This window comes from Gopherus evgoodei, chromosome 5 (genome assembly GCF_007399415.2).
Source record: "Gopherus evgoodei ecotype Sinaloan lineage chromosome 5, rGopEvg1_v1.p, whole genome shotgun sequence".
NCBI lineage: Eukaryota > Metazoa > Chordata > Testudines > Testudinidae > Gopherus > Gopherus evgoodei.
Genome location: NC_044326.1, coordinates 53056611 through 53200789, shown reverse-complemented (window position 1 = coordinate 53200789; position 144179 = coordinate 53056611). Strand labels below are relative to the sequence as shown.

The 144179-nt window shown below is 41.6% G+C and overlaps 1 protein-coding gene across 1 annotated transcript; it reads right to left on the bottom strand.

Moving 5' to 3' along the window:
* Positions 1–24619: 24619 nt before the first annotated feature.
* Positions 24620–99219, bottom strand: KIT (KIT proto-oncogene, receptor tyrosine kinase). The gene is made up of 20 exons (XM_030564543.1): positions 99113–99219; positions 69963–70247; positions 66233–66369; positions 63465–63624; positions 59703–59892; positions 58970–59085; positions 48226–48340; positions 46725–46918; positions 45406–45512; positions 45191–45317; positions 44766–44870; positions 44570–44680; positions 42289–42439; positions 40304–40392; positions 36955–37082; positions 32456–32578; positions 29793–29904; positions 29597–29696; positions 28764–28869; positions 24620–27416 (listed from the first exon to the last, which is right to left on the bottom strand). The coding sequence occupies exons 1-20, from the start codon at positions 99174–99176 to the stop codon at positions 27300–27302; spliced, it is 2637 nt and encodes an 878-aa protein (XP_030420403.1). The 5' UTR covers positions 99177–99219; the 3' UTR covers positions 24620–27299.
* Positions 99220–144179: the final 44960 nt, after the last annotated feature.

The window sequence follows — 144179 nt, the reverse complement described above, 5'->3', positions numbered from 1 at the left end:
AACTGGCTGCTGGTGGGTGCTGAGCACCCACTAATTTTTTTCCATGGATGCTCCAGGGCTGGAGCACCCATGGAGTCGGCGCCTGCGTAGGTTATACATTCTCTCAGCAGAACTAATTTGAACCAGTGTAGAGAGGGATAACCAGCAATCACAGTACAGGTACAGAATAGTGTTGCTTTTCCAGTACTTGTGTACCCCTTTGTAAAAATCATCTGCATGGGCAGCCAGGATTAGACCCAAAGAAATCACATTTGGGAGAATTAAAAAATTTTGGCTGAAATTCTCTTCTTTGCTGAGGGCTCATATAAACCCTTAGAACCTCAGTGAGCGTGTTTCAGTGACATGAAGTATTAAAATGCATGTGTGACACGGAGGCCCATTGGTGATTCACTACCCTGTGTCAGCAGCTCTTGTCAGGCCTGACACACTCACTGCACCTAACATATTGTTGTCATAATCTGTATTTAAAAAGTGCCTTGTGATGTATCATATACAAACTGATAACACGCTGGTTCCGAAAATCATTGCATGGTCTATCTATGGTAAACCCACGAAGGACTTGTCAAAGTTAGAATCAGGACTCACAATTTGTCAGACCACTCTGTTTTATTAGCGCAGCGCTCCGCCAATAACACCCAGATAATGTGAGTGGCCATGCAAGACACAAACAGTCTTATTTATACAGATAAAAGAGCAGGAATTAGACAAAGGTACAAAGAAAGCAAAACAGTAGAATTCACCAGGGGCAAAGCATGCATATTCTATTTCCTTATTAGCTCTTATCGATCTCAGGCTAATACTTCACCAATTGCCCTTAAATGGTGCAATTGTTCTATGTGAATGTCTGTATTCCTGACACCTGGATTGCAGCATTCCAACAGTTTTGCTTAAAGGTACAGACAGCATTTCTTTAATCCTTTCTATTTTCACAGTATAATTCATTCTACTTTCACAGACTTTAAGAACATATTTGCAACATATAGCAATAAGTGCCAACTTTTCATTGTTCCAGGGGGTGCTTGACCCCCATCTCTGCCCCAGGCCCTGCCCCCACTCCGCCCCTTCCCTCAGTGCCATGCCCCTACCACACCTCTTCCCATTCCGTTCTGCTCCCTCCGCCAAGTGCACCGCATCCTTGCCCCTCCCTCTACCCCCCAGCCTCCTGCATGCTACAAAACAACTGATTGCAGCGGCCGGGAAGGTCGTGGATGGAGGGGGAGGGGTTGATTGGTGGGGCCAACCAGCAGGCAGGAGGCATTGGGGAGAGGGGGAGATGCCGATGGGGGGCTGCCAGTGGGTTCTCAGCACTCACCATTTTTTCCCTGTGGATGCTCCAGCCTCAGAGCACCCACAGAGTCAGAGCCTATGGCAAGCAGTGCCTAAACCATGTCTGTTCCAGACAAAGGAATGTGGTTCCACCTGCTTGAATGTGTCTCTCATGTAAATTAGGCAAGGTGTACCAAAGACAAAAAAAGCACATTTACATGCAAGGTAAACAAAACCATCAGGAGAGCAAGTGGGGAAAGAGTAATATTTAATCTCTATAAGGGATGGAGACTGCACATCCTGCTCTTCCCTCTCCCTGATCAGGGAGCCTTCCTGCCTCTTGTAGCAGGATGATAGCATGGTGCCTATACCTCAGCAGGCAAGAGAAGTTTGGGTGGGGCTTACTTTTCTGTGAATACATTTCAAAGGTTTACTGAGCTATGAAAAGAAAGGAGAGAGAACTCCATAGCTGTCCATCACTTGAGCGATTCAAGGGTCCAAAACTCCTGAACTTACAGAGTGTTGGGGCTATCAGCCAAAGGGGTTGAAGTCCCTGGGAAGTGAATATAGGTGAGAAATCTGCTTAGGCTGAGATTGTAACTTGCTAAAAATTAAGTTTTAGTCTTAAAAGACTATTTTTACTGTTTCCTTGTAGCCCTTTATTCCTTATATTTGACATCACTTAAACCTGTGTCCTTTTGTTAAATAAACTTCTTGTATATAAACCAATTCAGTGCAGTGATTGAAATAAGAGTGTCTGTCAAACCCCAGTGAAATTAATGAGCTGTAGTGCTCTTTCTTTAAAGGGGCAACAAACTTAATAACTCCTGAGAGTGATCCAGGAGAGGAACGGACATTGCAGAGAGAGGTCTCTGGGGAACTTGAGATTCACTGTTTGGTACCTGCAAGCCAAGAGCTGGACTAGCAGAGCCCCAAAGAGTTTGCTGGCAAGGTAGACAAGCTGGGTGTCGAAGGTTGTCATGCAGCTTGGCAGTAGCAAAGCTCTCCCTTGCTGAGGCTGAGAGGGGTAGCACAATCACTCACAATTCTGGGAACCTCAGCAGATTGTCACAGTGGCAGACAATTTAGGGACAATTTGGGACTGAGGGTGTGTCAGGCTCATGCTGCTGGGCAGTGGATGTCAGGGCGTGACCTGCATGCTTGTAGGCTGGCTGTTAGTGTTAGAGCTATGAGCCACAGCAGCATAGCATTGAAGACATCCAGGGTGGCAGGGAAGGACAAGTGGTGACACAATGCCTTACTGGTCTGGGTTGAACCCCAAAGTGTCACAGTATGAGTGGAAGAAAGGTGAATAATCCTAAAAACTCATCATAATTAAAGTAAAACTATCTAGAGTTGCACTGTAAAGGAAAGTGCAAGGAACAAGAAGTGGCTAATTTCGTTAACATGGGGCCGCTTAAAATCTAAGGGTAAAAAGGAACTTATGCTAAAAATGGAGAAGGTGGGGAGGGAAATAGACAAGACATTATTGTCAGCTAAGGCTTGCAGAGGAAAGATAAGAGTGCAAAAATGAGAAGTCTCGTATGTCAGCCAAAGGTGCTGAAGTCAACAGAAGGACATTTATAAATATAAGATGGAGGGCAAAGAGAGAAATTCCTTTTACCTAGCTCCTGCCCCAGTCAGCTCTCATGCAACACCCTAGTTACCTCTCTAGCACTTGCACACCCATGTCTAGTATCAAGCAGAGTGTTTCAAGGGTTGGTCCTGGTGCCGGTTTTGTTCAATATCTTCATTAATTTTCTGGAGGATGGCATGGACTGCACTCGCAGAAAGTTTGCAGATGACACTAAACTGAGAGGAGTGGTAGATTCGCTGGAGGGAAGGGATAGGATACAGAGGAACCTAGACAAATTAGGGGATTGGTCCAAAACAAATCTGATGAGGTTCAACAAGAACAAGTGCAGAGTCCTGCACTTAGGACGGAAGAATCCCATATACTGCTACAGACTAGGGATCGAATGGCTAGGGAGCAGTTCTGCAGAAAAGGACTGAGGGGTTACAGTGAACTAGAAGCTGGATATGAGTCAACAGTGTGCCCTTGTTGCCAAGAAGGCTAACAGCATTTTGGGCGGTATAAGTAGGGGCATTGCCAGCAGATCGAGGGATGTGATCATTTCCCTCTATTCAACATTGGTGAGGCTTCATCTGGAGTACTGTATCCAGTTTTGGGCCCCACACTACAAGAAAGCTGTGGAAAAATTGGAAAGGGTCCACTGGAGGGCAACAAAAATGATTAGGAGGCTGGAGCACATGACTTATGAGGAGAGGCTGAGGGAACTGGGATTGTTTAATCTGTAGAAGAGAAGAATAAGGGGGGATTTGATAGCTGCTTTCAAACCCCTGAAAGGGGGTTCCAAAGAGGATGGATCTAGACTGTTTTCAGTGGTAGCAGATGACAGAACAAGGAGTAATAGTCTCAAGTTGCAGTGGGGGAGGTTTAGGTTGGATATTAGGAAAAACGTTTTCACTAGAAGAGTGGTGAAGCACTGGAATGGGTTACCTCAGGAGGTGGTGGAATCAGGGCCGTCCTTAGGCATAGGCAACATAGGCAGCTGCATAGGGCACCTGAAAATTTGGGGCACTACTGGGTCTTAGTGTCCACCCTCTTGTTCTCCTATCCCTGTTCTGACACTTCCAGCAGGCTCCCACAGATGGCTGCTCTAGGCTGGTGAGTCTTCCTTGGGAGGGAATCTAGTAATTAAAAGTGAAAAAACCTCCAGCCTGCCAGACCTATTAGCACAACATTGAAACTGTTAAAGAGACATTCAAGGGGTAATAAAGCCATTTAACAGGCATTTGCCAGCCCTAAGGTATATACTGACAGGTTTCAGAGTGGTAGTCCTGTTAGTCTGTATCAGCAAAAACAAGGACAAGTCCTTGTGTCACCTCAAAGACTAACAAATTATTTGGGCATAAGCTTTTGTGGACTAGAACCCATTTCATCAGATGTCCACGAAAGCTTATGCCCAAATAAATTTTTATACTGTCAGTTTGACTTTACTGACAAAAACAGTTGTGCATTAATGTAATATTTACACAGAACATGTCGGTCTACAGGACCTTAGTTTAAAATTTGCTTTAAAAATATTTCATTAGTGAGCTGGTGAAGATTATAAAATCACATTTCTAAAAAATGCTTGCATAGAGTTTTAGATGCACAATCATCTTTAGCCTTAAATGCGTGGATCTTCAGACATAGTTTTTTAAAGAAATCCTTCAAAAGACCTCCCTTATCTAAAATACACATTTTAATTACCATAGTTTAAAAAAAAATTGCTATCAAGTCTTCCTGTCCTTTCTGTCCATCCCTTCACCACCTCTCCCCCCACTCCCCACTGAAGAGAGCCCTTAAAGGGACAACAGTCCTTCCCTTCCAGATAGCTGGACAAAGAGTTCCCTATCTTTACTTCTGACTATCCGACAAACTAGTTTTAAAAGAACCCTCCAGCAAAATCAGTACCTTAGTAAGACAAAATCCGTGTTATATCTAAAATCTTTGGAAACATATTTTATTTAAAGTTGGTGAAATTTTGTAACCATGTCTCGTTATGGAAATCACACAAAGTAAATTACTGTTCCCTTTTTCTAAAAGCAATGAACATTGTTATGAACACACTAAACCTCTCTGATTAATTTAAAAGAATGTCTTTATTTCAGTGAGTTAAATATGTAGTAATCTGGAATGCTGGCTTAAGATTTGAGTACATTTAAAATATAAATTCAACTTAGAAATACTGATGAAGAAAATGTAAAACAGAGAAGAGCTGCATCATGTATTCCTTTATATGTAATGTTGTATTCAGCAGGACAGCTGACTCACCCTTACTATGAAGTTTTTGCAAATAAATCTCTGACAAACTTCAGGGCATATCAAAAAACCTGTGATTGACATTTTTTATTCCCAAATTTTAGTGCTTTTAATTAGGTACTTTCTTCATGTCCATTCTGCATGAGGGAGAGGGCATGGAAGTCTCTGCGGGGAACTGTGACTCTCCGCCACCATGAGGCAGGCTGGGCATCTCATTATCCTTTGCTGTCAAGTCCCTCCTCCCCCTCCCCACCAGGCTGTGAGCTTGGGCTGCCATCCGACATAGGGGCACCAGTTTAGTAATACTGCGTAGGGCCCCACAAATCCTAAGGACAGCCCTGGGTGGAATCTCCTTCCTTAGAGGCTTTTAAGGTCAAGCTTGACAAAGCCTTGGCTGGGATGATTTAGCTGGTGATTGGTCCTGCTTTGAGCAGGGGGTTGGACTCGCTGACCTCCTGAGGTCCCTTCCAATCCTGATATTCTATGATTTTATGATCCATCTCCTGCTTCAATCAACTCTCCCTCAATTGTTGTCTCTCACACACAATCAATATCCCGTCTCAATTTATTTTACTCAAATGCTGATGAATTTCATCAAGCTGCTTCCTGAATGGTAAATCCACCTGGGATCTGATCAGAGATTGCATTTAAAAAGAAAAATAATTGAGAAAAAAGAAGGTTTAGAGAATTAGCTAATGAAATTTGGAGACTTACTGAAAAGCTATGGAGAAATAGGGACAAGTCAAAGAATTACACTGGAGACTGCAATCTTAAAAAAAAAGGGAGGGGGGATCTGGACTGTTATTGTCCACCCTCTTGTTAAGGCTAATTTCTGTACCTAGTAAATTAATGGAACAAATATAAAAAGAAACAAAAATCTTTAAGTACAGAGAGAAGAACTGAACCTTGAACAATAGGCAACGTGAGTTTGAAAACAAAGGGAATGCAGGAGCTGCAATATAGCTAGATATTGGTAGAGGTTTATGTACAGTGATACACAAAATATTCTTGAATTAATTAGGATTGGCCTGGATATGATTGTTGCCATATGGATTGAAAACTGCCTATGAACAAAGGGTAACAATAAGTACTGAATTCTAAGATGATCCCTAATGAGATGCGGCAGGCCTCAATATTAGGCACAGGTTTATTTAACTTACTTAATTATTAGTGAACTGAAAGTTTATATAAACTCAGGGTTGGTACTAAATTGGGAGGTGCAGAAATGTACTACCAAAGTATTAAGAAGATGCACCCTCAACAGTTTTCCATCTCTGCTGGCAATATATGCAACATTCCCAGGGATGAAATTTGAAATTCTGTCCTCCCAACCAAAAATATCCATCATCCCCATTCTCCACCTCATCTTTTCACTCAAAAAACAACCTAGCAGTTCTATAGTGTGGCCATCCCAAATCCATCACTCCTTCTACTCTCACCCTCTTATCCATTACCTCTAGACCCCAATGCTTTCCCCTACTATATTCTCACTGAGGCTCTGCTAAGTAGCTCGCTCTCTGTGGCAGCTGTTCCTCACAGTAGCAGTGGTAGCAGGTGGGTGGCCTATGGCCTATGATGGTGGCAGGGGTAGCAAACAAGTAATTTTGGCTGCTTACTTGGGGCATGAGTCTCCTTTGGTCCCTGAAGTGGAATCAACAACTGGTATGGGGGAATGGGTCTCTGTTAGCTAGTGTGGGAGCAGCAGAATCGGAGCCAGCCTTCACTGTCTAATGAGTGACACAACAGGGCTCCAGGCTCACTCCCCTCTTGGGTCTTCAGATGCAAAGTGCAGAAGTGGGCAGCAGTGGCTATTGGATTTTCTTTCAGGGTACCAGCAGATTTGGCCCTATCTCTATTCTTCATTTTTCTCAAGCACTGCTGGAGCAGCTGTAGATTCGGAGAGGAGGATACACAAGGACTGTGTGAACCTGGAGGCACTGGTGAGAACGTATGAGAACTGTTTGCAGCAACTGTTATGGTTATAGCAATAGTTGGTGCACTTAAAGAGGGCTGAAAATTTTAACAAATCAAATCTCACCCTAGCATTTTTGGGCAGCTTGCAAAACCAAAATGTAACCACAATCTACCCACAGTTATCACACTGTTACAGGAAGGATTCAGGTACCATGATGACAGGTGCCACACAGAACCTAGACAGAAGGCAAGACATATTTTGGTGTTCTTAATTATTTCCTTTTCTCTTGTAGTCACTATGGTAAAAATCCCTGTGCAGATCAGTGCGTGAGTGCATATAGTCTCATAGCCTGTAGTTACAGTAACAATATAATGCCCTCTTTCTGAGTCAGGAATGGTAAAAACATGATGCAGCAGAGCCAGAGAGAGCAAGGGAGCATGCGCATATGCTAATACTGAGCATAGTCCTCAAAAGTGCAATACCCACTTTACCGGTCTAGGTGCACAGTTTTAGAGAAGATTAATATCTTATTAATGCTTAATTGTTAATGATTATTTAACAAATATGTTTGTAGATTACCCAGCATCATGACTGGGTAGGGGAACCTTGGTCCACTCACTACACCAGTTTCCAGCCCAGGGACCCCATCAGTCTCAGCCTTTGCTGTTCTCTCTCTGTGCTTCTTTCTACTCTGCCTTCCCCACCACTCCTCTGGATAAACCCCTTCTTCCAGGGACAAGATCCTGGACTTTTACCCCCCCACAGGTGTCCTCCTACCCACCTGTCTGTCTGTGCCCAGAACACAACTGTAGTCTCTTTTCCTTCAGTCCCTTTCTGCTGGCAATTTCCTGGCTTTATACAAGTCTAGCCTGCTCCTGCTCAGCTGGGCTTCATCTTGAATTAGTGCTTCTCAATCAAGCCTGACTCTTCCCCCAGGTATAGCTTATAAGGTTAATTGGCCCCTTCTGAGCCACCTTATCTCCTTCAGCTGGTGCAGGGTGAACAACCCATCACAGTAAGGCTTTTGATACTCTCACATGACCTTCTCTTAAGCAAATTAGGGAAATATAACTTGGCTGAACCTACAATGAGACGGGTGCACAACTATTTTTAAAACTGTACTCATACAGTAATCAGTGGTTCATAGTCAAGCTGGAAGAGCATATCAATTGGGGTCTCACAGAGATCTGTCCTGGTCCCGTTCCATTCAATATCTTCATAAATGATTTGAACAGCATAGAGATTACACTTATAAAAGTTGTGGATGGTACCAAGCTGGGAGGGGTTGAAAGCACTTTGAAGGATAGGAATAGAATTCAAAATGATCTTGACAAACGGCAGACATGCTCTGAAATAAATAGGATGAAATTCAATAAGGACAAATGCAAAGTACTCCACCGAGGAAGAAATAATCAACTGCACAAACACAAAATGGGAAATGACTGCCTACGAAGAAGTACTGCAGAAAAGGATCTGGGGACTACAGTGGATCACAACCTAAATATGAGTCAATAACATAATATTGTTACAAAAAAGCACACATCATTCTTGGATGTATTAGGAGTATTGCAAGCAAGACATGAGAAGTAATTTTTTTGCTCTATTCTGCACTGATTAGGCCTCAGCTGGAGTACTGTCTCCAGTTCTGAACACCACACTTTGGAAAAGATGTTGACAAACTTGAGAAAAACCAGAGGAGAGCAACAAAAATGATTAAAGGTCTAGAAAACATAACCTATGAGGGAAGATTGAAAAAAACTGGGTTTGTTTAGTCTGCAGAACAGAAGACTGAGGGGGGACATCATAATCTACAAGTTGTTATAAAGTTGTTATAAAGAGAAGGGTGATAAATTATTCTCCTTATCCACTAAGGACAGAACAAGAACTAATGGGCTTAAATTGCAGCAAGGGAGATTTAGGTTAGACATTAGGAAAAACTTCCTAACTCTAGGAGTAGTTAATCATTGGAACAAATTACCTAGGGAGACTGTGTAATCACTGGATACTTTTAAAAACAAATTAGACAAATACCTGTCATGAATAATCAAGATAATACTTGAAACTGCCTCAGTGCATGGGATTGGACAAAATGACCTAATGAGGGCCCTTCCAGTTCTACATTTCTATGATTTCTATTATTCTATAAGGCCAACTATAAGATCATCTGACTGAAGCTAACGTTCCAGACCTTGCACAATCTGCATTCAGGCCAGGACATCAGAACTGAAAAGTGTTTTAGTGGCACATAGGGATGGTCTTCTCCTATCAATGGATAGCTAACAGATATCCATTCTCATCCTCCTGGACATCTTTGCAGTGTTAAATATTCTTGACAATGAGATACCTCTATCTCACCTGAGGGAATTGGCAGGAGTCCAAGGTAATGCACTAAAATGGTCTGAGGCCTTCCTGGGGGGAGGCACCCAATAAGCAATGATGGGAAACTGAACCTCTACCACTGGATCTCTCACCTGTGAGGTTCCATAAGGATCAATTCTCTCTCCAGTCCTTTTCAGCATCTACATGCAACCACTGGATGAACTGGTCAGATAACATGGAGTCGTGTGCCAGCAATACACAGATGACACACAGCTCTACCTACCCTTCACCACATACAACCACTCCACTACTGCCATGATGGCCCAGTGCTAGGATCAGATCAGCTCATGGATGGAAAGTAGCTGGTTGAAGTTGAAACCAGGCCAAGCAGGGGTAATGCAAGTGGACAGAACAAAATATTTGGAGGAGTTTGCACCCACAGTACAGTCTCCTTTGATTGAAGGTTGAAATTCAGTCCATAGTCTAAGAGTCTTGGATTCCTTGCTGACACAGAGCTCTCACATTGCAACAACTTCAAGGAATGCTTTCTAAAGCTCAGACTGGCTAGAAGATTCTTTCTAACTCCATCTCATCCTGGTGGACAAAGACCTGGCCTCAGTTAGTGATGCCTTTGTCACTTTGTGTCTGTATGCATGAATGCAATATACATGGGCATGAAACCTTCAGCGTTTAGGAAACTCCAACTAATACAAAATGCTGCAGTGCATCTCCTGACAAGACAGGCTATGTGAGCACATCACACCTGTTGCTCCACTTTCTGCACTGGCTTCCCACAGAATTTCTAATCAAGTTCAAGATCTCAGTCCTCATCTTCAAAGCATTCCATGACCCGGGCCCAGGATATCAAAAAGATCATCTAAAGCTCCAGGACAAAGACTATGGCTGAAAACTTCACTTCTCTGGCACAATGGAACTCCCACCATCACTAACTTCACCACCTTTCACTCCAAGTGCAAGGCACACTTCTTTGACCTTGTCTTCTCTAATATAAATACATAGTAACAGGTAGATTTAGTAAAAACAAAACAAAACACCCTACTAAAATAGGTCATTCCACTCCATATGCTTCTCCCTCTGGGGACAAGGATGAGAGAACTAACAACACATAACAGATGTGTTGTCATGTTGCTTAATGCACTACTGGAGGGTGTTCATGCACTGTAGTGATGAGCATGGTATAAAAACCTGTATACAGCAGAAGCCCTAGCACTTACATATCTGGAGAAAAAGCCATCTTACTATATTTAAACAATGACAGTTGTTTTTAGACCATTTTCTGAGGATTCCATTGTGAGCCCTTGAGGCTATTTTTTGCTAAAAATAAAACTTTTAGGCGTAGAGAACAGAGAAAGCAGCTTTTGTTCAACTTCCCACTAAACTAAGGAGCAGAAACATTTTCTTCCCCTTCCAGTATGTTGCTGATCAGCTTTAATCATATTTGAAGGTGCTGCTGTGACTAGACATATATACCCAGAGACTATAATTTGGAGTGCCATAAAACACAGCTAGCTTGCCATCTCACCGTAAGGATCACACTGGTTCAGTACAAGTGGTGACCATGCTAGTCTGTAACATCTTCGTTGCTGTTACACTAGGAAAATTCAGATGTGTAGTGGACCTTTATGTTGTTATACACACATTGTAGAAAATGAAGGGAGGCAAGGCAAGACATAGCTTCTGATTCTCTCCTGGAATCAAGTATAGTTGAATTGGTGCATGTCAAGGAAGTCATGAAAAAATAGGGTTCCACCCTAGTCAGAGTTTGGCTGCAGTGAAAAGAATCTTGGAGCTGAGAGAACAAAGATTAGTTACACTGTGCGTACTTTCCACATAAGCTATACTAGCACTACCCTCACGTGTTCACAGTCTGCAGAATATCACCTGTTCATAAGGCGAAATATTTGATATGCTTCTCAGATAGGCAACAGGTTTAAAACCAGCAAAAGAAAGTATTTTTTTCACACAACGCACAATCAACCTGTGGAACTCCTTTCTAGAGGATGTTGTGGAGGCCAAGACTATAACAGGCTTCAACAAAGAACTAGATAAGTTCATGGAGGATAGGTCCATTAATGGCAATTAGCCAGGATGGACAGGGATGGTGTCCCTAGCCTCTATTTGCCAGAAGCTAGGAATGGGCAATAGGGATGGATCACTAGATGGTTACCTGTTTTGTTCATTCCTACCTGTTCTGTTCATACACCTGGCATTGGCCACTGTTGGAAGACAGGATACTGGGCTAGATGGACCTTTGGTCTGACCCAGTATGGCTGTTCCTTATGTTGCATTTGATGTATTTGCCTCTTTGAATGATGAAGATATATGATGTTAAATGTGGGTTTTGAAATTCAGCTTTTATTTTGAACTAATATAATAGCTTTCTCTTCAGAGTTTATAATTACCTCACTAAAGGCCCAGTCCTGCAAGGTGCAGAGTGCCCTCAACTCTCATTGGGCCCCTCACATTCTTTTCCTAACCCCAGATTAAACAATGTGTAATAAAGCAGGTGTAGTGTATTTAGTCTGAAATCATTTTTGCAGGGTAAACTTGACAAACAGCTCTCTTTCATGCTCCCTCTTTTGTCCCCCCTCCATCCTTTCAGGAAGTGGTGTTTTTAACACTCGTTGCTTTGAATGGATGATAAGAACAGGTCCAAACCACTATCATATGGCTCGACACACATGTATTGCTTAGGGGAAAACTGACACCAGTGGTCTGGTCTTGAGGAAGTAAATTGGATTAGTCTTTTCTTTCTAAAAAGAAAAGTGCCATGGTTGTGATCAGTACACATGACTATCATATGCATATGAAGCCTACGCAATGGCTGTAATAGTTCTTAACATGATTAAAGGCAGATTTGTTTTAAAAGCAATTTAGGACAACATCACAGGGCTTTTGTGAAAATATGTGGCCTATATCGTCAGTGTACTTGCCCGGCAGAAACATGCTTACTGAAATAGCAATACAGGGGGAAAAAAAAAAAAACTCAGAGCCCAGGCTTCCCTGCGGCTAGAGCAAGGCACTATGCAGTTTAGTTATCAACAGTATCTTTCCTGCTTGCAGGGCTATTACATTATTTAAACTCAATAGAAAAATAAAAATATAAGACACACCTCAGAATTATAGGCTTATGAAGCAGCCTTACAGAGCAGCAATTAAAAACTGCGGGGTACCAAGAGCCACCTACCAAGCAAACCTATTTGTTTAACTCCCACTCTCCTAGTTAAGTCCACACAGAAAATACAGGGTTAGTGGTTTTTCTTTTTACAGACCAGTTTGGTGTGATGTGCTGTTTGCAGAGAATAGCTCACCCCTGAGGTGTGACTGGCCAGTACACCCACCACAGATAAATTCAGGCCTGTATGTACAATCGTTAGTACACCATACAGTATGCAGCAGAGCCTTCCCTCACTTCACACTCGAGCGTTGAGAAAAGCCTATGCAACATGTACTGCCCACGTGCACCATATTGAGCTAGATTCTCTGCGGAATCAGATAATACTAGATATTAGATATTGTTGTCAGATGGTGTGGTGTGGTGTGGTGCTCTGCTCTGTTCAACGTTGATATCAATCGGGTGCGTGCGAGTGTTCCCTCTGTGTGCTGCCCCAGCTCTGTGCAGATAGCTGACACAGCAGACCCCGAGAGAACTCCCAATGACCACAGACTCTAGTAAGGTATGAAGGCACGTCAGCTAGGTTTATTTTTGAAGAGAAACACAGTCTCCAGCTCCCTGGCAAACGAAGTCAAAGGTGCTGCTGAGGTGCAGCTAGCCAGTACTTATGTGCTCCCTGGCAATGGACTCAGCTCAGTCAGTGTCGGGACTTTTCACTGCCCCCTAGGCTGGACAAAGACACTGCCCCAGGGATGCATTCTTATACACAGGTCCAAACAAGTTACACATCACTCTTGATGTATTGAGGTGCTACCCTTCTACGTAGCAAGGTACAACCCCTCTATATAGTAAGGTGCCACCTTTCATCTTATACATGTTGGTTCGAACAAAACAACTCTATCCATCATATTACCCTTTTGGCCCTGTCATTGGGATGGTGTTATAAACAGATAGTTAAGGGTTAATGTCTCTTTTACCTGTAAAGGGTTAAGAAGCTCAGTAAACCTGGCTGACACCTGACCAGAGGACCAATAGGGGGACAAGATACTTTCAAATCTTGGTGGAGGGAAGTCTTTGTGCTCTTTGTTTTGTTCATTGTTCGCTCTTGGGACTAAGAGGGAACAGATGTACATCCAGGGTCTCCAAATCTTTCTGAATCAGTCTCTCATGTTTCAAACTTGTAAGTAATTAGCCAGGCAAGACGTGTTAGTCTTATGTTTGTTTTCTCAACTTGTAAATGTTTCTTTTTGCTGGAAGGATTTTACCTCTGTTTGCTGTAACTTTGAACCTAAGGCTAGGGGGAGCCCTCCTGGTCTATAGGAATCTGATTACTCTGTAAAGCATTTTCCATCCTGATTTTACAGACATAATTTTTACCTTTTCTTTCTTTAATTAAAAGCTTTCTTTTTAAGAACCTGATTGATTTTTCCTTGTTTTAAGATCCAAGGGGATTGGATCTGGACTCACCAGGGATTGGTGGGGGAAAGGAGGGGGGATGGTTAAATTCTCCTTGTTTTAAGATCCAAGGGGTTTGGATCTGTGTTCACTAGGAAATTGGTGAAGTCCCTCAAGGCAACTCAGGGGGGGAAAGTTTTGGGGAAATAGAGAGTGCCCCAGACACTGGAATTCTGGGTGGTGGCAGTATACCAGAGCTAAGCTAGTAATTAGGCTTAGAAGTGTCCATGCAGGTCCCCACATTTGTACCCTAAAGTTCAGAGTGGGAAAAGAAACCTTGAAAGATGGGTCAGCCTGTTCTGTGTTATCTGTGTGGAGTGTACAAATATGTGAATGTTCTGATATCTTGTGTCCATTACCTTTTAGGTATGTCTCTTTTTGCAGTATCTGCCCTTTCCTTGTCAGCTTCTGTGAGCAGGGCCTGCCTCTGGCTCACAGCTTAATTTTGCTTTATGTTAGCAAAGTGTTGACCATTACTTTAGTTCAGGCCTTAAGCCTCATACCAGGCCTTGGTACCAAGGTTTATATCTCAGGGCCTCCTCTTACTACAGATATTATGGTCTATATAATACTTAGTCCTGCCATGAATGCAGGGGACGGGACTAGATGACCTCTCAAGGTCATTTCCAGTCCCATGATTCTATGATTCAACACAAGGCCCAAGGGAAAAACAGGTGCAGGGTTGTCAGGGAACTAGTTATCCTTGCCTGGTTATTGCTGTTGGAGCTAGCACAGTGGTTCTTAAACTGTGGGTCAGGACCCCAAAGTAGGTCACAACCCCATTTTAATGGGGTTGCCAGGACTGGCGTAGACTTGCTGGCACCTGGGACCAAAGCCAAACCCTAAGCCCCACTGCCCAGGGCCGGAGACAAAGCCCGAGTCCCACTACCGAAGGCTGAAGCCAAAGCCTGAGGGCTTCAACCCTGGGCATTGGGGTTCAGGTTACAGCAGGGGCAGCTCCAGGCCCCAGCACACCAAGTGCGTGCTTGGGGTGGCATGCCGCAGGGGGCACTCTGACAGTCGCTAGGAGGGTGGCAGGCAGGGTGCCTTTGGCGACATGCCTGCAGAGGGTCTGCTGGTCCCGCGGCTACACCGAAGCCACAGGACCAGCGGACCCTCCGCAGGCAGGCCTGCGGGAGGTCCACCGGAGCCGCGGAACTGGCGAGTGGCAGAGCGCCCCCCATGGCATGACGCCGTGCTTGGGGCGGTGAAATGTCTAGAGCTGCCCCTGGGTTGCAGACCCCCTGTCTGGGGCTGAAGCCCTTGGGCTTTGACTTTGGCCTTCCCAAATGGGGTGGCGGGCCTGAGCTTTGGCTTTGGCCCTCCCAACCTGGGGTGGTTTGGCTCAGGCAGGCTCAGGCTTTGGTCCCCCCTCTTGCACTCATGTAGTAATTTTTGTTGTCATAAGGGGATCAGAGTGCAATGAAGTTTGAGAGCCCCTACTCTAGCTCAATGTGACAGAGAAGCTGCTCTAAACTGTTAACACTAACACAGCGGCCTTTATATAGGGTTGCAATGTGTCCAGTTTTTGATCGGAATGCAGGTCGAAAAGGGACCTTGGCAGCTCCAGTTGGCTCTGCTGACCAGGCTGTTAAAAGTCTGGTTGGCAGTGCAGCGAGGGCCCTGGGCTAAGGCAGACTCCCTGCCTGTCTTGATCTGCGCGGCTCCCAGAAGCAGCCACCAGGTCCCTGCAGATGCATGGGTGGCCAGGGAGGCTCCACATGCTGCCCCGGCCCCAAGGGCTGGCTCTGCAGCTCCAGTTGGCTGGGAACTACGACCAATGGAAGCTGCAGGGTCAGTGCCTGCAGGTGAGAGGCCAGCGTGCAGATCTTCCCTGGCTGTCCATGCATCTAGGTGCTTCCTGTGAGTTGCACCAATTGCTGCCAGGATCTTGCACCCTGAACCCCTTCCCGCAACCAAACTCCCTCCCTGAGCTTGCACTCCCCCAACACCCTGCTCCAGCCCCCTCCTGCACCCCAACCCCTCATCCCTGGCCCCAATCCAAAGCCCGCACTCCCAGGCAGAGCCCTAACCCCCCCACACACACACCCCAACCCCCTGCCTGGAGCCCCCTCCCACACTCCGAACCACTTGGCCCCAGCCTGGACCCCCGTCCTGCATGCTGAACCCCTAATTTCTGCCCCCACCCCAGAGCCTGCACCCCCAGACCAGAACCCATACCCCTGCACACCCCAGAGTCCACCACCCAATCCAGAGCCTTACTGCTCCCCAACCCGGTGGCCCAGCCCAGTGAAAGTGAGTGAGGGTGAGGGAGAGTGCGCAGTGGAGGGAGAGGGGATGGAGTGAGCAGGGGCGGGGCCTCAGAGGTGGGGCAAAGGCAGGGCAGGGTTGTTCGGTTTTGTGGGATTAGAAACCCTACCTTGATAGCCTCAGGGCTAAGGAAGGACTGGTGTAGCACAACTCCGCTTCACCTTGCCCCTTCACAGCACCTTCCTCCTCAACATGTCCTCACCTCAATATTTTCATTTCAGAATGAAAGATGTTGAAGTTTTGAATCAGTTCAAGATGTTGACAGTTTAACCCTGAATTGGAAGCATAAAAGTGACCATTTGCAGTTTATTTTTCAGTACCTCAGTGGGCAGGAAGGATGTGCTGTCCCTAGGCTCCTAACACCCAGGGCTGGCTCTAGGCACCAGAGAAGGAAGCAGGTGCCTGGGGAGGCCCATAGAAAGGGCCAGCACTCTGTCTGTTATTGGGGCGGCACGTCCAGGTTTTTGGCAGCAATTCAGCGGCTGGTCCTTCATTCCCTCTCTTTCTCTTTGGTGGCACTTTGGTGGCAGCTCAATCGTTTTTGTTTGTTTGTTTTCTTTGCCGCTTGGGGCAGCAAAAAAAGCTGGAGCTGGCCCTGCTGACACCACACCCCCCAAAAATCCACCAAACACCAGCACCCACATAACCAACATGGAGAGTGGAAGGCTGAGAGGAGGATGTGGAGAAGGCGTGCGGGAGCAGGGAATGTGGCTGCACTCCCTCAGCAGGGCAGTAAATCAAGAGTTAGAACCCTGTGTTCTGCATTAGGGTAATATTTCAGGCTGCTGGAGAGCTTGGCAGCTATAAAGGGAGCCCCACTAGCAGAGAAGATGGTCAGCCAGACAGCCACAGAACATGTAAGACCTGCCCAGAAGCCCTGTGTAATGGAAAGCCCAGCTAAGGAGTTACAAACCACAATGATCAATGAGACAAACACCAGCCCATAATCCAGTCCCTCTCCCCAATGATTGATGTGGCGGAGGAACAGCTCACCATCCACAGCCCCATGACACAACTCCTAGTTGAAGCACAAGTGGTGTGCAAAGCCTTTTACAGGTCTTCAACACTGGAGTGAATTTCCCCTAAAATCCACAAGAAGACAGACATGAAGTGTAACCTACCATGGCCCAAAGTCCCAAGCAGCATCATAAACACAGCAGCAGTTTACCCTCTGTGACACACCAGTCAAGTACACCAATCACACACACTGTCTCGTATTTATGAGTACACTCATCCAATCATAGAACACCGCATGGCAACATGTGATAAAACTCAGTTGTCAATCTACAATTAGAATGGCAATGTGGGTTGGGTTTTGTTGTTGTTGTTGCAACATTTGATTTTTTAAAAATCAAAATAAAAACCTAAAAGAAATTGAAATTTTAATTTTAATTTTTGATGAAAAATGGGAAATTTAGAAATCTAAATGTTTACATGATGCATTTCACTTTCTTCACATTTTTTACATTTGTCATTCAAAACATTTTGACTAGCTGTAATGTATGTTGTTATAATACATTAATTAGACAACTGGTGAACAATATGCAGCACCATAAATCAGGGGGTTGAAGGAGAAGGGAACAGATAATTTCCATGTAGCACCTTCTACATCCTGATTTGCTGGGCAACTTATTTACCTTAATTACTTCTAAGGTGCTGTTAGAATGTTTTTAATGCATAAGTTCCTAATTGCATAGTCACTAGAGCTGCCTGGAGGATGACAATTCTGTTTTGCAGCAACTTTCAGGCTTTCAAAATTTGTTTTAATTTCACATCGGAACAAAGACAAACCCTTTTGCATATTTTCATGAAAATGGAATTGTGCTGAAGTGTCTATTTTTGTATCTGAAGGTGTATTGGTGGGGTTATTCCATAGCCTGGTGGTTGGGGCTCTACCCTAGAACTTAGACAATCCCAGTTCAAGTCTCAGTCAGCAAAGTTTTTCATCTGGGATCATTCTGAATCACTCTTGAGTAAAGATATGAACACAACACTTCCACCTTCTAGACCAGGATCTAAACTGTCAGGCTCTCGAGTCTGAGCTCCTCTTGTATTCCTTTCCCTCTCCCCTCAAAATTAAAACTTCGTTGAAACTGATCTGTCACCACAAAATATGTAAGTTTTGATAGTCACACAATGAAACATATTTATCTGAGCTGAGAGAATAATTCACAGTGAATAATTTGAGTAAATTACAGTATACTCCCATTTATCGGAAACCCTATTTTGTGAACCTCTGCATTATCCAAACTCCCGATTATCCAGATCAAATCCGTACCATTGGGAGAATACTGTAGTGTCTTTTTTCTGCTCTTGGATTCTCTGCAACTAGATCATGTATCACAGATGTATTTGTTATTCATATTTATTTCATGAGCATCTTTGCAAGGTGTGACGAAGTGGGAATGTTCTTGATGTGTAATGTGAATGCTGAATGGGGAGTATTGACCTGGGAAGCTTGCAGGGGAGTCTTGCTGGGACATCCTGCATTGGGGAAGGAAGCATACCTGAGCATGTAACCTGAGAACCCAGGTGGGGGGTTGGAGGCCAGGTAACACCTCTGCCTGGGAAACTGGAAAAAGGACAAAGGCTGGGGGAGGAGCCGGTGGGAGGCTGAGTGAGAGGCTGGAGGGAGTTTCAGTTTAGAGCTGGCTGTGAAATATAGAGGGGCGCTCCGACAGGGCTTGGGCTTCCCAACGGGACTGTGCCCTCCCTGGGGGCCCCAGATGGACCTAACTAAAGGGGGTCCTGTTGTCTGTACCAGCAAGACCTGTTTTGGACTGTGTTTGTCGTCAAAATAAACCTTCTGTTTTACTGGCTAGCTGAGTCATGGTGAATCGCAGGAAGCTGGGGGTGCCGGGCCTAGTCTCCCCCCCACACTCCGTGACATTGTATGTCTACAATGCAAAAATATCCTGTGGCAGCTAGTCTCAGAGTCTGGGTCAACTGATTCAGGCTCGCAGAGCTCACGAGAAGGGGCTAAAAATAGCTCACACTGAGGGGGTAGGTTTTAAAGCCTGGGGTCCAGCCTGAGCCCAAATGTTGACACTGCTATTTTGAGCTCCATTGTATGAATCCTGCAAGCCTGAGTCAGTTGACCTGGGAGCTCAGACTCACTGGGTTGTTTTTTTTTTTCCCAGAGAAGTACTGTAACTGTTTTACTGAATGGCTTGATTGTGAATATTCAAAATATGAGCGGTGTTAGATCGCATGATGTTTCTTTTCCATAACTGGCAGAGCCTGCAAGCATCTCCAGCATGAAGATCTACATGTGCAAACTTAAAATGTGATTTCTGCCAACTCTCATGCAGAGAAGTCTGAAATTTGCTTTCCATAAACACTCATTCCAGTAGAATTTGTTCACATGCACGTCAGCTAAGAGAACACAAGAGGGGCATGAGCAAAGGAAAAGTACATTCATTTAAAAATATGACAGAATATTCAAATTGTTTGCTCAGCTCTATTATTTATGAAAGGCCTATCAGGTAATTAATGCAGTTTAATTGTCATCTAAACTTTCATGTACTTGAATAACAAAAGGAACTAAATTGAAGAAGCAGCGATTAATTCATGCTAGTTGGCAAGTACCAGGGTTCTTCTAGTTACTATGAATAGTACCATCTGGGGAATTTCCAGCCCCCGGGCTCTGCAGAGGCTGCAGTGACAAGAACCGGAGCTTCCACGATCTGGTGCTGTAGGCAGCCCACTGCTCTGAAATCTTTCTTATGGACTGGAGACACAGTAGGCCTGGATATTGTCCCCACAACTGGAGGCAGGAGAAGTTGGTTGGCTCCACAAAAGGTCAGCAGAATGGATGTAGAAGAACATGAGGCCCTAATCCCTCCTGCTGTTTGCTGGAAGGGGGGAAAAGTTCGATATGCTTTCAAGATGGTCTAATTGACACCTAACAAGTGAAAGTATCTCGTCTTAGCTAGCGTCACTGCCATGAAGTTCTGGAATAACCAACGCAAACAAGTGAAGGCTGATAATCTGTTTGTCAGTGGTACTCCAGTGGATAAAGATAGGTATTTTAGTACAGTTAAACCTGTACAAAAGAACAAACTTATTAGGCAACCTCCTTTCTTAGGAGGTCATCTCAAAATATCATCATACACCCCAATTACAATTCTTCTTCAGTAGGTGGCCACCTCTGATAAACAACCCCAGACAGGTCTTCTGAGACAGCTTGTGCAGCTCACAAGACCATACATGTGCAGCCATTCCTTGCTGCTGCCAAGTCTCAAATAGATAATCACTAGGAATGTTTGGGTTATTATTTGTTTGTTTCCTTTCTGCATCTGGGTTAAATGTTGTTGCAGTCTACATGCTACAAAGACTTTTACTACTATATACATCTCTACCCCGACATGCCACTCGATATAACACGAATTAAGATATAATGCGGTAAAGCAGCGCTCCAGGTGGGTGGGGCTGCACGCTCTTGCAGATCAAATCAAGTTCCATATAACGCGGTTTCACCTATAACATGGTAAGATTTTTTGGCTCCCGAGGACAGTGTTATATCATAGTAGAGGTGCGTATCTATATATCTATATCTATATCTACACAGAGAGAGAGAGAGGGAAGGAGGAAGGAAATTACATGCTGTATCTGCATCTTAGCAATGTGAGAGTAAGGTGAATTTAACCAATTAAGAGAGCCCCATACACTATTGCAGCTATTGTAAATATTCAAATAATTGCATATTCAAGCAACCAGAAGGTCTGTTTGGCTCATCCTGCTATCTCTACAGACGATGAGAGACCTCAATCAAGATTAGGACAGAGACAGAAAATCCAGTCACTGGATGATAGTCTCTGCTAACTGATTAAATGAGCTCTAATGTTTGGCTAGCAGATAATAGTTACCATTAAAATAGTGCTCTATTGATGAAGAAATTCAAGACATTTAAGAAATATTTCTGACAACTTAGCTTTTAGTTTCAAGCTTTATACAATTGTGGACTTATCTCTAAAGAACGGTAGGAAACTGAGGGCCAACTGCAACCATTGATATACTGAAAGATTTTCTCGAAACTGCAGAGTAGGTTTTCACAGCAGTGCTACCATTTCCAGATTTTAAAGTAAGATGATCTGAAATCTATTTAATTTCTTAACTACTTTATTGAGACAACAGTGAATGCTTTCGAACATTTAACAACTATATCATTGTCCAAGGAGGGGGAAATTTGCTACAGTCTCAATGAAAGATGAGCAAAATTTTGCTCTAGCCTAGTTTCATCATATCAAATAGCAAAACTACAATGTCAGAGGGGGAAGAACTGCTCCATATAACTTCACTATTACCATTTGTTCGATTTTGTGACAAGGTTATATTCTGTAGAGCGATTAAGAACATTTCATTCCTGATTAGTACTGTATGACTTTGTGTCTTGGTCAGGAGCATTCCATGACCATTAGCTGCAAATGTCTAAATTTACTAAGGGCCCATACTGTGCAGTGGGGAGAAAAATGAGAACATAACTAGAAAACTTGAGAGAATGTAGGAATCATCAGTGCTGAGGCAGTTTTTCCCTCTCAGTTGTTTAGCTTTCCCTTAGCTACTAGTCCTCAGCTTTCATGCCTTCTGTCTCCATTACAGGCCCTATTCCCCTTCACCAGTGTCTTTTTAAGGCCAGCATAATTTATTGATTTCTTTTCTTGCCCTAAAATCTACACTTGGCTGATAGATCTTGCAAGCAGATTGGTTTTGTTTTGTCTGATTAATATAAAACAGTACTCTGTTAATGGTGCTAGCTGGCTGCATCAGTGGTTTCTTAGGGATACTAGTGCTGGCTGATTTTTAGCATTCAGGACACGGACTAACTGAACTGCCTTTATCCCTGAATTTTGTGTATTTCCCCTCCTACCAAGAGCTTCCTGTAAAACTCAGAGGTCATTTCCAGCTAAGCTTGGTCATCGGTACTTGTTCTGCATTAGTTTCCACCCTTCCACTAGAGAGTGCTCAAGGCCTTTACTATCACCCTGGTCAGTACTAAATTGTTTCTCTTTTCTATGATTGGGTTGGAGGTCATGGGGCTGGTGGTATGGATGCCCATGTATAATATTGCTCAGTGCTTCCATACACACTGCAACACTTTCAAGGTCTTTCATTCTTGTTACCCTTCATGCAAGCTATAGTCATTTGGTTCTCTCTTTAATTGACAGGGGAGAAGTCTGAAGGATCAGTTCTAGAGTTCAACAGCAGACTAGTATTTTCCATGCTTCCAGCCAAGTGAATGTTGCAAGTGAGATTCCCAAAGTTTGGTTACATGGTGGTGACTCTTCCTCATTTCCAGTTGCATTAAATGATAGATAAAAACCACATTAAACACTTTCCTAATATCACTTTTCATGTAAGCAATTGCTATAGCTGACACAGGAAAGTTAATTCAATCACCAGTGGGGAAGGGAATTTGTTCATGTGATCGTGGATAGTAGGGGAGGTGGTAAATGCTGAAATCTCCATAATGTGAACATAGTCTGGCTGACTTTCTACATTGGACAAAGAGCCTTGACACAATACTCTAGGCTCTCTTTCAAAAATACAAATTAATGATACATTAAGCCCAGAAATATGTGAATTACCTCTGCAACATAATTAGAGTTGCGCTGTAATAATTTATAAATATTGTATATTGATCTGATTATTGGGATGTTTACTGCATAAATTGGTTGGTTTACTTTAGTAGTAGGGTTGGTGGGAAAAACAACCCAGAAGGGAAGCAACGACTCAGGATCAGACACCCCTTGATAACCACTTAAGTGTTAAGAGGCAATGCCCGAACTATTAGCTTTACAAATTCTACATCTTGAAAGCAACGACTCAGGATCAGACACCCCTTGATAACCACTTAAGTGTTAAGAGGCAATGCCCGAACTATTAGCTTTACAAACTTGAATCCAACAGTATTCTATCTCCTGGCTGGATTCAAGATCACTCCCAGAGAAGTAAAGGAATGAGGCCTGGCACCTGTGGGGATGCACCCAGAGACCAGATGGGTCAAAGAGCTGCAGCTAGTTCTATAACTATGACTAAGGTTAAGATTTCATCGTGGGTACTTTTAGTAAAAAAGTCAGAGACAGGTCATGGGCAATAAACAAAATTTCACAGAAGCCCATGACTTGTCCATGACTTTTACTAAAAATACCCGGCTGGGAGGGGACTAACAGTCCAAACCCTGGTGCCAAGGACTGACCACTGGCAGCTGCTCCAGTCCCAGCCGTTGCTCCAGCGGCCTTGAGGACTGACTCACCCCCAGCCACTGCTCCAGCTGTGGGGGCTGCTCCAGCTCCAGCCACTGTTCCAGCTGACAAGGTCCTGCTCTAGTCCTGGCTGCTGACCCAGCCCTGGTGGTTGACCCAGCCCCAACTACTGCTCTGGCTGCTGCTCTGGCCATTGAGGGCTGACCCAGTCATGGAGACAGACCCAGCTCTGGCCACTGCTCCAATCCCTGGGGCTACTCTTGGTCCAGCCGCTGCACATCACCAGGGCTGCTCTGGCCCCAGACACTGCTCCAGCCTTTGAGGACTGACCCAGCCCTGGGGACTGACCAAGCTCTGGCCGCTGCTCCAGCTACTGGGGCTGCTACAGTTCCAGAGACTGACCCAGCCCCCAGGATTGACCCAGCCCCAGCTCTTGGGGTCTGACCCAAATCTGCGGACTGACCCAGCCCCAGCCCTAGCCGCTGTTCCAGCTCTGGCTCCTATAGCCACAGGGCTGAAGTTGATGAAGTCACAGAGATCCATTAAAGCCACAGAATCGGTGATTTCAGTGAAAAAATCATATTCTGAACCATGACAGCCTGCACTAAACTGTGGTGAATATGCATCACAGTTACAAGTTACAACTTGTTTTCCATCCCAGACCCCACAAAACATATTTTCTCCACTTCCTGGCTCATTATAACAGACAGCCCACTATGCATATTTCTGTAACATTAATAATACCATTGATCAGTGAGGTAACAAAATGATGACTCAGAATGATTTCACTGAAATAGGAAATGGAAGTAAATTAAAACTTATTTCTATACCACATGTCCCCCAACACTTGGTTGAAGGGATCATTCAGCTCATAAATACCTTGCTGAATTGGGGCCTAAGCATGTGCATAAATGGTACTACTCACAGCAGCATACTTCTAAACTTATTGCAACTTTCTGACATTTTATCTCAACTTTAAATTACTCAGACCAATAAAATATGTAGCAGCAAAATACTTCCACTCATGGATACCAAAAAAAACCCTGCATGCACAGATTCTTAAAGTTTTTCACATGCTGATCTAATCTATTTATATGTATAGAGGTCTCCAGAGAAGCATCAATAGATTGTTAGCGTCATAGTACCCATTTTCAAAAATATTTCAGAATTCCAAATTTTGCCTCTGCAGATCCAGATAATATGGTTTTGCATCCACCCAAGACTTTATTAAGATCTATAACTAAAAGAAATATTACATTTTAAGACATTACACATCAGTAGCATAGGAACATATATTTACATTTTTATTTGAACTCTTTAGAACTTCAATTCTACAACTGGACAACATATCCAAAAGTGTTTCATAAACTTTCAAACACATACATTATTTATACATATGGTTTTTGCATCTCTCTCTCTATATATAAAAATACTTTTGTGACTCAAGGACTGAGACTAGTCAAAATGACATTATTGCTACATTTCCATATTTACAAAAAATTGCGTAAAACCATTTAAAACATCAAGTCACTGCAAAATAAGTTTCAAAAAAAACCAAACCCAAATTATAAAAATATAATTTTAAAGAATATTTGAGACCAAAAATTCTTTCAGCTAAGTGCCCGCAAAGTACCGAGACCTCTACAATTATATCAACTAGACTGTCTACAATAGCTCTGAAAGCCAGCACACTACAAAAGAATTTTCATAGCATAGAATCAATAATGCTCAACAACAAGTATGATATGCATAAGTGTGTCCCCAAACAACTGGCTAACTTTAAAAAGGTGCAACAGCATAGATAGGTCCAGTGCAAATGGCTATTTTAAGATTGGTTGACAAATTTCTAAAACTATATACCAAATACATGGTTGTATAAAATAAAGTATGAAAATGTGTGGTATTAAAATTATAATACCAGTGTGTGCATTTACAGCTATCTTGTTTTGGGCAATTAGTTACACATAAAAAGTAAATGTAAACTCAAAACAATGAGACTGACTGGTATGTTGAGTATAAATAACAGAGTGCTTAAGTGCAGGCGCATTGTAAATAAATAGGTACTTAAGTAGTACTGCCTCCTACATGCTTCTTGCAATGTTTTTTCTGATTTATAATTGACAGGAATATAGGAAGAGATGAACTAGCAGTATTTGTGCTGGAAAAAATGATTGTTTCGGACACTTTAGCAGAGCCTTGGACTCAGGGCTAGTATTTTTAAAAAACATATTGTAACCCCACATCTACATACCTGTAAAATAAGGCTGAAGCTATATTTTGTGTTCTGCTACATTAAGATCCAATGTTTCCCAACTAATAATCTTTTCCTCTTATTAATTTTACCATCATATAATATCCAGCTGGAAAGGGACTGAGAACAAAGCTCTTCCCAGGTTACAGTACATGGGCCCATCTGTGGAAAATCTACACTTGTGTATGAACACAAGGGGCCCTCTGGAAAGAAGAATTCTTTGACTGTACTCTTTTTTCAAAATGAGGTGAAAAAATTAACTGCCTGTCCTTAAGGTAGGTGGATCCTACTATAAATGTCTCCTCTGTACCCAGATCAAACTACTACAGCTATGGAAAGAGATTTTTCACTTACACATTTTTTTACAAATTTTAAGATAAAATATTAGTCAAGCATGTACTTCTCCCCTTCCACCCTGCAACATCACACCCTTTGCTTGAAATGAAAACTGTGTGAAACATGGGCTGGAACATGAGTAAAGCTAAGATTATGTCACGGCGGTCACAGAAGTCATGGATTCTGTGTCTTCCAGAGACCTCTGTGACATCTCTTCAGCCCTGAGGTGAGCAGGGCTGGAGCTGTTAGCTGGCTGGGACCCTGAACTGCAAACCACAGTTCTCAGTTGCTGTGTGTGGTGAGGGCTCCTGCAACTCTCAGCAGCTGCTGTTGTTAGAAGTACCCAGAGCTCCAAGCCACTGGCCCTGGAGCTCCGAGCCACTGTGGGAGGCAGAGGGACCCTGGAACTCTGAGTCACTGTGGGCGCCAAGGGTCTCCAGAGCTGTCAGCTGAAGCAGTGGGCGCTGGATCCTCTTTTCCCCAACCTGCAGCAGGGCTCAGGCTCTCATCCCCTCGTCAGCCCCATTTTGTGAGTTATTTTGAGTAAAAGTCAGGGACAGGTAATGGGCTTCTGTGAATTTGCACATGACCTGTTACTGACGTTCACCAAAAATACCCATGACAGAATCTTAACCTTAGACATGAAGGAAGGGGAGAGAAGCTCCACAATGCTCTCCTTCCCCAGGTGTCTGGAAAGCCTTCCCTAACTGCAGAGTCCTTCAGTGGATGCACAAGCTGAGGTGCTTGTGGGGGAGATATTATTCTGTTCACTCCCACCCCTCTCCATGTCCACATGGTACCCTCTTCTCATGGCATCCAATTCAGAACACCTGCTTGTGACATTTGTAGGGTTTTAGACTTGGCCACTTGCAATCAACTATTTGTGTGTATGTCTGTATTTATTTTAGAAATGTAGCAAAAAATCCCCAACAACCAAGCAATCAGAAAATGACTATTAGCTTTCCAGGCATAGATCTAGAGATGGATTGTTTAATAGTTGGTTTGGTTTGTATTCATCTAGCTCCAGACCCAGGTTTAAGATTTAGATTTTTGTTTATATGACTTCCTACTGCAAAAACATACAATATAGCAAAGTATATACAGCTTCAGTCAACACTGCAACATTGCCTGTGGTGGATGGACTAAGTTTACATGTAACGGTACGTGGTAAAGGACAGTATTATAGCAACGTTCAGACTATCCTGGTAGTGAGTAAAGTAAGACAAATCATTAATGTCTACCCTCTCTCGTCCCCTGCAGAATAAGAATGCCTAATCCATCTGGGCTGGCTATTTTCCAGATGTCCCTCTCCTCTTTCAAGCATCCTCACGTACCAGAAGGGGCTGAGTAGATGACGCGTTGCTGCCCACAGAATTAATCCTCACTGAGTGATCTGCAGCATTTCCTTGATGGGGTGAAAAGTTTGAGTAAGCCTGGAGAAGACAGACACTATTGTCAATATTTCACTGAATGCCTCCTTCATATAAGCAGAATACACCATTGCTATTAGTAGCCCTGTTTTACAATGTGCCCTGGTAATAGTTATCCAGGTAATTTGTTTCCTTGGGAAATTAAAGTACATCCTGAAATAGAATTTAAGAGTGCCTGGATTTAATTGTTCTCTAAAATGGATCAGAACCTGAAACTCAGTTATTAAAATAAAAAAGACAGGAGTTTTGGAAGATAATTTTAAACGGAAATCTTTGAAATCTTTTAATCTGAATCTTTGAAAATCTCTCCAGTAATTTTCATATTTTTCCTCACATTTTTGCTTTTGTTTCAGTAACCCTTGTAGTTTGCCAAAAACATGTTAAAGGAAGCAACTGAACCCCAGCAGTTTTCAGTTTCCTCATTTCTGCACATACCAGGGAGCCACTCATATTTGTGTCAAAGCAAGGTACCTAGAATTTCCAAGGAACCTTTATTTTTAACCCAGAAGTAAGTTTGAACCCTATATATGGCCACATGATCCTTAGGTGCAGATCTGTAAATCATTCCCCACAGGGCAGGATCTGTCTCTCTGAAATGGCATAATTCCTTCTTTAAGCTCTTTTGTCCACTTATCCATCCACAAAGTTCTTAGTAAGAGAACTGAGTACAGCAACATGCTAGTTTGTCTACACTTACATTCCACATGACAGGCACCAGGACCCAGATTTTTAAAGATCTGTAGGTGTTGCTTCACTCAGCACTGCAACACCTAACTGATTTAGAAGCCTAAATCTCATTTTCCAAAGTGACATAGGCACTTAGGAGCCTATGTCTTGCTGATAAAATAAAAGAGCAGACAGATCAAAAAGTAAAGAAAGGCCAAATCCAGAAAGAGTATCACTTAGCAGTTCAAACAAAAGGTACTATTCTGACTGATACATCCACAATTATGAGATTCCATATAAATAGCTTAGTCTGTGTTTTAAGATATGAAGAAATCAAGGGCTCTGACCATATTTTATGATAACATCTACAGTGTCACAGCACGTACATTTTAAAAAACATGCAAAACCGCAAAACCGTACTCTAACTTGTGTTTATTTCATTTTAGGCAGACACACAGGTTTGAAAAGTTAGTGTGAGATACCATGTGTGAGGGAATTGCACGGTGAAGAGCGTAGGGGTAAGTCTGAAAATCATCCTAACAGGCAAAATTTATAGGGCAAAAGTACATAAATAAAAAGGCCATTAAACTTTTTGCTCTCTTTTTAGAGTCTGATTTAAATCACACAGGTTTTTGAGAACTGTAATATTAAAGATTGAAGATCCATACAGAAGCTCATACTTACATGGTTTGCATTATCTGAAAGCTGCTGCTCAATTAGCTGTACAATTTGCTTAAATGTTGGTCTCTGTAAAGGGTCAGCATCCCAGCAACTCTTCATTATTTCATACCTGCAAATATGTTAAATTAAATAGTATCGACTGGAAATTTGAGCAAGAAATAATTTCTGTATTATAACTCCATTATCACTGATATGGGCTAAAACAGATTAAAGTTATACAGTGTAACAATAGCAACTTATCCCAAAATTTCAAAACACAGCTAAGTAAAACCGTTTAAACAACTTTTATAAAAGAGTAGAAATAGTAGCACTAGCCCAATTGGCTATGGATACTAAGGACTCACTATTGGTGAGATTCTGTGGGCAGAATGCCCTTTGACAGCAATGGAAGTTCTGCGTGAGAAGTTACTACAGCATGATAGCTACCTATTTAAAGATAATGGGTCTGATACTGACAATTTGAAAACAATACTAAGCTGGGAATGGCTAGTAAAAAAGATGCTTGGACCATCTTATTCCAGTCAGGAAGCAGAACACAACTACAGGAATTGCACAAGTTGGTGCAATTTAACCAGTTTACATCAACTGAAACTGTTTAGTATGCTCTGTGTATTATCTTTATTTGTGCAACTTAGAATATCTTTCATGCCAGAGCCATTAGACCATAAAAGGATCATAGTATGCAGGTGTTATACAATTAAAGCTAGTTCAAGGTATGGAAAATTTGAAGGAAAAAAAAGGCAATATTATAAGGTACATTTAGCCCATATCTGGAAGTTTTACTTCTTTTGTTTAAAAAATTATAGGCTGATTAGTAATAATAGCTTGTCTCTTACATTTCAACTGGTGCGCATTCTGGACTAAACATTCTGTATCCTTCCTTAATCATTTTATAAAACTTAGAGTCCACAGCCATTCCAGGGTAAGGGCTGCTTCCTGTGGATACAACATTTAATTGATCAATGCTTTTTAAAATAGGAAGTAAACTCTAGGTAAAATACAAAATACACATTCAATCAGTAAATATCTTACCTAAAGAAAACAGTTCCCAAAGCAATATTCCATAAGACCAGACATCACTCTCAAAAGTATAAACACAGTTGAAAATACTTTCAGGTGCCATCCACTTTACAGGAAGCCGAGCCTTTGCAGGGGTTGGGGATGAAAAGTGAAAACAAAAATTAGACAGGCAGGTCAGAAAATTTAATAATATCAAATGTACATTTATATAATGGTTACCTATCTTTTTATATATTATTACTGAAATGGAATTCTCTCTGCAAGTCACAGTGCAGCAATGCCATACAGTTATTGATCCTTATAACGTTCCGTGCACTCTGATTAGTTTGTGTCCGATTTGCATAACTGTTTATATAGTTGTTTTTCTAAACAGTGTGTGACTCCCTGTATCTGCTTTAAAATGGATGATAGCCAATCAGAATATGAGGATTTGTATGAACATGGCATGGTTGTTTTAAATAATCAGACTCTGAATATGCATAGTTCTTTATTTGGATTGGCTATTATGCTTACACTGCTCTGATGCATTCCAGTTTTTCAAGCAGACAAACAAGGGAGCTGCTTTAGCTTCTAATACATACACACACACCCTCAAAAATGCAAACTGCTAAAAAGGAAATGGTTAACAAAGTGTTTAAAACCTCTTGATTCATTTCCTTTCTTCCTTCTCATTCCTTTGACCTTTCTGCTATCCCCAGAATGTTTGTATTGCAATGGGAGAATCCTAGCCCTTTCCTTCTAACTCAATGTTGAAACAATGTATACCAAAACATATTATAGCTACTCTGCCTAGAAAAGCCTTGACATCCTGTAGGGAAGGGAAGCAGGAAGTAGGGAAAGGACTTAAGAGGAAGAGAGGAAAATGAGAAGGGAAAGGAAAGGTTAATATCTTTCCATCAACTGCCTAGAGTTATGGATGACAATAAGAACATGTGGTTGGAGTAGATGAGCAATTTGAGTTACTGATGGTTTACTAAATGAAATATATAGCCGCAATAGTTAGATATTGGAATAATATTTGGCTGAGTTAGAACAATCAGCTACTCGCAGCAGAAGTGGCTACCACTATTGTCCAGAGCATCAATGCTCCTAGCCTTAGCTGGGTTTCAGATCAGGCCAAACACAATTAGAGGAGCCCCTCCCACAGCAGCCCCAGTTTCTCTTCTTCCTTAGCAGCTGCTGCCTATCCTTCTCTAACCTTCTCAGACTAAGAAAAATCCTATTGTCAAGCAGCTCAGGGCAAGCTAAAGCATAATCTAGACAAGTGAAATGTAATTAGTTACTGCCCACCTCACAAGCTGCTGGCCTGCACTTAAAAATCCTTGATGCTCGAGTGATCAAGCAGATCCTGACTCGAGGTTGAAAATTAAACCTTGCCTCTTTGTAAATGTCACTGAGCAGCACTCAATAGATATTTTACTAACCCAGCCTGGCTGCTTTGCTGAATTCCTCCTCTGACTTCAATTGTACCCTATACTGAACTTTGGGAACAGTACACATGGCTGGAGCAGATCTCCAAAACCAGCTGACAAATGCAGTCTTCTTCACTTAAGCCTTAAAGGGTCACATTCTGGTTACTTCGGAGACTGCCTATCCCTGTGGCACATCACAGCAGTTGAGATTATCTAAGGCACCTAAGCGATCACCCACTGGGTTTAATTCGTGAGGAACAGGCACTTTCAGTGAGAAGGACTGTGGAATTCTCTACCCTTGTCAGCTTGCCAGAGCTTGAATTTTTGTATCTTCATCTTACGCTCCCAGGCCCACTTGTTCTCCTGGGATTTTCCTTGTGAGGAGCAATGAATTTATAGCTAGTGAATGGTGGTAGATTTCTGGTTGTGGAGCAGTCAGGAAGAATTTGAGGGGTTCATTTTGTTGAACACAGGTCCTTTTTTTAAAAAAAAAAATAAACTGAACAAATATAAATGGTTGCTTTTGGAGATCACTGGGAAAGTCACATGTATTTGAAGTGACATAGATATATATTGGTATGGTTATAAAACATAATGGAAAAGCCACAGACAACAACATTTGAGATCCAGACTTTCTCTGGACAAATCATGCTAAAGAAAGTTCTTAGCACACTCCTGTAGTTTATTCCCATATGTGTCAGATTTTCACTAAGGACCCATTAACAGCTCTGGCAGTTAAGAAGGGACTTAAAGTGGGCATAAATACAATTTGCATTTACTTTAAGATTTGGTGAAAAGGGGTCTTAGTGTAATTGAGAATAGTCTGGATTGGAGTATTCAGATTTATTTTTTTGGTCCAAAATGTCACATCTCACGCCAGTCCACATGTATCTGGGATAGAGAAACTGGATCTAAAACTGCAAGTGTCAGATTATGTCTGTTACATATACAAATTAAAGTCCGTTCCATTGCTAACCTCAGAAAATGGAACAAGTGAAAATCAAGCCTTTTTCTGCTTCCCACTTTGTCCTACTCAATAAATATCTCACATTTAGAATACAATTTCTGTTATCTGCATATTTATAACAAAGCAAACACCATAAAACCTGATTTTTAGAACATTTTTGTATGAATACTTATTTTAATAATTAACCAAACAAAAACAGCACCACTAATTTTAAGGATTTAAAAATAACTAAATTTTAGAAAAATATTTCTTTGGCAATTAAGACAATTTAGGATGCTTCCTAGTCAAGTACTTACATTTCCTTTGACCACATAATTTGAGTCATTCTTTATATCTCTAGCAAGGCCAAAGTCACAAATTTTTGTTATTCGACCATGAGTGAGAAGAATGTTTCTTGCCGCCAGATCCCTATGAATGCACTAAAGTAATAAAACAAACAAACACAGGAAAATATTTGTTAGCATCTTCAGTACTTTTCACTGCTGATGAAGAATTGCTGACTGTGTGTGTTTTCTTGAATATACCTGTATCTAACTAAACATAATATATAGTGCAAACTGAAAGTCAAAGTGTTTTGAGTTTAAAAAGCTTACTTGGCTATCAAGCTTTATTGCACAATAATGTTACTGAAACATACAAGAGGCAGTGCATATACTGCTGCCTATAGTTAAGGTGGCCTGAAGATCAGTGTGCTTGCTCTGAGCAGAAAGAATTTTTTTCTGAAAGTTTCATCAAAAATGATTGGGCTATTTTCTAACACAGAGTGGGAAAAATGCAATTTGTTTCTAAGGAAAAAAAATGATAGTTTTTTTAAAAACCAATTTTCATGACCCGGGGAACGTCATGGAAACTAGAAATTAGGCAAAAATTTAGGGTCAAAAATTCAAAAGCACTTATATTACTTAGAAACTTAAGGGTATGGCTACACTTACAGTTTTGCAGCGCTGGTAGTTACAGCTGTGTTCGTACAGCTGTATAGGGCCAGCGCTGCAGTGTGGCCACACTGACAGCTACCAGCGCTGCAGTGTGGCCACATTTGCAGCACTTGCAGCGCTGTTGGGAGTGGTGCATTGTGGGCAGCTATCCCAGCATTCAAGTGGCTGCAACGTGCTTTTCAAAAGAGGGGGGTAGGGTGGAATGTGACAGGGAGCGTGGAGGAGACAGACAGAATGGATTTTTGGAGTTGACACTGTTCTCAGCTCCCTGCCTTGCAAGTTATAAGGACTGTGCCTACTTTCAATCATTTTAAAAGTTCTAACTCCCTTCCCCCACTCCTCTCTCATTCACTAATTGCAAATTATTTACTGCTAAATACCCGTCAGACCAGATCAGCAACTGCTGAACACGGACTTCCCCCTCCCCCCCTGCCGTGTGAGAGTGCTGTTTCTCTCTTCAAGCAAACAGCTGTGAACATTCCAAAGTAATTCCCCTGTCTGCTCAGCTCGCTCAGCAAACAGGAGCTGTGTTTGTTTTTTAAATAAGCAGTTTGGCTGAACTCCGAGCTCTCCCTTTCTTCCGGTTTGTTGTGGACAGGAATTCTGGGATACCTCCTTATACCCCGGAGGTCAATAAAAGCGCTGGTGAGTGTCCACACTTGCTGACCCAGCGCTGGAATCCCTACACCCGAGGCTCGACCGGGTGTACAGCCAGCGTGCTTTGCAAGTGTGGCCACATCCTAAGTTGCAGCGCTGTAACCCCCTCACCAGCGCTGCAACTCTCTAGTGTAGCCAAGCCCTAATTCTCATTTTCAAAAGAGACTTAGGCTTTCATTAAGACTTAGGCTCCTAAGTGCCTATGTCAAATTTGCAAATTGGTCTTTGGCACTTTTGAAAATGTTATATATACTAGGTCATAGATATGCCCTTCATTGGTCCTGTGAAAATCAGACAGGACTTGGGCAAATTAAAATACTGTTTATAATGTACTCTGTCCATGGGCACTGCCTTATGTTAAATAACAAAACTAATTATCTTCCAGTGACAAGCATATCTGTGCATAAGTAATGGAGATATAGGAGGGTGCAACTGGAAGGGTTTGGCAGGAGTCATGCCTCCTTCCATATGTACCTCCACCAGTCATGTGAAACAAGGCAGGACGCCTCCTCTATGCTGTGTGCAGAAGGATTTAAGAGTTGGAAGAAGCAGAGTCCTGCTTCCTTAAAAGTTCTGTCTTCTTCCATATAATAGAGAAAGGAATGCATGGAATGCATTAAAGGTTCCTGTCTCATTGACTGTATGGACCTAGAAAATAGCTAAACATAGTGAAATTTCTTTATTTTTCTCTTTTAAAAAAATGTAGGAAATGTCATACTAAAAGCTAGTTAAAAATAACATTAAAATTACAAAATGAAGCAATTAAAAGTCAGGAATTGACAATTTACGGTTGCATGAGCAACCTTACCTTGCCCTCTTGGATGCACGCATTATGAAACTATCTTTAATTACATGCTGCTGTACTATTTTTTCCCATGGGACTCCTGCGTTATTCACACCCCAGTGCAGCAAAGTGTTTAAGCATGTGTATAACGTCAAGCATGTGAGTAGCCCCAGTAATGCAGTAAACTGATGTAAAGGTGTGGGCTCCAAAGCATCCCTCCCTCATTCCTACAGAATTGGTATGCTCCACTGGCCCAGAAAGAATGGTCTTGTGGTTAAAGCACTGTGCTCTGATTGGAGAAAGCTGAATTTTATCCTTGCCTCTCCACAGGTTCACTCTCATGCCTAAAGCTCGGCACTGTAAAATTGGAATACTACTACTTCCCAATCTCAGCGATAAGTATAGCAGAAAAGCCTATAAAGAAAGAAAATGTATTCCTCATTCATTGCAAGGTTTGGGATGGTGCACAATGAATGGTTCAGGGACCCACTCCATGAGGAGGATAAAAAAAAAATAATGAACAGCTACTTTTTTTTACTGAATGAGGCAGGGGTCCAATGGAAAAGTATTAAAAGTTACATCCTAACGTGTTCACACAAAGGGGTGGAGTGAAGGCAGATTCAGACTGCAAAGTGAAGCAATGTGCTTTTAGGATGGGAGGTTCAAAAATACTACTCAACAGTCTACATTTCTGCTGAAGTTTTACCATTGACTTCAACAGGAGCTGAAGTAGGCCAACATTTATACTTTTGAATATCCCACACTTAATGTAGTGTTGTTTGTGGGGCAGGGAGTTTAAAATTACATATATTTGTTTTTACAGTGGATTCAAAATATACTGTACAACATAATGTCCCTACATTTTGTTACCTTTTTCATATTAATTACCAAATTGTAGGGACATTATTAATAGTTCTAAATTTCTGATATTCCATATTTTTCCTATGAAACATTTAGAAAGCACGGAACAAACTGAGTGTGTCCAAATGAAAACAATTTGTGGGTCTCTATGTTGATTTTAACGTCTTTTAAAAAGTTTCAAAGATACTTCAGTAGGAAACAAAAAGTATCCCATATGTTAAACCAAAACTTTAAAAATACCCATCCTGTAATGATACACTTGTTTAAGAAGGTGTTCTATGGTTCAAAAGTTCAGATTGACCAGGGTTTAATTCTGAACATAGATACATTGTGTGCAAATAGACCTCTCTTCAGCAGTCTTCTAATGCTCTTCAGTTTGTAAACTGTTCACGGATGTCACAGAGAATAAGCCATCTAAAACATTCATGATTTTACTCTCTTTTTGGAGGGATCTTCTGCTTTGAAGATAAGATTCATTCACAAATTCTGTCTAGTTTCCACACTATAAAAGTCTTTGAAAAATTAAGTCTTCAGGCCTTGTGTGGGATCGGATGGCACCAAAAAACTAGATAGAACTTTTATTAGACTGGCCACGTGCTCCAGGAGACAAAGGCTATAGACTAGGGGTGGCCAAACTTACTGTCCCTCGGACCCAAACTACGACAATCTTCAGAAGTTCGAGAGCCAGGCAGGCCAGCTGGAGAGGGGCTTCTGTCCTGCAGTGGGGTGGTGGGACTGGGGGCTTCTTCCCAGCAGGAAAGTGGGTCTCAGGGAGTCAGCCCCACGGGACATGCCTCCGTGGATTCAGCCCTGCTCCTGCTGAAGCCCTGATCTCTGGCAGGTGCACTCTGCAGGGCTGAAGTCCCAAGACCCCCCGCTGCCCCCTGCTAAGCAGAAGCCCCTAGCCCCATCACCCTGCTGCAGGGCAGAAGCCCCGAGCTCCCCACCAGTCTGGTAGGTGGAGAATAGGGGGGGCTCCGTGAGCCACACTTTAACTGTAAAAGAGCCACCCCTTCTCTAGGCCGAAATCCTCATCCCCAACTGTAGGACATGGGAAGTAGCAACAGAAAATGATCTGCTGCTCCTGCTTTCTCCACGCACACACAGTCAGTGGAGTTTGTGGATATGGTGCATACACCCTTACAACTCCTCAGGCCTATTCCTCCTTTCACACTTCTGAGCACAGAGCCATAGCATTGCTCTGATCCATGCACTGAAGGAGCTCTCCAATTCCCTGTGCTCTCAGCAGTGGAAATGCAACAATCCTGCTGCCTTTTGAGCATTGTACTCCCAGAGGTAGCCTAGAGGTTTTTCTTTATGCAAGTAAAGTCCAGGGAAAATTAATTCTGAACAGACTAGCACTTTTCAGTGCAAAACTCTAAGCTGGTAAAATGCAGGACTAGAGTTACACAAAGAAATAGACCAGTCAAGTCTTCATAGTATAGCAGAACCCTGTTAATTTGCAGTATTTGTTTAAAAGATTACTTAACAGGTGAAATGGTCATGTTTTAAAATGTCAATCTATGAAGAAAACCTGTCACTCATATTCACAACTTACATTTTTGGAGGCAAGGAAGCTCATGCCCTTTGCCACCTGATAAGAAAAACTTAGCAGAACTTCAACGTCCAGAGCCAATTCATCATCTTCTAATATGGCAATGGTAACATCTTGATCCATATATGATCCTAAGCAACACAAATGCAAACACTTTGTAAATGAACTAAGTATGATTGCCAGGAAACATATTTGGCTTATATTTATCAGAATGTGGTGTTGAATAAATAAGGAAACTCAATCCATACTGTGATGGACTCAGACCATAAGGCTATAAAAGAGTATATCAGCCTCAGGATGAGTAGATCTCTGTTCCCTGGGTAGCCAAACAAAGGCTTCTCCAGGCCAATCAAGTCACCTGACACTAATTAAACCAGTTAAGGTCGTAAGGCTAATGCAGGCACCTGACACTAATTAACCGGCAAAGGGTCAGTTAAGGCTGTTAGGCTAATGGAGACAGCTGGAACTAATCACGGTCCTACTCATACTGCTTAAAATCTCTCCTTCTGGTTCCCTCAAGGAAGCCCAGGTGAAAGAAACTGGAGGAGAAGAAGTGTTGCTGAATACTGAGGTAAGGGTGAAGCTAGGAAAAGGGGATCATGGGGGAAGTGGCCTGGGGAATCAAAGCAGCTCTGGTGATGAAAGGGAAGCCACCAAAAGCTGCTACCATTAGGGCCCCTAGGCTGGAACCCAGAGTAGAGGATGGGCCCAGGGTCCCCTTCCCCCATACTCTACAGCAGGGGTCAGCAACCTTTCAGAAGTGGTGTAGTCGAGTCTTCATTTATTCACTCTAATTTAAGGTTTTGCGTGCCAGTAATACATTTTAATGTTTTTAGAAGGTCTCTTTCTGTAAGTTTATAATATAGAACTAAACTATTGTTGTATGTAAAGTAAATAACATTTTTAAAATGTTTAAGAAGCTTTATTTAAAATTAGATTAAAATGTAGAGCCCCGCGGACTGGTAGCCAGGACCCAGGCAGTGGGAGTGCCACTGAAAATCAGCTTGTGTGCTGCCTTTGGCACCCATGCCATAGGTTGCCTACCCCTACTCTACAGAGATCCTCTTGAGAGGGAAAGCAGACTTTGGTCCAGACAGGAGGCCGAACTGCACCTACTGAGTTCTAATAAGCAACAGAGACTGTGGATATTCCACCTTCCCAGCTCCCATACTGGCCTATGATGAAAGTAGTTCAATAAGCTGTGACCTTTGCCACTACACTGAGAAAGGGAGGTCACACTGAGGGTTTTAGTGAGCTTCTGAGGCCACTGAATCCACTTGGAATCATGGGACCCACCAACACAGGCTTGGAGTTTTGCCATAATACATACCTTCATAGGACTGGAAGGGACCTCAAGAGATCTGATAGTCTAAAGCCCTGCCTTGAGTGCAGGGGACTGGACTATCAAAGTATTATCTGACCATCCCTGACAGGTGTTTGTCAAACCTGCTCTTAAAAATCTTCAATGAGAGAAAGTCCATACTCTCACTAGGCAATTTATTCCAGTGCTTAACTACCCTGATAGCTTGGAAGTTTTTCCTAATGTCCAACCTAAACCTCCCCATTGCTCCTTGTCCTATCCTCAGAGGTTATACTGAACAATTTGTCTTCTTTCTCTTTGTAATGACCTTTTATGCACTTGAAAACTGTTATGTCCCCCCTCAGTTTTCTCTTCTTCTGATTAAACAAATCTAATTTTTTCAGTCATCCCTCAAAGGTCATGTTTTCCAGACCTTTAATCGTGTTTGTTGCTCTTCTCTGGACTTTCTCCAGTTTATCCACATCTTTCCTGAAATATGGTGCCCAGAACTGGACACAACTGGACTCCAGTTGAGGCCTAATCAGCATGGAGTAAAATGGAAGAATTACTTCTCATGTCTTACTTACAACACTCCTGTTATACACCCCAGAATGATGGGTGGTTTTTTTTTTTTTGTTTTGTTTTGTTTTTTTGTTTTTTTTTTTTCAACAGTGATCCTTGCAACTGTTTCATATTTAGCTTGTGATCCACTATAATAGCCAAATTCCTTTCTCCACTACTTCTTCCTAGGCAGTCATTTCCCATTTTTATGTGTCAACTGATTGTTCCTTCCCAAGTGGAGTACTTTGCATTTGTCCTTATTGAATTTCATCCTATTTACTTCAGACAATTTCTCCAGTTTTTTCAGATCATTTTGAATTTTAATCCTATCTTCAAAAGCATTTGCAACCCCTCCCAGCTTGGTGTCATCCTCAAACTTTATAAGTGTACTCTCTATGCCATTACCTAAATCATTGATGAAAATATTGAACAGAATTGGAACCAGAACTGATCCCTGTGGGACCTCACTTGGTTTGCCCTTCCAGCTAGACTATTAAACACTGATAATTACTCTTTGGAAATGGTTTTCCAACCAGTTATTCACACATCCTTATAGCAGCTCCATCTAGGTTGTATTTCCCTAGTTTGTTTATAAGATGGTCACATGAGACAGCATCAAAAGCCTTACTAAAGTCAAGATATACCACATCTACTGCTTCTGCCCATCCGCAAGGCTTGTTACCCTGTCAAAGAACACTATTAGGTTGGTTTGACATGGTTAGTCCTTGACAAATCCATGCTGACTGTTACTTATCACCTTATTATTCTTCTAGGCATTTGCAAGTTGATTGCTTAATTATTTGCTCCATTATCTTTCCAGGTACTGAGGTTATGCTGACTGATCTGTAGCTCCCCAGATTGTCCGTATTCCCCTTTTTATAAATTGGCACTACATTTGCCCTTTTTAGTCCTCCAGAATCTCTCTAGTCTTCCATGATTTTTCAAAGATAATCGCTAATGACTTAGATATCTCCTCTATCAGCTCCTTGAGTATTTTAGGATATATTCCATCAGGCCCCAATGACTTGAAGACATCTAACTTGTTTAAGTAATTTTTGAGTTGTTCTTTCCCTATTTTAGCTGCTGATCCTATTTCATTTTCATTGACATTTACTATGTTAGATGTCCAATTGCTACTAAAGTTTTTGATGAAAACCGAAACAAAAAAATCATTTAGCACTTCTGACATTTCCACATTTTCTGTTATTGTTTTTTCCCCCACATTGAGTAAAAGACCTACAATGTCCTTGATTTTCCTCTTGCTTCTAATAATATCCATTACCAAAATGGTAGAATAATCATCTGAATATTTTTACAACATAGACATATGAAGCCTTTTTAACTGAGTTTATTTTTTTTAATCCTTGTCACACTGAATTAGGGTTTTAATTGGACATGTCCATCAGTAAAGATCATTTTAAAATTGAAAAGAAATCAGAAAGCCCTCTTTGTTCTATAGGATGTGGGTTAGATTTCTGGATAAGTACTTACCTGTCCTCCCTGATCTTCTTTTATCTGCTTTTGGTGGAACAACATAAGAGACTCCTGGTTTCATGTCCATGTATTTATTGATGACATCACTGTGTGGATAATTTAGCATAAAAACATTAAGAACAAATCTGAATCTAAAATTTTACAAACACTGGAAAAAAATAAGGTTTGTGAGTGTTCATTATTTTTAAAAGGAAAACAAAAATATACAGAGAGATTTGACAAAATAGGCTATAAGGATGTGCATTATAGAATAAATGATGGTCTGATCTCAAAGTTTGGAGTTTAGCTCAGATAAGCACCCAAAAATTGGTGTTTATATTCTTAATAGTTAAGGCTGAGTCTGGAAAAGAAATGGCTAGATATTTCTGATGTCATTCAAATGTTTCCTTCTTCTAATCAGAACCGCTTTTATCAATATATTTGGTAATTCAAGTTTCAGCTGAAATTTAGAAAATAAAAATAGGGAGAAAAGTTAACTGAACATCAGAAATTCCAAAAAGGTTCAAGTTTGGTTGCAGAAATCAGCATAACTTAGAGGGAATTTGATTTTTAAAAAATACAGTTTTCCCATCTCTATGCATATTCAAATGTATGGACTCTAATTACACAGTTATATATATATATATATATATACACACACACCTAGGGAGTTACAATGAAGAATGAATATTTTTCTATTTAGTATCTTTTTTAACTATATGGACACACATTCACTTTACCCTGCCCTATACAGCACCTTTTATCCAAGAATATCTAATCACTTTGCAAACATTACGTCTGGTCTCACAACAAACCTCAGAGGTAATTAAACACTTCATCCCTCCACTGAAGCACAGAGCCCTCTAGGGTGTTATGCAGCTACAATTCAACAGCAATACTCAAATTTGGTAAAGACTCTACAGTCTACACTTCCCATCCAATCTTTTACAGAAGAGGTCTATGTGAAACTCAAATATTGGAATTCTCAGCTTTATCATATTTGGAAGATGGCACCTCCAGCAGGAGTCATAATCTCATGGTGGAATTCAAATGGAAACACCAGAACCACTTCCTTAAACATACAGGTGGTATCTGCAGTGTTGTCTGTCCATGTACTGATCTAAAATGACCATTCCTCTCTTGAAGGTGTTACGGCACAATAGTGATGTGGCAGATACATGCTTAACACCAAAGGGACACAACTTCCTACTGTAGCAAAATGCTTTAACTCCTACTAAGAGCTCCAATAGAGTTTGTTAAAGTAGAGTAATGGGCTCAATGCTGCAAAGTACAGACTGAAATATAGAGAAGGTCCTTTATTGCTATACAAGTGAAGGTTTGGCAAATAACATATTCAGTACTTTAAAGAAAAGAAGGAATTAGAAGAACCTTTGCACAGATGGGCTGTATCTTAAATTGAATTACTTAATAATATACAAGTGGATGAACACTGGGGGGGGAAAAGAGTTCAAGAACAATGGTTGGAGAAATCCTAACTCCAAAATGGTGGCAAAGGGTCTTTTGTCACAAGATCTTTTGTAACTTAATGCAATACTGAAAGGCATTATTTCTGTTGTTAAAAACCATTTGCAAATGCAGGAACTCATGACAACACAGAGTGCTATAACACAACAACATTGGCCGTATTGTCATTTATGTTGCGAACTGACTGCTGCCAATCATTAGCAGCAATGATAACTAAAAATAAAGATGGACATTTTTGATCCAAGGAATGGCAATGGACACAATCATAGAAAAGCCATTGAATCAGTAAAAACAGAAGTGTTATGAAATAATTTGAACTATAAACTTTAAAACAAGCCACAAACAACTTACTTGTAAAAATTAAATTTTTAAATTGGTTTTTTTAAATAAATTTATGCAGTCTTTAGAAAACACCACACAAAAGCCCTCTTGTGATTTATTTTCACTAGATCAGTTTTGATTTACCCTCCCTCTGAACCTTCTGGCTACGCCTTTATGTATTGACAGATTATTCTTACCATGCAGGCTCTTTTTGATGCAGAAGGTTCTCGTAAACTGTTGTTTCTGCATATTCGTCATGCTTTGGGCAAATAAATGAATCACGTTTCCTTCGCAGAAAATTCAAAAGATCACCATAGCAGCAATATTCTGTGATGACCAGAGTGGGGCCTACAGATGCAGAGGGAGTTTAAAAGATGGGTATAAGCTTTGCTTTCAGAGTCAAAAATCTTATACAAAAATATTATTCAACTAAACACACAATGTCCTATTTGAAGTTACACTACACAGCATTGTCTAGACATGAAAAGTCATAGTGAAGTTAGAGCAGCAGTTTCCTCTTTCATGGACTAGTTACTATTGTGCACTTAAAGCTATGTCATTCCCAATTAATTTTTCCCCATCAATAGTATCACATTGTATAAAAATTAAACAAGTCTTTTTTTCCCCTCTTCATGTGATAATGTTTCTGGCCAGACACATCTGTATGATTTTGCTCACTTCCTGAAGGAAGTTATTTGTTCCAAACATTAGAGTAAGAGGCTTCAAACATTAATCCTTTTGATTCACTTCTGTTTACAGCAGAGCTTCGAGTTCTTTCAGCTATGTTTTTAAATAATGTAGGGTGTTATACTCTCCAGTATAATGGGAAAAATCATTCACATAGAACAGTCTGCTGAGACAGAAAACTAAGTTACGCTAGATCTTAGAATATTAAAATGAAATTTAAAAGGGGAATTAAAAGTCACCTACAGCACAGATGTTTACAGATCATATGTATGTTTTCTGAATGAATGACTGCAGTGAAGGCACTTGAATATGTAATAATGCTGCCCAATATTTCATTTGCAGGATCATTTTGTACCAGTACCTCCTCAGAACTTTTCTTTAGTTTAACAATGATGACTTTCATAAGAGCAAATACTATAGTTAAGATGACATCAGGATTATTACAAACCCTTTATTTTCATAAGCTTATACTTTATAAAATTCTCTTTTCTGTCTGAAATAGTCCATGCATTGATTCAGGCCATAGAATTTGCTTTGTGGCTTATTTGAACCAAATCCCTTCAGTCATTTTTTTTTTTTTTGAATTATGCGAAGGTGAAAGGGTGGAATGTTTTGCGCATAAGTCTAAAACTCTGAATTTTTCCAAGATTTTTTCCTTTGAAAAGTAAAATGAAGAAATTAAAAAGTGCAAACATTTATGTTAACATAACATGCAGATTACAAATTTAAATGCCCCAAAGTTAAGAAGTCACTGTATATAAGCTTCAATTATTTGCTGGATTTTATGTGTGCACGTTAACATTACTGTTTATGTTCTTAAATAAATAAAACCAAAATGTCCAGGATGTGCAAAGTAAACAAAGTTAGTTCCTTTGAGAACTTTACGATTTTCATTTTTTGATTACGTATTTAGAATTAATAACCCTAATATTCCAATAATGTTTGTTGCAGTTTAAATAGATTATCTGAGGACTGTACAAGATAATACAAATACCAGTTCTACAGTAGATAGCAATGAATAACTCAGTTCAGACACTAAGAACCCTTAAAACCATAGAATCCTAGAAAGGAAGGACTGAAAAGGACCACAGGAAGTCATCAAGTCCAGCCTCCTGCTCTGTGGATGGACCAAGAAAATCTAGATTATCCTTGACAAGTGTTTGTCCAACTTATTCTTAAAAGCCTCCAATGATATGGACTCCACAATCTCCCTTGGAAGATGATTTCAACACTTAACGACCCTTACAGTCAAAAAGTTCTTCCTAGTATCTAATCTGAATCTCCCTTGGTGCACATTAAGCCCATTATTTTTTATTTCATCTTTAGTGGACATAGGGGACAATTGATCCCCATTCTCTTTATAGCAGACTTTAACATATTTGAAGGCTGTTATCAGGTTGCCACTCCTCCCAGTTTTTTCCCTCAAAACTAATCATGCCCTTTTAACATCTGTTCTCATTTTTGAAAGATGATGTTGTGGACGACTAACATAGACAGCCCATTTTGTGAACTCTTAAGAGGAAGCTGTTTTATATGCCAATCCAATGGAGTTCAGAAATGGACTATGTGCTTGGCCATGTCAGCAAAACACTAATCTTCATTTCTAGCCAGAATTACTCTGGTCTTGTGGGGTTTTTGTGTGGATTTTTTAATATGGTCTCAAGTCTAGAAGAAAGGCCTTACATGAGAAAGTTAAACATTTCATGTCGAAGCAATTCAAGTTTTGTACAGAATAGGTTTCTACTTCTACAATAAGGCAATTACAAAAATCCAATAATCTCATAACTTTACCTCCAACAGTGCAGGCTCCAAGTAGATTCACAATATTAATATGGTTACCAAGGTAACTCAGAACTTTGAGTTCAGACATTAAAGCTTCTCTCTCTGTTAAATGGGCACTTGCTGGAATGAAAAACATGTTGTTCAGCAAATTCAGTATACAACAGAAAGTTAGGAAAAAAGAATATTATACATAATAGAAACTTACGTTTGAGCATTTTTACTGCTACTGTCATTGCAGCATCAGATTTAAACAGACCATATGCAGTAGCCTCCACAACTTTCCCAAAGGCTCCAGCACCAAGAGTTTTACCTAAAAATTGTCAGACAACTTTTAATGGGTGTCACAAAATTTTACCTATCAGTGGTTCTTTTTGCTTTATATTTAAAAAAGATCAGTAGTAGATTATTGGATCAATTTAAGCCTATTTATTTGTCTCAAAGAAAATGGAAGTAGTTTAAGACAGGAAACTTCTTTCTCAAATGGCATGCAAAAGTAGCAGTTGTCAGTATTATACACTTTACTATGCAATATACTATTGATAGCAAATGCTATGCTTTCATGACAAGGTCTCATATTACAGAGATTGAAAATTTCACATTGGAGATGAAGTTAAATAAACCTAAACTAACCAAAACTCAATCGGTTCCTAGGAAACTCCCATTTCTGATCATAAGGAAGTTGTGTTGGGTCTATATAAACATAATTGTTTCCATTTATTTCTTCAACAACTTTCCACTGAACTTCATATTTGGGTTTCTAGGGGAAAAAAAAAGAAAAAAATAGCCATTTTACTGCTAAAACTTCAACAAGAAGAACAAAGATGAATGTGTGTGTCTGATTTTACCTGTAGATATTTGTACACAAGAATCATTACTACGATGCACATCAGTCCTGCTGCTACTCCAAACCCTATCAGTAAAGGAGTGAAGAGAGTGTGGGTACTGATACGTTCTAGAAAGAGACAGAAAGTTCTGTTTAAATTTGAACAAGAAACCCAACATTTAAAGGATCATTAAATATCAAATCTTTATCCCCCTAATTGTTTTTCTTCCTCAGGGAATATTCTTTGTTTCTGCTGAAGCACAGATGATTTGCCTTTTTCCCTTCCCTCCACCTCAAGGCTGAATGGATAGAACTGTAAGAAGATGTTGCCTGATGAAACCTCGAGACATGTCTTTACCCTGGAAACTGTGCAGTTTAGCTCTTTTTGAGCACTTCCAGTCCCATCAAACTAGGAAGCAAAAACCAAGACCAATTAAACTCGGGGTTTCTGCATGGTAGCACATAGTTCTATTGTTAGCCCATTAAGAAAGCTCTCACCAATTATTTTTAGCTTTAAAAACAGGATTCATGTCAAATTAGTTTGAGAAAAGTTCAGTTAACAAACTTTTTCTTTAAGTCCCAATTTTTTAGCTTATCCAATGATTAATATGCTCTCCACAACATAGTCTTTGGAAGCAGAGAATTGGACAGTTGCATGATCTTGTTAAGATCTGCCCCATTTTTGTTTCTATACTATGTTCCATATATAATATACAAAAAGAAAGCCACAGAAACCTTCATTTTTGCAAAAAAGAAACAACAAAGAACAACATGCAGGTTGCAACTGATAAGTATTTTGGCATTTCCACTTTTACAATAATGCAATTTCTTTTATGCTGCTATGGAGGCCAAAACTCATTAGCACCCTCTAACCAGCGTGTTTGCAGTCTGTTGTTGTTATTATTTTTATTATAGTGGCACCTAGAGGCTCCAACCAAGCTCAGGGCCCCATTGTATTACAGCTTAAATAAACAGGACAGACAAAGGGGTGAGAGGGCACAGTGCGGGAACGTTATTGAGCAGGTCAGTGGCAGAAAGTTTTCCTGACTCCTAGGCTGGTGCTCTGGCCACTAGACCATACTACATATATGATGGAAGAAAATGGAAGCTAACAGATTTCAGTTTTAAACGTCTACTAGGTTGTAACAGTCAAACATTTAAGAAGTATGACAGGAAATGTAGCTTAATATATTACTGAACCACTGTACCAAAAACGCTTCAAATCCCCAGGCAATGCATTTAAAATATGGGTCTTATTGTAATTATTTGTGATGCACAGAGCTAAAATATCCCATCATCTTAATTACATTTTATACATTTCTGTGTCATTTTGGCCACTACCTTTAACAGCAAAGTTGAAGAAAGCAGTACTTCTGGCAACTTCATTGGAAGCCTCACATGATATAGTGCCATTGTTTTTGAACGTGCTGGCATCAATGGTACTTTCAACCACTATCCTTCCAAATGATGGAAAGGATGAATTTCTAGAATAGATCTTCACATCCACAGGAGATATAGCTGGTGAATCAAAACACCTGGGAGAAACATTGTTGACAATTACCGCTTTACGGATAAATACTTGGAGTAAATTCTTCATTGTTTCATAAAGTTTGATATTTACAGCCAGAGTCTCAGCTCGTGCAAACTGACATAGCTCCACTGAAGGACTGAGCTGAAGAACTTGCTTTTTATACTCTACTTATCAGATCTGAAGTGTTTTTTTTCTCTGTGTGCAGTATTATACATGTAAATCCTCCATGACAACTTAACCAATACCTACACAATATGACTCTCTGGTCTACTCTACTGGCTACTCCACATATAGAGAGGGTTTATGAATCTACTGCAGCCTTTGAGCTATGGAACCTGGCTCTTTAGCTCAGGCTATTAGATCCGTAGGTCCTGGTTTCAACTCCCACTGTTAACAACTTATTCAGAGACATTGTGTTATAACAAGATAAATATATATCTGTGGCCAACCTAGAACAGCACCATATGTATCAAAGAACTAAATACCCAGCACTGGCTCACAAGCTGTTGTTTTTAAGAGCTACCCTATGAATTGGTCAAAAAAATATGTTTACTCTTTTTTTGACCAGTCAATTGTAAAGTTAAAATTTGACATCATTACTATATAAAAGCAAGCATGCTAATTTTAGCAATATTACCAGTAACATGTTATAAAACAGTGCAGATTTTCCTTAAGACAACTAAAAAAACAGACTATTTTAGGCTGAAGAAAAATGATTTCGGTGAGATATATGTGACTTGTTAGTACTATGTCTCTGACAGAAGAAGTGAGGAGCATTTTACAATGTGTTTCACAAATATTCTACCTCAATCTTCTTAGAGACCTGGTAATTTAGCAATTTATTTTCAAAATAACTCCAGACAGATTTAACATGTGATCTACTGTACATACATGGAAATGTCATTATACTGTGTCCTGGAAAATTGTGTTATTACACGATAAATCCAAAAGATAATAGCCATATATAGAAACTCTTCTGTAATTATCGTTCTGTGAAGTTACACAAATAGGGCCAAATTCACCCCCGGGTAAAAAGGTGTGAAGCCTCTGTAGTCAGCTGGCTTACAGCAGAAATCAATTTGGCCTTTAATGTCTACTCAGTAAAATACACTGAGTATCCTCCCTTCAAGGAACAAAACAAAACAAAAAAAAAACACCAAACAGCACAAACCTAAAACAATCAAGACTATGCTTACAGAAATAATGCAACATTTGAACAGATATTTGACTATCTTCTTTCAACATCTTATTGCTTGAATTTTAAATCAGGTGTGTCAGGTCACTTTTAAGGTATATTCTGGAAATACTCACCTCTGCTCAGTTCCTGGACAAAAATGCCAATCTATTGTAGGGGCAGGGAAGCCAGCTGCTACACACTGGAGCATGCCATTGCTAAGTCTGTCTGAAGTGAGAATCTCTGGTTTTGCTGCAATAAAATAAGTGAATACTCATGCCTTCAGTGAATAAATAATTTGCATTCTGATTTATTACTAATTCTGGTTCTGGTTCTGTCAGCATTTATGCATTTGACTTCCATTGGATTATTTATTTCCACAATGTTGTGCGTGTGCATGAGTGTTTGCAGGACCAGGGCCTATATGACCATATCTTTCCTACAGTATCAGTCTTAACATTGGCTACCTATGAAAATATATTCAGTTTAATATTTTTATTTTGACAGTCTTGGCTAGATTTTCCAAAGAAAGTAAAAGTAAACCAATGCAAAATACTTGATCTGTGCAAGAATTTAAAATGACACAATCACAGTTGACAAGAGTTTAACCTACCAACATCCATTAACCTCCTAACATGCATTAACACTGTTTTTTTCATGATTGTGAATGTATTGTAACAGAAGTGTGGTGTGATAGATACATCTGTCTTTTATGTAAAACAACACCATTACACAGCCAGGAAAAGTACTAAAATGAAATGTACAAGAATTTCCCACAATGAAACGACTAAGAATTGTGATTTGCTGTGTTTTTAAAACACCCTGCAAATTCTCTAGATCATAGTTGATAGAGAGCAAGATTGTTGTAAGAAGCTACCTAGCAAATTAAATATCAAAGGCACTGCCCAAATGAGTTTAAACAGCGCACAATAAAATATAGATGTATATTTACAAATACATTGTCATTGATAGTTCAGGCTTGGATTTTTACATGAGTAAAAATTGTTTTTAAGAGATTGCACATGCAGGAAATAAAACTAATATTTGGATAAATGCATTAGATTCCTAAAAAGTAAGTCACAGTTGATTCATTACTTTACAAAACATTGTACTGAGCTGCTTCCTCTCCTCAAGACACTATATTTTATTTTAGAATATCAAGAAATAACAACATTGCTGTATTTATTTAAAAGATTGTTATCTGAGCACAAGAAGAGAACGAACCAATAAAGCAAAATTTCCACATAGTGATCCAGTTTCTGAGATCTTTTGGAAGAACAGGCAATAACAGAGTATAACAATAACAGAGTTTTGACAACTTTTCTAAAACACTCTGTGAGGATTCATTTAATAGAGGATTTGGATAGTTCTAATAAACATAGAAGTCACATATACCACCATATGTACCTTAGCTTCCTTTCAACTAACTGTAAATGACACTAATGGAAGATTCAATCTGCTGTAATCTCCAAGGACATTGAGTGATTCATAGATGCCATTAAAAGATCTTTTTAATGCATTATTTTTCATAGACACATAAGACCAAATTGTCATGTGCTGTAAAATGATGAAGCTGTATTGACTTTAGTGAAGCTAGTATGTACATTTACACCAGCTGAGATCCATATACTGTAATTTGTTTGTGGGTATGAATTTCATTGTCCGTTTTACTTCCTAATTAAACGATGCAATAAAATGCATTCAAATCCTCAATCGTATCCTCATCTACTAGTGAGCCATATTTCAAGAACTGAAAGCTCCTTCACCTCTAAATCATGTAATGTTTGATTCAAAGCATCAAACAATTAACCTTGTTGCAATATACTGGATTCTATTTGCAACATTTAGTGTAGGACATTCTGATCATGCACATCTTGGACAATGGGGGATTTCATGGATGATATCTAACTTTTTCTTAAGGCCCAATTCCAAGACAGTCACATTAAGAATTTTTTTAACTTAACTAAATCTGATATTCACTGACTGATGACTGCTTTCAAACTCAAACACATTTCCTTAGAAATACATACTGTACACACAGGGCAATATACAATCCAGCACAGATTATTGCTAGAAAAAGCTGGACAAATTAATAGTCAAACTGAATTTAAGAGGAAATTGAACATTAGATACTTTAAAAATATCATGTTGGGTGAAGCCCGAATCTAGACCTTTCTGGCTTTGGGTGAAGGAAACAAAAAATAAAAAATATGCAGGTCTACTGTTCAGTAAAAGCCAAGTACAACAACATGCAAGCTAGTACCTAAAAGTGATATACTATGAGATGCTGGGCCTGAATTTGATCTTGGTTACAGGAGCATAAAAAGACAGCTACCTTTTCAAAACTGTTGTTCTTCGAGATGTGTTGCTCATGTCCATTCCATTGTAGGTGTGTGTGCTCACCACAAGCACCAGTGCTGGAAGTTTTTCCCGCAGTGATATCTGTAGGGGACCGGCTCTGGCACCCTCTGGAGCAGCGTGAGTATGCACCGGTACGAAGGGCGCTACCAGTACCCCCCTCCCTGAGTTCCTTCTTGCCAGAAATCCAACAGAGGGGAAAGAGGGTGGGTCATGGAATGGACATGAGCAACACATCTTGAAGAACAACAGTTACAAAAAGGTAACCATCTTTTCTTCTTTGAGTGCTTGTTCATGTCCATTCCTTTGGAGGTGTAGCACCACTGGAGATGAGTAGCAGTTCCTGGACATGTCGATTGCAACACAGCTCTGCCAAAGCCAGCATCATCTCAGGTGCTGTGTGATGGCATAATGCATCGTGAACACGTGTACTGAAGACCACATTGTGGCCCTGCATATATCTTGGATAGGGACATATGCCAGGAAGGCAGCCGAAGATGCCTGCACCCTAATCAAATGGGCCTTCACTATCGGTGGAGACACAGCCTGCACCAACTCATAACAAGTATGGATGCAGGTGGTGATCCAATTTGAAATTCTCTGAGAGAAGACCAGAAGGCCTTCATCCTGTCAGCTACTGTGATAAAGACCTGGGTCGATCTGCCGAAGGGCGTGGTGTCCTCCAGGTAGAACCCAGGCGTGCCTGACATCCAGAGCGTGCAGCCGTCTTTCCTCATGGGCTGTGTGAGGCTTCTGACAGAACACCAGAATATATCCTGATTGCCATGGATGTGCGGCACCACCTTAGGCAGAAAAGCTGGATAAGGACACAGCTGGACCTTGTCCTTGCAGAATATTGTGTACAGGGGCTCTGAAGTGAGGGCTTTAATCTCGGAGACACATCTCACTGAGGTAATCACTACAAGGAATGTCAGCTTCCACAAACAAGAAGCCATGGGCTCAAAGGGCTGACCCCTGAGCCTGGAGAGGACTAGGTTCAGGTCCCATTGGGGAACCAGGTACTGGATTGGCAGAAAGTGCCTTTCAATGCCCTTCAGGAACCTGATCCGCATCTCATGCGAGAATACCGATCTCCTGGACACGACGATGGTAGGTCGATATGGCTGCCAGGTGCACCTTGATCGAAGAGAAGGTGAGGCCCTGGTGCTTTAAGTGAAGCAGGTAATCCGGGATAGACTTCAGAGATTATTGTGTCAGAGAGATGTTGCATTCCAACACCTAGCAGGAAAACACTTCTATGTTACCAGGTCGCTCTGGTGAAGGGCTTTCTGCTATTCAAGAGGACCTGCTGTACCTGACTAGAGCAGACCTGTTCCTTTGGATTCAACTAAAGCAGCATCCAAGCTGTGAGATGGAGAGAGGCGAGGTTTTGCTGCAGGAGCTGACCATGATCCTGTGAGAGTAGGTCTGGGCAACTGGCAATTGGCCACGGGGCTGGCATAGCCAGTCCATGAGCATGCCAAACCAATGCTGGCAAGGCCATGCTGGGGAGATCATAATGACTCATGCGTTATCCCTCTTGATTTTTGAGAGGGCTTTGCTGATGAGGGGAATTGGCGGGAAGGCGTACATCAGATCCCCTGACCATGATAGGAGAAAGGCATTGGAAAGCGAGTCTGGGCCAAGGCCTTGGAGAGAGCAGAACTGATCACACTTTCTGTTCTGTCTGGTGGCAAACAGGTCCACTTGAGGAGCTCCCCACTTCTGGAAGAGAACTCTGACAACCTCAGAGTAGAGGGACCACTCATGGTGAGAGAAGATGGACCTGCTGAGGTGATCTACCAGCAGGTTCTGGATGCCAGGAAGGTGTGATGTTTCCGGGTGGATTGCATGCTGAATGTAGAAGTCCCACAAAACAGAGGGTCTCCTGGCACAGAGCTGATGAATGTGCTCCCTCTTGCCTGTTAACAAAAAAGATGGGAGGCCGTGTTATCCGTCAATACCTGCACCACTCGACCAGACAGTTGGGGAAGGAAGACACCGCAGGCCAGATGGATGGCCTTGAGTTCCCTGATGTTTATATGTAATGCAAGCTCCTCTCAAGACCATAACCCTTGAGTCTTAAGTGTACTGAGATGTGCTCCCTATCCAAGGTCAGATGCACCCCAAATCAAGGAGACTATGGGTCATGGGCTCGCGAACAGCAAACCTTCCAACGTCAGGTCGGACCACCACTGAAGAAAGATAAGTACACTCAGAGGGATTGTGATGATTTTGTCTAGGTGATGTCTGGCTGGGGAGTAGACCAATGTCACCCACATCGGGAGGGGACACAGCCTGAGTCTCGCATGGCGGACAACATATGTGCATGCTGTCATGTGACCCAAAAGTCTGAGACAGACCCAGGCTGTGGTGAGTGGATATGAGGTGATGCTGGCAATCAGATCTGACATTGCCTTGAACCTGGCCTCTGGCAGAAATGCTCTAGCTCAGGTAGAGTCGAGAACCTCTCCAATAAACTCTATCTGTTGGACCGGGATTAACGTTGATTTTTGTTCATTTATCAGCAGGCCCAGTGCTTGACAAGTGGCTCACAAGGTCTCAATGCTGTGCTGGACTGGGCCCTAGAGCAGCCCTTGATAGCCAGTTGTCAAGGTACAGGTAAATCTGGATATTCTGATGTCTGAGGCAGGCCACCACCACCAACATGCATTTCATAAACATCCTTCATGTCGTTGCTAGGCCAAAAAGGAGCACTATGTATTGGAAGTGGGCGGTCCCAACTACAAAATGTAGGAACCATCTGTGATTGTGGAATATCAATATGTGAAAGTAAGCGTCCTTCAGATCAAGGGTGGCGTTCCAGTCTCCCAGATCCAGGGAAGGAATGATGGCAGCCAAGGAGAAAATGCAGAACTTCAACTTCTTGAGGTACTTGTTGGGGCTCTGTAGGTCGAGGATGGGGCATAGACCCCCCCTTTGGCTTTTGGGATTGAAAAATAGTGGGACTAAAACCCTTTCCCTCTCAAATGCACAACCAGTGAGCTTGGGGCAGGGTGGGTATAAAGATACTCATACGCCTTAGCGGAGACGTAGTATTTTCTTTCTGCTCGCTTGGAGATGTGGGGCAGTGAGGAGGGTGTCTGCCACAGGGTCTTAGTAATTTTCACCACTCCCTCATGCACTGGCAATGCAACCCTGGAAGGGGGCTGCTGCACTCAGCACATCAAACAGAGTGTCCAAGGGTTCTGCCAGTTCCTTGGCTTCCAGCCCCAGGTTTGAGGCGACCCTCTTCAAGAGCTCCTAGTGGGCCCTGGCATTGTCCTGGGGAACGGAGTGAGAGGGTCCTACTATCACCTCATTGGGCAAAGATGATGAGGGGGCAGGCCAATTCTGCTGCTTCTGCTATGGGAGCCTCAGCTGAGGCTGGCTGGCCCCGGGGAGCCTGCTCTGATACCACTTCTGAGTCAAGGGGTAGGAGGGAGAATGTCGCCAATCATCTGTCAGATGCCTCCAAATCTGACATATGCCCCTGCAATGAATGGGGAAATCCCCGGTGGTTCCAGAGTTGCCAGGGGGCAGACCACTGGCTTTGGGGCCATGCTGCCACTGGTGGCCCAGCGGGGAATGCTGATGCCCCTGATGGGTAGCTCTGGCCTGCAGGCAGGGTCTAATCCTTTCTGTCCGAGCCCGAGGAGGGAGAGACTTGTCTGCAGGACGAGGACAGTACTGAGGCTGCCTGCTTACCTTGATTCAGTTGGCTCTGGATGCGGACCTCCATTGAGGATCTGTTTGGAAGCGATGACTCTCGGTGTCATTGGTGACCAGTGACAGCATTCGGTGAATCAGCGATTGTACCCTCGTGATCAATGCCTTATGATTAGCAAGCGGTGCCGCTCCATAGATCAAGAGCAGAAATAGGAGTGAGAAGACTGTTGACACACCCAAGGTGAATTGTACTGGCAATCCAGCAACTGGTGACGGGTCTCCGGGGCCCGGCGTCTCAACCCTCCAGAATGGTGCTGTGAGCTGAGAAAGCAGCTCAAGTGCTCCCGGCACCAGGACTCTCGGGACTGGTGTCGTGCCTCTGCGGATCTGCACCAGTCTGCTAGTGATCGACACCTAGAGCCCAAGGAATGCTGCCTAGAGTCCGGGGACCAATGCTGGGAACTCTGGCAGGCAAGCTGACCCACATCCAGGGGCTGGTGGCGCTGTTCACACGTGCGATGATGGTGCAGTCTCTGTGGCGAGGAGTGGTGCTGCACTGATGGGGACCGTTGGAAGGGTCCCAAGGCAGGTTTACCCCTCGAACAGGGCACTTCCATGGCCGGCGTGGGTGGCACTGGCAGGGACAGTATGTCCCTAGCAGCCTGAAAAGCCTCTGGTGTGGATGGCACTGCCAGAGGCCGAATGCTTCTACCGTTTCCCAGGGTGGCGGGTGGGTCTGAAAGTGGGCTCGACAGCTCAATGGTAAATGGAGCCTGGTCAAAATCTGGAGGGGAAGAGCTGCCCCGCGTGGGTCTTAGCTCTCCTCTGACTCTCTCCTTCCCTTTACGGGACATAGGAGAACTTTCTTTGCTTTTTAGCCAGTACTGGGGATGGAGATCAGTACTGGTGTGAGGTCGGTGATGGCGGTGTGCTCCTTTTTGGTCTGTGGTCTGAAGCTCTTGCCAATGTGACACTTGCCGCTAATGTGGGTTACCCCTAAACACTTCAGACAGCTTCTATAGGGAACACTGACTGGTATGAGTTTCTTGCAACAGTCACAAGGTTTGAAGCTCGGGGACCAGGGCATGTCCTATCCCTAGGTTAAGTCCTGTTCGGGACTAACAAACTACTACTAACTCTACACTAAGGAAACTATAAAACTATCAAGGTTTTTAACAACTATATGCAAAAAGTTTGCAACTAGGCACAGTTGAGAGAAGTAAGCTTGCCAAGGCAAGGAGACGTTCCAGCACCATCAATGGCGGTAAGAAGAAACTGAGGGAGCGGGGAGCCAATGGCGCCCCTTATACCGGTATGTACGTGCGCCAATCTCGAGGGTGCCAGAGCTGGCCCATATGGACACCACTGAGGAAAAAACTTCTGACACTCGTGTATGTGGCAAGCACACACACGTACAATGGAATGGACATGAGCAAGCACTTCAAAGAAGACTCTAGAGTAACTCCATTGAACATAATGGAATAACAAGTGAGATCAGAACCAGGATCCCAACATAATTATAAATAACAAAAATAATAATAATATCTAGCTACATGCTTAAAACACACTGGTGTTACTTGGGTCTCCCCTCCAGAGAATCCTTATGAGAAGAGATGACTGGACCTATAAACCAGATGTCAGTTCCAGACTCTGTAAGCTGTTGTTTTTTTCTGGGCTAGCCTCTTCCACTGCTATTCAGTTCCCTCTAGCTTCCTCTTATTTAATGCAGTAAGGAGCCTTATCAGGAGTCAAATGAATATAGAGCAAATAGACTCAAATGTGGACTAGCTTTGGCAAGTGTGAACACAGAGTTTCTCATTAAGTTATCCTATTCTGAGAAATATTTTATTATGGTTAGTTTTATGACTTCCAGTATCTAATTATCCTTAATTTAAAATCAGATAGCATTTTAATGATTATATGTTGCTTACTGCTTTGGCTATAACATGTTAATTATTTAACGTTTCATTAAATTGTTCTGCATACTTGCATATTCCCTTTAATAATCAGTCATTAAATGCTTTAAATCTCTAATTTCATTAAGTTTATTAACTGTTATTCAGTTCTTGTTGATTCCAAACATAGTAAAGAGGAACTAAAGATGCCACTACTATTTATAACTCAAAAGACTTTTATTACCAATTTCTTTTTCCTTCATTATTAACAGAGAAAAATAAATATCTAAAAGTATTCTATTGCCATTGTCTAACACTGTAGTCACTGGAGAGGACTTTCTGCCTACAGCTCCAGTTTCTGGATTTGAAATACACTCTTTAAAATATCATGGTGACTTCCCACACACTCCCTATATTTTCAGTAGGGCTTTCTGATATCTGGGAAACTATTGAATCTAGCATCATGTGATTTGTAACATCATGGTGGTAACCTGATTAGTTCCCACCTGTAGCATCATCCTGAACTGCATATATAATACTTTGTTGATTGTCATGAAACCTATATTTAAGTTTGAAAAAAAAAAGTCTTCACTAATTTCTAGCTGGACTTTAGTTGCTAAGTCTCAAGATTTCTATCATTTCCGAACTGTTATTCCCTTCAGCATGCTGTTTGTCAATTTATATTTTTATCTTTGGCTCTTTATTTCAAAGCTTCCTCCGTCTTAATTTAATTTATGTCGTGCTTACTGTGACCCAAAGCCTTTATTTAGCAATTCGGTATTACTTGAGCTTAACATATCCTCCTGCCAAACTTATTTTAATTCAGTGCAGATAGTTTTGCACAGGGCTTTCATATCTTTTGACAAATGATTCAAAATGGAAACTTTTTAAAAATAAAATAAACAGATTCTCCTCCGGATTATGAATCTAGTTTTTCATGTTTAATTAGTATCTGCTGCCAAAGTCAGAGGCACAAACATTAGAAGCTATATCCTGACAATTTAAGCACAACTCTCACTGACAAGAGTTCTGCAAACAATGAGACCAGGATCTGGCCCTCAGCCATTATAAAGCATTAGAATGACAGTTAATTATCTATTTATTAATCAAACCACTTTAAATATAGGTTTACGTTATTATTTTGTTTGTCTTTCATACAGAGAAGAAATGAACAATTTATATAGTCTCTAAAAATTAAAATAAAATTTAAAAATACACGTCTGAACAAAGAAGCTAAAATGCATGGAGGAAAAAACAGTCAGAAAACATTGGCAGGCCAAATTTACCTTAAAGCTTGTACAAATATGAAAAACCAATATAAATTATTTTATTTATTTAAAATTCCAAAGAAAACTTTTTTTAAGCAAATAAAAAATTTGCAATCCATGCAGTGTTGCAATGTTTCCTGTGAGCTGCTATGTGCCTCCTTTGAGGTGGCTAAAACCCCTCAACTCCCATTAACTGTTGAAACAAAAAGGAAGGAGACTTGAATACTGGTGGCTATAAACACAAGCAGCTCCAGACAAACTCAGTCAGAAGGCATTTATTTTATCTGATGCTGCAGCTGTAGTGACCATGAGAGCAGCCACTAAGTAATACTCAGTCAAACTGTTCCGAACCTGCTACCTATTACTGAACTGCTTTGTTAACCTGGAGCACTTGCTGTGAAGAACTGACAGGCTACTTCTGGCAGGCAGATATGACATCCAAAATCTGAGAGATCCCGTCAGGTTCACAGGAACTGATGGCCACATACATAACTCACAATACCTTTAATTCCGAAGTGGCATAATTGGTAATGTGCTATGATATTGCGAATGGTGATACTGTGTAAAACTCAAATGTTAGCACCCAGCACCACATGGGAGCAATTCAGTAATTAGTGCTGAACATTTAATACAATTATTGTATCCTAAAGAAATAGTCTTGACTAAAAACTGTAATACATCTCTAGAGAGCAATATTTTGTAATTAAAACAAATCAATAGCATAGGATTTGATGTAAATTTACATTTCTATATTATGGATAATGCTCTCACATTTTTCAACATGTTAATACTACCAAGTTATTCCTTTTGCCATTCAGCTTGCAGTGCCTCCCCTGTTCTCCTTAGCTTCCTCCATTTTACTTGTGATCCTCTATTGCTTTGATTTTTGTTAAATTTGGTCTTACTTACGTACCATTTTTTGCTTGCTTAGACCATTAAATTCTTGCAGAATGGCTTAATTAGGAAGGCCAGAGCTTACTAACGGTTTCATTTCCTACACTTCACTTTTGGGAGTCTTGAAGAATGCTGTTTTGCATCTAAACTAACACACTGGAATTTTTATATAACTTTTGCTTGGGAATGACAACATACGCACTTCTAAAGTTATGTCGGCCTTTTTGAAAACAAACCATCTACATCATTTTGCAGATGTAATGAGACTGCCAAAATGCTACCACGCATGTCAATGGATGCAATCCCCTTGTCAAGATTTCAACATTGGCATGTAGTTCAAACAAATGTATGCCATTAATACCCTAAATTGGATTCTTATCTGCATTTTTTGTTAGGCTATGGAGGCTAGAGTATCATAAGCCACCCTAAATTATCAGCGGGGTATGGGACATAGTTGTTTTCTGAGGCCAAGTTTCCAGGTTCTACAGATTTTTTCCCCATATATAAATTCACCAGATCAGTATTTTAAAATTGCTCAACACTTAACCTCCAGAATTCACCTCCTATGATCATTAGCGAGGCGTATTCCATAGATTTAAGATCAGGAATGACATAAAATGTATTTGCATAAGTACTCTGTTCTTTTATATCTTGATATTTATATAGTTTTACAGACTGTACTTTGTATGAAACATTGTCTCCTATGCTGAACCACAATGTGACATCTTGTACATGCGTTTAATTTTGTAAAATACGTCTGTGATAATAAAAGATTTCAGACTGTTCATTTTACTTACTGTTCACATAGACATTAAATGTTAGAGAGGACTTGGCATCAGAATTGGATACAAAAAATGTGTAAATGCCTCCTTCTGTTCCTTTTAATCGGGTAAGGTGAAGTTCACTCCTGTATCTGCAAAGACAGAGAAATTAAACATTACCACAGTTGTTACTCACTAAGTGCATGGAAGGTCAGTTGCTAAGTGATTCAAGATATTCTGAATGTAAATATTCAGACTGTTTATGTCACAGTTTATGCTGAAACCCCTATATTTAAAGCTCTCTTAGGGCTAAAACTTGCACTTGCCTATACAGGGAAAAAAGTGGGGAAAGGGCCCGAACGGTTTTGCATAAGCAGCAATATGCACACTGAGGGTTTAGAAGGTATCCAGCCATGGTCCACAAGAGGTTGCTACCAGATATACTCAGCTGGCACAACACAGTGACCGCAGAGAGGGCATGATTATGCACAAAGAGATGAGCATCTATGCCATCATCAACGACAGCACCAGGAGCAGCAAGAATGGTTCTCCCATACCACAAAGTTGAAAACAAGCACCCTATGGCATAATAAGCAAGCATCCTGCCCTGTGACAGGACGATTTCTTTGGCATTTCTCTTTCCCCAATCCTTTTGGGATTGGGGGCAAGGGAATAATTTATTTTGCATCTCCCCATCCTCATCTTCTGTTGGAAGATTCCAGTAGCTGTCTCAAATTAAATCAGTCATGCTTATAATTACTTATATTACCTGTTATTGTCCACAGTCTTGAATTTGACATAGTGATCAGATGAATTGTGTAATGTTTCATTCATATACAGCCACACTTCTTCTTCTGGTCTTGGATACGCCTCATACTCAACTATTAAATTTAGATTTTCCCCAGCATTCACATCTACTGTTGTATTCTTCGTAGTAGACACATTGACAAATCCTTTATCTGATTGCCATAATAAGAAGAAAAAAAAACAATTTTAAAGGCAATTTTTACCCAATCCTTCAGTATTCTATTGCACTATTTACTAATACCAGGTCAGTGATCCAACATCAAGCTGTGAGACAGGAAACTTTATCTAGGAAGCATACTCTGAACTCTTACCTGCTAAAACCAAGTCCACTAGCTGCATATGGGAATGAAGCCTTGACTGCAAATAAGAGCAACAACCAAACAACTTACTGCAGCCATGGTTGGCAAACCTACAGTTGCTTTAGCAGAAGTAATTTAATCTTATGGTAATAAATTGAAATATCCTGACCATGCTCGTGGAAAAAATTGGGTAAATGTTTAAATTTTACTCACGTACTTCAATGTTTCCATAATTGAAGCCTTTGACTGTTTGCTGGAGAACAAATGTTGACAACAAATGCAAGATAAATTGTTTGTGACAATATACCTTGAGTTTTTGCTACCGTGTACTTAATGATTCACTGTTGCGTCATTCTTAATTATAAGTGAAACTATCAAAAACTGTAATTAATGACATATGCACAAAGTTCACAGGCCTGGATACCAATTCTTCTAAATGAAGGCATTTCTGTTCATCTACTATTGTGTCTTAAACTTTATTTGGGACATACCATTTATCACCATTCATTTATCTTCTAAAATATCATGTAGAGCAATGTATTTACTGAAATGATTTTCTTTTAGTTAATAAACTCAGCTTTAATACTACCCTTCTTAAAAGACAAATATTCAATTCTATATTTATTCGTATATGCATTGTCAGTTTCAGATCACTGAAAGTGGTTTACTGCTTGTTCCTGATCCACAATAGCTATCATTTAAGTTAGACCAAAAGTTAGAACTTGGGGCCCGCACGCTTCCAAATTGCTCTGCCTGGTTGGATGCATGTACTAAAGTCATAATAAAGTCAGTGAGGCTCTGTGAAAGCAGAAGTCTAACAGTGCAGAGCCATGAAATTTTCAAAATAGGAACACAGGAACTGTTGTACCAGATCAAGCCTGTGGTCCATCTAGTCCAGTATCGTGTCTCTGACACTGGTCAGAATGCTTCAGAGGAATATGTAAAAAGCCCGACAGCAAGCAGGTATGATAAAACCTGCTCCCTCCTAGTTAGAAATGTGTTTAAACTCCGAAACATGAGGTTTTTTATCTCATTGCAAACTCTTGTTTTGCATTAACTCTGGATACATTTGCTATTCATTCAATACATCTTGGAATCTTATTAAGTTCAAGATTGTATCTGAGACATTTCAAATAAAATTCAGTGATTAAACTGCCAATACCCAAAACAGAATTTTAGTAATTGCTTGTATTCTACAGAAATCAACCTGTTTTCAAAAAATATATATCAGCAGATTCATCAACATAGGTATTATTTCTTCCAAGCCTTTTGGTTAATGTCAAAAGGTGTGTTAATTTAGTGTCTGATACAATCTCAAAGATCTCTCAGTTTTTTCCCCCTATATTTCACTTCTTTCATCCTAGGACTTGGAACAGTAAAGAAAAGCAATAACCTATTTTGTCAATTAGCAGTAAAAGAGTCCAGGACAGATTGTAGGTGAAACTTAAGGAAACAAAACAATATTGTTTTGAAAATGAAAAACTCCAGCTTTTAACTGATTAAGAACTTTATTTTTTTTTATTAAGCATAACATATAAGTATTTTTCCTTGTAAAAATATTTGTTTTATAGTGCTATGCTCATTTCATTTAATAAAGCAAGTATGCACACACAGAGCAACTGTTTTTTCTCCCGTATTTCACAAAGCTATTCTGAGTGAATCAATTCAGCAAACTCATTTGCATTTGGAGTATTTATAATAGGCTCTGTATAGAACAGCCTCCCTTCCCTTATAATAAACTTTCTTATTTCCCCAACCCCAGCTCTTTGAAAAAGATTATATTATTTAATACTTAACATTGCTTCAGTATTCATTAGTTTAGTTTATATAACAATTTAGTTTCATGTATACAATAGGACAAAACATACATCAAAATTATAGGCCAGATCTTCAACCGGTGTGTATAGGTGTAACTGCATTAAAACCAATGAAGCTGTGCTGATTTACACCAGCTCAGAATCTGGTTTAACCATTTATCTTATTTCTGCTTTCCTCGACTTACTATAGAGAACCATGCAAACAGTTTTGTAATGGTATTTGTGAAAGAAAACTGTTTTAATAAAGAAAAAAAAAGATGACAAGAGTAACCACTATATCAAGAAATACTGAGGTTTCACAGCTGGAATTTTTTTTTTTTTCAATTTCTACATTCGTGGAAGCAGAGGAACCAAAAATCTTTTAGCTAGTAACTTGGAATTATTCAAAATTCTCTTACTAACTACAGCAATATGCTCCTTTATCAATTTAGCAAATTAGCACTTAACAGTGATTTTAATATTTTAAAGGCATGGATTGTCATACAAATTAATACAGGGCATTTGGGATCTAAATAGTCTTCTCAGCACAGCCTGTTACTAAAAGGGATAGAGTAAGAAGATCTGCTTGCTCTTAAATGGTGTGATCCAAAGCCCATTGAAGTCAACAGATGGGAATCTCTACTGATTTCAGTGGGCTTTGAATCAAGCCCATGTATTTTATGCTATAAGGCTGTACAGAAAATAAATAAATAAATTGTACTTGTAATTTTATAAAAATTCTCCCAATTATTCTTTTAAACAGAGTTCAGAGTGTGGCTTCTCCTACATAAAACATATTAACACACCAATGGATGTAACAGAAAATCAATTTCCTATACATGGAATGTGAGTATTGAAAACCAGTTTTATATTTGCTCTGCCAACGCTTACAGAATAGGAATAATGTAAGACAAATATTTATGGGACTAGTAATAACTCTGCACATTATCAAGATGGGCTGAGGCAAGCAGGGCCAGCTTTAAGCCGATTCACCTGATTCCCTGGAATCGAGCCCCATGCTGAAGAGGGCCCTGCGCCTAAGGGGGCCCTGCGCCAGGGGTCTTCAGTGGCATTTCAGCATTGGGAGTCACGCTCTAGGGGTTTTCAGCAGCATTTTGGTGGTGGGGGGTCCTTCGGTGCCATGGAAAACCCAGTGCAGACCCCCCACCGCTGAAGGGCTGCTGAAGCCCCAGACCACCGCCGAGTATTCCAGTCAGGCCCCGCAGCTCACAAAGCCAGCCCTGGAGGCAAGACTCACAGTAGGAGGTAAGATTCCAGAAGATGGTTCCATACAAAGATGGGTGAGTAGATGAAGAAAGGGAAGTTTTGTGCTTCATTAAGACTGAAATAGTTTTAAAATTAAACCAGTTAAGAGCACACAAACCAGAGAGATGCAAACATTGTTGAGGTTGCTCTTCTATGAAAGATTATATTTGATTGAAAAGAGTAGGTTACAGTCATTAAAGAAGTGATACACTTTAAAGCTTTAATCTTTCTTTTTCAACATATCACCAGTCTGCAATACCTTTTTAATAATAAGCTCTACTGTTCCATATTGCAGAGGATGTTTACTTTGCATTTTCTCTTTCCAGCTCTTAGAAATGTTGTATTTCTTTAAGAATTATTTACCTAGTACATTCAAGGTTATTGTGACATTGGATGATCCAAAAGAGTTTCTTGCTTGGCATGTGAATGCTCCAGAATCATTAACTCCCACTGAACGGATGCTCAATGTTAATTTCCTTTCATATTCATAATCACCGATATTCTTGCTTTTGCTTTTAACAGTCTGTCGGAAAAAAACAATTAACATCTAAAATACTGTGTATGCAGCAGCCTTCCTAGATAAATTAAAAATAGAAGTAATTATAACTTCACTACATTAATATTCATAACTTTAAACCGGAATAATAAGCCTTCGTGACAAACCTGTCACTGGAACCTCTCCATACAAAACAACTACATGATCAATTCTCTGTGAAAAATAATGCTCTTCCTTAAGCTGTATTCTCTTCCCCATGTTCTTTATTGCCTCTCCTCCTCAAACCCAACTCCTACACTCTTAGTCTGTTGAGTTTCACTGGCCTAGCTCTCTCTAAATGAGAGCCCCATCTTACTGGATGCTGAGTACCCTCAATTCCAAATGGTTTCAATGGGAACTACAGGCACATGGCACCTTGCAATTAGATTTTATTGTCCTCAGGCAGGGGATCTAGTTTGTTCACATGTCTGAAGAGTACCAGATCATTAGAAATGGGCCAGAGCCACAAAAGTTCAAATCCAAATTTCCCCAAATATTGGTGTTTGTGTCAGTGGGCCAAGGCCAGTTCACTGGAGGTAATTTTCCAGCACCAGGAAAGATTCAGATTCTACAGAAAGCAAACTTCCATTTATACTAAAAATAATGTTTCTAGTCCTTCTGTGTGGAGACTAGATGAGACCTCCGCATTGAATTTCACTTTGACATTGCTTGGAAGGTGAAGCTAGCACAGAATGTGGCTGCTGGGCTGACGGTTGGTGCATCAAACAGCATGTAAAAAAGCATTACCCCAAGAGTTGCTCTGACTCTCTGTAAAGTTTCAGGTAGAGTTTAAGGTGCTAATTTTAAACTGCCAAGTCCTCACAGAGCTTGAGAAGTGGCACCACTTCTCTCTTGGGTTTTTCCTATCACAGCTGAGTTCAGCAGTGATGATCAGCATGAAGTTCTATCAACACCACGACAGGGAGCTGCCAGTAGGCTGCTCAGTGAGGGGTCCTCAGCTTTGGAATACATTTCCCTCTTTGATCCACAAGCATCTGGATTTATTAACCTTCTGGGCAAACTGGAAAGCCATTTTTTCCCTCAAACACTTAATATGTTGGAGGGTGTGTCTAGAGTGTAAGGCCTGGGAGCTGAAGAAAGATTTTAGGTGGGATCTCATGATATGGTCAGGTAGTAAGTGCTTTTAGTTTTTCTGTGGCAATCTACTATTAAATTGGGATGATGTGTCATTTGAAATTAGATCAAAGCATAGTATTGAATTATATTTTTAGATGTTCAAATGAAAATGTTTTCATTTGGAGAGGTGCTAGACATTTCCAGGTGTTTTATCCATTTAACACAGTTATGACTTTTGGCCTCTTTATCATTAATATTTTATGTGTTAAGTTTTATATGGAAGTGGTTGTTTAGAACAGATCTTCTATTGATTTTTCAAAAGCAGCAACAACTACTACTAGTGATCAGGGAAGCAGTGAACATTTTTTATTTTGACCTATTCTGGCCAATATGCAATTCTGCCTCTATTTAAACTCATTAATGTTATGTATTCTAGCCATTCCAATACAGAATTTAATTTGACATTCAATATTTAAATGATTGCTTCCCCTGATATTTACTAAACAAGACTGAAAGGTCAAACTTATTTGATCAAAAATATTTTTCTTGTGGATTTTTCTTCATAAAAATGTAAACTAATATAGCATGAAAAAAATGTGGTTGAGAAAAGATCCTGACCTTACTGCAATCAAATGAGAAAATAAAAGTGCTCAAATGCAAGATTTATAGCTAACCTTGGCAAAGAACCAAAAGCCCCATCTGCAAGTACCATACTGCCTACATGTTATTTAGGCTTTAACTCTTGAAGCTGTGAGCTGGGATTTCCCAATAGATAGGCACTTAGTGATAGAAACTCTGCCAGCATCAATGGATTAGTTAGGAATGGCATACAGAACCCAAGAGAGTCAGTATCCAGGTCATATTTGCCTGAGGTTATATGATTTATCTATCATTACAATATCACAGAAGCTATTTTTCTATACATACATGAATGGCAAATTATGTATTCCAGTCACTACCATTAAAAGACCCGTCAATTAACATGGGACTGTATGCTGCAGGAGTAGTAGGAGGTCTTATTACCAATAACCATCAGTTTGGGAACTTCAGGTACTTTTATAAACTATGACCAAACTCTTAAATGCTGTTGAGATCTTGCTGCTCCCGTTGAGATCAATGGGATTTATGGGTGCTCAGTAGTTCTGTATTTAGGTAAGCCAGTATAGGCAGGCTGATCTTCAGATTTAAGAGCCTAATGTCAGGCACCCAGGTTTGAAAACACTGGGTATGTGGAAGCTGCTCTCCCCCAGGGCCGTGATCAATGATACAAGTAGCCCACACAGAAAAGCAGGAGTGTGCCTGGTGCCCCCTCTTTGGCATGCATGGTGTTGTAAGGACAAGTCCCAGTACTGCCCTAAGTAAGGAACGGAGGTAAACTGAAATGGGCCAAATGTTACTTACTTGAGATAAACATATACATATCTTCACAGAAGTTTTATTTTCAAGGAATACTGACATAAATGCCTTTCTAAGGTCCTGTTGTTTTTTAGACTGTGTTTTAAAACTTAAATGATCTCACCGTGTTATTTTGAGGAATCCAATTAGCTTTCAACGAACTATCTACATCTCTTATTGTGCATGTAACTTCAAATTCTTCCCCTTCTTTGAGAAGCTGGCTGGGTTTGGATAAGGTGATAACAGGGAGGGTTTTGTGAACTGGAAAACAATTTATAAGTGCATTATTTTTCATTACATTCAGAGCTTCCAAGAGGGATAAAAATCAACAAGTCATTAACCTTCCAACAAAATTCAGACCTCTTAGAGGCATTCAAATCTCTGCAATATATTAGAGTAGTGTTTTCATGCTAAGTATATTTTGATTTTGCCCCCTTTTGAACTATACTTAAAGTTAGGAAACACTTAGATCTACTCAAATCACATGGATAAATGCAAGTTACATGGATAAATGTGGACAGTATTTAACTATCAATCAGGTAAGTCATTCTATGACAATGATGATCCTGCTGAAGTCTACAACTAAAACCAGTTAGAATTAGGTCACTAAGGAATTGCATCTTGAAATTAAATGCAATTTCTTAACTATAAAATGTCTAAGTGAATTTAGTGCTCTTGAAAAATGTCTAACTGAATGCCTGAAAAGCTGAAAGAGCTCCAGTTAGCCAAAGGACAGGAACTGCACAGGGAATGACAGCGCTTAATTTTACCACACCATCCAGACACTGGGGCTTAACTCTGAGATGGATGATCACAAATGTAGGTCATCATCAAGACTGACAAGGTTGCCAACTGAGATGGCTTTGGTGATGTGTTATTGACTTAGTAGGCTAGATACACAGCTGTTTTAAGTTGGTGTAGTTGTGCTGAACTCAATCAAGTAATGACAGTTTATACTATCTGTAATATATAAAGCTTTTCAATTTCCTCCTTTAATTTTCTTTTGTTGTTTCAACATTTTCCCCTACTCCTTCCTCTAAATTGTCTCTTGTACTATAGTATAATAATAAGAGAATCATAGAAATATAGGGGTGGAAGGGACCATGAGAAGTCATCTAAACCAACCCTCTGTGCAGCTGCAGACCCAAGTATACCTAGACTGTCCCTGACAGGTGTTTGTCCAACCTGTTCTTAAATATCTCTAATGTGAGGGATTCCACAGTCTATCTTACAAGCCTATTCCAAAGATTAACTATCCTTATAGTTAGAAATTTTTCCATTTATCTAACCTAAATCACTCTTGATGCAAATTAAGCCCCTTATTCTTGTCTTCAGAGGACATGGAGAACAATTGATCACTATTCTCTTTATAATAGTCCTTAACATATTTTGAAAACTGTTATCAGGTCCCAGCTCAGTCTTCTTTTCTCTAAACTAAATATGCCATTTTTAAACCTTTCCTGATAGGTCAGGTTTTCTAAATCTTTGATCATTGTTGTTGCTTTACTCTGGACTCTCTCCAATTTGTCCACATCTTTCTTAAAGTGTGGCACCCAGAACTGGACACAATATACAGCTGAGGCCTCAACAATGCCAAGTAGAGTGGGACGATCGCCTTCTGTGGCTTACATATGATATGCCTGTTAATATACCCCAGAATGATATTAGCCCTTTTTTGCAACTGCATCACATTTTTGACTCATATTCAATTTGAGATCCACCATAAACCCCAGATTGTTTTCAGTAGTACTATCACCTAGCCAGTTATTCCCCATTTTGCAGCTGTGCCTTTTATTTTTCCTTCCTAAGTGTAGTAATTTGCACTTGTTTTTATTGAATTTCATCTTGATGATTTCAGACCAATTCGCAGATTTGTCAGGTCATTCTGAATTCTAATCCTGTCCTCCAAAGTGCTTGTAGCCCCTTCCTGCATGTTGTCATCTGAAAATTTTATAAGCATACTCTCCACTTCATTATCCAAGTCATTAATGAAAATACTGAATAGTAACAGACCCAGGACAGACCACTGTGGTACTTGATTAGATACATCCCCCACAGTTTGACAGAGAAACATTGATAAATATTCGGGTCTTTCAACCAGTTCTGTACCAGTTTGTTTATGAGAATTTTCATGTGGGACTGTGCGAAAAGCTTTACTAAAAACCAAGATATATCACTTCTATTACTTTTCTCCTATCCACTAGGCCAGTAATCCTATCAAAGAAGGAAATTGGTTTGGTTTGGCATGATTTGTTCTTGGCAAATTCATGTTGGCTATTCCATATAATTCTATTATCTTCTAAGTGCTTATAAACTGATTGTTTAATAATTTGTTCCAGTATGTTTCCAGTTATCAAACTCTAAAATTCCGGGTCCTTTCTGTTCCCCTTTTGAAACGTAGGTAGTATGTTTGACCTTCTCTAGTCCGCTGGGACGTTACCAATCCTACATGAGCTCTCAAAGATAATCGCTAATGATTCCAAGATTGCTTCAGCTAGTTCTTTAAGAACACTACGGTGAATTTCACCAGATCCTGCCAACTTGAATACTTATCTAAACATTCTTTCACCTGTTCTTTCCTGATTTTGGCTTGTGTTTCTTCCCCCTTATTGTAAATATAATACCAAGCTCTTATATAGAACTTTTCATATTTGACTCTTGTGCCAGTGGAATTGAACTGTCCACTCCTGGCCTACCAGTGGTGAAAACAGCAGTCTGATATGAGGAGCTATGGATTTTTATTCCTGCTTCTATCACACCTTTGGAGAGTGAACTTGGGGAAGCTATTTAAACCTTAAAAAGATGTGCACCTCAATCGTTAATATATTTTAGGCGCTTTCATTAAATAGGCTTATACTTCTTTCTCTCTACTGATTTACAACAATTTGCTAATATACAGTGTCACTAGAAGGTTAAATAAAAGATCTGTCTAAAAGGACTTAAAATACAAGAGGCAGATAAGAGGTAAACAATTACAAACGGAAGTTTTACCAGTGGTGTCCCATTCAAAATTAGAGGACAAGATTTTTATACCTACCTTTTTTCACCCATGAAAAAACTAGATTGTTCCATACCCTCCTTCCCCCACCACACAGCTTCTCTCTCTCTCTCTCTCTCTCACACACACACACACACACACACACACACACACACACACACACACACACACCTTACTTCAGTTGTGAGAAACTGTATTTGTTTGCTTACTACATTTTGTTAAACAAAATGTATTATCAGTTCTTCCAATTTCAATTATACAGATAACAGTAAGGTGATGAGGTGTCCTAGTCTTCTGGTTTAGCAGGACAGTCCTATCCAAATCTATTGAATACTATAAGTTTTGACAAAGCAAATGAATTAGAAAGCCAGCATCGAAGATGAGTGTCAGCACTGAAGTAGGGCTCAGAAAAGCTTGGTCCCCAAATTTCTTTTAGAATCCACAGAACTACCCAAAATTAGCAGGGATTTTGCCAAAACCTTTCTAAGATCCCCACTGTCGACCTTTATGTGACACCTCTTCTCTTGTCCCTTCAAACACAAACAAACGCACACCATTCTACCAAATTCCAGATCTGGAACAAGCTCCAAAATCCCTGCAACCTATCCACCCAGCTACCAAAACCTCAAACAGGCACCTATTTATGACTGTATTTTAAAATGTAATGTTTTATTATATGAAAAAAATCTAGTAATCCTAAACTTGCATAATTAAATCAAATCTTTCTATGAAAAACAGTGATGAAAATTCAAGATCCCTTAGTGTTTCTTAGAAGAGTATTCACAGCAGTGTTCATCAATCTGTTTTGTTCAGATGAATGCCCATATGCATGCAGAGGGGGAAAACGTGCATTTACCTGGTCTTACAATCAGGTATTTATTTTCTGAAATTGTCTCAACTCCATTTCGTTTTGCCGAACATTGGTAGCACCCTTTAAATGATCTTTGTACATTTTTTATAAAGATTCCTTTCTCGGGATTGGAAATAAATGTCAAATTCTCAGGGAATGGTTTGCCACCACATAATTTCAAGGTGAAATGTGAAACATCTGGATCTGTCACTGGACACGCCACAAGAGCATCGCTGTCCTCTTTTACATAGATGAAAGGGTCAGAGTCAGTAAGAAAAAGGATATGTGGATCTGTAAAGAAGACAAATATGTTAAAAAGTCAGGAATTGTACAAGTTAAGGTTCCAAAAAAACAAACTCTGTGAGATTGCACAAAGAATACATTAAATTATACATTTTACTAATATTCTCAATACTGTTTCAATTCAAGTTACTAAGTTAATGTTGCTAACAGAATTTTAGAAAACTTTCATATTTTCTGACTGCATTATGCTGAGGTGCAGCAGTTTTAAAACTCAGTCACTTGAGAGTTTTGTGAAAGAAAAAAATCTTATTTTTTCTTTTATCTTTAAAGGGAGGAAATTATTATTTCCTTCTTGTCTAACTCAAAAAATGCCAGAATAGATTTTGCTCAGACTATTAAAAAAATCACCTCTGAGCTGAGACCAGGTCTATCAAGTTTCATGCCCAGGAGAATTTCTGAGAAATGTATGAGCAAGTGAAAGTGGAACTGCAACTTCAATTATAAGTTTCACTTCTAAAAGAGACAATCTAAATGAACACATATTGCTACCAGAGGAAATACCAAAGTTAAAACTTCTCTCTCCCTGAAAATATTGGGGTATTTACATAAGCATTTGGTTAATCCATAGTACTGAAAAATTATGATGTAGTTATTCTGTATGACTGCTTACAGTTTTTCAAATCAGTCAATCTACAGTACAGTAATATCTAATCTATTAAGTATTTTTATAACAAAAGCTGAAGTCCATGCCAGCTGCTAATTTTAAAATACTAATAATTTGTCCAACAATATTGAAAATCAAAAAATTAAGAGATTTCACAATGACTGTCAAAGTTTATTTATGCCCCCATCTTCCATACCACTGCCCCAGGCTATAGTTCACACTGGAGGAGTAGAATTAGAACAAGTTTTGCTCCTTTTATTTAAGTTGGTCTTCATGTAACTTTTACATCCACTATCCTGAAATCATTACAGGGACTAAAGAACTAGCACCAGAAAATAGAGACCCATAATGAGGATAGAAAGAAGAAAACAAGAGCATAGCATATTGTTTAACCAAAACAAGAATGAAAAGCACATTTTAAGCCTGTTTTACTTATCCTGTATTTATACACTTTAAAGATCTGTAGCCTAGAGAACTTTGGAGTGAGAGATGGAATCAGCTGAGGATAGAACATCTAATCTGTAACATTCTGTGGAAGGATAAAGTGACATTGAGCCCACTGGCCTAGTTGTACTATGCAGACATAGCATTAACTGTACTTCTTTTCAAGTGGGAGAATCCCCCCCCCCCTCCAAATTGAACGCAAAAGCAGCTCAGGGCAAGACCCTTACTGTAGGCTTACTGTCTTGCACCAAGAGTTTAATGGCTTCCAAATAAGATGGCAAGATACACAAAAGCATTGAATCCCTCCAAAACCAGAAGACAATCTGAATGAACTCATGAATAATCCATGCTGGCAACAGCTTAAGAAATTAGTTTCCTCCTAGTTAACTTCAACCAGGATGGGTTCAAGTGCAAGAGGGTTCCCTAGGAAAAAGAGGTCCTTGGATGTGTGATAAGTGAACTAACAGCTGGTTCACAGGCAGCTGGAATTGACAGCTGGTTCACAGACAGTTGGTTCACAGACAGCCAGGGTGGAAGTGAGCAGAATTACCAAGGCTTGATCCTATACAATCTTTCTAGATCATTCTGGAAATGGGGAGGAAAAGATGGGATAGCATAAATGAATTTGTCTAAGGGAATGAAGACACTTGAAAGGATTACAGATATACTTTCCTCACTCCCCCGTCTCACCCACCGACATGTTTGGCAGTACTCCTGCTCCTTCAACAGAAAATGAGTTGCTTATAATTACATGCATCCGACAAAGTGGGTATTCACCCACGAAAGCTTATGTTCCAATACATCTGTTAGTCTATAAGGTGCCACAGGACTCTTTTGTCACTTTTTACAGATCCAGACTAACATGGCTACCCCTCTGATACTCGCTTATAACTGTATTCACTCAGTTCGCCTTTTATATAAAAGTGTCTGAGATGATTGTCCTCCATTTTACTTGGAAGGGGTTAATAATTGCCTCCATCTAGATGATGGAGTTGCTAGTTCCCTGCTACTGCATGTTTAAATAGGTGGTCATTGTCCTGTTGTCTATCAGCACTGCATGATTTCTGATCAAGGAATAAAGAGTGTGTGTGTCATGAATGACCCAAGCTCTGAAAGACTGATGATTAGTCTATATTACTCTTTGCCTTTGAAGGCTGGCATAGCATCTATAGAAATCCTGATGGTGAAATTGTGATGTCAATATCCACCGTCGTAGCAAACAGAGTACATATTTTGGAGATTTAACCACATTGTTCATGTTCTCCTCTGCATCCTAACTGCGTAAAAGGAATGCCTGATAGTGTTTCATGTACAGTTGAATCCTCTGTACCAGGGGTCGGCAACCTTTCAGAAGTGGTGTGCCAAGTCTTCATTTTTTCACTCTAATTTAAGGTTTCGCTTGCCGGTAATACATGTTAATGTTTTTAAAAGGTCTTTCTATAAGTCTATAAACTATTGTTGTATGTAAAGTAAACAACTTTTGTAAAATGTTTTAAGAAGCTTCATTTAAAATTAAGTTAAAATGTAGATCTTATCAGTTTAGTGCTGTGGTTCTTAACCTGGGGTGCACGCACCCCTGTGGCAGGGCCGATGCAAGGATATTTTGTGCCCTAGGTGAAACCTCCACCTTGAGTCCCCCTCCCCACCTTGCACATCAGTTCATTGAGGGGCAAATCCCAACGAGCCTTTATAGACCCCCGAGGCCAGCTGTGCTCAGGGGCCAGCCGTGCCCAGGGGCTGCTCCCCAGACCAGGTTCCCCCCTTCCCCGCCCCCTGAACTCCCCTGGAGGGTGCACAGCCCCCCATGAGCCCTCCCCACCCCACCCCAGTGCCCCCTGCCCCAAGTTCACTCACTGGCTTTGCTGGGTTTGGGCTGCTGCAGCAGCTCAGCAGGGAGGAGCCGCCTTCCAGAGGCACCGGAGAGCCAGAGCGTCCCACTTGTGGCAGCAGCGAGCCTCAGCCACGGAGGAGCCAGCGAAGTGCAGCGGGGCAGCAGCCCTGCAAAGGTGGTGTTGCCGCTAGCGGGGAGCACACGCGGCCCCCCCCCACCCCTCCTGACCAGGCTGCAGCCTGGTGCCCCCCCCAGGGGCTCCTGCAGGCTGCAGAGGATATATGTGGGCACTAGCCCCCATGTGCCCCTCGGCTCTCCCCTCGCCTAGGGTTACCATACTTCAGCAATCAAAAAAGAGGGGAGAGCCCTGCCCTACCCCCACCCCCATCCACTCCCTGCCACTTCCCACCCTGATTGCCCCCGTCAGAACCCCCAACCCCCCTGCTCCTTGTCCCCTGACTGCCCCCTCCTGGAAACCCTGCCCCAACTGCTCCCCAGAATCCCAATCCTTACCTAAGCCTCCCTGCTCCTTGTCCCTTGACTTCTCCCTCCTGAGACCCCCCCACCCTAACTGCCCCCTCTAGAACCCTACCTGTCGCCCGACTGCCCCAACCCTTATCCACACCCCTGCCCCCAAACAGACCCCGGGGGGCATGCGGGTGGCAGTCCCCATGTGCCCCCTGGCTCCCTCCTCGCTGCGCTCTGTGGCTCCTGGGAGTGAGAGCCACCTCCCGCAGCAGGCTCAGGGCCCACTAGGGTGACCAGACAGCAAATGTGAAAAATTGGGACGGGGGTGGGGGGTAATAGGAGCCTATATAAGAAAAAGACCCTAAAATTGGGACTGTCCCTATAAAATCAGGATATCTGGTCACCCTAGGGCCCGCGCCCCAGTGGCTCACACTCCCAGGAGCTGCAGGACTCGAGCGTGGTTAGGAGGGAACCGGGGGGCACTCCTGCCGCTGGTCTGGGTTCCTGGCCACCAGCCCCGCTCAGCCTACTGCCGGCCTGGGGTTCCATTCACTCAGCTGGCAGAGGGCTGAGTGGGGCCGGTGGCCAGTACCCCGGCTGGCAGCCGCGTTCCAGGCAAAATTGGCATGCATGTCGTAGGTTGCTGACCCCTACTCTGTACTCTCCTTATGTCTGCGTTGGACATCATTAAGCCCAGGATTTGACCAAGTGGTTAACCAAGTCTTGCGTGAGGGTCAGAAAGCTTCTCTTATAATTCATTGCAAAACCATGTTTATTTGACAGCACTGGTTTGCTATTTTCCACTCTGAGGTGAAGAATATCCCACTCGTAGGTTATTCTTGTAATGGGAAATACGAATGCCTTCCTCGTCAAACTTGGTTATGATGGCTACCATGAGGTTTAAGAAAATCCGTGTGATAGATAAAGCTCTAATGTGTCCGTCACATACTGGTATTGGCATGTCTGACTTCATTTGTCATGATCCATGAAAAACAAAAATATGACTTGATCTGAGGAAGAAACAAGAGAAATGTCTCCAGTGCTGGAGAACATCTGAATGGCCTCCAAGGATTCCAGGTGACTGGATGGATAAGATAGTAGGGAGAAAGCTGGTACGGAACTAGAGAGGTAGCAAAGCTCAGCACTAGCACTGAGCTCTTGGTCTCAGACAGCTGTTGTGATTTGAAGGCAGACTGTGAATGGGTGGGTGGGTGGGATGAAGAATAGATTTGTTCATACACCGGTCATAAGGTCTAAAGGAACTCAACACAGTATGTTCCCACTGAAAGTCTGCAGGCATTTCATGGGAAGAGGGGTTCCAGACTTTCAGGTTAGCTTTTTGGTCAGGTCACCTGGATGTTAGGCCTTGTCCTGGCATTGTGAAGTGAAGAAGAGGAAGAAATTTATTCATGAAAGAAGGATGGCTGTTCTGAGGACTTTGTAGCTTCGCATTTCTGCAGAAACGCCACAGGACCACGTATACTACCTTTGAGAATGTTCCACCTGGAGAAAATCCCCTGCCAGGCTGTGCTGGCTCCTCTGTCCTTGTGGAGCAGTTCCAGAAGGATTAGCAGGTCCCTAAGCAACTTCCCTCATCTCTCACAGGGACTGCTGGCTGGAGGTGGAGAAAGAGGAACACTAGTTGCAAAAAGAAAGGCCACACACACACACACACACAAAACCACCAAAAGGAAAAGAGGACAGCCGGAGCCTCATGGGCTCAGGCAAGAGAATGAGTTGCCCTGGAAATCAGCTGAGCCAGCTCCCCTTGAGACGTAAGTTGGCAAAGTTGGCTGAGAGCCAATGAGGCCATCTGTCAGAATCTGACAGGTCACAGAAGGGAGGAAAACGGGAGGAAAAGACAGCGTTGGGTAAAAGGCAATAGCAATTCAAGAAAAAGTATCACAAGACAGGCAGGTACCCACAAGATAGAAAGGTGTACAAGAGTTAGTCAGAGCTGCCTAAACTAAAACGGACGCTGCAAGCAAGAGGATTCTTTATTACCCACTGGTTTATACAAAGGAGTATCTAGGTACTAATATTTGTAATAAACTGCCTCAGTAAACCAGAGGGTGAGGTCAAACCTTTAGTGACTACAGACTAGTGGATATAAAGAATAATAATTTTTAAAATTCTACAAAGAATACAATTAAGGAAGAAATAAGGGAACAATCCACCAAATGATTTTAGCTCATTTTTTAAAATAGTATCCAAACTCTCCTTCCAGAAGCCAAGTTTTTGCACATAACAATGAAGATTTATATGGAAACATCAAAAACTTTCTGTGACTACAATGACCCTGCAAGCATAGTCTAATGTAAATTCCTAACCTCTTCCTGTATGTGTTACACCATTTCTCATCCCCTGGTGTTATTGAACATTGCTGAAATATATTGTGTTATTTTAAATATATTAAGTTCCTGCTAGGACTATTTATTAATAATAATTATTATTTTTATTTGGGCTTAAAGTCTTTTCTTTACCTGATCTTATCAGACAATCCAGTTACAAATAATTTTGATTCTTAATGTGCTGATACACTACAGTCATAGACTTTAAGGCCAGAAAGGACCATTGTCCAACCTCCTGCACATGCCAAGCCACAGAACCTCACCCACGCACTCCTGTAATAGACCCATAACTCCGGCTGAGTTACTGCAGTCCTCAAATCATGATTTACAGACTGTAGTAACTCAGAGCTCTACCCATCTAGCGTCCCATCTCTGGCCATGGATTCCTCATGAATTAGGAATACAATGTAAACAACTTTACCACATGCATCCGACGAAGTGGGTATTCACTCATGAAAGCTCATGCTCCAATACATTTGTTAGTCTATAAGGTGCCACAGGACTCTTTGCAGCTTTACTACAGTTTCCGAGTATTCATACGCAAAGGGACACACTAGATACCTGACTCCAATTATGTGCTTTGGAAGGGAAGAGGGGAAAAAATACACATACAAATTTATCTTTAACAAAAACATAAATGGAGGTGTTCAAACTCTCTTTGTTTTGGCATATGTATCTGCCAGTGTCTTTGGCTGATGCATTTTTTATGGACCACTCCTTATTACTGAAATGTTTTGGTTTTCCTGAAGGGTCTGAGTTCTGAAAATCCCAAGTCACTGGACTATCATCGTTGCATCTCAGTCTTACTTCCTGTTCGCTATTCACAACCAAGGAAGATTTTTCTGGAGTAATAGAAGGTATTGTACCACCTCGCAGAGAGACAAAATGCAGTATATATTGCTATATTTATTTGTTATGTTTTAACAATGAAAATATTTACCTGATCATTTAAGTATCATTTTAGATTTTGTGCCTTAAAAATACAAAGTATTACACTTAATTAATTCTACAAGTTTCTGTAGACAGCTCATAACTAAAGACCCCGGCCCATATGCACAGAGCTTACAGCCACAGCAGATGGAAAGTGAGTTAAATAGTCTGGAAACTAGTTCCAGCTGGAACAGTTTATGTCATGATTTGGCTTGTCAGTGAGGACAGAGCAAACAATTTTAACATGAAACTATATTTGTAAACTTGATTCTACCATGATTTGGTTTCAAGAGCCAACAGATGACCGCTGATTGTATTTTTAATTGTGTGTTGTCGAGATCTAAACTCTCTTTGCCCAATATTTATTATTGTTTTAGCTGCTTTGCAGTAGGAACTGCAACCACATCTATTCTGTAAGTAGATTAAGTATATGAATATATATGGCTTCAGTGTAAAGTTTACAATACATTTATCTTCTTTGATGAAATAGTAATTTGTAACCTTTTACAGAAGTACTCAGTATAATGCAGGTATTCCTACACCTCCAGTTGCAACACTAGAGGAACTGTTTTCTTCCAGTAGAACTAGCCCCCTCAAGTCACCAAAGTTATCATCTCTTTCACTGCACATACCATGGTCTACCCTGATTGCAGCTTTAAAAAAGTTTCTGAGGAAGTACTGCTATGCAAACTATTATCCCCCAAATGTAAAATGTAAAACACTTTCCCACCCCAAAGTCAACCAAGAGCATATTAAGGCCTACCTGTCTAAATTGTATTAAAATAAGCCAAATAGTTTTTTTGCTGAGCTAGCATACCCCGTGTTTCAGCCTAAAGAAATTCAAAATTAATCTCGAAAATGGGAGTTCCTATGGGGAATGAAGACAAACTCTTACTAAGGTTGTCCTGTCTGAACCACACATATCATATTACATATATGCAAATTATGCTGAGGTCTTGTGACAGCAATCAGTGCCTATCCTGACACCCTTAAGAATCTGTGCTTAGTCAGGTCAATGACCATCTGTTTATCTCATGACAACTGTCCACACATTAAATACATTGAAATACATTAAAAAAAATTCAGCCACACTTGATGAGCAACAGGCATATATCCTGGTAGAAATATACTGCAGTTGGCGATACAACTTGCCTTAGTTTTCTTTCAAAAACACACACTCTGATGTGGTCAATTTCCCTACAAATAGGGACAATGCCACAAGTTCAATCAAAACACTCTATAATTAGTTTGGACTCCATTATATTCCAGCCTTCATTCATTTATTTCTTAGCTTTAATGGCTCTTAAGGGTATATAAATGGATTAAGATCAAGTCAAATAAATGCTCCTGTTGCTGAGAAATCCAAAGACAATGATCTGAGCTACACTAGCAGGGGCGCAGGGAGGGTTCGAACTAAGATATGCAACTTACTGTAGCTGAAGTCAAAGTATCTTAGTTCGACTTACCTGGCCGTCCTCATGGCGGCAAATCAACTGCTGTGGCTCCCCTGTCGACTCCACTACTCCTCCGGCCAAGGTGGAGTACAGGCATCGATTAGCTGATTGATTTATCGCGTCCAGATGAGATGCGATAAATTGATCTCCGATACATCAAACACTACCCACCGATCCGGTGGGTAGTATAGATGTATCCAATGAAAGAGTATAAGGGAAAGAATGAAGGTCAGAACTTCAGATTTAACTATTTTGTTTGCAGGCTGGATTTCTGGACTGAGATCGCTCTGTCACTGCTGATTAAAGCCATTTATCACTGCTCAACTAGAAAGATAAACCATTTCCTAACATTACTGGAAGTAATCCATATGAAGATCTTCAACCCAAACATGCAGAAACAGCAGAATCTGTACAAAGTATTCTAAAATATAATCATATCCATTTCCAGCAAAGAGGCAGACAACACTGTTACACAGCCATACTCCATGTTCATCGCTCTGCCAAACTTAGTCTGCTTTGACCCACTGAATGCATATAATAGTTCAAGTCAGGAGTTCAAAGTCTACTATGTTTACAGTAGGCCCCATCTTCCAAGCTGCCGAACACACTCAGCTTCCAACAGGTACTGAGACACAGGACCTGTCCCAATGTTTACAGCAAAGCCTGTATGTCCATTGTAGCAATGTAAGTTTCATGTGCTGGGATTGGGGGGAAGGAAAGGAAAGGGAACAAACATACCATAGCATTTAGAAAGCAAAATCCATGCCTTATGAACGCTCCAGTAACAGACAATCTACGTTTCAGGGCATTGATACAAAAAATGTAGAACAACTATTTCTAAGCAACATAGAATAATAGGCTTCTGCCCCAAAGTTTTAACAACCTAAATTAAACTTAATGTACCGAGCAATGTCATCAGACTAAGGATCTCATTGAAAAGATCACTGAAATCAATGGAAAGGCATTGCACACGTGTCTGCTAGGGAAGGGAGTTGGGGAGTTGGAGAATGAGGGTTACAAAAGTGAAAGACAACAAGATATGCTTTGTATTACGCATCTAAATATCTCTGATCTTTAAAAAAGAAGACTAACTTAAAGTAGTATGGTTTATAGGTAGTAAGTGAGATGAAGGCTGTGTGTGTGTATGTCTCTGGGAAGAGTGATTTAAGTGATGGAAGCCTGAAGATTTTAAGTTTCTGATCCCCTTAATCCCAAAGAGATTGTATTCACCTTTTTAACATCAGAAACAGGATTATGCCTACAGTTGGTTTTGAACAGAGCTGGGGCACATGCAGGAGCAAACTACAGATACATGAAGTTAGTGTTCCATAGCTAAACAGTCACTTTCACCCATCTCTATTGCTTTAGTTTATCAAAGCTTGTTTAATTATTAAAATGCTGGGATCAGCTGTGAGCAATACTGTTTATTGAAAAAAGAACTGAAGTATCCTGGAAAAAGCTTTGTAAGCCACAAAGCTGGAGGATAGGGTATATTGCAGCAGCGACTTCTGCAACAGAAGGGAGAGCTGGAAAATAGGGCTGGAAGAATTAGAAAATGATATGGCTTGTGTAATAATAGGGAAAGGCACTGACAGGTGGAAATTTAAATCATGTTCGTAAGCACCTTCGTGTTGCTCCAAGCTGCCAAGCACATAAAAGAGATTGCATTGCAATTGAAAAATGAGACTAGAGCCTTGTCTACACTTACTGGGGGTTCGATGCGCGGTGATCGATGCATCGATGGTCAATTTAGCGGGTCTAGTGCAGACCCGCTAAATTGACCGCATATCACTCTCACATTGACTCCTGTACGCCACCAGAACGAGAAGCACGAGGGGAGTCGATGGGAGAGCATCTCCAGTCGACATTGTGTAGTGTGGACCTTGCGGTAAGTAGATCTAAGTACATCAGCTTCAGCAATGTGAATAACGTAGCTGAAGTTGCATAACTTAGATCGATCTCCCCCCATAGTGTACTTAGGAGTCAGGAGATCTGGGTTCTACTCCTAGCTCTGACATGGGCTTCCTCTGCAACCTGGGCCCAATCACTTAACCTTTCTGTGCCTCAGTTTTCCCCTTGCCATACAATTATCAAATATTAACAGAATTGGGAGTTTATAGCAGGTCTGCCATGCACAACAGCAACCAGGGTACACTTTCAGAAGTGAGTCTTAGAAAATTTGTATGAGAAGATTCTTACACATTAAGGATTGATCAGCCAAATATACCATCAGGAATATAACTTAGTTGAGCTTTACAGTAGAACCAATATCATGTGAAAGACATTAACTGAAATGTAAATACACACTTCAATATACAGATTCCTATAATTCTAATTTTCTTACAGTTATGTTGTCTTTTAGTTCAAAAGACATGTGGCTGGCAAGACGAAGGATGCTGGGAGACTAAAGGAGTTTGCCAGCAGATGGAGAAAAGGAGGTAGGATGTTGTTCCTCCCCCCACCCCCCACCCCAACTTGCAAGTACCCTACAAGGAAGAACTCACATTGGGAGGAAAATGGCATGTTGCCAACATCAATACTAACTCTTCCTCTGCCTGCTCCTGAGGGGCAGCCAGCCCTGGAGGCTTCTACCCAGGCCCTGGGAATGAGGCCTGTACATCCCCGCCAACAAAAGCAAGGCAAGAAGATCACCTCAGTGAGCGAGGTGTCTGTTGGTGGATTCCCTAAGGAAGCAGGCAAGACAGCTGCAAAAGGAGGTAGCTTGTCTGAATATTCCCTGGGAGCACAAGGATTTCATCAGCAGGATGCACAAAGGATGCTAGCTAACTACAGGTAACTACAGCGGCACAACAGGAAGAAGAACTGAATGCTCTACGAGGAGGAAACTGACTTCTGGCCACTTGAGTAGACAGTACTCCACCCTCACCCAGGTTCCTCATCCATCATGGTCAAGAATCAGTATAATATACTGGAAACAGGCGGGGAGGGGCAGACCCCAGTGTCTGAAGAGAAGGAGCCACCAGCCACAAGGCTGAAACACTAACGACCACTGCACCAAGAGGAAGAGGCACAGAGTACTGGTGGTCAAGGACTCCCTTCTGAGGGGAATGGAGGCATCCATTTGCTGACCTGACAAAGTCCTGGGAGGTGTGCTGCCTGCCTGAAGCCACATTTAAGCCATTACAGAAAGGTTCTTGAGGCTCATCTGTCCCTCTGACCACTACCCCATGCTGCTCATCCCAGTGGGCACTAACGATACTGCCAGGTATGACCCTGAGTAGATCAGCAGTGACTACAGGGCTCTGGGAGCAAGGATGAAGGAGTTCGGGGTTAAGGTGGTGTTCTTGTCCATCCTCCCAATTGAGGGTAAGGGCCCAGGCAAGGACACATTTATTCCGGAAACGAATGCCTGATTGTTCAGATGGTGTTGTTAGAAGGGCTTTCACTTCCTTGACCTTGGGATGCTGTTTTCGGGAAGAAAGACTGGGAAGAGATGCAGGGGTGCCATTCATAAGGGGCATGGGGGGGGCCTTCTGCTTCCTCCCCACCCGAGTTTTGACACATGTCCTAGCCCCAGTGTGGAATGTGAGTTCTCCAGAGAAGAGGTGCTGCTCCCAGCTTGTGCGCCTGGGGCAGGGAGTCAGTGTTTTGTTTACAAGCAGAGGCAGGGTGATTAAGATAAGAAAGGGCCAGAAATTAAAGTTAAATGAGGCTGTAAAACAGGAATCCCTCTGCGGGGAAAGGGGAAGTGTTGAAGGGGACTCAGAAGAACTACTTGTTTCAGAAAATCGAGGAAACAACCAGGAAGGCAGCCATTTTAGGATATGTCTACATTGCAAAAAAAACAAAACAAAACCCTAGCAGCAAATCTCAGAGCCCAGGTAAACTGACTCAGGATCGTGCTATCGGACTAAAAATAGCCATGCAGACAATTGGGCTCGGTCTGGAGCCAGGGCTCTGAGACTCTCCCCAGTCTCTTCTATTATAGTCCCATAGCATAATCCCTCCAGAAGCCCAAGTCAGTTGATCTGGACTCTGAAACTCATTGCCATGTGTCATCTTTTTGTCTGTCTGTCTTTTATTTATTTTTTTTCTTCCCAGTGCAGACATACCCTTAAATTTCATTCTGATAAGGAGGGAAAAATTGGGTCTAAATCTGAAGGTGGAACACCATTTGGGGGTAAGTGATCATGAAATGGTAGATTTCATTGTTCTAAGGAAAGAAAGGAATGAGAATGGTAGGATACAGACAATGGGCTTCAAAAGAGCAGACTTTAACAAACTCAGAGAACTGGTAGGTAAGCTCCCATGGGAAGAAAATCGAAGGGATAAAGGAGCTCAGGAGAGCTGGCAGTTTCTCAAAGAGAAAATATTAAAGACATAACTGCAAACTATCCGAATGCGAAGGAAGAAAGAATAGTAAGAGGCCAACATGACTCCATCAGTAGCTCTTTAATTATCTGAAAATAAAAAAGGAAACATGGACAAATTGGTAAGGAGGAGTACAAAAGAATAACATAAGCATGTATGGACAAAAATCGGGAAGGCTAAAGCAAAAAATGAGTTAAACCTAATGAGAGAAATAAAATGCAAGAAATCTTTAAATATTTTAGGAATAGGAGAAATATGAAGGAAAGTGTAGGTCCTTTACTTAGCAGGGAAGGAGAGCTAATAACTGATGATATCAAGAAGGCTGAGATATTTAATGCCTATTTTGCTTTAGTCATCACTCAAGAAGTGACCAGATACTCAACACAGTTAATATTAACAAAGTATTCAAATTGGCAAAGCCTGATGAAATTCATCCTAAGGAACTAGCTGAAAGAATCTTGGAACTGTGAGCAAGTATCTTTGAGAACTCATGGAGGACAGGTGAGGTCCCAGAGTATTGGAGAAAATTAGTATTTATCTTTAAAAATGGGAAAAAAGACGACCCAGGGAATTACTGATTAGTCAGCCTAACTTCAATACCTGGAAAGATACTGAAAAAAATTATTAATCAACTTGTAAGCACCAAAAGGAAAAAAGCCTTATAAGGAATAGCCAACATGGATTTGTCAAGAACAAATCATGCCAAACCAACCTAATTTCCTTCTTTGAAAGGGTTACTGGCCAGTGGATAGGGAGGAAGTAGTAGATCTGATATATCTTGATTTTAGTAAGGCTTTTGACACAGCCCCATATGACATTTTCATAAGCAAACTAGGGAAATTACCATATGGTGGGTATACAACTGATTGAAAGACCGTACTCAAAGAGTAATTATCACTGGTTTGCTGTCAAACTGAGGATGTATCTAGTGAATACTCACAGGAGTCAGTCCTCAGTCTGATACTATTCAATATTTCCATTAATTACTTGGATAATGAACTAGAGAAAGTATGCTTATAAAATCTGCAGATGACACCAAGCTGGGAGGAATTGCAAGCACATAGGAGGACAGTATAAGGATTCAAAACAACCTTGACAAATTGGAGAATTGGTCTGAAATCAACAAGATGAAATTCAATAAAGAAAAGTTCAACGTACTACTCTATGGAAGGAAAAGTCAAATGCACAACTACAAAATGGGGAATAACTGACTAGGCAGTAGTACTGTGGAGAGGATCTGGGGTTAAAGTGGATCACAAATTGAACATGATTAAATTGGAAAAAGGCCAATATTCTTAGGTTTATTAACAGTAGTGTTATATGCAAGACATGGGAGATAACTGTCCTACTCTACTGGGCATGGGTGAGGCCAATTCTGTGCTCCACACTTTACGAAAGACGTAGAAAAATTGGAGACTTCAAAGAAGAGCAACAAAAATGATAAAAGGTTTAGAAAACCTGATCTATCAAGGTTTAAAAAAGTAGGAATATTTAGTCTTTAGTAAAAAAGACTGAGGAGGAACTTGATAATACTCTTTAAATATGTAAAGGGCTGTTATAAAGAGGACTAAAATACAGACAAGAAATAATGGGCTTAATCTGCAGCAAGGGAGACCTGGGTTAGATATTAGGAAAATCTTTCTTAATATAAGGATGGTTACACATTGAAATAGGATTCCAAGAGAGTATGTGGAATCCCCACCATTGCAGGTATTTAAGAACAGGTTGAACGAACACCCCTCATTGATACACATTTCTGGATTCCAAGGAACTAAGAGAGGATTACTTTACTATGGCTTCCAGCAGCAAATGGTGCAATTACCTGCCTAGCCACAAGGTCTTCAAGAGATACAACAAAAATCTACCCAATTGTTCCTAACCAAGTCCCAAAGGGCAGCCCACATCAGGGGTATAATGGTTACCATCTCATCTGGGGACATATCCTACAAATCCTCTGCTGTTGCATATATGCTCACCTCAAGTCTTCTGCTGAAGGCCACTGTGCTGTATTCACCTGCCAGCAACAGATTGCTTTCCTGCCTGCCTTCAGCTTTCTAGTCTCAGACTGGCCTCCTGCTCACACACAGCTGCTGGCTCTCTCCATCCCAAGCCCAAGCCACTCACCTCAAGATGTACTTCTTTCTCCTGTACTCTCCGGATTGTGGAGACCTCTGTTGGCTAGATATTTTCCCTACAGCTCAGCCAGGTAGTGGAAAGTTACCCCAAAATAAGGCAGCAGGTTCATTACCATATACTTGGAGCAAATCCTTCCCTCTCCTCCACCTCAATATTCTATGGCGATCAAGCCAATATAAGAACCAGGATTAATATACAGATTCTTTGTATGAGCTCAGCCTTGCACACTCTTCATAATCTTGATAGTGATAAATGGCTCCTAATTAAGTTGTACTAATATTATACAAAGAAAATAATTCATCCATCACAGTTTTCTAAATTATCAGTACTGCGTTTATGGAGAAGAAATGACAACTGGAACTACCTTTCATATTTTTCCATGACAAGTGCTCTTTGGATCTTAAGTTCAAGTGACATTTTCATGACTGTTTGCAAGGCTGCAGTAAACTTGCTGAGACCTATTTCTTCTTCATCTCCTGTCTCTTTGACCACACAGTCCTTGTTCACCACATTTTTCAGATTTCTATTAAATAGTATACAGGAGTTGAAATAAGTTGTACATTTTCATTGTCATCAACACAATATACTGAAGTAAAGTTATGACTGAAGCTGGATTTTAGTTCCTTTCACTTAGAATTTTTTTATCCTGAAATTTTATGCTAAAAGGAAACAAATGAGGTTACATCTTAAATACTAGTCACACAGGGCAGCTGTAACGTATTTTGGTGTATAAAACTCTCCCAAATTTCGCCAAAGGGGAGAAGGTATTAAATTTTACATAGTTGAGAAAAGTGATCCCCATTTGTCCTACCCCATTCCATTTACTAGGCATCCCCCTCAGGCTAGAATAGAAGTTTAGTAATGCCAAAATGTCAATTGTCTAGAATTTGATCGAAAAGCCATGTCAGGTAGCATTTAAATTATGCTTCTCAGTGAAGAAGGCCTGCAGAGTTGCCTTGTACTTTGCAAAAGAGAGCCGCCCATGCTGAATTTGTTGCACCCTCCACAAAGGAGAATTAAATACACTTGAGTGTGTGATCAAATACATGATTTTCAAAGGTGCTGAGCACCTGTAGCTCCTAGTGACACTTTTGAAATTTGTTTGAAAAAAATGCCTTCTCATTCCCTTCCTCAACTTCAGTCTGAGGACTTGTCTACACTTAAAATGCTGCAGCGGTGCAGCTGCATCATGCAGTTACGCTGTTGTAGCACTTCAGTGAAGATACTACCTACATCTCTATGAGAGCTTCTCCCATCAGTGTAGGTACTTCACCTCCTCAAGAGGTGGTAGCTATGTCGACACACTTAATCGCCAGGGAGAGCTCTCCCGGTGATATAAAAACTCCACCCCAAATGAGCGGTAGTAGTTTTATTGACAGGAGTGTGGCTCCCAGCGATAAAGCGCTGTCTATACTGGCGCTTTTCAGCACTAAAACTTTTGTCGCTCAGGGGTGTGTTTTTTCACACCACTGAACGACAAAAGTTTTTGCACTCAAAGTGGCAGTGTAGACACAGCCAGAGTCTTCAACAATGTCTGTCTTTTAACATTAACTTCCTTATCTTTCAAACCTAACACTGAATAGGAACACAATGAAAGGCGGTGATGGTGACAAGAATTAAGGTATTACTGGTAAAAACCCCAACCCAGTGCTCCAATGATGTGGCTGGGCCTGTTGCAAAGCAGTGGCTGTGTAGCAAGCCAGGAACTACGGAGAAGCTGGATGCAGAGCAGAATCCCAGTAACTGCATGCAGAGCTTCCATGGGGGGAACAGGCTGTGACTGACAGACATTACAGCTGAGTGCAGGTCTGTGTAAGACTTATAAGGGAGCGGAGCAGCACCATCTGGGTCGGGAGCCAGTGTGTAGGGTTCCCCAGTGAGAGACACTAAATGAGCCTGGCCTGGAAACCTGCAAGCCCTGGTTTGCTTGTATAGAGACTGGACTGGAGAGGGCACCCCAGGCCTGAGGAGTCTTAACTCTCAATTAGACTGCCTACAATGCCTAGCTGCTGAAGTACCTGCATTGCTTTTCCTAACTTGCAGTACACCTAGCAGGCTACTGGAGTATAGTATCCTCCAGCACTGAGCAGTCTCAATAATTACAATAGCAACAAAGCATTCTAGGTGCACACAGCAGTCTTATACAACAATGAATGGAGATTTTGTGGTAGCAAGCTTTCAATGATACTGTGTTAAACACAATTAATCCTGATGCACAACTGGACTTAATCTGATTAGAAAGAATGTCCAAACTTAAAACAATGTAAATGGACAACCATAGAGTACAGATCTGTGGTGAATATAAACACGCATTCATCCAAATAAAATAGTTGCTTGCAGTAACACGTGTAAAATTTGATATTTTACATGTCCTCTAGAATGACATTACCTTCTAATGTATTGTTTTCTTTTTACTCTAGTTTTCTAAATTGCTAATCAACTAATTGCTCCAATAGTTATTTTCTGCAGCCATTATACATTTAAATAAACAAAATACAAAATAATTAAGACAGAACAATTAAAATGGATTGAAAAGCATGCTAATGGACAAAATTAGTTTATTCAAATTCTGTTTTTCATTCATCACGACATTTGCTGGTCAATTTGCTTAATGGATTTTCAATCTCCTCTCACTCTTTTTTGGCGACATTTACTTTAAAAAGTACATTATCTTTTCCTTCTGTTTCCATTTTAAAATAATATATCTTGTAATGAGCACAAGCTCGAAATGTTGCTTTCTGGATTTTTGTGAAAAGATAGTTTCAACAAAGGCAAGTGAGAAAACTTGGAGCATGTAGTTTTTTGCCCTCGGATTGCAATTTGAATCAATGGTTATTTGGAAAAAGCTCAATTAAGGAAGGAAACATAGGACTTTTGGCAATGTGAATGATTATTATTTCAAGCCCTGGCAGCAACTTTATTAAACGATAGCAATTTCATTAAAGGTGCACTGGTAGTCATCTATGCAGCTCCTTCAGAGGGGAAAAAGATACCAATAATGGTATAATTATGTTACTCTTACGCTGGACCACATTAAATACCACATTAGAGGACCAAAGTTTTTTACTATCTCTACATACTTTATTTTGTATTAATTTTTTCAACAAAATTACAGCAATGAATAAAAAATTGACACAAGAAAGACCCAGCCACAGAATCATGAGATTAGTGTATATTGATTGTTGTTTTAGTCATGACCTATCTAAGACATTTACATGGCTCCATTACTACATTATGAAAAGACATCACCCTTGCATATAATGCATCCATATGACACCAAGTTTTTGTTTGTTTCCACATTTAATTGCCCATGTAAACTAATTTTCTTCATTGCATCTGTGTTTGAAAATTTTTATATATGTTAAGAGTATTCAGAACTATATTTCCATTTTCTAAATATTGCGTAAGCTCTGCTAAGATTTGGAATGTCGTTACCCATTTCTTGGTGTTCACTCTAAGACTAAACTCTTCTACCAACTCGTGTATACATATTTTTATGAGGGGCATCTCATTGTACAAGAAATGCCTTTGTACATATTGCTCCAGTATATATTTTTATGATTTGTGGCCAGGAAACATTATGTAGGGCAGATTAGCTGCTGGTTGGCAGCATCTCCAGAATTTACCATGGTTAGCAAAACCTGCTTCATGTAGTCATTCTAGAATTCTGTAAAATCTGTGTAAAATTTGGTTTTGGAAGTGTCACACAGATAGTGAGTCAGATGCATTTCTGACAATCTGTCATATTTCTTCCTAGTCTACTTTTGACAAGGAAATATAATAACTAAACCTCACGTTTTAACTTTTATCTTGGATGTCAGCATATACTACAAATAAGTCATTTATATAAATTGCCTGCCAGGTTGTCTTTACTTTCCTAAAATATTAACACAGTCCTCTAAGAGATGTATTTTTCTATGCACAGTTTAATTGCTTATGCAGAATTGATTGCAGGTAGTTGCCCACAGAAAGTGCCATGTGATAGAAGTGGGTGATATGTTTTGCACAAGAAATGGTAGGAATCTAATTAGTCAGTATTTATTACTTGTTTATTTTTGCATCTACTTGTCCATCCACTTATAAACACACCTAATTTTGTGCTATCTAGCTAGAGGTATTTTCATCTTTGGCAAAATTAAAAAGGCAGTGAAACAGATTCTGACCTCCACTTACTCCAGTGTAGCTTCATTTATTCAAAGGAGTTACTAGGGATTTATACTGGTGTAAACAGTTCCGAATCTGGTCCTTGTATTCAAAAAGCAAATGACTGCAATGTAGCCAAACAAATTTTAGACAGTGTTTGAAGAGATCTCTGTGTGAGAGAGTCACCATTTATATTTGCTTAATGTCACGTAGTCAAAGGCTGTGTTTTTTTTGTAACCAACAGTTTGTTTCATTAGCTCATGGCTCAGTCCCAATTTTACCACACATCTGCAAGCCCCCTCGAGCTGGTAGTCTACACAGTGTATATATTGTTACTACACTTCCCTAGTCCAGCTCTGCATACAGTCTGAGATCCTATGCACATCCCATACAGGCCATCTCCACCATGGCCCACCTCCTGCTTGGAATGGTGGTAGCAGAAGAGGCCATAAGATCTGTCTGCTGTAAAGATGGAGCCAGAGGACCCACTGTTGCTCCTCTTCAGGGAGGCTGAGACCTCCCTCCTCCTCTCCGGCACACTGCTCTGTCTTCAGGAAGGCTGTAGTCCAACCCAGAAAGAGGAAGACTGTAACCCCACCCATCCAGCAAAGGATCCAGTGTTGTGTGTGTACATCTGCCATCTCAGTCAAGAACCCTACTGGGTTGGTAGCAGGGGCCCCCCAACTACATACACAGTCCTCTGTTAAGCAAGGTTCTGAAGTAGTGGCAGCCTACTCTACTTCTGGACTATAGGCGACCTGGGTCATCCCTCTTGCTCAGGCCAGTGCTCCTTGTCTTCAAGCAGGAGGGATGGGTTTTGGTCTACGAGGAGGGAAACTTCAAGTTTCCCAGTACTTCAGAAGAGAGTCATGGATATGAACAAAGAGGGCTTCCTGACACAATTGCAATTTGAATTAATACAATTGGTCCAGTGTAAGTAGCATCCCATGTTGGCATCTTGCAGGAATGGAGTGTGCTTGATGAGTGGCACTTGAATGTGTACAGCTATTTTTATTCCCTCAATTTGTCTTCTTTTTATTGCACTGTAACACAGTCTTTCAATATAATATTAACATAGCTGTGAACATATCAGAATTAAAGAAAAAAATAGTAATGAATTGTACAATACCTGGAAGTTAGAAGTGCTATGGAATAGGAAGCTTTGAGAATCTGTGTTACAAATAAATAAATAAAATAAAATAAAAAAGCCTATCACCCTATGAGGAAGAAACATTCATTTTGCTGAAGTTAATGTGACATTTCTAAGTTAAAAAATTATGCTTTTCCAACCATCAAAAGAATGCTTCTATTCCACATCTGTGTTGCCTTGCTAGCCAGCTTCCTGGGTTTAACAACAGTGTTGCCCTTCCTATCCAATTCCCTTTAAGCCAAATAGTCATACTGCAAGCAATCAAAATGCAGTGTTGCCTACTCTCTGAATATTTATGAGTCTTGCGATATTTGGGTTTTTTTTTAAAAAAAAAAACAGCCCCACCTCCTGGAGTCATGTGAATGTGAGTTTTGGCCTTCATTAAGAACATTTGCAAGTTTCTAGCCTTCAGAGGAAAACTTGAGAATATTACCAATGGCACCCTAAAATCTCAGAAACCAGAAAAATAGAAAACTCAAAATGCATTATTTTTTTAAAGTGATTTATAAGGCAATATCATGATTTGGGCTGTAGATATGATTTTTGAATGTTTAACGTTGGGAATAGGCAAAACAACATTTGTTTCTGAGTGTTTTACAGTTAATTTGGAGCTTTTTCACTTACAACTCCTTAGTTTTCTGAATGATAGGAGATTACTAGTGAAGTTCCTCTTTAAAACCATCCAGCTCAGGTTCTTCAACTCAGCATTTGTATCAGGCCTTTCACTTGTTAACAGTCCACTATATGCCATGAGGAATACACCAGTTCACCATATGTGGAACATTGCCAGGTAGAGACTACTACCAACATAAAACAGAAGGAAATGTTGGTCAAAAAACACCTTTGTAATCTCTTTGCCCAACCATTGTAACTCATTTGTCATGCTTCCAATAAGCACTAATATGGAAAGTAACAGGCTACCTGATTCAAATCTAAATTCTCAAATTTCACTTACAGAGCTCTCAAAAACAAACACAAGTTAGCTTTATCTTCGTAAGATTGTGCATCATCAACCTATGTTCCCTTCACCACTCATACCTATCACTGCAGTTATTCCATTTGTCCACTGAAGTTTTCCCAATATCAAGTATTTAGTAGTTCTATTTCATGATTCTGTACTCAGCTGTTGCCTGAGATTTCAAATGCTAATCACTTGATGTTTTCAAATGCAAAACTACAGAAATGTGTGGTTGATTATGTTATTAAGTAGTGCTTAATTTTAGTTAAGTTGCCCTCAGGTGATTTGTGAAAAGCAATAAAGAGTTATTTATTGTGTATCTGCATTAGAAAAGATCAAGAACAAAACATTTATTGGGTAACCTACTTTTTGGAGTAATCCATCAAAATAGCAAAGAATAAATCCACTAAAAGATTAACTTTTACTGTACTTTCTAATTATTGTAACCCTGAAAACGTCACATTCACTCTTCAAACAGAGAAGTTTACACTACTCTTTTATGCTTTTATCACAAACTGCAGCAATCTTAGCCAGTGAGCAAACAATACATTTCAGTTTCCAGTGTCAGATCCCAAGCCAATGAGACTACTCATGCGTAAAGTTTAGCACATGCATGACTGTTTGCAGAATTGGCTTTTAATAGCAGTTAGGTGCCTAAGTGCCCTTTTGAACACCCTTTCAGTCTCTTAAAATTCATAAATAAAGCAAAATACCCCAACAGTAAAAACAGCAAAGCAAAAGAGTTGTTTAAATCAGTTTTCTAACTAGTTCTGTGCATTCTTGTCAGAGTTTGATTTTAAATAACGAGCAAAAGCTTTGGAATGAGAGAAAAGTTTAAATAGAAGACTGGGTTTTCACCTTCAGCTGCAATTCAGCTTTTGCCACAAACTGAACAATAATCTGAACGCTGCGGAATAGAACAACAATTTTGGGAGGTGAGGGAATCAGGTAGAACACTAATAGGGTGAACCAGATGTCCCGATTTTATAAGGACAGTCCCGATTTTTGGTTCTTTTTCTTATATAGGCTCCTATTACCCCCCACTCCCTGTCCCAATTTTTCACATTTGCTGTCCAGTCACCCTAAACACTAAAGGGCAAAAACAAGGCAAAGATCTATACATAAAATGAAAAGTTGTGCCACACTGAAGACTACTTAAAGTAAAAATTATTTTCAGGATATTAGAACTCATTTCCTCTTGTCCTTTTTTAAACAGCTGAAAGAGACTTGAGGAAGTGAGTCAAAATCCTGGAAGATGTTTGTACTACACTAAAAAGAAAAACAACATCTGTAAAATAACGTGTGCATATATACATTGAGAAAAATAATGTGCAATGGCTTCATCTCTCAGGCATTAACCTTCATCAGTGAAGAGTGCAGGACAGCCCAAAAACGGCTTAACCTTGACCAACTACTGTCTCTCCTTACCAGACCAATATCATAATAGATCTTCTGTCATGTATTGTATATAAGTATGTTGTTGAGCCTCTTTGATGCTTTGAAGTTCTTGTTTTTTCCAGATTTCTTACCTTAAGACTTTTTCAGATTATTTACTGAAAACTCAGGGTGCAAAGAAACTTTTCTTCAAAATATAAATACATAGCATTTTATGTTTAGTCTAACAGTGATAGATTTGTTACAAAATATTTAAAATATTTTGAATCTAACAAGAGTTATACAGTAATTACAACAAAGGTATATACACTGTATTAAATTAAACAATAGAATATACAGAATATAGAGGCAGCACAGGCCACAGAAGAGAACTGGAAGTCAAGCTAGGTTGAAATTCTTCCCCTTCATGGGGCTAGGATTTCATTCTTAGAAGTAACAAAGAGTCCTGTGGCACCTTAAAGACTAATAGATATACTGGAGCATAAGCTTTCGTGGGTATTCCCACTTCGTCAGGTGAATGTCTGCATCTGATGAAGTGGGTATTCACCCACGAAAGCTTATGCTCCAATACATCTGTTAGTCTTTAAGGTGCCATAGGACTCTTTGCTGCTTTTTACATATACAGACTAACACAGCTACCCCTCTGATTCTTGATTCCTAGAAGTCTATTCCAGACTTTGCGCCTGGCTTACTGTTCAACCTAGGTCAAGTCACAACCTTTCTGTCTCAGTTTCTCCATCTGTAAAACTGAGTAATACTTATACCACTCTTTGTAAAGAGGTAACCCCTCTGATCTACATATGAGCAGGAAATATTGTTGAAACAATACAATTTATAAGAAGTTACTAACATAAAATGAAAAGTATGTGAAGATTCACCATAGCCTAATTGTGTTAAAGAGTTGGAATAATTTATGTCAATAACAGTGGCACTGCGTTAGAAAAATAGCACCCAGAAATGTCACCTTCTTCTTGCTTCTTACCAAACCCTGCTCATTCTCTGCTAGGCAGCAATGAGTAAATCCTAGAGGAATCAAAGGTAGGCACATGATCACAGCAGTTTCCCAGTGACTCTGGCAGGAAAAGAGTACAGTATTGCGCAATCCTTGACATTTCCATTCTGCTCCTGGCATCACTTCGGGCAACCGATACGCGCAGGAGACTCATACCTATACTCACTGCTGTAAGGAAGGGAGGGAACCGCAAACAGAATTGCTGGGAGAGGGAGGTAAAACAAACACAGAAATGGAGGGTTGGGGAATCAAATGGGTTGAGGGGCCAAACAAATAGCTTAGCAACAGTACATCTGAATTTTTAGCAAGCTCAGACTCTCTCCCCTGGGGCTGGCAGGCATTGGGAACATAATGGAGACGGACACGCATCCTTCCAGGCAGAGGGCACACCTTATATTATTGTTTAGTTGTCTGAATAAGAGTGTTGATGGGCTCTGAAAGAAACCATGCCAAAACATAGCAGCAGAGTGACTGAGATGAGAGGATTTTCAGGGAGCGTGGGAGGAATAACAAAAAAGGGCTAGATCCACAAAGGGATTTTTGGCACCTAACTGCCACTTTAGGTGCCAAAATTTAGATCCTCAAACACCCTGCTCATGGCTGCAAGCATCTAAAGTCCCTAAGTGCCTAAATTTTCTCTGGTAAAGTCCCCTAGGCACCTACAAAAATCTGCCAGTGACCATGTGCACTGTGTGGTCACGTCAGGTGGATGCCTAACTCACGCCTAAGCCTCAGTGCAATCCTGAAGCTGGCCCTGCTCACCTTCCCTGTGGGGAAAACCTGTGGACACTGTCAGAAGCCATTTTACATGATCAGGCCTTACACAGAACAGTGGAGGTGGTGACAGTTCCAGGCCTGTTTAACTTTTAGCCCAGTGGTCAGGCATTCATCCAGGATGTGGGAGACCTGCTTCAATTTCCCACCTGACCTGATATGGCGAAAGGACAAGAATTGGAGTCATCCCCTCCCAGAAGAGGGCCCTCACCACTGGGCTGTGGGGTATTCTTGGGCTGGTGTCTCTCTTTCTCTCTTGTTGAAACTGTTCCGCTGCATATAAATAATTAAATATGCACAGAAGCAGGAGGCCTGGAACCTGGGTCTCTCACATGGTGATTATCATAACTACTGGGCTATAGACTCATTCTCACTCTTTTCCACGGGTCTGTGGTTAGGGCACTCTCTTGGGAGGCAGAAAACACATGTTCAAGTCTCAACTTTCACAAAGGCAGGAATTTAGTCTAGGTCTTCCACATTCTGGGTGAATGCCCTAACCACAGCGATAAAAGTTATAAGGCAAGGTGCCACCACCTCCTCAATACTTTTAAAGAGAAAGTTTAGATGCCTAATTTCAGGAGAGGGTTCATAGCTGTGAATCCTGAGCAGAGAGAGGCTCTTCCCACCTGCTAAGACATAAGCACTTGAGGGACACTATGAACCCCCTCTATCCTTGGCATTTCCCATTGGTTAGTGTAGGTGGTACCCTGTTCAGCTTGCTGACTTCTGTGGATCCCATTCTTAGATGCTTAACTCTGTGTCATGTATTGTACAGGGTGCCTAACTCAGGGCTGTGAATTCTACTGGGCACCTAAACAGAAGGTGTTGCAGTGTTGAGCCCAAGGCCGGGTGGGGGGGGGGAGCCTGAAGATTCTAACAGAACACAAAAAGAGTGTATGAACTAACAAAAAAAAAGTCAAAAGGGAGAAGATGGCAATAAACTGAGATGCAGAAAACACAAGGACAGGGAAAGAGCACAATGCCAGCAGTGAAGTGAGGGGGCTGAAGACATGAATGGCTTAATTTCACAGGAGAAACCATATTAAAGTTTAGTTTTGTACCAACTCATTCTCTTTTTGAAAAAGTGAGGGAGAGGCAGGGGAGGAGAGAAACTCAACTATCTGACAAAGAAATTAAGTGTGATATAAAACATAGACACGCACATACACCCCCCCCCCACACACAGACACTTACCCAAAGACAAACATATTTACCATAGTGAGTCTTACATACTATTCACTTCTCATCCTATTCTAATTCATGAATTCTCATTCACAATTCGCTTCTCATCAATATTAGTAAATTCATCTAAAGTGCCATTCAAAGCAAATAACTCCAGAAAATGTATCTGAATCTAATCGAGTAAGTAATCAAGAGAAAAAAATAATCTCCCCTGCACCTTCTACTCCTTGACACAGGAGCCTGGATTTGGTGACCTACAGGACATGTTGCAAGGCTGACCTGTTTTCCCAAGCTTTTCCTGAGGAAACAAAAAGCTGACTTGAAGGCGACGGACAACCAGAAGACTACTTAAGGGGCTGGGGTCAGAAATGTTATCTGGAGGTTAGTAGACATCAGGGGAAGTTAAATATAATCATCTTGTATATGCTTACAAGAAGTTTGGAGAGTAACCTCTTGTGGAAAGGTTGTTTGTTGTTGGTTTTGTGTCCCTTTTGACCTATGTAATTTCTGTACAGAACTAGAGCACTGAACTGGTATTTTATAAATGTAAATAAACATGGGCTAGAAACTTAGGCAAGGCCATGCTCAGCTTCACCACACCTAACTTTTAAGTCCCTAGAAAATCATTGGGACTCAGAGCCTGAGTTTGGCACCCATGCACCCTATACAATGAATGAGGAGAGACAGATACCTTAGATTGCAATTCACAAAAGCCAGCTTGCTAGGTGACGCCTTGCCTAAACTAGCCAATGGGAGATACCAAGCCAATGGCTTATGCAAAGCCCCGCCTTCTCAGAGACAGGCACCTGTCTGGGTTGCTCTGGCCACTTGAGATTCTCAGGCTTGGTCTACACTACAAATTTGTGTCAATATAACTATGTCGCTCAGGGCTGTGGCTTCTCCTGTCAACATAGCTACCACCCCTATGCTGATGGGAGAAGCTTCACTAAGGCCTGGTCTACACTTGGGAGGAGAGGGAGAGTCGATCTAAGTTACGCAACTTCAGCTATGTTATTCACATACTTAGATCTACTCACCACGGTGTCTTCACTGCAGTGAGTCAACTGCTGATGCTCTCCCGTCGACGGGAGAGGGCTCAGCGGTTAATTTATCACGTCTAGTCTAGAGGCGATAACTTGACGCCCGCTGGATCGATCACTGCCCGCCAATCCGGTGGGTAGTATAGACATGCCCTAAGTGGCACAGCTGCACCAGTGCAGCTGCAGCACTGTAAGTGTAGACAAGCCCCCAGCTGCACTCCAGGCCATTTTTTGCAAAAAGCTGGTGGGGCGAGGGTGAAGAAGGGCAGGAGAAGGACAACCTCCCTCATAATAATTTTTAGCCCAGTGGTTAGGGTACTCATCTGGGATGTGGGAGACCCCTGGTTCACATTCCTCATGGGAAGGGATCTGCTACTTCAAGTGAGTTCCCTAACCGCTGAGCTATGGGAGACTATGATATGAGGCTCCCTCACTCAGTTCTGTTGAAGTTGTTCCACTGTGGCTAAATAATTACAAAATTCAATGGAGGAAGGGGAGGGCCGCTCCCAGTGTGCTAACTACCAGGCTAGAGTGTCTCTCTCTTGGCTGTTCCACTGTGGATAAATTAAAGAACCATTGGGCCAGAGAGTGTTATTTGCAAGAACCCACTTTCAAGAATTGGGAGAGCAAGTTCAGCCACCTTTCATTTTCTGTCACCATGCACTGCTTCCCTCCAGACTTTAGCTTCAAACAAGATAAGGGAGGGAGGAATCAATTGTTTTAAGTTGTCAGGTTTCCAATTTTGATTCCAACAGAGAGCTGAATTCATCCCTGGTGCAACTCCTTTAAATCATTAGAATTATCCAAGGCATGATTTTAGGCCACCGAGAACATCTGATAGTTTCTCCCCTACACATCTTTTATTAAATATTTTGATGGGGAAATCCTGAATTTGTCAGTCTGATATATCACAGTTACTGCACTGACAGATTGTCATTGGTAGCTTGAGTTGAGTTTGACATTGCCTGACCTATACAATCTAAATCCGGATGATGGCAACTGCTCAGGTTTCACACATATGCTAGTTGAGACTGATTCTGCCACGTTTTTCATGTTGAGTTCCCTTACTTCTACTGCAAGTTGCCCCATTTATTTCAGCAGTACTACCTGCAGAGTAAGGTAAAACTCGGCATAAAGGTGATAGGAATTGCTAAGTGCCTGAGTCTGAGTGACCTGTCCAAACAAAAGAGGGCAATAAATTAGAATGACAATGGCATGACAAGCATGCATTGTTGCTGTCCGATCCCTACCATCAACTCTGTTCTCCAGTACACTAGGCACAGCATGAGTGAAATAACCTAAAAATCTACAAGCCAGTTCAAGAACTAGAAAGCCTCCTTTAAAAGAGGGCTTGACAGGTATTCTTACTTGGAAAGAACAGGTGATTAAAAGTTTGTCTCACAAGACTGACAAAATGCATAAATATGTTGACTGGGAGATGCTCTACTAAATTCAGCCATGTAACAGTGCCCTTAAAATGATCTAAAACGAATGAAACCAGCGACAGCCCTGAAAGACTATATTTCACTTACACCTTCTCTTACACAGACTCCTGCTCTTGAAAGTATTTCTTATTACCATTTCTGTTGTTTAACAGCCATCTGACCACAGGGACATTTTGTACTGATTACGAGATGGTTTACTGACAAAACAACCCAACCCGGGCAGATGCAAGACTCCTCCCCCACCGACAGATAATAGTTCTCTGAAGAACAAAAAGGTGGATTAACTACTAACACCCCTTCCCTAGATGTGGGAAGCACCTATACCAGGGTGCGTGTAGTGTAGCCTGATTCGCACGCCTGAATAGGAAATATTACCTTGCTCAGGAGCAGTGATTGCTTCTGCTTCCCTCACAGTAGCCCATTCGGACACTGCAATAGCTATCAAGCTACCACGCTGCCCCTCCAAAACCAATGCAAGCCTGACTTCAGGAAGCGCTACAGCGGCATAACGAGACCAGCATTGGAGGGCGGCAAGGAGCGCTCACGCGTCTCCAAACATCGCGCTCAAGCTATTCATTGGCAGGGCGGGCTATGCAAGGATTTGCCAAAGTTCGTGCAACTGAAACTCAGGTCAGTAGTCAATGCAATGCAACAAATCCCCAGCCCCCTGCTGTAGCAGGAGGGACCTCTAAGTAATGGGAGGAACCTGTCCTTTGCGCGAGCCGCTGCTTCTCCTACTTACGGCGCCAGAGTTTTCACAATAAACACAGCTGGTGCGGCGAGCTCGTCGACCTTTATCAATGGAGTGAGGGTAAGAAAACCAGGCACACTGTCCTCCCCCGGCAGAGGCATGGGTGCTGGGTTTACAGTTTGGCCAATGGCTCTCAGTACCACCCCCCAGCCCACTACACAAATTGTCCAAGCACCCCTAGGCAGAGGAGCAGAAATTCTCCGCAAACGCCTTCACGCACCCCGGCACTGCACTGCTACCAGCCCTACCTGTCCTGGCGCTGCGCTGGAAGCTGAGGTGCAAGAGCCTTGCTAGCTCCTCACCGGCGACTGCACAGCCCAAGTACCAGCGGGAGAAGCTGGATGAGCACTGCCCCTTCCCTCCCCTCGCTCGCTCGCTTTTGGGAGCAGCGCACCGTCTCGCCTGTGCAACGCGGACCCCCAGCAGCGGCCAGCCCACGCGGCACAGTCCCACCTGTTGGAAAGCTCAGCAGCAGCACAGCGCCCGCCAGCTCCCAGGCCAGGTAGGAGCTTTTCATGCTGCCGCTGCGCTCCTCGCTCCCAGCACTGCCGCCAGCCTCCCGCGCGTACAGACACCTCGCTAGCTAGTGCGGGAGGGAGAGCCGGGAGTGCACAGCCACCACCGCCCCCATCCTGCTCCTCCTCCAGCCACGCCTCTGCCTTACCCCCCCACCCTCCAGGATCCCAGTACCAGGCGGCTCAGGCAGGCGCTGCCTTCTGCTCGCTCGGGCTTCTTGGCTGGGGGCCCTTGGTGCCCCCGAGTCTCACGAGTTCCAGGGCCGCTCCCTCCCTTTCAGCTGATGTCCAGGCGGGTCAGAAACTCCTCGCCTCTGCGGTGGGCGGGGGGATGGCGCCGTGTGTCAGCAAGAGGGGCACAAAAATTAACGGGAATTGGCTTCATACGCTAGAGAAGGGGAAAAAGTATCCAGGGAGCCCGCCGAATGCACGCGGCGGGGACGCTGCAGCTGCACCGCATGGAGAAGCGACCAGCCAGCAGCTTGGTCATAGTTTTAAGCCCCAGCACTCATAGTAAACTGAGGGTGATGGGGGGGGGCATATAACAGGTAGGATCGGCGTCAGTCCTGGGTGCAGCCTGCGTGCAGCCACAGTTAGCCCGCAGGGAGCGCTGGGCAGGATTGGGCCCTAGAAAGAGAGCTCCTCCCTTAGTAAAAAGAGCTACAGCTAAACAAAATCATTTTCCTTTAAGGAAGAAGCTGTCATACCATGGGATCAAATATCTCTGCCACAGTGAAAAAAAGAGGGAAAGTCTTTACAGAAACAAATATAAATATACATACATATAAAATTATTTTTATAAGATACAAAAATGTATGGTGCCTGTATATATATAAAAACATAGACATAAGTGTTTAACAGCACTGAAATTCCACTCAGCTTGCCCCCCCAAAAAAAAGTATCATAGAGCAGTTGACACTAGACAATCAAGAGAAAGCCCTACTAATAGGCACTCACATGCAGAAAGAACTTTTGTACACTATTAGACATCCTGAGAAAGACACACTTGGAGAGTGTTAAAACTGTCAAAAAGCTGTAGCCCCCCCTCCAAAAAAAGCTTGTTTATTGTGCATCTGGATGTAGAGAGGGAGATAGGACAACTTTTAACAGGGAAAGTGCAACCAGAATCAATGTGGACTTTTTAAATTTCAAGTGTGTCAGTCAAAATGAGAAAAGTTATTGAAAGCAAGTTATTCATTTTCTTTTTTTCACAAAACTGTCAGATTTTTCCAAGGTTAACAACATTATCCCATATTAGATCATTAGATCAAAGTCTTCTCTTGTATGTTTAAAATGGCTGTCTCAATTTCTCTGTTTTCATTTTAGACAGCTAGTCTCTATTGCTGGGCAGATCCTGCCTTTGCCTGCAAAAGAGAATACATTTTTAAAATCAAATAGCATTTTTTAAAATCACATTTCTCACTAGGAGTCAGCCTCAAAATTAATTTTGGAGGGGAGGGGGATCTTAATAGCCAAACTTTTTTAAATTTCAGTACAAGTCTATTCACTGCTATTGAGGAAGAGGGTATCTCAGACTCCCTTTATATCTAATTTATAAAATGATTATTAAAGCCCTTTGTCCCTATGATCTTAAATCAGTATTGCCATTTTAGTCCTTAAAGAGTTTTCCAGCATCAGATGTCAAAAACATAGACACAATCTTCACTAGATCTTTAAAAACTGTAAAAACTATATCCTATTCTTAAAGATATGTCTTGTGTTATCACATCCATGGTTCCCTATTATAAAAATTGTCCTATCAGTAGAAGCTTAAGCAAAAAATGAAGGTTCTAAACTTCTTGATAAAACCTTTGTGAGTTTTTATAGTCTGCAGTCTATATGAAGAAAAGAGATAAGTCCTTATGAACTGCAGGGTACTGTGTTTTTCCCCTTTGCTACCTGTCAGCCTCGAAATCCTGTGGAAGGCTATAGTAATAAGTTTCAGTCAGTAAGGGTACTGTAACCCAGTGCAGTGAATTTGTTTGAAAAGATTTGCAAAAAAGTTATTCTTCCCCAAGGTTTTTTCACTCCTGAGAATGGTTTGTATAGCAAAAGACCGAAATGGCTTAACATAACAAGAAAATATACAGAAACAACCCATTTTAGTTACAACTCAGTCCTGTGACCCATGAGCGTAGAACTCTTCCTTCACAAAAGCATTCTGCTTCTCATAGGTGTATTTTTATATCATTTACTCAGGGTCTGATTGGACCTTCAAACTCTAGCCCTGCTACTTCATTCCATTCTGTGTCAAGTCTGAATAAGGAATTAACTCCTTGCTTGCTGGAAACAAAGTAGGACCTTTACATACTGTGACAGGTTCTGTTACAGGTCAGGAAAAATCCTTCTGGGATTTCTTCCAGACCAAATGCTTGGCATATCTAAAAATTTAAATAAGTTATTAGAAAGAGGTTGTCAACTTTTTTCCTTCTGAGTTGATTAGATCCATATGAGACTGAGTGAACTCCTCCAATATTTTCCTTTATTTAATTTTTTTGAGAATTAATTACTTTGGTAAATTGATTAAGGGGATATTTCTATCTGCATATAAACTGCAACAAAAATAATAAAATCCTTGATTGATCTGATGTACATCAGAAGAGTAAGGGAGTAGAGCGTTTGCTTCTTGGCTATTCTCTTCCTGCTTGTAGCCTCCTGAGCTGAAAAGCTAAAAGCCTATGTTTGCTTAATACATTTTAATTTAGTCATTTAGTACTTAGTAAAGGTAAAGATGTGCCAATAAAGAGCCATCAGTGTTTGTCTAGTCCCATTTTGTTTATTTAATGGAGACTTCTCTTGGTCTCACCAAGACCATCTCCTCTAGGTCTCAAGCTCTCATGTGACTCCTATTTGCAGAATTCATCTTTGTTGTAGTTCATGTGCATCAACCATGATTACTTCAGCAGATCTGATTTATATCCAGATCCTAGAATTCTATTCCCTCCGGGAGCAATGATAGTAGTAACCAGTGACTAGACAGCCTTCTTAAATCAAAGTATTGTTTCTCGAAATGCTAATGTTCTAATAAACAGTCCAGATTGTACATACATCTGGCTTACCAGGTGACTCTAACTTCCTACAGATTCGTCCTCAGAACCTCCCTCTATAGCAACTTGTCTCCTTGTCAGAGCTCACTAACAACTTCCTGATCAGCCGCTGGCATTTGATCCCTTTCACAGAATTCAAATCATGTTTAACTGATTATAGCCCTAGGGCTTCTGAAACAATTTGTGTAATGGGGGTGTGGAGAGCCATTGAACCAAACTGTAACGCATATATAATGGAAACCACTTCAAACTGCCACATCCCCAGCACCTATGTATAGCCCTTTGCTCCAGTAACTCACAGCCTTGGCAAAAGAAAGTTTGCCATTTGCTGGAGACAGAAAGTAGGATCCTCAAAGCTAACAGCTTGTGCCTAGATGATCTTAGCTGGAATCATAGGCCTTGTCTACACTACCGAGTTTTGTCGACAAAAACTGCCAATTGTTGACAAAATAACGAATGTGTACACACCGCAATGCAACTTTTGTCAGGAAAAATGCCCAGTTTTAGCAACAAAATACAACCACCCAGAAGAGAGACATACATCTTTTTCCTCTAAATTTTTCTTGCCAAAGTGCCAGTGTAGACACCACACTTGATTTCATCACTTTAATTGTTCTTCAGGAGGTGTCCCACAATGCCCATTGTGACCACTCTGGTCAGCAGGTTGAACTCCACCACCCTGCAGCCAGGTAAACAACCATCCATCCCTCCCCCTTAGAAGCCCTGGGAATTTTTGAAATTCCATTTCCTGCTGGATCGGCGTGGAGAGGTCTCATCGCATCTTCCCAGGTGACGGTGGTGAGTTATCGCAGCAAACGCTCTCCCACTCGGACAACTGCAGAGCTGCTGGATCTGATCAGTATATGAGGAGAGGAGGTTGTGCAGTCACCGCTGTGCTTGAGCAGTAGGAATTGGGATCTCTATGGGCACATTTCTCAAGGCTTGTTCGAAAAGGACTATGATCGGGACATGCTGCAATGCAGAGTGAAGACAAAAGAGTTGAGGCAGGCATACCATAAGGCAAGGAAGCAAACCATCACTCCACTGCTTCACCTAAGACCTGCAGGTTCTATAAGGAGCTGGATGCTATCCTCGGTGGTAACCGCACCTCCATCGCCAAGAGCCCATGGATACTTCGGCGGGCCTGGAGGCAGCAGAAAGAGGACCTAAGCTGGAGGATGAAGTTATTGATGAAGAGGTGGACAATGGTGTGGAACTCCTGGAGGGGTTGCCCGGTGGGGCATGCAACCAGGAACTGCTCTCCATTACAGAGGTATCTAGCCAGTCTCATGAGTTGCTCTCTGGTGAGCAAGAAGCGGGAGAGGAGATACCTGGTAAGTGGTTGTGGCTTGTGTAGTGCGGAGATGTGGGTTCAGGGTATAGAAATGTGGAAGGCTGGCTGTGTTTCTGTGAGCTGGACATTTCCCTGTGTAGCTAATTGGTATGGCGGAACAGGGTGTTGATGCACACCGAGATCTCACAGGAATTCTCCAGAGAGATGTCCAGGAAAGTTTCCTAGAGGTACTCGGTAATCCTTTGCCGAAGGTTCCATGGCAGAGAAGCTTTGTTCCTTCCCCTCATTGTAGGAAACTTTCCTGTGCCATTCAGTAATCACTTGTACAGGAACCAAAGAGGCACATGGGCAAGCAGCGTAGAGAGCAGGGCGGAAGCCACAAGCATGGAGTAGATGTAGAGTCGTTTCCCTGCTTACCCTTAGCAGTGAGATATCTGCTAGAATGACCCCCGCCTGTGGAAAAGTGTGGCAGAATTTTAGAATTTTTTCCCTAGTCAGCTGCACCAGGACTCTTGCAGAGTGTGTGCACTTTTCCCCATCTGGAGTGCCTCCCTTCCACCCCAGCCTACCAACACTCACCAGGTTTGGGTGTTCGCAAAGAAGTGTGCCTGCCAAGGGTCAATGTGAAAGTGATTGTTATGTTGCAAAAGGGGTATTTAACTGAAATGTTTCAATGCTGTGCGTGAATTTAACAATCCTGCTTCTGTGCATTGTCCCTTGTGCTTCAGCAGATGTGGCCTTCAGGAACACTCCACACAGCCCGGCTGAGCATTTCCACCAGATAAGAAAGTGCCCAAGACACAGCAAAGAAGACATGCTCCGGGAGGTTCTGCAGTGCTCCAATGCAGAGAAAAGGGAACACAAAGAGTGCTAGGAAGCCGAACGGCAGGACAGAAAAGAGAAGCAGGAGTTTGTTAAGGACTCAACTGAGTGGATGATTAAAGTAAGGGAGGAGCAAACACAGATGCTGAAGTCCTTAATAATGCTGCAGATTGAGCAGATCTGTGCCTGCTCTCCCCTGCAGCACATTCAGAACTCTTTTCCATGTCCACCCCCCAGACTTCACTCGCACATTTGTTTCCACTTTCCAGGACTTCTCGGTTTCCCCTTCACTCCACCTCCTTGCGCAACTTTCACAATGATAGCTGGACCTACACACAGCTGTGAAAGTCTGCCCTTCCCTGGTTCCTCCTGTCACACCAAACATCTTTGTGTGTTTGTGCATGCTGTTTCTTGTGCAATAAGAGCAAAGTTTTTGAATGGTAACTCATCTTTATTTGTTTCCTACAAATTGAGATTGCAGGCACTACCGATACATGCACAGGCATTTTAATCATTTGCTTACTGGAATGTAAGGCCCTAAATGTCACCATTGCTTCCTAGGAAAACTACATGTAATGTAAAATTGAAGCACCAATCACAGAGATATATATTACTGGTTCTCATTTTCAAAGTGTTGGCTCAAAGCCTCCCTGATTCGAATTTTCCCCCTCTAGGTTCCTCTAATCGGCCTGATATCTCACGGCTCAAAATCAGCAGCCAAACAGTCTACCTCAACACTCCACCCCTGAGCAAACCTTTCACCCTTAGCTTCACAGAGATTATGCAATATGCATCACACAGCTATGACCATGGGAGTATTGTCCTCATTAAGGTCTAACCTGCCATAAAGGCATCGCCAGTGCACCTTTAATCTGCCAAAGGCACATTCAACTCTCATCTGACACCTGCTCAGCCTGTTGTTGAATCGCTTCTTATTGCTGTCCAGGTGTCCAATGTAAGGTTTCATAAGCCATGGCTGTAGTACACCAGGTCTCCCAGGATCGCTATGGGCATTTCAACATCCCCCACTGTAATCTTCTGATTTGGAAACAAAGTCCTCATTTGTCGCTTTCAGTACAGGCCGGTGTTTCTGGAGATGTATGTGTCATGCACCTTCCTGGACCACCCTGCACTGATGTCAGTGAACTGCCCATGGTGATTCCACATTTAGTCAATTGCAAGACTGGGCCCCACTGTCTCTGCCCCAGATTAGATGAGGGGTGGCTTTCTCTGAGATATACTGGGCACTTCCACCATCTCTTCTGCATATTCTTGGCACATGGTGGGTTTCTGGGACTCCTTCAGGCTCATCATTCCCTTCCTGGGTGCTACAGAGTGTCCCTCTGCAAGGGGTTTTGGGTGCCCGTGGAGGATGTGGTCCTAGGAGTCATGCAGACTCCTCATGGTCACTTGGAGGGAGAAGGAGGTGCTCCACCTGAGCAGCACCCTGAGTGGCAGCCAGAGGAGAAGGAAATGGTACCTGTTCACTGAGAGGAGCAGTGGTCATGGCAGCAGGCAGTCTCTGAAGTTGTTCAACCATCTGTTCTAACAGCCTCTCCATTAGGGAATGCTCCTGTTCACTATAGTGTGCCTCCGGCTCTATGAACCGATTCATCAGTGTCTCTTCCTGCTGAATGCCCAATCCTCCTGTGCCCTGAGGAGCTCAAACTACTCGTGGTTCTCTGTCCATGCCAATGAGCAGCTCCAACAGAGTCTTTCTCTGTCTGCCTCTGCTGTCTCTAAAGTGTTGCTGCTGCCCTTCTGGCGGAATGTTTTCCCTGTCACCAGTGGAAGGCCCTTCCAAATCTAAGATAAGGGTGGCATTATGTTTTTTTTTCCTTTTGGAAGAAACCAAGAAATTCCCCTACATAACATATATTTGCTGTGGAAGGCCACAATATTGTTACTTTTCAGCATTCCAGGAATGTGACTGTTAGTCTAGCTTTGGTTCTCAGAAAACTTTTGCAGACATGGGGAAGAAGCTGAGGCTACTAATCGTAAGATATAAACAATAATGTTTTCTTTTAATTAAAATTGTCAAGTGTGTCAATGGGAACGTGACAGTTCCTTCCGGGGGCGATATTGCCTGTTTCCAGGTTTCTTCTTTTAAAGGCCAACATTTGGAGATCACATCAGTTTTCAAGGTACCAGAATGAAAAAGAGAGATGGCTTTCCAGTCCTTCAGAGGAAATATGGCAATCTATGCCAGAGAGATGTTTCTGCTAATGGTCACCCCTCTACATATTGCTGAATGGAGGGTTTTGGTCAGTTATGAAGGAGGATCAAACAGATTTCCACTGCTGTTGAATCTCAACACCCACTATGCCAGAAATTTGCTTGAAGGACAGAGACAATGTGAAGACTTATTGATTCTATTCTAGGCTAGCATATGGAGTTTCCATGCAAAGGGAGATGCAAACCTCAAAAACTGTCCACCCTACCCACCACCCTCAGGCATTACCAGAAAATCCTGCCCCTGTGCCTGCCAATCAATAGTGAAATGGACAGGGAAAGGAGTCACACCACAACTTTATTTTGTTCCCTGGAGTTTCAGATCGTCAAGCTCCTGGCCTCTCTGCAGCAAAGGAACACCACACTGTGTTTATCCAACTGCTAGATTGCCTTCTCCCACCTGTTTCCACCATTGTGTGCAGTATGGCTAGATGCAGGCAGAGGACAAATATTTGGGACAGGGATGGTAAAAAAAATTTAATCTTCCAAGGGAGAAAGGACTGGTGGGACTAGCTTTTTCCTCAGACAAAACAAAGTGTCCCCTTCCTTTGACCACCCAAACCCTCCCCCAGCTCCACTTTGTATGGGGATGGTAAAATTGTGGGGAGAGGGAGCACTGCAACTGTGTAATCTTCCAGCTGGTACTACTTTAAACAAACTATTGTAAGTTTTCAACATCTGTTCCATTCCCAACCAGCACCTTTCTAAAACAACACACTCCCTTCCCCCAGTCCACAGGACACTAGGGCCATTGCTGCATACATCCTGGCCGAGAATTGCACAGACACAGGGTCACGATTGTTCATTAATAATCTGTTTTATTAATCTGTCAAATGCATATAGTGGTTCATTAGAAATCAATAAAATCATTGATTTATAATCAGGTCTTACTCGGGGTTCATGTAAGATTGAAGCAGAGTGGAGGCTGGGCTTAAAATCAGGAATGTAGCACCAGAATGAGAAGTGATATTGGCAGGGGTCCATTGTAACTTACCAGCTTTGGGTTCTGGCTCCTGCCATGGCTCAGGGTAGTCCATGAGCTCATCAGGTGGGGCTTCCTCAATCAGTTCCTACATGTAGAGGTGCAGGATCACATGCTCCTTGTCCTCCAGGCAGGGCTGGCTCTACCATTTTTGCTGTCCCAAGCCATTCAGACTGCTGAAGCAAAAAAAAAACAAACCAAAAAAAATGCTTGGACTGTGCCCTCCCAAGAATGGACGGAATGCCACCCCTTAGCATGTGCCGCCCCAGGCACATGCTTCTTCCCCTGGTGGCTGGAGCCAGCCCTGCCTCCAGGTCTTCCAAGGCATCCTCCACGATCCCTGCTGCCTCCTCACCCAAGTCCTCATCAGGATCCCATTGGCCAATGAGGCCAGCAGGGATGAGGAGGGGACCATGATTCATAAGTACATGATCTGTACTCGGAGCCTATTACAGCACTGGGTCCTGCTTATCATAGAAGGGGCATGTACAATGAGCCACCCTGGAGCGACTGTTGGAATCTTCTTCCGTCTTGTGCTTGATGTGTTCCTAGCACTGGGCCAGAATACGCTCCAGCCTCTGTGCAATTTCCTAGTACACATGTAAGTTCCTGCTGCTCCAGGAGAAGTCATGGAGGATGGTGTACTCTGATCACACACACATCAGCATCAGGGAGTGGGGCTGTTCTCTGAGCAGAATCCACGTTCACCTGTAGTGATCAAAAGAGTGCAGTGGAAAGCTGTTCTGAGGTGATCAGCGCAGCTCGCTACTACCTGTGACAAGGAGGGATACAGACCTTTATAGAATGTGCCAGGATCAGACAGAAAAGGGTTTAGTGCTTTGTGGGAATGGGGCAGAAAGGAGGACAATTGAAACTTGAGGCCTGGTACATGCCCTTTACCCCACACTGCGCATTGGCACACTGCGTTTGGCACCATACCACAGCCCAAGGCGTGTACTTACTTATCCCCCTCGAGAGTGCTAGCTTACTCACCTTCAGACACTTGTGTGAGGGATTTAGATGTGGCCAATAGGGAGGTTATGGCACAACCACGGGAATTGACATGTACAGTTGCCAGATGTAGCCCTACTGTAATCAACAACCCCAGCAATTGGGTATTTTTTGGAAGCCTCACATCTCTTGACTACACACTACCTTGCTTAGTTTGTGCTAAGAGACTGGCATGTAATCTAGTAAAATACAGGCTGTGTCTGTGTACTTTGCAAACTTTCTAGGTAATGCTTGCAGACTTTGAGTGTTCCATATCAATAAGTGACTAAGTAGCTCTATCAAGATCTGTTTGCTTCCCATACTTAACAAGCTCTATCCAGTGTGTTTGGGAAACTTTTCAGATCCTTGAACCAGATTCTGTGGTATACAGAGCTTACATATTCTACAGGCATACGTCAGAATTTTTCATTTCCTTTGAATCAAAGAGTAAGGCCATGTCTACACTAGAGACCTTACAGCAGCACAGCTGAACCGATGCAGTTGTGCCGGTGTAAGATCTCCTGTGTAGCCACCATAGGCACCGACTCCAAAGCTGGAGCACCCACAGAAAAAATTAGAAGGTGCTTAGCACCCACCGGTAACCAGCTCCTCTCTTCCCCCCAGCCCTTTCACACATCAGTAGCCCCGCTGATCAACTCCTCCCCCTCCCACCCAGGGCCTCCCATCTGCAGTGATCAGCTGTTCCTCAGCATGCAAGAGGTGCTGAGGGGAGGAGAAATGGGAATGGGGCCCACACAGGGGAGGGGGTTGAACTGGGTGGGAAGAGGTGGGGCGGGGGTGGGGTTTGGAGGAAGGGGTGGAGTAGGGGTGGGGCCTGGGGCAGGGGTTGAGCATCTCTGGGAAAAGGAGGAAGCTGGTGCCTATCGTGGCCGCTGTACACTGACAGGAAAGAGAAATAAATTAAACCACCCCCAATGAGTGGTGGTACCTGTGTCAGCGGGAGACTGTCTCCTGCCAACATAGCACTTTCCACACCGGCGCTTCTGTATAACTTATGTCACCCAGGAATATGTTTTTTTAACACAACATAAGTTATACGAACAAAAGTGCTAATGTAGACAAAGATAAATTGTGCCTCCTCATTAGGAGGCATACTAGAGTGGAAAGGGGATACAGGGAGTTTTCTTCTTAGCCCACATGTACAGAGGCTTCCAGTGCTGGGGATATAGGGCTACCAAAGCACTGATAACCACAAGTGGGAGTTTTATTTTTGTGGATGTAGTTTCTCCAAAATAGCTATTTTGGAAGGAGTATGGGCCTGTTATGCAAATGTAGTAAGGGACTATTCCCATCATGTTCTCCCCAGGAAGCATTAAATATTTCAAAGGCATAATTCTTCCAGGTCTCTAGTAAGCAAACTATAGCTGTACCACAATGCAGTCCAGCAATGCCCCCAACACTTCCTCATACACCTTCTATCCTAGGAGCGGGGCACAGGAAATATTACATTGCAAGAGATGAGGTGTTAGCTCTGGAAAACAAAATTCCAATTTGGAAACTAATTTCATTCTGCAAACTTGAAACAAATGCCCAGGGGATATTCCTAGAGGGCTTTCAGTCCCTCTTTTCACTGTTGAAGTAATGTAAACAGGCATAAGTGTAACAGAGAATTATGCCGAATAAGTTTGGACTGGAAGAGCTGCACAAGCCTTCCTGAACAAGTTATCTATATTCATTAACACATTCTCAATTAAAAAGTTTTCTGAAAAGACCACCATGCACATTACACCTTCTGCACTGCAAACAACTTGAATTCACATGCTAGTAAGTCTTGGTCCTTTATGCAAAATGCAATTCACTTTCCTAACAGTACCTAGTGAAAAGGAAACAGAGTTTTTCTCTTGTTTCAATGAAGATGTGACTGACATAGTCAGACACTTCAATTATAAAAGGAAATATTTTTATGGGGTGACTTCTTGTTAATCAACTTATTACACTAAAATGTTCTACTGTTCTTATTTTTACTGATAACCTATAAACATTTACAGTACAAGAGAAGATTTAGATTTTCAAAATAAAGTTACAGAGTGGTAGCCATGTTAGTCTGTATCAGCAAAAACAACGAGAAGTCCTTGTGGCACCTTAGAGACTAACAAATTTATTTGGGCATAAGTTTTCATGGGCTAGAACCTGAACTCAAGAAAGCATATGCCCAAATAAATTTATTAAAATAAAGTTAGTATCTTTGGACCATGACATCAGTTTTTATGGCATTTCAGTCTATTTTAACTACAATTAAAAGCACTTTCTAAAAAGAACGGTGTCTAATTTCTGTGCTAAATCAAACCAGACAGCAGTGGATATTTTTACTTAAAACTGGAATATCATTAGAGTGAGCACAAGGCAGAATTGTAAGACACAACATGGCAAACAAACAAACAAAAACACACATTACTACAAAGTTATGACTGAGAATTTAACCACACAGAAATTGGGTAATTCAAAGTTATACTTCCCTGGGTAACTACTGCTTGGCCTACTTCCATATAAGTACCACTAAGTGTGTTGTTATAATGCAGAGTCTTTTAAATATATCTTTTATATAAAATATGCAAGGCGAGTAAATTATAGCTGCTATGAGAACCACAATTTTGAAATACCTGACTTCACTTAGGTTAAATTTTCAACACACGTTTTACATAGAGTTTAATCGGATTCAAAAAAAGAATAGGGTGCAGAGGAAAAATCTCAAGATCAAAATGCTCATCCTCTGCAAAAGTATTATGTTCAACATAATGCCAAGGGCTTGGAAAGACATGTTAGGGATTGAATTCCTCCACTATGTGGTATCAAGGAAATTGTTATCTATAACCCAAAGGGAAGACTGTGCCATGGCAGCCTCTGGCACCTGATCCAATGTGGTGAAATTAGAGCAAAGTGAGGGAGCTCAGCAAACCCCAAGAGGCACTTTGCAGAGTTGGGCTCTAGGAGTACTTAGATCTCTTTAGTTTGGATTTACAGGATAGAGACTACACTCAGAGTTTTGATTTATGATGTCTGGAGATGGATACTGATCAGATGCCCACACCGATATTGGTTCCTTAGAGCTATCAGCTGTTTTTGATACCATCAAGCCTGAATAATTTGCAGACTCTCACAGGGGTCGATGCATCCACTCTTGCATTACTCCATCCACTCTTGCATTACTCCATTTCTGCAGCCGATCTCTTCTGGGGGTGGCCTTTAAAAAGTCACTGCTGTCTGGGAGCTCCCCCATACCAGCCCAGTATCAACACCAGCAGGGCAACAAAGAGTGCTGCAGCGCCTTTCAATACTTCCCTAACTCTCATTGGACTGCTACTGCTTTGTCTGGGAACTCTGGGAGCCAGTGGCTCCATCATCCCTGTGGGCCTCTCCACCTCCAAAAGCAGCCTGTCTTTCTTGGTGTGAGCACTAACCAGTCCTTTTTCTCACAGAATAGTCCTTACACTGACCCTAGCGGAGTGGGAGGCACTCACTGTCTCTAGCCTCCTCTGTGATGTCATCAACTTTCTTACCCAGTTTATCTGATCTCAGACCTTATATCGCACTTGGTTTGGCCTAATCAATTGCTCTAACAGCTGTGATACCTCCGTTTATTTTGATTTTCTTTGTCTTCATCATTCTCCCTCCTCTTCTCCTCCCCTTCTCCCCATCTAACCTCCCTTCCATCCACATGCCTCATCTCCTGTCACATTCCTTTACTGAACTGATTTCCATTCCCCTTCTGGGGATGTCCTGTAAGCTATAAGCTTAACCAATTACAGGTATTGAGTTGAATTTGATGAGGCAAAGATGAGGATAAATACATACTGCAGTCCTTCAAACATATCTTTGCTTGCCTCTAAAAACTGTATAGCCATACTTATCAGTTATCCTGGGCCAACCAAGACAAAATATCTTACCCCCTCATCAATATAAACCCTCAAAAGCTATTTCAAAAGAGTTACTTATATCTTTTTCAATCATTTTAACTCTTGGTAAATGCAGGGCATTTAGTAGATACACGATTCCTATTTTGGTTTGACATTTTTCTATTCATTGAGCAAAGATGAATAGTCTTAATTTCTGTTTACTATCTTTGGTTTCTTTCTTCTTTGGGGGGGAAGTGGGTTTCAGGGGCGGGGCTGGCTTCTATACTCCAGTAGAAATAATGATTTCATAATTATTTCTGATCTAACCCTTTCAAGATTTCATGTGATTCTGTCACATTGAGGAAATGAAAGAACAGTGATAAGTTTGTGAATAGATTTGGATACCCCCAGGACTCAGAGTGTAGAAAATCTAGGTCTACACAGTAATTTTCTGAGATGAAGATTTCAGGCACATAAGCGTCTGGAGCCCTCATTAATAACAAGGAGCATTCTTTCATAGGATCTGTCTCTGGAAGAGACACTTTGTTCCCTGTTCTGGGAAAAAGACTGTAGCAAACACTAGCAGTGACTATTAAACCAAGGGGATTAGAAACAGCAGCAATAATAACATTAAGAGAAACAGAATCTTAATTTGTTTAACGTGGTAAAGCTAGCTGAGTGGAAAACAAAAGGACTTGATTTGATTGATATCTGCAAGACAAATAGACAAGCTAAGAGGCCTAAACATAAATATATTTCCCTGCGCTACCAGATGTATAGTTCCATGGAAACAAACACTAAGACATGAATTTCAAAATGCTAGAGGGTATTTCTACCTTATAAGCATAAAAAAGAAGGAAAGTAAGTATAAATGTCACAGAAGCAACAACTCAAATATAAAGAGCATGCATTGTGTTTAAATCTTATGGATAATGTGCTAAAGATTATGTTGCACACTAATAAATAACAGTGCACGTTTTAAAGTGGCAATGTGTAAATCATGCCAGAGGAACCAAAAATATTAAATGGTTTTAGATTAAATGATAATCTAACTAGCATATCTTCTGTTGAGTCATATGTGGTGTAATTCCCACTCATGTTAAAGAAACACTGTCAAATTAAAAATAACTTCCTCAATTTTTTAGTAATCATAGGTAATATCTAAGGCACCAATCATTCAAGTGAATCTGGGTAGGGAGAACCCCTGCACCTTGGCAGAATCCCCATGACTACAGGCCTAGGTCTACTCCAATTAAATAGATTTAAAAAAACATTATTTTTTACCCAATATTTTTCTAGTTTGCATACTTTGACAGCACTATTTTATTCTTACTGCTCTCTAATCAGTCAGATTTCCTGGCTGTTTGTCTGGGTTTTTCCCACCAACACAGGGAGATAAAAATATTATAAAAATAAAAGGAAAATACAATTGTTTAATTTTCCAAATATGATGAGAACTTGTGAGAAAAAACAGTACTTGAAACTCATTTATAGAAATGATATAGAAGTGGTAAAATCATCAACAGTTATGGGTAGTATTTGAGAGGAGTAGGTCATTGAGGATCTCCCCTCATTTTTCACTCTACTTCCACACCTTCAAAGGCCACACTTTATGGACACTTTCCCAACTAGGGAAGAGATCTGGATGGAGCTCCTTCCGGAGGCAGTCAGTCCTTCTCCAAACTTCAACCCAAGTAAGTCACTAGAGAATGATAAAGTGCAGCCTCCACTGAGAATCCTGGCCCAAATTCTCAAAGGTGTGGGAGTTAGGCACCTACATACCTTTGAGGATCTGACTCCCAGTCTTTCCTGACCTGGGAATAGGGTTGCCAGGCCTCCAGGATTGTCCTGGAGCCTCCAGGAATTAAAGACTAATCTTTAATTAAAGATTATGTCATATGATGAAACCACTGGGAATACGTCCAAGCAAAATTAACAACCCTACCTAGGAAGCAAGGGATCAAACTCAAAGCCAAAGTTCCGATAAGCCTATGTATAAGTATTTTCTTCAACACACTCCCAATACCTGAAAACAATTGGGCTAGATATTGAATCCTTCCCTTGTCTTGTGTACTAAACTGAGCACTGAACTCCCAATTCAAACATGTACAGAATCAGAATGAGCAATGGAAGCTCTTCAGTGTGACAGTTATCTAACCTTAGATGTTGCCTACCGTACTGGGAACCAACTAGATTATAATTTATTATCTTTATCCACTGCTGTAAACTGGCTCTGGGTGCACATCTTGTGTGTCAATGTACCTACACTTCCCTGGTCTATATTTGTGCACCAAGCTTTCCACAGCATGCTTATATGTCAGTTCCCACAGAACTCTTCTGAATTAAAATAATAATGCTTTTAATCAAAGGAAGGTATTTATGGAGGAAAGGGGACAGAGATGAGGGGTAGTGAAATTTCTCTAAAGTTCGAATAGACAAGTTAGCAACAATTAGTAGGAGCGCTTTCCTAAAAGCAGGCACCAAGTGCTGTAACCTGTTGCAAATAATTGTTCCAGCAGCAGTTATGTCTTCAAGCAATTCCTGAACCTTCACAATACAGATTTTCAAATATATTTGTTTATGGCTGTGGCTTACTGAATAATACAAACAATGTAGCAGTATAACAAGCATGAAGCAGGACAAGAAAAATATGATTAATATCAGAATCCAAAATCTAATTTGTATATGTGTCCTCAAATCACCCTTTGCCTCTAAGTTACACATTTGAAATCAGGAAGACATGGCCCAATTTTCATTACCTTTGGTTGCTCAGCAGTGTATTTTATATCTAATATAAAATGCTTGCAAATGTTTCATTCATATAATACACTGCTGAGAATCCAAATATATATAGATTTTCTTTGGTAGAATCACCAAATTAGTGGTTGAACGGAACGCAGTAGATGTAATACAGATTTAAATAGAACATTTAATATGGTGCCTCACAAAGTCTTAACTCTCAAAATTAATTCAAATTGGCTTGGATGTAAAAATTGCCATGCAAACTGAGAACTGAAGGCTCTAACCATAACCAATCTATGTTGTTTGCAGGGTTGTTGTAGCTGTGTTGGTCCCAAGGTGTTAAAGAGACAAGGTAGGAGAGGTGATATCTTTTATTGGATCAACTTCTGTTGGTGAAAGAGAGCTTTCGAGCTACACAGAGCTTTTCTTCAGGTCTGGGAAAGGTACTCAGAGTGTCACAGTTAAATACAAGTTGCAATACATTATTTAGCATAATTAATTAACACTATTCTAAGGGACAATTGAAGGAGAAGTGCCCTGTTAACACTCCTGTAGTCATTGGACAAAACATGAAGGGTTAGTGGCTGACAGATTGTTGTAATAAACTATAAATCTGGTATCTTTGTTAAGACTATGGTTTTTAGTGTCTAGCAAAATTATGAATTTAAGCTTCCAGGCTCATGTTTTGAAGGTGTTGTGCCGCTTTCCTTTGACAATAAAGACTGAGAGGAGAGGTCAAATATAGAGTGATCGTTTTGTGAGAAGGGTTCACCCCCCCAGGCGATATGGTCTTTTTGTCTTATTTTTCTGTGTGAGTTCATTCGAGAGCATGGTGATTATCTGATTTCACCCACATAGTTGTTATTGGGGAATTTAGTGCACTGGGTAAGGCACAGCACATGTTGTGATAAGCACGTGCAGGACAAATGGATCTTGAAAGGTGTGTTGTGGGTGAGGAGTGGATATATGTCTGCAGGTTTTGCATCTATGGTTCTGGCAGGGATTGCTACCACTTTGAGTTGAGGGGTCCTGACAGTCTTAAGTGTGTTGAGATACATATCCCAGACTTTCTCCTTGGAGCATATTATATGGTATCTGAGGGCCTGGCTAGATAACGGATTTCTTGGTGTGTTTGGGGCAGTTACTGGATCTGTGAAGGTTAGTGTGATGTTCTGTGGGTTTCCGAATCCGTGCTATCAAAACTACATTCCAAAAGATGGAATGCCAAAACATTTTAAAAAATCTCCAAAGCCATGATGGACAGAGGCCACAGCAGGGACTCAACACAGTGCTGCGTGAAACTTAAGTAGCTGAGACAAGCGTACGAGAAAACAGAAGAATCAAATGGATGCTCCGGGACAGAGCCGCAGACATGCCGCTTCTGTGCTGAGCTGCATGCAATTCTAGGGAGGGCCGCCACCACTACCCCACCCCTGTCCTTGGACTCCGATGATGGGGTATTCTTATTTGCCATGCCTAAGGATTTTGCGGACAGGGAAGATGAGGAGGAAGAGGACAAAGTTGAGGAGAGCAGGATTTTTTTCTCACCCTGAGTGAAATACCCTCCCAGCCCTCCCAAGGTGGTATCCTGGACCATGAAGCCATAGAAGGGACCTCTGGTGAGTGTACCTTTGTAAATATAAAATATGGTTTAAAAGCAAGCGTTTTTTAATGATTAATTTGCCCTGAGGACTTGGGATGCATTCGTGGCCGCTACAGCTACTGGAAAAATCTGTTAACGTTTCTGGCGCTGGAGCAGAAATCCTCCTGGGACATCTCCATGAAGCTCTCCTGGAGGTACTCTAAATGCCTTTGCATAAGGTTTCTGGGGAGAGCAGCCTTATTCCGTCCTCCATGGTAGGACACTTTACCACACCATGCTCGTAGCGAGTAATCTGGTATCATTGCATGACAAAGCCTGGCAGCGTATGGTTCCAGTGTTTGCTGGCATTCAAGTAACATCCATTCTTTATCTCTCTGTGTTATCCTCAGGAGAGTGGTATCATTCATGGTAACCTGGTTGAAATACGGGAATTTAATTAAGGGGACATTCATAGGTGGCCATTCCTACTGGGCTCTTTGCCTGTGGCTGAAAAGAAATCCTCTCTGCAGTTAGCCAAGCAGAGGTGGGGGCACGCATTGGCGCTGAGCAGTTTGCATTTGGCTAGCAGGGATCTTCCCTGATACCAGGCACATGGTGCGGTGGGGGGAGGGTTAAAGCGATCATCCCAGAGAAAAGGATGTGGGGGGTTAGTTTGGTTTCTGCTGCTGCACGTTAACACAAAACCCACAGCCCTAAATGGACAACTCAATGGGCTTTGCTTGGTATGGGAAAGGAGGGCGCTGCTGTTATGAAGGTTGCAGAAGCCAAAAGACTATGGCTTACCATGGCCGCCTGCAAGCCAAATTCTGTTACCCAGTGTGTTTGATCTCTAACAACAAAATCGCAGGCACTCAATATAAGATGCAAAAAATAACCTTGTACTGAAATCACATGTGCTATGTAATGTGAATCGTGTTGTTCAGTGTGAAAGAGTATACTCATTGTTCTATAAAATGTATCTTTTTAAATGCTTCTCTCCCTTTTTTCCCTCCCTCAGCTGCAAATGTTTCAAGCCTCCCTCCTCTGTCCCAAAGGCTATCTCAGATAAGGCGGTGAAAAAAATGCATGCACGATGAAATGTTCTCTGAGCTCATGCAGGCGTCCCGCACTGAAAGAGCTCAACAGAATGTGTGGAGGGAAATAATAGCACAGTACAGGAAAGCAGCCAGTGAACATGAGGAGAGGTGGCAGGATGCAATGCTGGGGCTACTGCAGGAACAAACGGACATGCTCCGGCATCTGGTGGAGGTTCAGGAATGTCAGCAGGATCAGAAACTGCCGCTGCAGCCCCTGTTTAACCTCCGTCCCTCCTCCCCAAGTTCCATAGTTGCCTCCTCACCCAGACGCCCAAGAACGTGGGGAGGGGGGAAAGCTCCGAGCACCCAACCACTCCACCCCAGTGGACTGCCCAAACAAAAGAAGGCTGTCATTCAACAAGTTTTGAAGTGGGCTTTTCCTTTCCTCCTCCCACACCCCACCTAGGCTACCTTGTGAGTTATCTCCCTATTTTTATAATCAATTAATAAAGAATACATGGTTTTTAAATGATAGTTGATTGAAAAGTACCCCTTACGGTTTATGTACTGGCTGCCCTGGTGGTCCAGTCCCAAGATCGGGATATGCGTTCCATCTATAGCCCCACCACAGTTAGGGAATCCCATTATAGCAAAGCCATCTACTATGACATGCACATTTCCCAGAGTCACTATCTTTAATAGCAGCAGCTCAGTGATTGCATAGACTCATAGACTCATAGACTCTAGGACTGGAAGGGACCTCGAGAGGTCATCGAGTCCAGCCCCCTGCCCTCATGGCAGGACCAAATACTGTCTAGACCATCCCTAATAGACATTTATCTAACCTACTCTTAAATATCTCCAGAGATGGAGATTCCACAACTTCTCTAGGCAATCTATTCCAGTGTTTAACTACCCTGATAGTTAGGAACTTTTTCCTAATGTCCAACCTAAATCTCCCTTGCTGCAGTTTAAGCCCATTGCTTCTTGTTCTATCATTGGAGGCTAAGGTAAACAAGTTTTCTCCCTCCTCCTGATGACACCCTTTTAGATACCTGAAAACTGCTATCATGTCCCCTCTCAGTCTTCTCTTTTCCAAACTAAACAAACCCAATTCCTTCAGCCTTCCTTCATAGGTCATGTTCTCAAGACCTTTAATCATTCTTGTTGCTCTTCTCTGGACCCTCTCCAATTTCTCCACATCTTTCTTGAAATGCGGTGCCCAGACTGGACACAATACTCCAGTTGAGGCCTAACCAACGCAGAGTAAAGCGGAAAAATGACTTCTCGTGTCTTGTTTACAACACACCTGTTAATGCATCCCAGAATCATGTTTGCTTTTTTTGCAACAGTATCACACTGTTGACTCATATTAAGCTTGTGATCCACTATGACCCCTAGATCTCTTTCTGCCATACTCCTTCCTAGACAGTCTCTTCCCATTCTGTATGTGTGAAACTGATTGTTCCTTCCTAGGTGGAACACTTTGCATTTATCTTTATTGAACTTCATCCTGTTTACCTCAGACCATTTCTCCAATTTGTCCAGATCATTTTGAATTTTGACCCTGTCCTCCAAAGCAGTTGCAATCCCTCCTAGTTTGGTATCGTCCGCAAACTTAATAAGCGTACTTTCTATGCCAGCATCTACATCGTTGATGAAGATATTGAACAGAACCGGTCCCAAAACAGACCCCTGCGGAACCCCACTTGTTATACCTTTCCAGCAGGATTGGGAGCCATTAACAACTGGCTACTTGCTTCACAGCAACCTCCACAGTAGATTTGCCCACTCCAAATTGATTACCGACTGGTAGCTGTCTGGCATTGCAAGCTTCCACAGGGCTATTGCCACTCGCTTGTGAACTGTGAGGACTGCTCTCATCTTGGTATTCTTGCAGTTCAGGGCAGGAGAAAGCAAGTCACAAGGTTTCATGAAAGTGCCCTTACGCATGCGAAAGTTTCAGAGCCACTGGGAATCATCTCAAACATGCAACACTATGCGGTCCCACCAGTCTGTGCTTGTTTCCCGGGCCCAGAATTGGCGTTCCGTGGCATGAACCTGCCCCATTAACACCATGGTGTCCACATTACCGGGGCCCACACTTTGAGAGAAATCTGTATCCATATCCTCGTCACTCCTGTCACCACACTGCCATCGCCTCCTCGCCTGGTTTTTCAGGTTCTGGTTCTGCATAAACTGCACGACAATGTTCATAACTGCTGTGGTGATCTGAACAGGCTCCATGCTTGCCGTGCTATGGCGTCTGCTTGGGCAATCCAGGGAAAAGGGCGTGAAATGATTGTCTGCCATTGCTTTCACGGAGGGAGGGTTGACTGATGACATTTACCCATAACCACCCATGACAAATTTTTGGCCCTTTCAGGCATTGGGAGCTAAACCCAGAATTCCAATGGGCAGTGGGGACTGCGAGAACTGTGGGATAGCTACCCACAGTGCACTGCTCGGAATGTTGACGCTTGCCATGGTACTATGGACGCGCGCTGCTGAATTAAGGTGCTTACTGTGGAGGCATGCACTCGACTTTATACAATCTGTTCTCAAAAATCAACTTCTGTAATATTGGAGTAATTTCATAGTGTAGACATAGCCTGAGTATCTTTCCCAGACCAGAAGAAGAGCTCTGTGTAGTTTGAAAGCTTATCTTATTCACCAACAGAAGCTGGTCCAATACAAGATATTACTCACCCACATTGTCTTTCTAATAACTCATCTAGACATTACAACACTTACCTGATCATAGCCAAATACCTTTTCCCCCCGTGTGAAAAATAATTCAAAACAGATAATTCTCAACTTGAATTGTAATCCTATATGGACACAAGAACTGAAGGCTTCCAAAAAGTTTGGAATCTTTACTTAGACTTTATATGAACAATCTAATAACGTCCACACAGTATAGTTCCCTATGCTGATGAATCCCAGCTCAGCTAAATTAATCTCTGCATGATCTCCCTGGAAAGCTAAATTCCCTATCATTCAGTTACTTGGAACACCTTCAGTTTTATGATAGAAACACAATTTAACTCCATTCACTCTGACCTGTTGTCATTCTCATTTCTCACCACCCCATTCATTCTGCTAAATTATTCTATGTGAATTGAATATTATTTTATGTTAAATATGAATTGGTAACGAAATGTTACGGACTAGGGCCAAGAAGTTAAAAAATGGGTGCCTAACGTTAGCCTCCTATGTCCCAATCTAGGTACCTAAATAAGAGAACCTAATTTTCAAAGTTGCTTACTACCCAGCAATTACCTCTGAAGTACCTTAAAGATACTTTTAAAATAAAGTTAGTATTAATCATTATTTTATTAGAAGATATTTTCTTCCTCTGTAGATTCTATGATTCTGTAAAGCAACCAGTTTATTATGGATCAAAAGTGGTATGGATTTTTGTTTTAAAATAAAGTTTAAAAGGGACAATGTCTGGCTTTTAAATGTCTGAAGCACTCAGCCATCCATGTGCTGCAGTTTTAACAAAATGAGCCATTGTGTTGATTCTCAACACTTCAAGCTCAGCACAGGTTGCCCTGTAATTGACATGCCCAGTGCATGGTAAGGGATAGGTTATTTTTAAACAAAATAACAATAGGTGTGTTTACAACTTGCAGTAAAGAGGTTTTAGCCTGACACAAAGACATGTGATCTCCTTGCTTCTTGTTTATTCAAGGGAGGTAAGAAAACAAATAGACAAATACCCCTCCGATAAATAGACATTAATTTCCTCACATACTAATCAGGCAGACAATCAGTGCTAAAATCAGCCCAGGAAGAAGAGCTCAAAGAGAGGCTTTCTTCAAGTGAACAATGCTTCTAACTTTTCATTGTTGTATGCAATAGAGCCTCAGATCAAGAGATTCCCTGGAGGACTTTCGGCCACCTCTGCTCTCAAACATTCACCAGCTCTTCACCAAACAGTATTGTTTGGAAATTTAGAGAAGCGGGGAGGGGAGGAGTTAAAAGCTTCAGCCACTAGCAAAAATTCTGCCAGTTCTATCATCTGCAGTGGCCTAGCAATAGGCAGAGAACCTCAAGGTTGGGTCTGCACTTTGGGTGTATATCCACTGAGTGAGAAAACCCTTGTCAAAACACTTGCATGAAATGCTTGGTTGTATTGCTGTTCCTTGCAAGACTTGTAAGCAATGCTATTTTTGACAGAGCCATTCTAGCATGCCCACACACTATATTTCTTAATACCATAGTAGTACAATTGCATTCTGTGACTTCCAAAGCAACCATTTTTACAAAGGGGGTAAATAGTTTCCAGTGTGGCTGGGTCAGTCTAGTGATGTTTTCTAAGAGTTTTCTGTAAGTGTCCTAAAATTCCTAGGCCTATTCATTATTGCTACTATCACTACCCCAGACAGTGTCATGGAACAGCAATGCCTACTGTTTACTTGGCAGCTAGCTTCATAGGCATGGGAGACTTCTGTAACTCTGGCAAAAGTAGTGGGTGGAACGCAGTAGGAGATTTAAGATCATGAGATTGCTGTCATTGGACAGTCAGACCATTTCTCCAAAAAAAGCCTCAGGATGAGTGCCACATTGCAAAGCCTAACATCAGTGCTTGTTTTATGTGCATTCTGGCCTTGAGCCTTACCAAAGTGGAGCAATAGTTATGGATCAACACTGTTTTGCTCAGATGTGGGATTATGGGAGATTGGAATAAGAGTTAGTGATTGAAGAACTTAGTATCTGGGTGAAGTTTGGTCTGCAGTGTGATCTCATCTGTATGAGAGCTGCAGCCTCCTCTCCTTCCCACCATGGATGAGAGAATTGAAGACTATTGCTTTGTGAAGACAGGTAACAAATATAGAGTGTCACTGGATTTGTGGAGGTGAAGTCTATGGCTGAGGCCCATAGATACAGGTGGATAAAGCCATACATAAAGACCAGCAGTCCTGTGTGATTCCTATTTAAAATATCCCTGATACAGGAGAAGGGTTTGAGCATGGAAATGCCCATTTTCAAGAGATCTGGCTTGTATGAGAAGAGAGTCACTCTGCAGAAGCCTTTGATTAATATCTTTATCATTGACCACTATATCTATGACAATAGGGTTCACTGACTGACTATGTCAGCCAGGGTGCATTAGAGGAGAAACTGATAGAGGGGACATAGCAGAGAGGGGGGACACAGCTGGTGAACCAGAGGAGGTTTGCCAGCTGAGACATTGGTGAAATGGAGTTGGTAGTTCCACTTCTGATATCCTCCCTGTGGTGTTCAATTTTTAGATGTTTCTGACAGCACCTTCACACACTGAGAATGATCCATGCTCTGTTGTTCTCTAACCCTATAAAAACAGAGCCTGTTCTGTATGTTACTTAAAACCATAGGTAATCAATTGAAGCACTTTTGTGTATGGTCTTGAGGTGCATTTCAAATTGACTGCTGGGTAACAACCGTTACCTAACATGGTAAATTTGGCGAGTATATATAAGAGTTCCTGCACCTCAGAAACTCACTGTGACTTACTGTCTTCAAATAGATTTCTTTTACAACCTCCAAAAGTTTTCTCTACACTTGGAAATTTACTCACTGCTGACAACAGCAGTCAGCAATGGATGGTGCTGAATCTGTGCTGAAAGAATGGATATCTTTATGTCTACACATGCAGCTAAGCCATTTTCAGCACAGATTCAGCTCTTCTTATTGCTGATACCTCTTCAGTAATGTGTAAATTTTCCTCAGCTTAGACCAGGGGAGGGCAAACTACAGCCTGCAGGCCGGCTCCAGCCTGTCAGGGCTTTCAATCTGGCCCCCGGGATTGGCATCCCTGTGGCGCAGCGGAGCTAAGACAGGATCCCTGCCTGCCCTGGCCCTGCCCTGCTCCCAGAAGAGGCCGACACCATGTCCCTGCCGCCCCTAGGGGTGTGGGGGGGAGGTCAGAGGGCTACATGCACTGCCCTCGCCTGCAGGCACTGCCTCTTGCAGCTCCCATTGGCCAGGAATGGGGAACCACAGCCAATGGGACCTTCAGGGGTGGTGAAGGCAGTGCACAGCAGAGTCACGTGCCCCACCCTACCCCCAGGAGCCACTGCCAGACATGCTGGCCACTTCCAGGAGCAGCACAGGGCCAGGGCAGGCAGGGAGCCTGCCTTAGCCCTACTGCGCGCCGCTGCCACCCCAGAGCCGCTAGAGATAAGCGTTGCGGGGCTAGAGCCCACACCCCGAGCCCCTCCTGCACCCCGCATCTCAACCCCCTGCCCTGAGCCCCCTAACCCCCTGCCTTGAGACCCCTGCCACACCCTTCCTGCACCCCAACCCGCTGCCCTGAGCCCCCTTCTGCAACCTGCACCCCTCCTGCACCCCAACCCCCTGCCCTGGCTTAGACAAAGCTGAAGAGATTTATTGAGACATTCAATTTATCTGCACTTATATCTCCCCAAACAATTAGGTTATGTCTACACTACAGCCTACGTCAGCATAACTTAAGTTACTCAGGGGTGTGATCCTCCTGCCCCCCAAGCGACATAAGTTACACCAACATACGCATTTGTGTGCACAGAGATTCTCCCGCTGACATAGTTTCTGCCATTCAGGGAGGTGGGTTTTTATGCTAATGGGACTGGGAGAGCTCTCTCCCATCGGCATAGAGCAGACACATTGCAGCACCACAGCTGCAGCACAGTACATGTAGACTTGGTCTTAGCTAATAGAGACCTAATTTGAATAACTATTTTATAGTTTGTTTAAAAACAACCTTTTTTTAAAGTTCGAAATAAAGAAAACATTTCACACTAGAATGCCATTTAATCTCCTCTGTTCTTACTCTATCTAGGGCCTGTCCACTTGAAAAAAAGATCCAGAATGCAGTTATTCATCCTCATCTGCCTTTCAGATCAGACCACTTCTGTTGTTGAATCCTTTCAAAGTCACCTCCCCACCTACCAAAATCATATTTAGGATTCTCACTTTCTTTGTCAGGCTCTGCACAAACTCACCTGCATGTCTGCTCTCCTCCCAGTATGTTTGACCACTTTGGTCCATCAGCACTGACACCGTTTCACCACTCCATTTGTTTCTGCCGCTCATTCTTGTCCTCCTGCTTTCTTCCATGCTGTTCCTCTGTTCCTGGGATTGAGCTCCTTTTCTTAATATATGAAGTACCCTTCCTTGAAAATTCCTCCTAAAAAAAATTTCTTTGACAAAGTCCTCAAAAATTAACCCATCTGAATGTTATGCCACCATCAGGCCAAGTGGAAGTTATCTGCATCCGCTATGCTCCTAGCATACTTTTTGTCTGATCTTTATCTGACTGTTAGGTTTCATAGAGCCATAGATTTTAAAATCCATAATGAACATGCTGGTATTATCTGGTCTGAGCTTCTGTACAATTTCACGGATTTTCACTCAGTGATTCTTTGTGTCAAGCCCATTACTCTAGGTTGTGTTAGAATATATCTTTTAGAAAGAAATCCAATCTTGTTTTAAAGACATTGAATGATGGATAATGTACCATATCCCTTGGTAAATTATGCCAATGGTTAGTACTCTTACTGTTAAAAATGTATGCCTTATTTCAAATTAAATTTGTCAAGATTCAGTTTCCAGCAACGGGGTCTATTGATGCTTGTATTATAGTAAGCCATTCTCTACCATCTGAAATCTTCTCCCTCTGTGGGTATTTGCAGATCATAATCAAGTCACTTCTTAGTTTTCTTTTCAATAAAACAATTAGATGGAACTCCTTAAATCTCTCACCATAAGGCATGTTTTCCAGTCCTCTACTCATTTTTGTGGCTCTTATCTGAATCCTTGCTAAGTTTTTTAAACATCCTTTTTGAAGTTTGGACATCAGATATGGACACAGTATTCCAGTAATAGTCTCACCAATGCTACATACAAAAGTAATACCACCATCCCACTCCTACTCAATAGTCCCCTGTTTATGCATCCAAAGATCACATTCGCCTTTTGGTTGTATGTTTCTCAGGGCAGACGTCATGGCTAACATTTTCAGACTTGGCTATAATTAGACAAATCCATATTGGATCCCTAAATTAAAGTGGACTGATTTTCAGTTGTGCTGATCATTCACAATCCCATTAAAGGTAAAGTCAGATGTATGCTCAGCACCTCTGACAAGGCAGGCCACTCTTACGCTACTGAGATCCCTGAATATGGATTTTGGTGTCTTATTTCAGGCTCTAGATTTGAAAAGTTTTATCTGGGTTTTGTACAGTGCTGGATTTTCTTTCAGTGCTTAAAAATAGCAACAATAATCAATAGCATATACCGTTGAAATCTATACAATATGATTTAAATCAAAATCATACATAATCTAAAAAAAAAAATGCCATGGACACTAGGGTACTTTATTAATTTGCGTTTAGAGCTGGCCAGAATCAAGAGTTCTGTTTTGCAAAAAATTGAGGATTTGAAATTTGATTTTGTTCTGCATTGAACATTTTGAAATGTCAAAAATGTTCATGAAAAACAGAGAGCAACCCACACCAGTATAGCTAGTAGACGGCTAGTTAGAGCACTCTCTTGGTGTGTGGGAAATGCCGGTTCAAATCGCTGCTTGCTTCTATCCCATATCCAACATGAATACCTACAGTCAGTCAGTGTCTTGTTTTCTCACATGCAATGAATGTTCATGCAGTGTGGACCAGTTCCAACAGAAGAGATTACTCTGACTCAGGCAGAGCAGGGACTTGAAACTGGCTCTTGTTCATCCCATGTGAGTGCCCTGACCACTGGGCTATTCTGGACTCAGTCTCTCACTCTTATTGACCGGAAATCCTATCCTGGACTTGACAATCTTCCCAATAAAAGCTGCAAAGAAACCAATGCATTTCTGCAGAAGTTATTGATTGCCACAAATCAAAGACATTTAGTTGAAAAATTCCCAGCCAGCTCTCGTTGTTTTGTTTCAAAGGATGAATTATATGGTAGGACCTGCATGCTGGTAATTTTTTAAATCAAAGGTCTTATTTATAACTTAAAATTAACTAGACTTTTCTAAGCAATGCGTAGCACCCAGTACAAAGGGAATGGGAGGAGACCATCTGAAAATGGAATGTCATCAACAGTGTACTATATTCATAAATGACTTCCCCATGCCCCTCAGCCCTATTATTTTTTCTCATCACAATCTATGGCATTAACAAAGTGAGTTCTGTTTAACACAGTGCCTAAAGGCAAATGCCAGAGATGTTAAGCTGCCGTTATTAACAAGTTAACAACGTCTTGCTTCATACTTGGAAAAAAACTTAGATAAAGTTTACACTGCTAGAGATAGTGTAAACTTTTACTGAAGCAAGGGAAGTTAAGTGAGTGAGAGGAATACTATGACATGGGTCATCTATTGGAGAAGATAGTACTTCCAGAGGTGAGAATTGAAAGAATATCCAGGCCCAAGACTATCAGAGAGAATTGTAAACAGTAAGGCACCTCCCTCAAATGTACAGCTGGTTGAAAAAACAGAAAAGGAAGAGACCGCTTATTCCATTTTTCTATGTAATTTAAAAACACTTTAAAACTTCCAACGAGCTCCACTCAAAACATTTTGGTGGGGTTTTTTTGCATCTGTTGAGGATTTAACCTGTGCCAGGGGAGCTGAGGCCAGGGACCCATTGATTGTGAGTCAGAGATCTTTGCTTCTGGATTTCAGATAGAGCCAGCTGGAAAATGGAAATCCCATCCACAAAAAGTTTTGTGGTTTTGGAGAGAAAAAATTGTTCCAAACCAGGACAAAAAGTCAAACAATTTTTTTCTTGGGACCAGTTTTCAAGAAATACTGTTTCAGGGGAAATTTTTGGTTTCTGGCTGCCCACCTGGGCACAAAGTGAAATTGATAAGAGCCTTCCAGCCTAACTGTTATGGAGGCAGAGAGGCAGGGGATTCGGTCCTATGGCCTATATTATACAGGTCAGACTAGATCAGTGGTTCTCAACCAGGAGTACATCTACCCTTGGGGGCAGGGCCAGATTAAGACTTTTAGAGGCCCTAAGCACTGAAAAGATTATGGTGCCACTCCCCCATGTAATTCAAAATAAAAACAATACTATACCGTGAAATAAAATTTTATTTTTCGAAATGACACAAAACTTACATGTATGCTGAAATTAAAATAGCTTCTTTCTAGAATTTCTGATTGCAAAATTCTGGGTAAGTTCATTGAAACTGACTCAACGAAACATGTCCGCTTCCATACACAATAGGGAAGTGAAGCAAGTCTGTCCTGACACATTGTTGTTCTCTGAGGGTGTTTTATTCTTTTCAGCTGAGAGAAAGAGCATTCTGAAGAGAAGATAGTAATCATCAATGTTAGAAAAATATGTCATGTGATCTCTACATTTGGAAATACACATTGTATTCTGTCTTTCGATATTGTGTCATGAAGATCAATGTGACTGAATTTCATTTTTCTTGTTTCATTAATCTTTGCGCGCACATAACAGTGGAACTGCCGTATTTCTCCACAAAGATGCATGTTCAAGTCAACAGGGTCTGAGTCAACTAGTTTTTGGGAACCTTGATAATTCTTTGTACACTTCACCTCTCCTCTTCATGTGAGCTTCAAGTGTATCAATTATAGCATAGTAAGTAGATACATGAAATTTGTCTCTAGGATTCAATGCTGTTTCTGTTGCACTACTATCATTTGCTTGTTTTTTCCTGATTTGCTTATGGGACTGGGCTTCTTTGTAGTTAGTATCAGACAAGATATCTTTTGATATGTCTTCAAATCTTTCAAAATCATTCCTCATTTCTGCTAATGATTGACAGAGGTCTGCACATGTTTTCAAATCCAATTCTTTCTCTTGGAGAGTTTGACTTGTGTGGTAAAAGTGTTTTAAAATTCCATTCCACATGGTCAACATGAATACAAACTCTAGTTCTTGCATCTTGTTTGCAGTGTATTCTGCCTCTCGTATAGTTTCTCCCTTTTGTGATTGGTCTTCAGCTATACTGTCTAATGCATCCATATGCCCAAATATGTTTTAAGAACTGCCCACTGGTGTGTTGAGGCAGAGAAAAATGTTTAAAGTAACTGGACTGTTGAGAAAAACCTTACTGCCACTGGTCAACAATCAACAGCACTGCTGCCAACAAGATTGAGAGAGTGTGCAGCATATTTGTTTTGTTCTAAAAGCTTCTTCTGCATTCCTTGATAAGGCCCTGACATTTTGGCAGGGTTGTCATAAGATTGACCTCTGCACTTGGAGAAATCTATTTTGCAAACTTGGCACAGATAATGCGGTACTTGATTTGCCATTTCTTCACCAGTGTGGCTTTTCAAATTGAGGAATGTTATAAATCGTTCACCTGGTTTTCCATCTGTGGGAGACACACATCTTAGTACAATACTCAATTGATCAATATGTGAAAGATCAGGTGTAGAATCGACCGATAAACTGAAGTACTCAGCAGTATTTATTTCATCCACAATAGCTGAACGAACTTTGTCACTCATTAGACCAATGAGTTCATCACATATTGTCTTGGATAAGTATGATGGGTTACCTTTGCCAACTTTCCCATATTTTGAGATATGGCCTGCTAAAAATGGGTCAAACTGAGCCACAAGCTCCAACAATCCCAAGAAATTTCCATTCTGCTATGATCCAGATGTGTCATTTGATCCCTGGAAAGGCAGACCACGTTCAGCTAATGTTTGAATAACAACTATAATACGCTGCAAGACATGTTGCCAGTATTCACACTCCCCTTTAAATTGTTCTTCCAATTTTTGTGTCAATCCAAATCCCTGTCTTCAATTTAAATATGTCAACACTGAATCTCTGTGAGTAGTGTTATTTTCATGTTGTTCAATTAAAACAGTATTCCGACAGTCACTAAATCCATCTGCAGCAAACCGGGATGTTGAAGGTTTATATGCAAAAAGTTTGCAAACAAAACAGTATACCGACCCTGTTGATGGTGAAGACAGTAGCCATTCTTGAGTGTATTTCTCACCATTCGCTTTCATGACGAAAAATATTTTTTGTGGACAAAATCTTATTTCTTTGCCTTTGGTAAAAGTCTGACATGATTTCTCAAATGGCCCAGTGTGGTGTTGACAGTCATTTGGTCCACGATCTATCCAGTAAACTACATCATCGGTACTGAAATCAACCCACATACCAGTATCTTTTCTCCTACTATTTACAGCATGAGCAGGTTCAGTCTCTGACACATCCACACCTTCTAGAACAATGTCTGTTTTACCACCAGGAGTAGGACGATCAGTTACAGTCTCTGATTTCCTCTCATTATTTCTATCTACATTAGTAGGATACCCCCCTGCTTTAGGTGGAGATAAGTAATAAAGAAAGAACAGAAAAATGGGGGAAGAGTGTGTAGTGGAGTGTAAGGAAGTCTAACGAAGTTCTGATTTTTTCCATGGTGACTACTTCGATGCTTTTTTTGAAATATCAAATATCAATTTTCTTTAAAAAAAACTCATTTTTTTTTGGTGCCCCCTGCTCTGCTGGTGCCCTAAGCTGGTGCTTAGTCTGCCTATTAGGTAATCCAGCCCTTCTTCGGGGTATGCAGAGGTCTTCCAGGAGGGTACATCAACTCATCTAGATATTTGTCTACTTTTAGAACCGGCTACATAAAAAAGCATAGCAAAGTCAGTACAAACTAAAATTTCATACTGACAATGACTTGTTTATACTGCTCTGTGTATTAAGTACAATATTTGTATTCCAATTGATTTATTTTATAATGATATGGTAAAAATGATAAAGTAAGCAATTTTTCAGTAAACACAATAGTGTGTTGTGACACTTTTGTATTTTATGTCCGATTTTGTAAGCAAATAGTTTTTAACTGAGGTGAAACTTGGGGCATAGGCGCCGACTCCCACTGATAGCTAGCTCCCCCCACGCCTCTCCAGTGCCTCCCGTCCGCCGGTGGCCCCGGTGATCAACTCCTCCCCCTCTCTCCCATTGCCTCCCGCCTGCAGCAGATCAGCTGTTTTGTGGCATGCAGGAAGTGCAGGGATAGGGCACACTCAGGGGAGGAGGCAGAACTGGGTGTGAAGAGCCAGGGTGGGAGCAGGAAGAGCTGGGATGGGGTGGGGACTTGGGGAAAGGGCTAGGGGCAGAGCATGGGAAGAGGTGGGACAGGGGTGGGGGCTTGGAGGACATGGCCAGGTGGGGGCAGGCGTGGGGAGTTGAACACCCCCAGGCCCAGAGGAAGCTGGCATCTATGACTTGGGGTACACAAGACAAATCAGACTCCTGAAAGGGGTACAGTAGTCTGGAAAGGTTGAGAGCCACTGGTTTAATGTATATAATATGTGTATGTTTAACACATCCCCTTCAAATGTGGTCATATTTAAATTCCTGCACATGCTTCTGTTCTGAACTAGCCCATGACAGCAAATGCCCATTTTTGTTCTGGGCTGGTGTTTAGCAATGAGGGCCAGAATGATTTATCCTAGGTTTATTACTTTATCAGTTCAATTGTTCATATAGCATGAATGCCAGGGCCAGATTCACCAGTAAGTTCAAACTGTTTTGCACCGCTATAGAAACACAAAGCAGATGTAAACCAGTGAATCTAACTGAGATTCCTTTTCAGATTAAAATGTTGCACGTTTGTTTAAAAATTCACATATATTTAGTGGAACATTTATTTAAAATAAGGGGGGATACATTACAGTGTTATTTTAACAGAAAATATACAAAAATGTGAAGAAATGGGATATTTAGACCAAAGATTTTTTTTTAATGAAATGCCCAAGGGTATGTTCAGATTTAAACTGCCATAGTAGCACAGGGGCAAAGCTGCAGCCGTGCCACTGTAGTGCTTCCGTGTAGGCACTACCTATGCCGATGGGAGGGGTTGTCCCATGGGTGTAGGTAATCCACCTCCCTGAGATGCAGTAACTAAATTGATGGAAGAATTTTCCATCAACCTGCACTGACTATACCAGGTTTAGATTGGCATCGACGTGGATTTTTCACACCCCTGCGAGACGTAGCTTTGCTGATATAAGTTTCCAGTGCAGACCAGTCCTTTATCACCTTGGAGTCGAAATCTCATGAAAATGTGTGACTTAGGCTACAAAATGATTGAGGCCTCAGTTCTGAGAGCTATTTGGGTGTTGTTGTACTCAGTTTTGTGCCACACTTAGGAACTTGACTGTCAGTGGCATTCAGACTCCTAATTGCCTAAATACTTTTTGAAAATGAGATTTAAGCTACCTAATCAGTTAGGTGTTGCAACACTGAGCACATCAGCACCTAAATATCTTTTAAAAATTTGAACTTTAAAAAAAATTTGCCCCAAGACTCACACTTATACGTTTGTAAAATATAAGAAACAATACTCTCCTGTTGCTCTCCTGAGATTAGTTCGTATGAAAGAAATTTTGCAAACATTAGGCAGAGATTGATGATAGCAGGATGCTGATGGCTTCAGGTGTTACTTAGTAGCTCAAGCTGTGCAAATATAGTCACGCTGTGTCAAAAGAGAAATGAAGGGCAGTAACAGGTAAGTACACTGATAAGCCTGGTCAGCCGATGATATTATGTTCCAAAAGAAATACATCATATTTGTGTGTTACAGATCAGTGATCTGCACCAGCTAATTGAAAACTGTAAATACATTAAAATTGTCATTTGATACTGAAGTCTGATTATTAAATTGGATTAAAAGCTTGTGTTCCAAATTGGAAGCTACTGTCTGTCTGATCTATTAAGGCTTAAATCCACCCCTGGAGCAGGCAAGGCCCTTAGTCACAGGAACTCTACCAGGGAGAGGTTGTGGTGGCACAGCGATTGCAACTTCTCCTCTACCCACAGACATGCAGGGGACCAATACAGTCCAAAAGGTCAGTGATGTTGGCAAAGGATTGGGGAGCATGGCCACGGGAACTTTCGATGAGATTTACAGCTTGTCTACCCAGACCCACTCAGGAAAGTTAATCCAAGTTACCTAATGGTGAGAGTTTAAAGCAGATTAGTTAAACATGGCTAGGATGGTGGCCCTTTTAAGCATAGACTTGCCTAGGCTCCCAAGTCATTTAGGTGTTTTTGCAAATTTTACGCTATGTAGATTTCCAGAGAATTTAGATCTGTTGAAAATAGCATCTCGGCCTTTATACTGAGCTTTACTACAGTATGCAGTATCACAATTCCACAGTTACTTTTTAAAGATACGTAATGCTTTTGTTAACATTGTTGAAATGCAGAAACTCTGCCACTGGTATTTAGGAAAACATTTTCAATGATACATAATCTGCAGAATTACAAAAGGTATTTAGGCCCTAACGATACAGCGAGGTGCCTAGTGGGATTTTCAGAAGTGCTTAAGTGAGTTAAGTGCCTAACTCCTATTGGCTTTCAACAGGAGTTAGGTGCCTAACCCTAACTCAGCCTAAGGGCTGTCTGGTTTCCTTTGAATCTGCATTTTCCAATGAAAAACTGGTCTGGTGGAAAATTTTCAACCAGTTCTAATTATGACCTTTCTTGACTGCTGATTCCACCATGCACTTCCAAAGGCAGGAGTTTTTGCCATCCATATTGAAACTGGATAAGCTGAGCTTCCAGTCAAGTTATGCAAGTTATGTTATGAAGACAAATCTGTTGAGAAAAAAAATAAAGGAGAAAAAGATTAGACGTTTAAAGGAGAGCAACAACAAACTAGAGGATAAACACTAAGTCCCAGTCCATGCAGCATTTTGTACCACAGTCTTGCTTATTGCCTTCATAAACAGCAGTTGGTCTTAAGGGTAGGATTTTTGAAGTTCCTAAGGGTGCTTGGTAGCGCTTGTCAAAAATTTTCTGTCTGGGTTTTCAGTTAAGCAAATTTTTTTGACAGAAAGTGTCTGCTTTTCACAGATTTTGAAAGTTTTCAACTAAAATTGTATAGTGTTTGACTGAATTTTGTGTGTGTGTATGGTGGGGGGGTTGGTCTTGTTTTTCAACAAAAAGTCAAAAACTTCTGCTAAAAAATTTGGTTGAAAATGAAAAAGATTTCATTTTCATTGACATCTTCCACCAGGAAAAAAAAATTCCAGCCAGCTCTAGAATTAGGCTTTCATCTCCCATTGAAAATTAAAGCATATTTTTCTCTGACGTATTTGTCTGCATTTTGGGTTAAGTAATAAAATCTAATTGTAAAATCTAGACTGATGTTATTATTGATCCCTATATCATAGGCAATTTGTTCCTTTCACAAAAATAGAGAAACAGACAGTTCTGATTCACCAGCTGCCAAACAAGCATAAGAACATAAGCGTACCTTTGAAAATCATACTGCAGAAATGTCTTCGTGTCTCTCTTTATTAGTGGAAGTTACATAACCACTTCACTTATTCCATTATTTAATTTTGTGCATATTTTTGTTGTGCAACATTTTAAAAAAACACACCAAAAGTAAGGCCTAATCCTGCCATTATGTATGCACATACTTAAAATTAAGCATTCAAGTATTCCCATTAACCAAGTTAAGCATGTGCACATATCTTTTCTGGAACAAGACCTAAATTAAAAAAGAAATACAGAAGCTTTTCTCCTAACCACTGTAGCGCAACTGCAATTGAGCAAGTTTATGGAGAATATTGAAGAGAAGAAAAGAAATGTGTGAATTAGATTCAGAGTTAAACAGGAAATCAATAAAAATAATGGATGTGGAAGATTCTACTTCCATTTCCTGAAGCAAGAGAGGGGTCAGGCTTTAAATTTATATATTTTTAAAACTGGAGGGCAGATATGAAGCACGTGCTTCCCAAGTGTTTTAACGAACTAAACTCAAGATGAATACTGGTTATTCACGTTTCAGAAATATTTATCCTCCCTATTAGCATTTGTTATGCATCTATCCACACCCCTATTTCATTTGATACAATCTAGAAATAAATGATCTGTGGAAGACCCTGAGGACTTTCAAAATGAAGATTGCTTTAATATTACAGTCTTACTTACTTGAGAAATACGCAATGAAAATTCAGAAAGGAAAACAATAGTAAAGGCACAAAGTTGGTATATCTACTTCTGGGAAATTGCTATGTGACAAGATTAAAAGTATTTTCTAAATTGACATTTTGAAAGAAACAGTTAATATTTTCTGGAGACTTTGTGGACTGAAACATGGAAAATTTTTCTTCTAAGTATCAACAGAGTAAATTCAGAGTAACTGTACTGACAGCAGTTGAAATAATCTGGATTGGAGCAGGACGAACTACAAAAAATATACTGCCGCTGTTTGGACTAACTTACAAATTGTGGTGTTAGTTGTGAATGTTTAGAGCTGCCATTAGGGGACATAGAACAAGGAGGCAAAAGTGTGAAAACAGGAAATACAGTAGTAAAATCAGTCTTGCATTCACTTGCCCAAGGTGTGCTGCGTCCCTAATCTGTACACAAGCAAATTTACTTTAACCAATGTTCTTTTATCTTTTGTGTTCACTTTTCACAGCAATTCAGGTGTTTGAAATAATTATTACAAGTGCATGTGACTGAAATTTAAAAGTATCCACAGAAAACAATTTTAAATTCACATTCATGAGTATTTGTACTCCTCCAGTCAGATAATTTAGATACCAGTTCACAGCTAAACACAGTTTGAATTGTGAATATTGATTACAAAGTATATGCAGCAAAGTATTCATAATGATCAATCTATCAAAAAGAAATGTATTAAATCCTCTAACAAATATATTTCAAATTTTTTTCTGGAAACCCTCCAGGATCCCATTTTCATTTACTTTTACATCAACTTAGATTCTCCTTTTTGGTCAGGTGATGTAAATGATGATATTAATAGTAATTAGAGTAGGAACCACTACGGATAGACTCCTCAGCATTGCACAATGCACATGCACAGTGTGAAATCCTGGCTCTGCTGAGGTCAATAGGAATTTTACCATTGGGATAGAGCTAGGCAGAAAATTATGGATTGAATTTTTTTAGTTATAAAAAATTACAGCGAAAAACAAAATAAAAACAAAACAGGGATAGTTTCAAGAAATCTCCCAAACAGAAAATTTGTTGAAAAATAAAGTTTCAAAATTGTCAAAAGGTTTGATATGATATCTTTTAAATAAAAAGTTGTTTTGCCAGTTTGAAGGAACATTTGGTGCAGAAATTTAAGCTAATTAGACCTCCCAAAAAGGGTTAAGAAAAGGAAAAGGCTGAATTTAAACATTTTGAAATTTTCTAAATGAAATGTTCCAATTGACCCAAACTGATTTCTCCCCCCCCCCCTTTTTTTTTTTTTTTTTTTTTTTTTTTTTGGTTCAGGAAAATTTGAGATGGACTTTTCATCCCAATTTGGGACAGGATTTTTTTTTTTTTACTTTCAAATAGAGCCAGGACAGGAAAACCATTTCCCATGTACTTCTACTATTGACTTTGCTGGACCTAGGCCTGCTGACAGCAATTCCAGGCCCCAGAGCACAAAAGTCAATGGACCCCTAGAAAGGGATGGCTGGGGGTTGATTCGTGCAGGGTGGGCTGGAGGCCGCCCACCCACACGCTGCTGCTGGCATCGCCACATGGGTGCAGAGCTGGACCACGCACCAGTTGCAGACACAGTCCCCCAGACATTTGGGCGGTGCTGCGCCTGCACTGGCTGGTGCCCAGCAAGCTGCTGCCAGCTGTGCTGCTGGGTGTGCTCTTCCAGCACAGCCAGCCTAGGTACCAATTCCATGGGTGCTCCAGTCCTGGAGCACCCAAGGGAAAAAATTGGTGGGTGCTGAGCACCCACTGACAGCCCTCCTGCCTGCCGATGGGCCCCGCCAATCAGCACCTCCCCCATCTCCCAGCTGTTTTGCGGTATCTATAGGCATGGGGGGGGGGGGAAGGGGAGAAGCGTGCTTAGGGGTGGGGGAGGAACTGGGTGGGGAAGGGGTAGGGAAGGGATGGGGGTGAGAAGAGGTGGGGAAAAGGCGGGATGGGGGCGGGGCCTTGGGGAAGGGGTGACATGGGGGCAGGTCCTGGGCAAAGCCGGGAGGGAGCACCCCCCAGCAGATTAGAAACTTGATCCCTGTGGTGGCCAGGGCTTCCACATGCCCACCCAGCTGCCTTTGCTGCCGCTGGTACCACCCTGCATGCGCCTAGGAGCCCTGTGGCCCACCCGGGTGATTTAAAAGAGTCCAGAGCTCCTGGGGCCTTTCAAATTGCCTTGGCCCCTGGGCAATTGCCCCTTTACCCCCCTCTGTCGATGGGCCTGGCTGGACCCAAGATGTCACTTATATGCTGCTCTTTGGTTGGTGGGTTATTTGGGGTCATATAATTCTTTTGGTTACATTTCTTCTCTTGCCCTTACTTTCTTTCTCTTTCTGCATCCTTTCAGCACAAGATGTTGCAATGTTGTATCACCACATAGTGTTGACACTCATGACAATTGCCACAAAAGCTAACGGGCTCCCTCTCCTACTTTGATTTATTTTAACTGCCAGAATAGAGCCACTGAATATCAAACCATTCAGCTCAGCTTTCCAACACACAAAAGAATTATTAGCTGTGAGAGTCAGAGTTTACATGCTGAATGGTCATGAGATTATGGGTAGCCACTCAAATAATTTATAAAGGAGTAAGCATGTGACAATGAGTTGATGTCATCAATAAGACTATACAGCTGACACAATATATGTAGGAGTCCAATTTAGGATTGGAGTAGAAATGCTACCACAGAACTCTGCTGCCAGTCCCACTACATGAGACATTCAGGATGATATTACATCAGGGAAGGAGTCTTACTTGGTAGGTAACAGTGTTGGAAGCTGTAGCACTAGGACTAGGGCACAAATTTTTATAGATATTTAAGTGTTATGCCTCTCAGTGTTTCAGTTATGAGTTTAAGTTCCAGGCTTGTGCAGGTTTCCTTTGAGGTCGAGGACTGAGAGGTCAGATATCTTTCCTGAACCCCATCTTCTGGCCTTCCAACAACCTGCCAACCTCTCCAAGCTCATCGTCAGAAGCAAGCTCCCCACAGACCAGGACATACCAACTCAAAATGCCACCTGCCCCTGCCAGAGCAACAAATGCAAATCCTGTAGACATACCTCCAGGCTACAATAAAAAATACCCCCCACAACACACCTTTCAAGATCCATGGAATCTCATCCAGTGTACTATATAACCCAGTAACAACTATGTGGATGAACAAGACAGTCACTACACTTCCAAATGAACTTAGAAAAATGATAAAAGACAAAAGCACCATATCAGCCATGGGTGAACACTTCACAAAATGATCACTCCATAGCTGACCTCTCAGTCCTCATCCTCAAAGGAAGCCTGCTCCAGACTCTGCAACTCTGTACATGTAGACAAGCCCTCATGGACTCAGAGACACTGAATTTATGGCTCACTACAACAGTCTGTAAGTCACTAGCCATCCTTTGTCCTATAATAGTAGAGGTGTTAACTGCCCATTTCGCCTGGAATGTGAACTCCTTATGTGTTCCACCTTGTATTTAGCTGTGATACTCTGAGGGCTTGTCTACATCACAAAGTTGCAGCGCTGGTGAGGGGGTTACAGCGCTGCAACTTAGGAGGTGTACACATCTGCAGGGCATCACCAGCGCTGCAACTCCCTGTTTGCAGCGCTGGCCGTACTCCCGTTTTGTCTCGGGTGTAGAGGATCCAGCGCTGGTGATCCAGCGCTGGTAATCAAGTGTAGACACTTACCAGCGCTTTTCTTGACCTCCGTGGAATAAGCAGGTATCCCAGCATAGCTGAGGAAGCCTCTGGTAATCAAGCAGGTCTCCTTCCCCGGTTTGCTCTCGCGTTCCCCGAACCCCCGAGCAAGCAGGTCTCCTTCCCTGCGGTTTGCAGGGGGGTTCGGGGAACGCGAGAGCAAACCGCGGCGAAGCTGGTCTCCTTCCCCGGTTTGCTCTCGCGTTCCCTGAACCCCCGTGCAAGCAGGTCTCCTTCCCTGCGGTTTGCAGGGGGGTTCGGGGAACGCGAGAGCAAACTGCGGCGAAGCTGGTCTCCTTCCCTGGTTTGCTCTCGCGTTCCCCGAACCCCCGTGCAAGCAGGTCTCCTTCCCTGCGGTTTGCAGGGGGGTTCGGGGAACGCGAGAGCAAACCGCGGCGAAGCGGGTCTCCTTCCCCGGTTTGCTCTCGCGTTCCCCGAACCCCCGTGCAAGCAGGTCTCCTTCCCTGTGGTTTGCAGGGGGGTTCGGGGAACGCGAGAGCAAACCGCGGCGAAGCTGGTCTCCTTCCCCGGTTTGCTCTCGCGTTCCCCGAACCCCCGTGCAAGCAGGTCTCCTTCCCTGCGGTTTGCAGGGGGGTTCGGGGAACGCGAGAGCAAACCGCGGCAAAGCTGGTCTCCTTCCCCGGTTTGCTCTCGCGTTCCCCGAATCCCCGAGCAAGCAGGTCTCCTTCCCTGCGGTTTGCTCTCGCGTTCCCCAAATCCCCGAGCAAGCAGGTCTCCTTCCCTGCGGTTTGCAGGGGGGTTCGGGGAACGCGAGAGCAAACCGCGGCGAAGCTGGTCTCCTTCCCCGGTTTGCTCTCGCGTTCCCCGAACCCCCCTTGAAGCCGCTCAACAGCACTGCAGTGTGGCCACATCTAACACCACTTGCAGCGCTGGTTGCTGTAAGTGTGGCCACTCTGCAGCGCTGGCCCTATACAGCTGTACTAATACAGCTGTAACAACCAGCGCTGCAAAATTGTAGATGTAGACATACCCTTAGTTTCTTTGTTAGTCTCTAAGGTGGCACAAGTGCTCCTCATTCTTTTTGCTGATACAGACTAATACAACTACCACTCTGAAACCTTTCCCCAGACCTGAAGAAGAGTTCTGTGTAAGCTTGTCTCTTTCACCAATAGAAGTTAGTCCAATAAAAGATATTAAAAGATATTACCTCATCCATCTTCTCTCTCTAATAGCATGGGCTACAACTGCATTGCAGTATAGAATTCTATTAAAGTTTTACTGTAAATTTTACTGAGGAAATATTATGTTAAACCCTGTTATGTCCATTGTGTTTTTAATACGTATTGGAAGAATGAAGGATTATAAAACCAGCAATGATGATATTCTTCTGAGGTTTGCAATCAACAGACAAGGAGGTGGAAATTAATCAGATTTATTTCCTAAGGAATGTAAATTCATTTGCCTAGTTTGTATCCATGAAGTATCTTCATTGACCATTGTATTACAATGTGTAACATAGTGATAACCACACATCAAGAATTCTGGAGCTTACAAATATAAAGAAAAGGAGGGAGAAAATCTATTTACCGTAGGACTTTCTACGATGTCCATCATTGTAACATCTAACGGCCAGATTTTTAAAGGTATTTAGACATCTAAAAATGCAGATAGGTGTCCAAAAATCCCACTGGGTGCCTATCTACATCTTTAGCTGCCTAAATAACCTTTAAAAATCTGGCCCAAGGGTTTTTATCAAAGTATCTATAGTGAGGCCACCATTGTTTATACAGGACAGATGCCCAAGCAATATATGTGACAATAATATTCCCAGTATAGACTGTGTTATGGAGGCAACACAGAACTTTATCCAGACCTGTTCATCCTAAACAAAATTACTGAAACCAAAATGAAATCTTTAAGGATGAGGATCCCAGCTGAGATGAGGCACATATCTGTTCACCAACAACATTCTGCCAGCACAAAGCTCTATATGATCATTCCAATCCCACAGAAGCAATGTTTCCTTTGTGACCACAACAATAGAAGCAAATGGTTGTTAGTACAGAGGTTATAACTCGTGCACCTAAGTCACATGTGTAGCAGAGGAAAGCTCAAAATGACTAATGCTTTAGTTCAGACTGCAACAAAAAGAGTAATAAAATGATCACGAGGAGTTACTGTATAATGATAGATCAGTATTTAAATGACTGTTGGTATTATTAAAACATCATTGGTAAATAGATTGTTGAAAACTTTACTGTGACTGAAACTTCAAAAATCCTGGCCATGTCTAAATATTTGTTTTACTTTCAAAAAGTAGTCATTGTGAATGTGATCTATTTTGCCTCAACAACTGATTTATCAGCAAACCAATGGGAGAATTCTTATTTTGTTAAAACAACAGACATATCCCTTCCCTTCCATTAGCCTAAAATGGTGTAAAATAGCACAATGGCCTGTAGCCTCTTAGTGTTATAGGATTTTTTTAAAAATTATATATCTCGTCAATGAAATTTCAGAGCCTAAATGGTGATTGCACAACTCCACTGTACAACTGACCTACTAGCAAAACAACCAGCTTTTCAATTTACTGTGGGTTATAATCAATATACTGCTTGACTGCTATGCAAGGTAAGACTGCGGCGGATTTTAATGTTAATGACTCATTAAATAACACCAAACTAGCATATATATCTGTTATCTCCTCTCTATAATTCCTCCAATGAACATCCTCACAACTTGAAGGACACATTATTGTCACGGAATGGCAAAATATACTACACCTGGGAACTATTTAGACTTCTGGTGACCACAGAAAGACAAACTGGAACAAATTAACTCCACAGTAAAATCAACACAGTTGCATTCAGAGATGAATTTAGCTTATTATATACAGGTCTGCAATCAGTGCTTAAGTAATTTTACTGTAGTGCAATTAATGAATAAAGGCCACTGATCATAATTACTTCTCTCTCGCTTTATGGGAGAGTACTCTGTTTTGTTCTTACAAAAAGAACAACCTGAGAATTCACTGAATCTATTCCAAAACTACTTTCAGTAGGAGCTATTCCATTGATTTCACTGTCGAAATTATTAATATCCAAGGCTGCAACAAATTTTGATCATGTAACTTTCAGCCCAGTGAAGTGCTGAGTTAGTCTGATATGTGTTACAATAATGCATAATCTCTGTGCTGCAGCAACAAAAATATAGTTCTCTGACAACACTGTGGTGCATAAGCCCATTTGTGGTTCGCTACTCTGCATCAGCAACTCTTGTCAGGCCCAACACACTTCCTCCACCTCACACCCGGGTGTCATATTTATTTACTAGGTGATATGTAATATATTGTTTGAAATCTAACATACTGCTCATTAATGTCATTGGGAAATGTTTGTAAGAACTCGGTAGATGAAATTATGGATGCTCTCTGGTATTATGGCCTGGGGACTGTAAACAAACAAAGGTGACAAAACAGGTTCCTTCTACATAAAGGGGAAAGAAAATAGCCCTGTCCAGGAAGGAGGGCTCTGACCTGCTGCCTTTGGGTCAGCCAGTGGCTAACCCTGCTGCAACTTTGTAAGGGGGGGAGGTGTGATCTGAAAAGCATCCCCGTGCTAGAGGGCAAGGAGCTCATTGTTATCAGGTAACGAGTTTCAGCTGTCTTGGCCAATTCAGCGTACCCAAGATCACTATGGTTATAATCTATATCTAAAAGGTGACATGTAGTACGTCACTGGAAAACTAATAACTCACTAATCATTAATATTCTTGCATGATGTATGCCCCAGGTACAAACAAAGAGTTATGAATATGTGCTAGAATTATATTCTTAAAATGTGTTTGGCAAGCAATGCATAAACACAATTTGCTTTAGACAAAGGAATGTGTATTTGCCTCTCTCACCAGCTTGGTCATCAGGCAGAGACAATGAAGGTCCATTAGCACAGAAGGTAAACAAAGCTATCAAGCTAACAAGTGGGGAAGGGGAACCTCAGCAGGAGAGAGAAGCTTGGTCTGGGTTTTACTTTTCAAGAATACATTGCAAAGGTTTACTGGTCTATAAAGCCAAGGGGGCTGAATGGAAAGTGATAAGTGATTGAATTAACTGATTGTTTACAATATTTTCTGTACTATAAAAGTATAATGAGTGAGGTGTTTCAGAAAAACCTATGACACACTGGTGATTAATATCATCATAAAATGTATGTTCAGTATTAACACTGTACAAGGAATTATGGATATTCTTTGCTAGGCTGTACAGCCTGTGTCCAAACAAAGGGAGAAACAGGTCTCTCCCAGACAGAAGGGAAATTTCAGAGCTATTTACCTGTCTCCTATGTATATTAAGCCTGGTGGAATCAAAACAATGGAAGCTCCCATTCACATACAATGGGATGGGAAGACCTTAGGACTGAAAAAACAACATGAGGACATTCTGCCTCTTGAAACAGGATCAATGAACTTTGGAAGGTACAAGCAAAGATATAAGCCATATTTGGCATCCATCACTGGACACATACAAGGGAACAGAGCTCTTGCAAGCTGAAAAAGATGGGTCCTTCAAGCAAGAGGCACATATTGAAGTCTCTGGAAATTTCATATATATGAAAAACCTGCTTAAGCAAAGATCTTTCACTGAGGAAGAGAAAGGAAACAAGCATATTAGACTTCTGTAGAAGGTCCTGAATGAGGAAAAGTCTTCCCATGGCTGGGAAAAAGGAAGATTGATGAGAGAAATCAATTAGGTGATGATAGAAAACAGTTTGAAGGACATCAAGGCCCTGACTGGGACCATGCTACAGAAACAGAGGGATCCTGTACTCCTTTTTTTTTTTTTTTTCCCCAAAATATGGTAAATGCCCATGAAAAGTGCAGGACAAATAGCACAGGAGGCTATTTGCAAAACAGGAATATTGCAGGTTCCTCAAACTTCTCTGCCAAAATGACTCAGCTCTCACTTGGATAGTCCAGCTCCTATGCCCTGCCCTTTCCATCCTTGGGCTCTTCTTTGCACAGACCCCAACAAATGTGCCAGTCACTACAAATCCTGATGCTCGTTTTGGAGTTCTACACTCCAGGCCTGTCTTTCTATTTATGTCAGTGGCCACTGGATTCAGCTTTCTGAGACTCTCTGTGAAATAGCATTCCCAGACGTGAGTCTGGATATCATCCAAAGTTTAGTAACTGTCTTCTTAACAAATAAGAACCAGAACCTCTTGTCATATAGGAACACAGTAGCAGTGGTATCAGCAACAAAAAGTGATAACAAGAAATCTTCTCAAACATGCTTTAACTACTTAATATCTAGCACTTGCACATCCAGCCACATTGCTAAAGGATTTAAACAAGAGCAGCATGGAGACCTTGCCTGTATAATAAAAACAAAGTCTGAAATTTTAAAGAATCAATTCTCAGTCTTTGGGGCAACTGTATTAATTGGCCAGGTTTAGACCTCACCTGTCCTAGTAACCTTGCCTCTCCATCCTCATTCTTCCTTGAATGTGGTGAGCAGCTTTTTCCCTGAAGTCAAAGACTTTGGCCCTTCCTGGAGGCCCAATCCAGTACCTATTGTACGAAATTGAAAGAATTGACACATTAGGGCCTGATTCTGAAAGGTACTGAGCTTCTCTTTACTCAACCCTATTTCCTGTATAGCTCCAAGTTCAGGTGTTCCATGTATGTCTCGGGAACAGAATAAAATACCACCTGGTGAAGGGGCTGCATTTTGAGCATTTGGGCTGCCTGTTTTTTGTTCACCCTCCAGTCTGCTTTAAGTTTGTAATACTGTTCTGCTGGGTCCTGGGAGAAAGCTCATTGAAG

Bases quoted from the DNA above. Each gene is read 5' to 3' on its own strand.
- KIT (XM_030564543.1), bottom strand. From the start codon at position 99,176: ATGAAAAGCTCCTACCTGGCCTGGGAGCTGGCGGGCGCTGTGCTGCTG. The intron at 29,697-29,792 runs GTAAGATATTTA...TTGTATCCACAG, and splicing joins TTGGGAACTGTTTTCTTTAG to GAAGCAGCCCTTACCCTGGA. The intron at 28,870-29,596 runs GTAAGAGACAAG...ACATATTTGCAG, and splicing joins GAATGCGCACCAGTTGAAAT to GTATGAAATAATGAAGAGTT.